At 42.8% G+C, this 144,179-nt stretch overlaps 6 protein-coding genes across 6 annotated transcripts; 4 read left to right on the forward strand and 2 right to left on the reverse strand.

Annotated features, from left to right (window-relative positions):
- Nucleotides 1-10,617: 10,617 nt before the first annotated feature.
- aifm5 (apoptosis inducing factor mitochondria associated 5) lies at nucleotides 10,618-33,895 on the reverse strand (the record flags this gene model as incomplete). The annotated part of the gene is made up of 18 exons (XM_084320393.1): nucleotides 10,618-10,795; nucleotides 12,381-12,456; nucleotides 14,319-14,417; nucleotides 14,877-14,994; nucleotides 15,178-15,254; nucleotides 15,528-15,591; nucleotides 15,794-15,865; nucleotides 16,387-16,502; nucleotides 16,855-16,985; nucleotides 24,976-25,067; nucleotides 25,530-25,616; nucleotides 25,852-25,964; nucleotides 26,895-26,964; nucleotides 28,314-28,358; nucleotides 28,747-28,856; nucleotides 32,178-32,287; nucleotides 32,845-32,935; nucleotides 33,877-33,895. 18 exons carry the CDS (start codon nucleotides 33,893-33,895, stop codon nucleotides 10,618-10,620), a joined length of 1,668 nt encoding a protein of 555 aa, XP_084176519.1.
- A 1,318-nt stretch (nucleotides 33,896-35,213) lies between these two features.
- LOC311233427 (TLC domain-containing protein 2-like) lies at nucleotides 35,214-48,017 on the forward strand (the record flags this gene model as incomplete). The annotated part of the gene is made up of 5 exons (XM_084320394.1): nucleotides 35,214-35,254; nucleotides 36,367-36,449; nucleotides 36,819-36,901; nucleotides 46,541-46,740; nucleotides 47,828-48,017. The coding sequence occupies 5 exons, from the start codon at nucleotides 35,214-35,216 to the stop codon at nucleotides 48,015-48,017; spliced, it is 597 nt and encodes a 198-aa protein (XP_084176520.1).
- A 9,836-nt stretch (nucleotides 48,018-57,853) lies between these two features.
- On the reverse strand, nucleotides 57,854-72,312 carry LOC311233428 (F-box only protein 40-like; the record flags this gene model as incomplete). Its single annotated transcript, XM_084320395.1, has 7 exons — nucleotides 57,854-58,063; nucleotides 59,849-60,206; nucleotides 61,121-61,252; nucleotides 67,655-67,941; nucleotides 68,128-68,604; nucleotides 70,001-70,574; nucleotides 72,281-72,312. 7 exons carry the CDS (start codon nucleotides 72,310-72,312, stop codon nucleotides 57,854-57,856), a joined length of 2,070 nt encoding a protein of 689 aa, XP_084176521.1.
- Nucleotides 72,313-72,332: 20 nt separating this feature from the next.
- LOC311233429 (F-box only protein 40-like) lies at nucleotides 72,333-89,260 on the forward strand (the record flags this gene model as incomplete). The annotated part of the gene is made up of 9 exons (XM_084320396.1): nucleotides 72,333-72,366; nucleotides 73,768-73,799; nucleotides 75,288-75,819; nucleotides 81,046-81,494; nucleotides 81,891-82,070; nucleotides 83,310-83,551; nucleotides 84,004-84,135; nucleotides 88,383-88,728; nucleotides 89,057-89,260. 9 exons carry the CDS (start codon nucleotides 72,333-72,335, stop codon nucleotides 89,258-89,260), a joined length of 2,151 nt encoding a protein of 716 aa, XP_084176522.1.
- An 8,773-nt stretch (nucleotides 89,261-98,033) lies between these two features.
- Nucleotides 98,034-101,017, forward strand: LOC311233817 (coiled-coil domain-containing 92B-like; the record flags this gene model as incomplete). The annotated part of the gene is made up of 3 exons (XM_084320844.1): nucleotides 98,034-98,163; nucleotides 98,652-98,699; nucleotides 100,317-101,017. The coding sequence occupies 3 exons, from the start codon at nucleotides 98,034-98,036 to the stop codon at nucleotides 101,015-101,017; spliced, it is 879 nt and encodes a 292-aa protein (XP_084176970.1).
- A 1,978-nt stretch (nucleotides 101,018-102,995) lies between these two features.
- Nucleotides 102,996-139,393, forward strand: LOC311233430 (clustered mitochondria protein homolog; the record flags this gene model as incomplete). Its single annotated transcript, XM_084320397.1, has 30 exons — nucleotides 102,996-103,048; nucleotides 104,659-104,674; nucleotides 104,919-105,513; nucleotides 107,368-107,528; nucleotides 107,973-108,144; nucleotides 108,534-108,674; nucleotides 109,454-109,584; nucleotides 109,783-109,937; nucleotides 116,116-116,241; nucleotides 118,879-119,026; nucleotides 119,124-119,216; nucleotides 119,619-119,837; nucleotides 120,802-120,977; nucleotides 121,413-121,709; nucleotides 122,047-122,204; nucleotides 123,120-123,221; nucleotides 123,404-123,504; nucleotides 125,049-125,201; nucleotides 126,943-127,005; nucleotides 127,145-127,392; nucleotides 127,686-127,770; nucleotides 128,226-128,379; nucleotides 129,352-129,491; nucleotides 129,817-129,897; nucleotides 130,394-130,519; nucleotides 134,105-134,226; nucleotides 135,523-135,616; nucleotides 135,921-136,055; nucleotides 137,879-137,952; nucleotides 139,265-139,393. The coding sequence occupies 30 exons, from the start codon at nucleotides 102,996-102,998 to the stop codon at nucleotides 139,368-139,370; spliced, it is 4,425 nt and encodes a 1,474-aa protein (XP_084176523.1). The 3' UTR covers nucleotides 139,371-139,393.
- Between the last annotated feature and the right edge of the window lie 4,786 nt (nucleotides 139,394-144,179).

Below are 144,179 nucleotides of genomic sequence, written 5' to 3' on the forward strand. Positions count from 1 at the left end.
CCTCATCCTAGAATGATAAGAACAATAACGTATTATTCTACCCCCTCCCCCATATATCTTATTGATTTACAACACAAAATATATTAGCCTATCCACACATGATTTGGGGTTATATTCAGCCTATGAGTTGATTGATTGATTGAAAACTTTATTAACAGATTGCAGAATGGGTACACTACAGTACAGCTCAATACATACAATTGTTAAGGGTATGCAGACCAGAGAAAGACTTTCGTCTTGTTTACATCAGGGTCCCCCATTTTCAATTAATCGTAACATTATGACATACAGATAGACAGTACTGCTACATCTATACATTTATGAGGAGGACTGGTAAGCTAAAGACAAAGCTACACACGCGTGTCATACCACAAATAGCACCCACCACCACCAATGTACAGTTTCTTCCCCCTCAAATGATATATATATTTTTTATGATCTCTTTCTCTGAAACAGTACTGTATATTTGTATATCTTGTATGTCATAAATGTCTGGATGTAACAGTATCTATGTTGTGTATGTTATACATGTCATGATGAATTGAAAATGGGGGACCCTGATGTAAACAAGACGAAGGTCTTTCTCTGGTCTGCATCCCCTTAACAATTGTTTGTATTGAGCCGTACTGTATTGTACCCATTCTGCAATCTGTTAATAAAGTTTTCAATCAATCAATTCAATCAAAGAGAAAACAGTTATGGGCGACAGTGGCTCGGGAGGTAGAGCAGTCATCTGGTAATCCGGAGGTTCCCGGTTCGATTCCCACTCCTCCCGGGCAGCGTGTCGAAGTGACCCTGAGCAAGGCACTTAACCCATAATTGCTCCCAATGAGCAGGTTGGCACCCTGCATGGTTGCCTCTGCCGTCGGTGTGTGAGTGAATGGGTCCAATGTGAGGAACAAATTGTAAAGCGCTTTGGATAAAAGCGCTATATAAATGCAGCCATTTACCATTTAAATAGGCTACAATAGCTGAACATTTCATTAACCTTTGGACTCAATTTATAAAGTAAGATCAAATTATTTAGATTTGGCTTGAAAACAACATTTGCGTTATCCCTATAAAGAACCACAACCACATATTCATAATGGTATTATTAGGTAGATATAGATACTCCACCATGAGCAAAACTGGTAAAAAAAACAATGTTCAGTTCACACAGATTTGACTGTTCAAACTAAAACCACCTAATCTTCAATGAGTGAATGAATGAATGAATGAATGAATGAATGAATGAATGAATGAATGAATGAAAACTTTATTTAACAGATTGCAGAATGGGTACAGTACAGTACGGCTCAATACACACAATTGTTAATGCGATGCAGACCAGAGAAAGACTTTTGTCTTGTTTACATCAGGGTCCCCCATTTTCAATTCATAATGACATTTATGACATACACAACATACATGACATTTATGGCATAGGGACATACATGACATACAGGTATATAGTACTGTTACATTTGTGACATATATGATATGCAAATATACAGTACTATCACCCATAGATCCTGACAGAGAGTATATACATATGATGGGGAGGAGACTGTACATTAGGAGGGGGTGGGTGGGTGGGAGAGAAATATACATATGGTGGGGAGCAGACTGTACATTAGGAGGGGGTGGGTGGGTGGGAGAGAAATATACATACGATGGGTGGGAGAGAAATATACATACGGTGGGGAGAGAATATATACATACGGTGGGGAGGAGACTGTCTATTGGAGCGGGTGGGGGGGTTTGGACATTTACGGTGGCCAGTTTCAAATTGCAGCCTCCCGTAGGTGCTCTTTTAGAGCGGTTTTGAATGTGGGTAGGGATTCACATTCCTTTACAGCTTTGGGTAGGGCGTTCCACATTGATGATAGAAACTTTATTGCCATTTCAACACTGTTGATTGGGATTTGTCTTGGTGCCATGTACAGTACAGACAATGTTAAAAACATACAATATAAAAACACAAGAATACAATATAAAAACACAAGAGTACAATATAAAAACACAAGAATACAATATAAAAACACAAGAGTACAATCCCCACAATAAAGAGTTTTACACAAACAATTAAAAAGAAAAAATGCTACAGTACCTAAAATAAATTGCTCAGTGTTCCAGTTTTAAAGTGCATATTGCCTTAAAGTGCATGTTGGCTGGTGCTAGCCCTTATTGTACAAAGTGCTTGTACATTTGTACTCGAGTTCAGGTGACGGACAGCCTCGGGATATGTACTGTTTTTAAAACGGGATGTCCTGCACCTGAGACTTTGGAGTCTTCTGCCAGAGGGAAGGGGGTTAAAGAGGTCGTAAGCAGGGTGAGACGGGTCCCTGATCACCTTTTCCCCTTTCCGCCGGATTTGTGTGGCATAAATGGAGGCCACAGAGGGGAGCTCACAGCCGATGATTTTTGACGCTGTGCGTACAGTTCGTTCTAAATGTCCCCTATCATGGACGGTGGTGTTTCCGTACCACACAGTCATTGAGAAGGTAAGGACACTCTCTACAGTGGCTCTATAAAAACTGAGCATCGCCTCCCTGGACACACCAAACTTTTTAAGCTGGCGCAGGGAGTGGAGCCTCTGGTGGGCTTTGCTAATTATGAGGCTGGTGTTAACTTCCCATTTTAAATGATCACATATGGTGATGCCGAGGAATTTGAAACTGTCTACCCTCTCCACCTGCTGGCCATTTATGTACAGAGGAGGGTGGACTGCCTCCCCGCGCCGGAAGTCAACTATAATTTCCTTTGTCTTAGAGATGTTCAAAAGCAGGTCGTTCTCCTTGCACCATACAGCAAAGCTATCGACTTCAGCTCTATAGGCCGATTCATCCCCGTTCTTAATTAGTCCCACTACTGTTGTGTCATCCGCATATTAAAAAAATCGGACAGAATCAGAGTGGGAGGCACAGTCATTAGTGTATAGACAGTAGAGCAGAGGAGAGAGAACACAGCCCTGGGGGGCCCCGGTGTTCAAGGTCCTGGAACTAGAGAACAAATTACCTACTTTAACCACTTGTTCTCTGTCTGAGAGAAAATCTAGAATAAAATAGCACAGAGACTCATCAATTCCGAGCAATTTAAGTTTTTCAAATAGTTTAAAAGGCACAATCGTGTTAAACGCTGAACTAAAATCAATAAACAAAATTCGTACATAAGTGGCAGAGGCCTCCAGGTGCTGCAGGATGGTGTGTAAACACATAGTTATACAACGGCATGCAAATTTCTCGATTCTGATTGGCCATTTACACGTCTTTATTGGCAACAATCCACGGTCCTGGGCTCAGGACCCGCCCACAACCGAATCACATATCACTCCCCGGCTCACTCCGGGAGAAAACAAGATCGCGGACAACAAATATTATGTTGAAAGCACCATAACGACTAAATATGAAGCGATTCTGTCAAGGGGAATGTGTTAGTCCTTTAAACAATGTTGGATGATGTAATTGATGGGTCTTGAGTCAATCTAGAACAAAAGAAAAATCGCGGATTGATTGATTGATTAATTGATTGATTTAAATTTCTTCCTTCCTACTTTCTACTGACTGCAGCGTTCTCTCTCACACTGTCCGACGCTGGCGTACCCACAAACACACACACACACATACACACACACACACACACACACACACATACACACACACACACACTGTGACACACACACACACACACACACACACACACGCACACACACACACACACACACACACACTCCTGTCTGCAACAGCGGGGGAGTCAGACTGAGAGAGAAGCAGCGCTGTTTTAAGTGAGCATGGTCTATTGAATTGATTGATTGGTTGATTGCTAATTTTATTACTGTACCCCTGGTTTCCAACTGGTTAAGTTTAGGCTAAAAGAAATAAATAAAAAAATAGGGCGAAGAAAACGTTTTTTTCCTATAGGGCAAAGAAAACGTTTTAATTTGTTTTACCTACTTTATATAGAAGCATCTAAGAATGAAGTTCTATGGAAAGTAGGTCTGCATTCCCTTAACAATTGTGTGTATTGAGCCGTACTGTATTGTACCCATTCTGCATCTGGTAATAAAATTTTCAATCAATCATTCCAATAATACACAGTTGGATGTGTTAGTTGGTTGGATGCACTTCAAGCTGCTTCCACATGAGGCAACTTCTCTCAATCATTCCAATAATACACAGTTGGATGTGTTAGTTTGGTTGGATGCACTTCAAGCTGCTTCCACATGGAGGCAACTTGTCTTTTTTGTAGTTGTGGGAACTACTTTTTCTGGCGGATGGTTTTTTCAATAAATCTTCGATTAATGTGTGTTTATTGTATAGAAATAAGGGCGGATGAATCTGGCAGTTGTATAAAAGCTTTACACCACTTGTAGTCGTGATTTGTGACCAATAAACCATGCCTAGGGGGGTCTAACGACCCACGGCTGCGCCTCGGGCCTAACGACCACCCCTAGGCATGGTTTATTGGTCACAAACCACTCCTGCGCGTGATGTAATGCTTAAATACAGCATCCCCTACAGACCTGTTGGGCTGATAAGCAAACTGATACATGTCTAATTTAACAATACTAGATAAATGATCACAGACAAGCCGCTCAAACACCTTCATAATGACAGAGGTCAGAGCGACGGGCCTGTAATCATTCAGACAAGCAGCGCTAGATTTCTTGGGCACAGGTATGACTATGGCAGATTTATAGCATGCCGGGACTTTAAGTGTGCTGAGAGACCAATTAAAAAGATCTGTAAAAACAGTAGCGAGTTGGTCAGCACCATTTTTCAGGGTAAAAGTAGACACATTGTCTGGCCCTGCGGCCTTCCTAACATTTTGTTTGCGGAGTAAGGCTCTGACTTGGTGTTCCTCGACTACAAAGGGGGGGGTTACAGGACCCATTCTATCAGCTACCCTGGGTTGATCACCTGAGTGCACATCAAATCTGCAATAAAATTCATTGAGCTTGTTAGGGAGTAGGGGGTCCCCATTCTGAGCTGACTGTTTATTCTTGTACCCAGTAATCATATGTAGACCCTGCCAAACCCCTTTTGCATCCCCAGCTTTCAATTTGTCCTCAAGACTATCTCTGTACTTCAAATTCATACCTGGCAATTTTATAGAGATCTGCATCTCCACTTTTGAAAGCCTGATTCTTCTTAACCCAGAGACTTTTAACCTCTTTATTAAACCATGGCTTATTATTGCCATAGATAGTCATCATCTTTGATGGGATACACCTGTCTTCCGAGAAGTTGATGTATGAGGATTATTGTGTCAGTGTGGCATAATTGGCATAATTGCTAAACGTGTTTAGTCCCTTGTTTGAGCCGAATCTGGGTTTAACATGATTTGTTGAGCTTCCTCTGGTGTTGTGGTCATGGTATTCACTGACCTTTGGGAAGTATTTTGACATGTACATGGGTACCTTAGTCGTATAGTGTATCTTGTAGACCAGGCCCATTTGCAAGTTGCTGTACTCTGTCGTCTACTCTAAGCGACTCTTGAGTGCAACTACATGCCCATTTATGTACAGTGTATTCCAGTATTATTATGGATAGTTGAGCATTTATTTTCTGTTGCGTTGGTGGCACATATTAAAAACATATCCTATCAATAATTGCTAGGATGAGCTATTATCTTGTAGGCCCAGAGCACTGGGATATGCAGATATGACCTGGGATTCTGATGCATGTAAAAATACATCCCTCTCATCCTGTTCACTGTCGGGTTTTGCTGTCTGTGTGAGTTCCATTTCCATGATAATATTCTGAAAATGCAGTTTACTCACATATATAGGGATAACATGTGATGTAGGCATATGAAACACCTTATCAACACACTCAACTGGTGAGGCAAATTACTCAAGTGTAAAGGATCATGTGTTGAAGGGTGAATAGGTCACCATTATTGAGGCTTGGTCCCCAGTGTTGCCTTACCTTGTTGGCTCATTACACTTCATTACTGCAAAGCAAGCTGTTGGTCATACCTACCTCAATGCTCTCACTCCACATGGAGTCATTAGTAATGTAAACCTCAAGTATTGTTTGTGTGCATGTGTGTCTATGTGCATGTGGATGTTTTGCTATTCATAGCATTCTCATGGCATCTCGTGCCTTTCCAACCAGTATGGGTCAGTTACACAAACACGGCTCACTGGCCCCATTAATAAGTATCACCTGTTTGATTACAATGTTTGCAGTGTAATGGAATACTGTTCATTGTTCTTACAGAGAAACCTCAGACCAGAGCTTTACCCCACAATACCTCATCTTTACCTCCACTGCTCACACCACCCCAGGGCCATGCCAGAGACCAGCTACCCAGGGCCAAAGCTGGCAGCATAGAAGATGGAGAGAGGGGTGGCAACAGTGGCAGCAGAACCAAAAAGCAACTCAAGACCGTGGCACAGTCAAAAGGGGCAGCCAAGAGCAGCGTCACCAGGGCTCCGTCACAGGGCGATGTAGCAGAGCTCAGTGCCCAGGCGAGGAAAAGCCTAAGGTGGGAAGGGGTTCTGGAGGACCCCCTTGCTGAGGAGAAGAGGCTGGAGGTCTACAGGGCTAACAGACGACAGCGCTACCTAGAGGACACGAAGATTGGCCTTGAAAATGGGCCATAAAGAGGACAGAGGGGACATGGCTTTGCCTGACCATGACCAGTTAGCATGGCCCATCTTCTATTAGGCTATTGAAGATATGACTGTGACCCTAAAGAGCTTAGACCTGTCCGCTCCTGGGGACTACCTGGGGATCCAGAGGGGCAGAAACATCTGAGCTCTAATGTATAAATGTTCTAACCATCAGATAATCATCTTATCATGGAGAGGCGGGTAATGTAGTATCTGAAACATCCTTTAGGAGGCACTGTAAGACAATACTGACAGCAGTAGAAACTCAACAGTAGGAACTACAGGTTCTTTGCCTGTTTCATTTTTAAAGCACCTGAAGTGATAGAGATTGCCTCCTCTGTGAGGTGCACAATACATATCCATTACAATGTCCACTAAATCTGCCGCACATTGACTTCAGGTTTTGTTGTCACTGGGACTGAGGTACCACATCCTCTATGGGTGTCTTTAAACGTTAATAAAAGGATTTGGACCGTTTATCTTGTGTCTCTGGATTATCGAGCATTACTATTAGAGGCCTAAATTGATTATTCATGCCTCAATTAAAGTTAATTCCTCATCAGTGCCCAGAGCGTAGAGCAGGGTGATGGTAGGAAGCAATGTGCCATGCTTAATTTTCTGCATCCTGTAGTGTGACAATGGGTTACATACATTACATTTCCACCCAGCTGCTACAAAACAAGAATAACATACAGTATGCAGGTTAGCCATGTCAAAGATGTACTTTAATCTCAAAATCTATACGAAAAGAAGTGAAAAAGCTCTACAGTATTATGGTACATCATCAAGACGGACATAGAGTGCACCCCACTGACTGGCAGCAAACAGTGTTAATAATAATAATCATTCATATGTTTTTTATATTTAGTTATTTCTTCTGATCTCATGTTAACGTATGCCATCATTTAGTCCCCATGTCCCACTGAATGGAAGCTGGTGTCTTTCAGGTGGACGATTTCACATATGAGATTTGAATTTCGAGAACTGAACATCACAATGATGATGTCACAATGGCTGCATTCTAAGATAGAATTCTGAGGGAACATTCCACACAAAGAAAAAACTTACACCTGATAGGGTTGAAATTCTATACCAAATAAAAGAAGGTGGAAAATGCAGGACCTTTGTGTGTGTGAATAAAAAGTAGATGTTAAGAAGGGCAGGTTACATTGTGGTTTGTGGTTCATTTCCTGATGCCAAAGTAAACATTGTAAACAGTACTTCTGCTGCCTGAACATGAAGGGTTATGGAGCATAGCTCACCCGAATTACTGTTACCAAAACATATGATAATATAATTATAGAGGAATAATAATAATAAAAGAGTATCAATGAATGACAGAAAAATATATTGTAGTGCCTGACAACTTTATGCATGAAAAAAAAAGAAATACAAGGACACATTTCTTTTTAAAGAAATACAAGAACATGCATGTTATTTTCTCCCTTGGCATTAGGGGTCACTAACCTTGCATTGATACGAGTTTTGCTGTTGCTTTGCTTTTTTCTTTTTCTTTTTAACATACAATTTGTAATCACCATAGTAATATACCTCTCTGTCTGCTTTTTATAACAGTTTTCTGAATTCTCTGAAGTGTGTATTGAAGATGAATCCCCAAGAAAAACCATGCCAATATTCTCCTCATCGCCTCAACGACTGATAAAGCACAACATTATTTGATAAATAAAATGTGTATGGTTTCTAGCAGCCAAAATTTATATTATAATTGAAGTTGCTCATACAATATGCCATAAAAGCGGCATATGCCATGTCCAGGTGGAAATAAGAGAGGGCTGCTCAGAGAGGTGTGTGGCTATTATGTAGGGTGAGAAAGTTGAAGAGAAGCTTTGATGACAGACAGAGACACAGGAAGAACTCAAGTGTGTTTTCAATGAAGATTAAGGTTAAAAGAGAGATAGAAAGGTTACAGACAGGGAAGCTAAACATGAATGGAGAGGTTTAAAGAATGTGTGAGTTAAAGACGGTGACAGAGGCAGAGAAGGGAGAAGTAGAGCCAGAGAAGCACAGCACTTCCTTTGTAAAAGGTTTTGTCGAAGTCTCTTTGTGTGCCGTTTGTCCAAGGTCTATTGTTCCCCATTGACGGGTTTTGTTACCGTTGCCTATTTCAGCATCTCTGCCTCAAAGAGCCGAACACTCACCCTCTGTTCTCTTAATCCCCCATTCGAAGCCTCTATTTGGACAGCGTGCACAGTGTCACAATGGCTATTAAGGTCACTTGTGTGTTTTTCCATCAGCCCCAAATTACACCACCTTTTTTAATGGCAACAGAAGAGCACATACTATCCTAGATGTGATACTATCTACTATGTCATACTACATATACTATCGTATATGTGATATATTTGACCTGTTAGTCATCCTGAAGACATAAGATCAATACAATTCAGAGAGGGGAAAAAATATGGAGAAAATCCTTGAGACAAAAAACAGAAGCAAAAGCGTGTGCGTGCGTTTGAGGTATCTGTTGCTTGTAGTACTGAACTCCTGCCTTTCCCCTGAACCTCTCTGTCACAACTCACATGGCAGATGCAGGGACACTTCTCCCTCTTCTAAACACTTACAGCACCTGCCCTGTGAACTATGGATCAGGACCAAGGTGGGTTGCAGGCTTTCTTCTTCTGCTGGGTCCCCGCATGACAACAGTGGTAATATGTTTGCGATATGTTTCAATGAGCCTGGGTCCCACAACATTCTCATTTGGGTCGCTGACTTGAGAACTTTAACAAAGCATGGCATGATACAGTATGCAGTGTCAGTCAATACACAACCTGTATCAGAACAATGTACTGTACAAAAACGTTCACACGTTGCTCCAGCTTACACCAGGTCTCAAGTCCTTCCAACACAATAGTCATGTCAACGGCTCCCAATCACCTTGTTCTCTTCTCTTCTCTAGAAGAAAGGATGATGATGAGAGGTGGACGAGGGAGGGAGGGACAGAGGAGGGACATTCTGAGAGTATGTGCTGACAATGCAGCCAGCCATTGGATGGATTGGATGGAGAGCTGATCAGGGCAGATGCAGCCACTTCAGGTCATCTGATCTGTGAGGGAGAAGAAGGGGAATCATGACTGACAGCTAACCCTAACCCTCCCTCCCTCCCTCCGTCTGTCTGTCTGTCTGTCTGTCTGTCTGTCTGTCTGTCTGTCTGTCTGTCTGTCTGTCTGTCTGTCTGTCTGTCTGTCTGTCTGTCTGTCTGTCTGTCTGTCTGTCTGTCTGTCTGTCTGTCTGTCTGTCTGTCTGTCTGTTTATATCCCACTAAACATTTATCAACTTGGTTGTAACTGTCCCACTAAACATTTATCAACCTGTCCCACTAAACATTTATCAACCTGGTTGTAACTGTCCCACGATTTTTTTTTTTACATCCATCAGTGAAAGAACGTCAGAATATATATTTAGGTTGAACGAAAGGCCAATTTGTGTCAAGTTGCAATGCAACGTCAGTTGGCCTGAAGTGCAGGTCAGCCAGGTGCTCGCTTGGCGTTGTAACAGTCACAAATGTGCCTACTATACTGTAGTTATTATTTGGTTGCAGTGCCATGTTTGGTCACTAAGTGGTGTGCCTTGGCTACATCATTTTGGCGACAGGGGCGACAGTGGCTCGGGAGGTAGAGCAGTCGTCTGGCAATCCGGAGGTTCCTGGTTTGATTCCCGCTCCTCCCGGGCAGCTTGTCGATGTGTCCTTGAGCAAGACACTTAACCCCTAATTGCTCCCGATGAGCAGGTTGGCACCTTGCATGGTTGCCTCCGTTGTCGGTGTGTGAATGTGTGAGTGAATGTGTGAGTGAATGGGTAAAATGTGAGTAACAAATTGTAAAGCGCTTTGGATAAAGCGCTATATTAAATCATATTAAGTCATTTACCATTTGAAATCCAGACAGTGACATACTAGCTCTTTCGTGCTAAGCTAAGCTATCTTGGTGCATTCCCTTTCTTGCTAATAAGTTAATGTCATCACACAGCCAGACACGTTACATCATCTCTCTTGTGTCTCATCTGTCTGTCTCTACCAATAATAGAGTGTATGAAAGGATGCAGGTGCTAAAGAGAGAGAAGAACACATACTGAGCCTCTGTCTTCGTGATGACTTTCCCTGTTGTAAATCTCTCCGCTACTGCAGACGCTGCTGGATCATAGTTGAGGCTCACGGCTGCTATTACCTCATCATTCCTGTGGAGAATAACATAGATTTAACGAACACACCGTATCTAGGGGTGTAAAAAGTACCCAGAAATTATACTTAAGTGAAAGTATGGGTACCGTCTCAAAATCGGACTCAAGTAAAAGTCAAAGTATCTGGCTAAAAACACACTTGAGTAAAAGTCAAAAAGTCCTACTTTTAAATGTACTTAAGTACTAAAAAGTAAAAGTAATTTTTTTTTAAAGGGATACACCAGGTCTCAAACTCATTCCATCGTGGGCCAAGTTTTAATTTTAACTATACATTGCACCAGGTGAGTTAGTTGAAGAGGTGAGCCAATTAGTGAAATCATCAGCTGGTGTTTAGGCAAGGCTGGAATGAAACCAAGCATACACACTGCCCACAATGGAATGTGTTCTGCAATAGACAATGCTGAAATGAAAGAACAGAGGACACTTTTTTTGCATAAAAATTATTTAATGCACTTCTCCATCGAAGGTAAACTAACATGGACGGCATTCACATCACAGCATGAATAATATCACAATATTAAAAACAGAATGGTGTATCCTGAATAATATCACAATATTAAAAACAGAATGGTATATCCTGAATAATATCACAATATTAACCACAGCATACTGGATTATCCTGAATAATATCACAATATTAAAGAGAGAATACTGGATTATCCTGAATAATATCACAATATTAAAGGCAGAATACTGGAGTACCCTGAATAATATCACAATATTAAAGACAGAATACTGGAGTACCCTGAATAATATCACAATATTAAAGACAGAATACTGGAGTACCCTGAATAATATCACAATATTAACCACAGCATAATGCGGATCTGACTGTCTATTATTCTGATAGCAGGTGTTTAATCAAAGATCCCCGCTTTCTAGTGTTGCACAAGGACCAATCAGCATGGGTATGGGCGGGTTCATTTTCCATTGATGGGGATTTGATTGGCTGTTTACCTGTGGTCGCAGGATTAATAACGTTAACGTTAGTTCGGCCAGATAAACAATTAAAATATACTAATTAAAATGGTTGGACCTGTGAGATTTGTACTTTGTACTTTGTAGGTCTGCATTTTAAATGTAAGGAGTAAAAAGTATGTTTTTTTTCTCTGAAATGTAATGGAGTAAAAGTACAAAGTATACAAACCTAATAATACTCGAGTAAAGTACAAATCCCCCAAAACAGTACTTAAGTATTGTAATGAAGTACAATTACTCAAGTACTTTACACCCCGACTAGAACAACATATCAAGTGAGAAACCATCAGTTACAGTTGATCTGCATTTTGGATGCATAGTAAATTTGTTTTAGTAAAGTTTCCGATATTAATGTATGGAATATATAAAGATGAGGAAAAATACTTCTGCACACTTGAATGAAATAATTGGGAAATACAGGTGCATTGAGGAGAAGTCACTTGAGCAAAAAGGAGAAGAGCCTGCACACTATTTTAAGCTTGCAAAATAGATCAGAATTTATTGTGATCGGATAATGTTTCGATCCAGTGGATCTTGGTTGGACCGTCTCCCTTTGCTCAGGAATACATAAAGATCATATAAAAGCAGTTTCTCTTTAACTTACTTGATGTAAAACGCCAGAAACTTCATGTCTTCAAGTTTTCCTTTCACCACCATTTCAGTGTATCCCTCCCCATTGCCTGAACGGAACCGACAGAGAAACGTGGAACACAACGTAGCAACGAGTCATTTCAGGGTTCAAGTTTTATATGTCTATGACATTTGGGATGCATGTGCCAAATAGAGTAGAATTTTGCGTTACCAAGTTTCAACGTTTTTGTACAACTCACTTTGGAATTTTAAGCCATTGTGTGATAGGCCACATCGGTATCCCCCATTCACCAATAAAAACATCAAAGTTAAAACAAGTACTTCCTCCAAAAGGTCTGTGTGCCAGAATTCATAGTCGGTCAACCTTGTTTAGAGATTTAACGTTTTGCCATTTGCAGTGTCCTCTATTTGTCCTTTTTAATGAAGTAATACTTTTAGGAAATAGACTTATTTGCCAAGTCAGACAAGAAGATCGATATCAGTTACACCTCTGTGTGTCCAGTAGCGCCAGAGGGAGGGAGGTCCAGGTGCATGCTTGGAAGCAGTAGGGAGCAGCTAGCCTAGCCTGTTAAAAGTTAAGAAAAACAACTGCCAACAACTCCAAAATAAAACACACAGAGATTCAATTGATATCAATGTTCTTGTCTGACTTTGGGGAAGATGGCAAATAACATTCCACAAAATGTTGGAATGTTTCTTTGAGTAATGTACAAAGTTTCATTATGACTGGATCAAGAGTTAGGTTCATTCTGTAATAGAGGAAATACAAGCAATTCCCAAACTAACAGTTACAATACAACTATAATTTCTGATGCAGAAATGCAGAAAGCCTATGTTTGGATTAAAATGGAGAAAGCCACTGCTTTTCTTTTTTTTTAGTTTTTTCAGTCTGTGAGATTTACTCTCAATTTGTTTCATTTTGATCCTTCACACAGGGAATGGACTGCATTTATATAGAGCTTTTATCCAAAATGCTTTACAACTTGTGCCTCACATTCACCCATTCACTCACATTCACACACCGATGGCGGAGGCAACCATGCAAGGTGCCGACCTGCTCATCAGGAGCAGTTAGGTTAAGTGTCTTGCTCAAGGACACTTCAACACGCTGCTGGGAGGAGCCGGAATCGAACCGGGAACCTACCGATTACCAGGCGACCACTCTACCTCCTGAGCCACTGTCGCCCCTAGTGCTTTTAATAAGAGTGCAAACTGTCTGGGTTCGAGCTCAGCTCTCGGCATTGCTACCAGCTTGGCTGGTCGTTCATACTAACACAATTGGCAGTGTTAGGGGTGGGAAAGCTGGTGGGTGGGTCCTGGTCGTTGTAAACAGCGACTCCTACAGTTCGGTCGGGGCGCCTGCTCAGCGAGGAAAGGATCTAAGGGGGGTAGTGTGACCTTCCACACGTTACACTCTCCCAGTGAGAGTCCGCGCTGCCAGGTGAAAAGAAGCGGTTGATTGGCTCAAGTGTGTCGGAGGAAGCATGTGATAGCCTCCACTCTCCCAGACCGACCGTAGGGGGTAGGTGCGCAGCAACCGGGAAGGGGATTGGGAATTGGCATAACGACTAACATTGGGATGGGAGAAAAACGGAGGAAAAAGGAGGGGGAAAAAATATCCAAAAATAAAAATAAAAAAGAGTGCAAACGGTCTGCAAGACAGATGACATCTCACAAGTTAATCACAGCATGAGACACGTCTGGTAATCCCGTCTGATCTTTTGGGGGGCATCACACTAACAACAGCTGCTGCAGTGTAATAGCAGAATGGTTAACAGAAATGGCAGCCATGGAGCCTTATTACGATAGTTGTGTTAATACAGCCAATAGAGTAATAAGTCAGACTCTTACAAACTATATTATATTTGAGATATGGTACTTTAAGTGCATTTCTCCTCCTGTACATATTCTGTGTATATTTGTGTATATTTGCAATTGCCAAGATGCCCACCTGTGTATCGAATTGTTTTGCCCAGTAGGACAGTCCAGTAGAAAGGAATAGTGTTGAGCTCAGTTGGTCTGTCTAGCATGTTCATGGCTGCTACCCTCCCTAACAACAAAAGAAGCAGAATAGTGAAAAGGAAACAATTGACCTATCTCAAACCCCTTGATCCTCCATTCACAACTGTTGTGCAACAATTGTGAATGGAGGATGAAGAAAAGAGGGCAGAGCTTGAGATAGGTCAATTACAGGAGAAAGACAATTGTATATCACTATGCAATATTCTGACATAATATACATTTAAAATGAATGAATCATCATTCCTAAACTTTTAGTATATTTGATACTATTTACCATGCCCTTGCATTATATGTCATAAACAAAATCATAAATAATCACAACAAAACTTGATTCGATTAGATTTTGTCATTGAAATGATCAACCTTTTGTATAAATCACATGTTGAACTTAACCTCATCCTCATATGTTTTACACAGGTCTGACAAGTGTGTTTGATGCCATGGAAAATAGTTTATCTTGTATGGGAGTTCATAGGCATGCAGTCACCATGGGATTGTGCCATCTGCCAGTGTCCGATGGAGACTGTCTGGTCTTTGGCCATCTTAAGAGGGAAGCTGGCCAGGTCACCTCCGCAAAACACACCAGGGACGTTAGTATGCATGTACTACAGGAAGGAGAAGAACCAGAGGACACACCAGGGACGTTAGTATGCATGTACTACAGGAAGGAGAAGATCACAGAGAAACACCTGTGACAAGGTCCTTTATGATGAAGACATATGATGAAGAAAATGCAGACAATAAATGCGAGGCAGATTATAGGAAAGTGAGTTACAGTATGGGATTACCTTATCCACTGTGATGTAGTTCTTTGAGTCCATGGCTACTTTACTACCATGCAGGAACTCTGAGTTAGGCAATACACCTAATGGAGAGAGTGGAGTATACGTTTTCTTTTCAGCTTTTTTAAATTTATTTATTTATTTCTTTTTTACATACATACAACCTTTAACCTTTCATGTCCATTCATGACATAGCCTTTTCTTAAGGGGAAATTACCCAAAATGTAATGACATGCCATGGGAAATTAGTTTACCTATGGTTATTCATGAATAGAGGTATAATGGAAGGACAACAGCCTAATTTCTTTTCATACAGCAGTGTCTCTATACATTATTGCAAGTAAAATAGTGCTTACCAATTCCAACAATTATAACATCTGCTGGAATGACTGCACTGCTCTTAAGCACAACCTCTTTCACCTTGGTGTTGCAGCGGAAGTAAGAGAGGAGGAGAAACAGAATGAATCCATTACAGAGAGAGAGAGAAAGAGAGGGAGAAGGAGAGTGAGAGAGAGGGAGAAACGCATTGTATCCCATAAAGTTCATAGTTTCATTGAGTGTATCAACTTATTCAAAAACATTGACATACTTCAAGGATCATACATTTTATTCATGCATATACCTTTCCATTCACACCTCGGATTTCCATCACATAATCATTCATGTAGAATGCCACGTCCTTTCCTGACATCATCTGAAAACACAACAACAATGTCACTTTTAACACATTTGAAGACATATTATTTATTAGGCATGTTATTTATTTATTAATTTGCTATCCTTTGTATATATTTTTGTACTCTCTTGTTTCTGTGTTATTTGTATAGGCTACCTGTCATACCTTACTCCTACTTTACAAATATATATATATTTCTTTGTGTAAAGCGTTTTGGCCATTGTAATTAAGACATTTCAATAAAATATAATGATTGACCAAGACAAATTCCTGTATATTTATTCTGCTTGGCAAACAAAGGGATTCAGATTCTGAACGAAGGTAAGTATAGGTTCCCAAAATACCCAAAATGAAAACATCACTTGTAAGGTAACGATAATTAAGAGCAGCCCAAGGTCCTAATGATTGTATACGATCACATACTCTCTCTCTCTCTCTCTCTCTCTCTCTCTCTCTCTCTCTCTCTCTCTCTCTCTCTCTCTCTCTCTCTCTCTCTCGCTCTCTCTCGCTCTCTCTCTCTCTTGCTCTCTCTAGCTCACCGTCATGATAACTCTGCCAATCTCAGGGCCCAAGGTCTTCTCATACGGTACTTCACTGCTACCTATCACTGTGATTTTAGAGGCCTTGTCTGTCATATAAGATGCCACCTCCATCCCTGAAAAAATAACATGATAACTGTGCAATTAATGTTGAGGATGAGAAGAATACCTCTAAACAACAGAAAGATTACACAAATTACAGGCTAATTACTATATCAGATATAACCTAATTTGTTAATGACAAGTAATTTCACAGGTCAACCTGAAAAACCACCAGTCATACTGTCACCAGTATTTCTATGTTATTATACAGCACTATATCAAGTGCTACAAAACTAAATAAATATATTACATTTAAAAGTTAATGACCACAATTGTAATTTGTTCCCATGGAGTAATTCACACTAAAACACCTGGTATCACGCAGTTGTTGATATTATGCCTAGCATCTCTTTGAAAATACATTACCAACGAAAGAAGTCCCCACAACCACAATGTGGCAGCCCATACAGGCTGCATGGATCTGCCTGGCATCATCTGGTGTCTCCAGCATCTTTACATTCTCCAGGTCCATGCCAGGGACATTCAAACCCTTTGCTCTAAAGGATAGACCATGATAATGCAATGTTAATGCATTGTATTGAATAACATCCGTTGACTAAGATCATCATACTTGGTACTTAGTGGAGGCTAGATATACAAAGAACCAGGTGCTGGCACAGTGCTATTTAAAGATATGTTTATCTAAAAGTCACATTACACAAAAAGATATTCTCAAGAATAGGGGCGGCTACGTGGCGCAGTGGGCAAGGCGCTCGCAACAAATGCTGGAGACTAGGCTCGAACAGGATGCCTTCTCCACATTGCTTTCAGTTTAGCTAGTCGTCCACAGTAATACACATTGGCCGTATTACGGGGAGGGAAACTGAAGGGTGGGGATCGGGCGTTGTGGACAGCGACTCCTACAGGTCGGTTGGTGCGCCTGTGCAGTAAAATCAAGAAGCGACGGGGCGGGGCCCCTCCAAAGCCCAGACCCCCGACGCTGAAAGATCGAGCCGCGCAGGTGAAAAGATGCGACGGCTGTTACCTCGAGTATCGGAGGGGACTCGTGCTATGTATGACTTAGTTCACATTGCAGCCGGCTTGTGGGAGGCAAGAAACAACGTTCGAAGACAGGGGAGAGTTGAATTGGACGATATGAAAATTGGGATGGGAGAAAAAATTGAAAATGGGAGAAAAAGTGGATACAAAAAATAAAAGATATTCTCAAGAATAATGTAGCATGGCCAACAAGTGCGTGGCATTCCAGATGTTGAAGCATCAAAGGAAAAAGTTGTACCTAGTTCAGAGCACACTCGTCATTTGAATGTCTAGAATAGGTTCCAAGATTCCATTCCAACAGTGTTGTGATGTAAGGAGGAAGCTTACCAATAAGAGCTTTAAAAATAAACAAATACCAATGATAGTTACACCTTTCAAACCTACAGTATTCATAAAGGACACAGTGGGTATTATCTGTCACCAGTAATAAATCTGAGTTAAAGCCGCAGCATGCCTATACATCACATCACCATAGTCCAAAATTGAAGAAAACAGCTTCAACAATCCTCTTTCTACTAATCACAGGAAAGCTGGATCTATTTCTGTACAGGAAGCCAATTTTCTGTTGCAGCTTGGAAGCAAGAATATCCACATGGCACTGTCAACCACAAGCCAAGATATTATACTCAGTGAGTATCTCAATGTTAGAACCACGTAGATATACTTCATCCTAATCAACATTTCAGGCGCACAGCATACATTTAGTTTTACTAGCATTGAGGACTAATTTAAGATTGATAAAAGCTTCCTGAAGAATGCTGCAAGTTCTTAATGGCGAACTGAACAGTGTCAGCGATCCAGTACACAATAGTATCATCCGCATTTAAAGCAGAACAATATCATTAATATAAATAGTGAAAAGGACAGGACCCAACATTAAACCTTGTGGCACACCTTTAGTTATGGACAATAATTCTGATTGAGCAGGACCCCGATTTCATACACTGACACCTAGAACAGTGTTTCCCAACCGGGGGTACGCGTACCCCTAGGGGTACGTGGGTGGTCCCCAGGGGGTACATGAACAGATTTTTAAAAAACGTTTTTTTTTTTTTAAACAAGTTCAGAGGAAAGAGACATTCACATCAGCATTTCATATTAATTCCCACAGTGGCATAAAAAAGTGTCTTTTCAGTATATAGATTGTCCGTCAGTATAGTCATATAGGACTGTAGCCTGCCTGCTTGCAGTTGTGATTTTTAGAGATGAATCATCGTTTAATAATAAAATGTGTGGAAAACAAGGTATGTTTATCTCCGTTATATTAGTGAGAAATAATGCAACCTTGGCCCAAAAAGCTAGTACTTCTGGACATTCCCACATCATATGTATGTATGTTCCTATGACTTTTTGCGGACATAAAGCACATAGGGGACTTTGTAAAATTTTGATTTGACAGAGTTTCCTGGGTGACAGATAAAATCTTTGTATCAGTTTGTAATGAGTTAATTGATTATTATAATTACGAGAGGTTAACGGAATATTATCCCATACATTCTGCCAATTTATGCAGGCGTTGTAATCCTTTAAATCTATGTTCCAGCCAGTGGTATTACCTGTAGTTCTGTTTAGTTTGTCTTGTATTTTATTATATAACCCAGAAACAAAACAATTTTTAACATTTATGCCACTCACTATAATCATTAAAGGATGAACTGGTAAAGGCTGATTTCATGGGACACCATAAGTGCGCATTGCAGTGTGCAACTGTAAATAAAAAAAGAAGGATGTACTAGGGACATTATAGATTTGTTTGAGCTCTTGAAAGGATCTGAGACCGTATTCACTGTATATGTCAGATAGTTTGAGAATACCTTGTCTTTGCCAATTTGGGAAATGTAGCTGGTTTCCCTCCCAACAGTAAGAAGTTGTTATCAAAAATAGGGGTATCTAGGTGCCATTTTGTGTCCCACTGTCCCATTTCGGCAATATATTTCCAAACGTAAATTGAATGTGCTATAATTGGGCCGAATTTAATATGGCAAAAGCTTTGGGATAGACCAGAAAAGAGGATATATTTGAGTGTATATGGAGATACAATGTGCTTCTCCATATTCACCCATGGTATGTCATTATTGAACCATCTTAGCAACGGCCTGAGCATAAAAGAGAAATAGTACTGTTCGAAATTATGAACCGATAGCCCTCCTGCTTTCCTACTGTAAAAAAAAATAAAGAATGTATGTACAGGAAAACTGTACCCAAATAAAGAATAATGCAAATTGGGGGAATACAAATTAAGTAATAATTTGATGGATATAATATTATTATTGGCTATACTTGTTCTATCGCGCAACGTTCAGCTTCCCACCGGACTGTCAGGTGTTACACCGAGCATCATCATTGTAGTGTAGCTAGTTAGCAAAATATCAAGCCTCTTTCAAAATGTCTGTTAACATTATGGATCAATGGTTGAGTCGAGCTGGTTCATCCAGCAACAACAGCACAGGTGATACTGCTGAATCAGGAGAACCCATTCAGAAGAAAAAGAAAACGGAGAAAGTGAAGAATCGTCAGTTTGGTGAACATTATGTGCTCTCTGGATTTACTGTCACAACTACAGAGCAACCACAGCCAATGTGTTTCCTCTGTGGCGACATGCTTTCGAATAATAGCATGAAACCATCCCATTTACATCTTTTTATATTCAGATTATATTCTATTGCCTATATTTATGTCTTTCTGCTATTACCCTGCCCATACCTATACCTCGCCTCCCCATGCTGCTATGACACCCACATTTACCCAAGGGGATCAATAAAGGAATATTTCATCTGATTGTATCATATTGTATCGCATCGTATCTCATCTCATCTTATCTTATGTTATCTTATAGTTTTGAGTCTTCAGTGCTTTGTTAACCTAATGTTACAATAGGAATGTGTGAGGATTGGTGCATTCCCCGCCACACGCTTCAGGAGCGATTATCCAATTCCATCATGCACCTGTCGTAGTTTGTGATTAGCGCTCCAGAGGCTTCATATACTGGGACCTTCTTTCAATCGTTGTCGGGTCGTTTTGAATACTACTGCTACTGCCTGCTTTCTCCCCGTTGTTGTGCCTCGTCTACTTTCCCTCCAGGACATCTTTGGATTGCCGCTGGTGAATACCTTGATCCTCCGTTTGGAGCTGCGCCTCGTTGCCCGCTTTACGCGTTTGCGCTTTGGTGAGTTGGAACCAAACCCTTTTTGGATGATCTGTTTTTGTGTGTTTTGATAACACTGAAGAGTATCGTTTTTGTTTGCACTGGACTCAGCTAAATTGTGTGTTTTGGATAACACTGAAGAGTATCATTTTTGTTTGCACTGGACTCAGCTAAATTGTGTGTTTTGGATAAACACTGAAGAAGTACCATTTTGTTTTTGTTCTGGACTCATCTAAGGGAGGACTGAACTGCACTGCCTCTGTGTACTGTTGGACTGTTGTTGATCTCTCTCTCTCTCTCCGTTTCCACTTCGAGTTGAAGCTGGGAGTATCTGCAGAGCCGCAACGGCGTCAACGCCGATTCCCCACCTCTAACACCGAGAGGATCTGCAGAGCCGCAGATAACTCTGCCGAAGGCAGTCTCCTTTTTTGTTGTTCAGAATTGTTACTTGACTCTTTTTGACTCTGTAAATAAATACGCCCTAGTGTTTGGCTAACTCTGAACTACCTGTCTGTGCCGTGCTGTTGAGGTCGGTTTCAAACCCTAACATTACGACCCGACCATGACGACCTCAGCCGACACAGACAGGGTCAGGGCAGCGTTGGCGGTCCAGATCGAGTTGGTCAACGACCACACCCAACAGTTGGGTGCGGCTGCGGCTGCTTTACAGGACCTCCGGGCCGAGGTCCAGCTTATTCTGGCTGCCCTTGACACTCTGGCCACCCAGCAGACTACCCAGGGGTATCAGCAGGCTGTTATTCTGCACCAGCTACAGGCTCTCAGTACAGCATTAAACACTCTGCTTTTAACCCCACCTGTCCCAGGAGTCTCAGCCAGATCACCACCCGCGGCAGACCTCGCACCTCGGGAGCCCCGTCTCTCCGAACCACGTCTGTTCGAGGGTAACTTCGAGGATTGTGCCACATTCATCATGCAGTGTGAGTTGGTCTTCCTTCATCAACCCAGCCGTTTTTCGTCAGAGGGAGCCCGAGTAGCCTACATGACTAACCTGCTCACGGGCCGAGCAGCACAGTGGGTCACTGCTTCCTGGGCTATGAGGGCCGATTTTTGTTTCTCCTACCCAGACTTCGTGGCAGAGCTCCGAAGGGTTTTCCACCACCCAGCTCGTGGCCAGGACCCAGGAGCTCGGTTGGTTCACCTTCCGGCAGGGCAGTGGCAGTGTCAGAGACTACGCGCTGGAGTTCAGACTGGCCGCAACGGAGAGCGGTTGGAACGATCAAGTGCTTCGTCTCACCTTCCTGAGGGGGCTCGACGACGCAGTAAGGGACCAGCTCGCGACCCAAGAGGAGCCCGATTCTCTCAAGGGCCTGATTAGCCTCGCTATCCGCATCGACGGACGCCTCCGGGAGAGAAGGCGTGAGCGAGCACGACTAGGACCCCCAGACGTTCCCCAGACCCCCCGTCCTCGGGACCGTTCTGCTGACCGTCCTGCCCCCTCCGTGACTGGTGGGTTTTTTCCCTCCCGAGCTGTGACCGAGGAGGAACCCATGCAGCTGGGACGCACCCGCCTTAGCCCGGCCGAACGGGAGTCCAGGCTCAGGTCCGGCCTTTGCCTCTACTGCGGCCGGGATGGGCACCGTGTCTCCAATTGCCCTACCCGGCCAAGAAGACCAGGCTCGCCGGGACCCCGGGAGATCCTGGTGAGCCGTTTTTCCTGTTCCCACACCCGTGCACCACCTAACCGTCTGACGAGCGTCACCCTAGCCTGGGCGGACCAGCGGGCGACGGTGGGTGCACTCATTGACTCTGGTGCTGATGGGAGTTTGCTGGACGTTGAGTTTGCCACCCGGGCCAACATTCCACTTGAGGACCTCGAGAGGCCCTTGGAGGTCTTCGCGCTGGATCATCGCCGCCTGGCTGACATCACTCAACGCACCTGTCCTGTCCTCCTCACCGTGGCTGGTAACCACGTTGAGAGACTCCAGTTTTTCATTACCAGATCCCCTCTTGCCCCGGTAGTCCTGGGTCGGCCCTGGCTCGCGCTGCATGAGCCCCACATCGCCTGGTCCTCCGGCACCATCAGGGGGTGGAGCCCCTCCTGTCATGCCCAGTGTCTTCAGGCGGCGTCCAGTCCTTCGCCCCGGGGTTCCCCTTGTGCCGCTGTCTCCAGCCCCCTCACCGGGCCCTTGTCTCCGTCTCCGGCCTCCCTCACCGGTCCTCTGTCCCGTCTCCGGTCCCCCTCTCCGGGCCTCTGTCTCTGTCCCCCTCTCCAGTGCCCCTGATCGCCGGCTTCCTTCGGTCCCATCCGGGAAGGCCGGGGCCGAGTGGGTCGCCGGGTGGCTCCCATGGAGGGGGGGGTACTGTGAGGATTGGTTCATTCCCTGCCACACGCTTCTTAAGGTACTGTGATGATTGGTCCATTCCCCGCCACACGCTTCAGGAGCGATTATCCAATTCCATCACGCACCTGTCGTAGTTTGTGATTAGCGCTCCAGAGGCTTCATATACTGGGACCTTCTTTCAATCGTTGTCAAGTCGTTTTGAATACTACTGCTACTGCCTGCTTTCCCCCCGTTGTTGTGCCTCGTCTACTTTCCCTCCAGGACATCTTTGGATTGCCGCTGGTGAATACCTTGATCCTCCGTTTGGAGCTGCGCCTCGTTGCCCGCTTTACGCGTTTGCGCTTTGGTGAGTTGGAACCAAACCCTTTTTGGATTATCTGTTTTTGTGTGTTTTGATAACACTGAAGAGTATCGTTTTTGTTTGCACTGGACTCAGCTAAATTGTGTGTTTTGGATAAACACTGAAGAAGTACCATTTTGTTTTTGTTCTGGACTCATCTAAGGGAGGACTGAACTGCACTGCCTCTGTGTACTGTTGGACTGTTGTTGATCTCTCTCTCTCTCTCCGTTTCCACTTCGAGTTGAAGCTGGGAGTATCTGCAGAGCCGCAACGGCGTCAACGCCGATTCCCCACCTCTAACACCGAGAGGATCTGCAGAGCCGCAGATAACTCTGCCGAAGGCAGTCTCCTTTTTTGTTGTTCAGAATTGTTACTTGACTCTTTTTGACTCTGTAAATAAATATGCCCTAGTGTTTGGCTAACTCTGAACTACCTGTCTGTGCCGTGCTGTTGAGGTCGGTTTCAAACCCTAACAGAATGAGGTGATGATGTCAGACCTCAGAACTAAAACTTTACTTCAATAAACTGCCAACCTGTGTGACCATGTGACTTTATCCAGGTCATGCACTCACTCACACACACATACACACACACACACACACAGCCGGTCTGCCACAATATATGTAAGGGATAATGTATAGCTACGAGGTCATTGTCGCAAAATAATTGACCGACACAGAGTTTAAAATACCGAGCCGCCTCGGCGAGGTGTTTTAAACGTCAGTGAAGGTCAATTATTTTGCGACAATGATCGAGTATAGCTATACATTATCCCGCTTATTACATGGCTAACTTACTAACAATATACCTAATTCATTTTACATCGACTCGCAACACTGGTTCTGGCTCCGCTCGTCGCTCCGCCCCCTGTCATCGCCGGCAGCTTCCCCGGCAGCAGAACACCAGCAGTGTCTAATTGCACTGAAACAGTGTGTGTCAGTGGGCTTGATTGCGAACAGCTGCGCACAGCGGTCATTATTGTCCCACAGCGGTCATTATTGCCTGATAACTGACCGCTGACGCGCGCTATTGACCAATCACAAGCAAGCATTTCGGCGAATGTGAAAACGCCATGTAATAAAGACTATTAATTATATATCCTGGGGATCACCACGATTGATTGCGTAGTAAGGGGTACTTTAGGTTGGCTTGAAATGCTTTGGGGGTACAGTACTCAAAAAAGGTTGGGAACCACTGACCTAGAAGATAGATAATCCTGAAACCAATCACATACACTACTATATCCAAGCCAATAATAAATAACCTTTTTAAAAATAGGTGATGATCAACTGTATCAAAGGCTTTAGACAGATATAAAATACATAAATTAATGTGTTCTGAGGTGTTATGAATTGTCTGTGAGTAAGTGCGTGTGTGTGTGTGTGTGTGTGTGTGTGTGTGTGTGTGTGTGTGTGTGTGTGTGTGTGTGTGTGTGTGTGTGTGTGTGTGTGTGTGTGTGTGTGTGTGTGTGTGTGTGTGTGTGTGTGTGTGTGTGTGTGTGTGTGTGTGTGTGCGCGTGCGTGCGCGTGTGTGAGTGTGTATGTGCGTGTGTGTGTGTGTGAGAGTGTGAGTGAGTGAGTGAGTGAGTGAGTGAGTGAGTGAGTGAGTGAGTGAGTGAGTGAGTGAGTGAGTGAGTGAGTGAGTGAGTGAGTGAGTGAGTGAGTGAGTGAGTGAGTGAGTGAGTGAGTGAGGGAGTGCACCTGCAGCCTGTGGAGATGAGGAGCTGGTCAAAGCTCTGGACCAAGCCATCATCAAACGTTACTGTCTTCCTGTCTGTGTCCACCGAAAGCGCCTGCCATGACAGTGAGAGACAGTGAGACACTGTTAATCTGTCCACCTACAGTCTGACCTTTTGCATTTGTGTGTGTGTGTGTAAGATAAGATAAGATAAGATATTCCTTTATTAATCCCCTTGGGGAAATTCATGTGTGTGTGTGTGTGTGTGTGTGTGTGTGTGTGTGTGTGTGTGTGTGTGTGTGTGTGTGTGTGTGTGTGTGTGTGTGCGTGCGTGCGTGCGTGCGTGCGTGCGTGCGTGCGTGCGTGCGTGCATGAGTGTGTGTGTTTGTGTGTCTGTGGATATGTTTTTATGGAATAAAAGTAAAAGTATGTGTTTAAAGCACTATCCAAAATGTTGACTTGACTTTTGATCAAATGAGGTCTGAGGTTTTCAGTGGCCTGACGTTGGTTTGATGGAATGAAACAACTGGTTGCAGACAAGATGCAAACTGGCCAGGAGGAAGGCGGACATGCTCACCTCTTTCTCGAGCCACACCTCAATGTCGTATTTATGGAAGAACTCTATTTTCCTCAGAAGGATACTGTCATTCTCCACATTCATTACCTGAAAAGGAGTCATAGAGTTACCATACTATAAGAAAACTAGACCATGGGACATGAACATCCCTTATGAAAATGTTTAATGGTATTTCCAAAAAAGTATCATGGTATTTCCATTTTTTGGGGCACTACCATCATGGTATTGACCAGCAATTGGTGTAAATACCTTCGGTATCATGATTTAAATTGAACAAACCCTAATGTCATTTTATTTGAAATCAGACCCCATGCTAGCGTACCTTACTGAGTCGAGTTTTGTCGTAGGGCAGCAGATTGTCCCTGGTGGCCATGATGATTCTGCCACCAAAGTTCTCCTGTCGCAGGGTCTCCGCGCACACCAACGACGCAGACCCTGCACTTACAGGGAGAAGATACACTGTCACACACACACCAACGACGCAGACCCTGCACTTAGATACACTGTCACACACACACTGATGCCACCAAAATCAATAAATTAGGAGTAGAAGGAGTCTTCTGCATATTTTGTGTTTTTAGCTAATTGTGGCACAGTACTTTTTCAACATTCAAACCTTTTACACAAAGAGAAATATGAATGCGTGCGTGCGTGTGAAATGCATGCACGTACACGATCACAGCTATTGCAGATTTGTGCTTGTTACTGTTGGGTTTTGTGAGTTGCCTGTATGAGTTCTGTTTTCATGCATGCCTTCAATATTCCATGTATGCATCTATCCAACCATAGTTGAGATATAAAATATATACCAACGCTGTATCCAGTCTATGAAGATTGCCAAGATTGCCCAAGCAGAACCTCTTACACAATATATAAGCTTTTTAACTCAAAGTACAGTAGAATCTAATCTATCGAATGGACCTACCTCAAACTCTGCCCATTCCCTTTTGCTTTGAGTTTGAAATAGGTAAATTGCCCAGATAATTGGTTCTCAACCTGGGGGTCGGGAGATGATTTTGGGGATCACAAAAAGATGTACAAATACATCATCATGTTTATAATCTTTGGTATAGCTCCTTTTATCTTGTGAAATCATGCATATTGATGGTCTAAAGCCCTCCTTCAACCATGAATCAAGTTATATAGCCTGGAAAGGGACTAACTAATAAACATTCTTTCCTAAAAATAACAAGACATTCACCATTGTGTCTGTGGTCGACCTTTGTTTTTAGGGGTCACAGGTAAAGGTTGAAGAATTGATTTTGAATCAAATCATGGACCCAAGAATTAAAATCAAATTGAATATAGGGATTCCAAATGATTCCGACCTTTAACACACACACAGTCAAAGTGTCTAATGCTCACCTCCCCCGAGCAGCAGAATGGTATGATTCACCCCAGGTATTCTGGCTCCCATGCTCTTGATTCTTTTAGCCTGCTTCATGAAGCACATGGCACAACAAACACAGCGTTGTTATTAATAGAAAGCTCATTCTACTATGCAGAGAGTTGGACGATGTTCTCTGCCCAAAGAAAAAGTAAACTAACCGGTGCTACATATAGGTTTATTACTTCCCTTAATTTAATAGATTATATTATATTATTGTTTCCCCCATCTTTTTTTGTCTCTTTTATAAATAAGAAGCAAAGATTTGTTGACATTGTTGACATATGGTTTCCTTACACAGAAAAGATAGTCCTTTCAGACAAGCTTAATCTTTGGTTATTTGTGATACTCTGTTTACACCCAATTCCAAGTTATAGCCACATTTTCTTTCAAACTAATTTGGTCGTGGATGTCCGGATTTGGTACAGATGTTGTCTCTTTTGGGCAGAGATGTTCAACAGGCTGACGTACAGGCGCAGAGACAGCTCATAGCAGTATGTAGAAAGCGTACATTTATATTGTTTTTCTTTTGATCAGAATTGGAATCGGAATCAGAATGGACTCAAAAAAGCTGAGCAATTGCTTTTTTATACCATATAGACATGATACTGCGTTGAAGCCTGTAATTGTTGCAACAAAAGGACATCCATGGACAACCAGCCAACAAACCCTGAGCCAATGACTGAAATGACCAATGACTGAAAAAGTAAATCCATATAATATTACTACCATGCTTTAAGCCTGCCTTTCTTTCTACATAATATCAGTCATTCTATACAAAAAACAAAACAAAAAATAGAAAAAATAAACTTGAATTCATTGTGAGAGGTGTGTACTTCTATTTATATTTCAACTGGCTCAGACTGTGCTGATTGATTGCCTTAATAATTCAATAATCAATAATAATAATAATAATAATAATAATAATAATAATAATAATAATAATAATAATAATAATAATAATAATAATAATAATAATAATAATAATAATAATAATAATAATAATAATAATAATAATAATAATAATAATAATAATAATAATAATAATAATAATAATAATAATAATAATAATAATAATAATAATAATAATAATAATAATAATAATAATAATACAAATGGTAATAATAATAACAAGAAATAAAACAGAATTCATCAATAATAATAATAAGAAAAAATGTAAAAGCATCAATAATAATAATAATAATAATAATAATAATAATAATAATAATAATAATAATAATAATAATAATAATAATAATAATAATAATAATAATAATAATAATAATAATAATAATAATAATAATAATAATAATAATAATAATAATAATAATAATAATAATAATAATAATAATAATAATAATAATAATAATAATAATAATAATAATAATAATACTGACCTTTTTGTTTATGGACACATACACGTTGTTGTTTTCGACCTTGACCTTACAAAGAGAATTAGACAAAGTCAAACAACTGTCAGTCAATACAAATGTCTATCCATGGAATGATGGAAATACCACAGGGCCATACATAAGCGCCGGCTTAGGGCCCCCATGGCCACCAGAGGGCCGCCAAGAGTACTTGAAATGTCCCACAAGAGAGCTTCAAATTCTGCTTAGGACCCCATAAAAGCTTGGGCCAGGCCTGAAATACCATGATACTTTTTTGGAAATACCATGATACTTTTTTGGAAATACCATGATACTTTTTTGGAAATACCATGATACTTTTTCGTAAGGGGTTTGGCTCATTGATTGGGTCTTTAACCACATGTCAGCCAATAAGGCAGGGCAAGAAGATCTCTACAGTGCCTCCCAACACCTACGGTACCTTATGGCAGGGTAGACAGTCCAAGCCAGGAAACTCCTCCAGATCTCCTGTCTGCGTGTTGAAACAGGCCCCATGCCATGGACAGCGCACTCTATTCCCTGAAAGAACTCCTACACACACACACACACACACACACACACACACACACACACACACACACACACACACACACACACACACACACACACACACACACACACACACACACACACACACACACACACACACACACACACACACACACACACACACACACACACACACACACACACGCACATACCTAGTGTAATAGCTAGGCATACCATCAAGTCTAAATGGTAAACACTCACATTATGTCCTAAAAGTATTGAGTCATACACTCAAGCTCTAGATGACTCTCACTGAAGCATCTTACAAGATATGACCATATTCGTTCCTGTTTCTTCAGCCTATGAATGAATGAATGAATTAATGAACGACTGAATGAATGAATGAATGAACGACTGAATGAATGAATGAATGAATGAATGAATGAATGAATGAACGAATGAATGAACGAATGAATGAATGAATGAATGAATGAACGAACGAACGAAGGAACGCACGAACGAACATATTTACATACTCTAATCTAATGTAGAGGGTAACATGCCTCCTCCATCACCAATGTGTAGCACCCAATTTGGAATTTCTTACAGTGCTTACTTTACTTTTTAAGCGCATACAAATTGGCTAGCCTATAGCTTAAAACTCCGGGAGATGTGTTTTTGGCCAACAGCTAGGCTAGCTGAGTGGAGCACCATAGTGTGTTTACCTTTACTGAGTGGAGCACCATAGTGTGTTTACCTTTACTGAGTGGAGCACCATAGTGTGTTTACCTTTACTGAGTGGAGCACCATAGTGTGTTTACCTTTACTGAGTGGAGCACCATAGTGTGTTTACCTTTACTGGGTGGAGCACCATAGTGTGTTTACCTTTACTGAGTGGAGCACCATAGTGTGTTTACCTTTACTGAGTGGAGCACCATAGTGTGTTTACCTTTACTGAGTGGAGCACCATAGTGTGTTTACCTTTACTGAGTGGAGCACCATAGTGTGTTTACCTTTACTGAGTGGAGCACCATAGTGTGTTTACCTTTACTGAGTGGAGCACCATAGTGTGTTTATCTTTACTGAGTGGAGCACCATAGTGTGTTTACCTTTACTGAGTGGAGCACCATAGTGTGTTTACCTTTACTGAGTGGAGCACCATAGTGTGTTTATCTTTACTGAGTGGAGCACCATAGTGTGTTTACCTTTACTGAGTGGAGCACCATAGTGTGTTTATCTTTACTGAGTGGAGCACCATAGTGTGTTTACCTTTACTGAGTGGAGCACCATAGTGTGTTTATCTTTACTGAGTGGAGCACCATAGTGTGTTTACCTTTACTGAGTGGAGCACCATAGTGTGTTTACCTTTACTGGGTGGAGCACCATAGTGTGTTTACCTTTACTGAGTGGAGCACCATAGTGTGTTTACCTTTACTGAGTGGAGCACCATAGTGTGTTTACCTTTACTGGGTGGAGCACCATAGTGTGTTTATCTTTACTGAGTGGAGCACCATAGTGTGTTTACCTTTACTGAGTGGAGCACCATAGTGTGTTTACTGTTTACCTTTACTGAGTGGAGCACCATAGTGTGTTTACCTTTACTGAGTGGAGCACCATAGTGTGTTTATCTTTACTGAGTGGAGCACCATAGTGTGTTTACCTTTACTGAGTGGAGCACCATAGTGTGTTTATCTTTACTGAGTGGAGCACCATAGTGTGTTTACCTTTACTGAGTGGAGCACCATAGTGTGTTTATCTTTACTGAGTGGAGCACCATAGTGTGTTTACCTTTACTGAGTGGAGCACCATAGTGTGTTTACCTTTACTGAGTGGAGCACCATAGTGTGTTTACCTTTACTGAGTGGAGCACCATAGTGTGTTTATCTTTACTGAGTGGAGCACCATAGTGTGTTTACCTTTACTGAGTGGAGCACCATAGTGTGTTTACCTTTACTGAGTGGAGCACCATAGTGTGTTTACCTTTACTGAGTGGAGCACCATAGTGTGTTTACCTTTACTGAGTGGAGCACCATAGTGTGTTTATCTTTACTGAGTGGAGCACCATAGTGTGTTTACCTTTACTGAGTGGAGCACCATAGTGTGTTTATCTTTACTGAGTGGAGCACCATAGTGTGTTTACCTTTACTGAGTGGAGCACCATAGTGTGTTTACCTTTACTGGGTGGAGCACCATAGTGTGTTTACCTTTACTGAGTGGAGCACCATAGTGTGTTTACCTTTACTGAGTGGAGCACCATAGTGTGTTTACCTTTACTGGGTGGAGCACCATAGTGTGTTTATCTTTACTGAGTGGAGCACCATAGTGTGTTTACCTTTACTGAGTGGAGCACCATAGTGTGTTTACTGTTTACCTTTACTGAGTGGAGCACCATAGTGTGTTTACCTTTACTGAGTGGAGCACCATAGTGTGTTTACCTTTACTGAGTGGAGCACCATAGTGTGTTTACCTTTACTGAGTGGAGCACCATAGTGTGTTTACCTTTACTGAGTGGAGCACCATAGTGTGTTTATCTTTACTGAGTGGAGCACCATAGTGTGTTTACCTTTACTGAGTGGAGCACCATAGTGTGTTTATCTTTACTGGGTGGAGCACCATAGTGTGTTTACCTTTACTGAGTGGAGCACCATAGTGTGTTTACCTTTACTGAGTGGAGCACCATAGTGTGTTTATCTTTACTGAGTGGAGCACCATAGTGTGTTTACCTTTACTGGGTGGAGCACCATAGTGTGTTTATCTTTACTGGGTGGAGCACCATAGTGTGTTTATCTTTACTGAGTGGAGCACCATAGTGTGTTTACCTTTACTGGGTGGAGCACCATAGTGTGTTTATCTTTACTGGGTGGAGCACCATAGTGTGTTTACCTTTACTGAGTGGAGCACCATAGTGTGTTTACCTTTACTGAGTGGAGCACCATAGTGTGTTTACCTTTACTGAGTGGAGCACCATAGTGTGTTTACCTTTACTGAGTGGAGCACCATAGTGTGTTTACCTTTACTGAGTGGAGCACCATAGTGTGTTTACCTTTACTGAGTGGAGCACCATAGTGTGTTTACCTTTACTGAGTGGAGCACCATAGTGTGTTTACCTTTACTGGGTGGAGCACCATAGTGTGTTTACCTTTACTGAGTGGAGCACCATAGTGTGTTTACCTTTACTGAGTGGAGCACCATAGTGTGTTTACCTTTACTGAGTGGAGCACCATAGTGTGTTTATCTTTACTGAGTGGAGCACCATAGTGTGTTTACCTTTACTGAGTGGAGCACCATAGTGTGTTTACCTTTACTGAGTGGAGCACCATAGTGTGTTTACCTTTACTGAGTGGAGCACCATAGTGTGTTTACCTTTACTGAGTGGAGCACCATAGTGTGTGCACTGGTTACCGATGGCACTGTATTTTCCTGCACAACGCGTCAAGAGCACATTATGATGTCCCACCTCAACCTCCATCATCCTAAGCACACAGACAGGTACACACACACACACACACACACACACACACACACACACACACACACACACACACACACACACACACACACACAGAGTTAGACATCTCACTCAAGTAAGCACAAAAAAGTAACAGTAATAATTCTTTTTTTTTAACAAAATAGGATGTGCTATTAGAGCTGGGCACTGAATCAATATCAGTAATGATTGTGGTAACATCTGCCATGATAAGTGCTAACATTTTAGCATATCTTGTCTTTTATAAGCTCCCTCAAAAAGGAATTTTCTTTAACACATTTGCACATAAAGTGACTTCAAAATGCATTTGAAATAAATACTCTTGAACCTTAAACCACATGGAACCTCCTGGTTTCTGTATGATTCCGTCAGAAGCAGAAATAAATCGTTAGAGCAATAACAGAATAACAGTGGCTATATGTTAAAAGCATATATTGTGGTAATATTTTCCCCATATCGCTCCAACACAAGCGTGTGCACTGATAAATTAGCTGCTTCACTAAGACATCTACCTCTCACCGCCCGCCACCCCTTCTCTCTTACTGTCCATCCTGTAGTTTTGACTCCAGACACACCAGTTCTGTCAGCTCCTCTGATGTCTCCTCTAGGTCAGAGTCTGACAAGTCCCCATGGTCTGTGGTTGGAATCACATGTGTGCAAAACTCATGAAAACAAAGGGGCATGCTTGTGAATTCTACCAGTGGAGTTGAACAGACGTCTTCAACTCTGTTACACCCCTTCCACCCTCTCATACACACACACACACACACACACACACACACACACACACACACACACACACACACACACACACACACACACACACACACACACACACACACACACACACACACACACACACACACATAAAAATACACATTTGCTTAAGTAGGCCTACTACTAAAAAGTATTTCCCCATGATACTTGTACTGTATAGGCCTATCAAGTATTTTTATCTATGGGTTCATACTTATTACTATTTCTTGAGAAACATCCTACTGTGCCTACTCCACTACAATTATGCCACTTGCAGTTACAAAAATGTTTTGTTTGCAAGGATAAGATAATAATGGACTTTCAGAGTGGGTTTACAAGCCAGCCAATTAAGCATTATTAATGATAAAACAGCCGCAAAGTTAGTGTTGCTACAACTTTAGTAACGCAAGAAGAAGGATATCTGCAGCACACTTGTATACCAGAGGGCTGAATTTAACCGAATTCTACAACTATGTTGCATAATATCCTTTAACATTGGCAGTGTCAATATGGCAACTCCTTCTACATAATGTACGTTTCCAACATTGATTAAAAATGGCACAATGCTATAATTTCAGACATAACGTGGACTAACAAATTAACCCATAGATGTTTGTGATTTATATTTTGCTAGGTTTTATTAGAATACAAAAAAATTAAAATAAAAAGATGTAGCCTATAGGATTAGAACTCACAAAGACGCGAAAGGGATAGATATGATTGGTCATTTAATTAACCGGCTACTTGTCTTACGCACAAGTCCATGATGCAATAGGCTGTTGTCATTCATAAAAAAAAAGATTATAACGCCATACTCACGTGGTTCGTCCATCGACATCCCGCTGATTCAACAGTAATAAAACAAATATACTCAAATACCCGCCACAAACATGAACTTTTAGTTCAGTTGTACTTTGTAAACGTATTTCCAAGTCTGGTTAAAGTCCGTGGTCACTATATTTCTGTTCTTCTCATCAGCTGAATGCGCCTATCGCGATGGAACTGGAGTCCGTTTCCCCGGCAACCAAGCCATTCCAAACCCCCAGCCCACCACTTTACTTGGTCCTGCTGAGACGATTTGGTCGGCGAAGGAAACTTAGCATAGCCGAAATAAATAATTGTCAAAATACTTAATATAGTCTAAGATAATCTTTTGCCTCAAATGAATGATCAGATTCGATATCTTTGTGGTAGGTTCCCTATTATTGTTGTTCCAGAGAAAAACAATGCTTTTGTGTTCCACAGCAGCAGCCAGTATAGAGAAAGGCTGACGAGGCAACAGCCCTCAACAATGAATGGACGCACGTCTAATGACAATGCACAACTTGCAAAAAACTGTGGTAATGATAATTAATTTAAATCCAAAAGTGCAAATCCGTTATGTTCCAGGTTCGTGCGTTAAAGCACTCCGTTTTGACTTAGTTACACAATTATAAACCAAAGCCTTCAAAGGCGTAAATAAAAGCTAAGATGCAGTCCTTCAGTCGTGGAAAGCTAAACCTTGATTGATTTGATTGATTGAAAAGTTTATTAACAGATTGCAGAATGGGTACAGTACAGTACAGCTCAATACATACAATTGTTAAGGGGATGCAGACCAGAGAAAGACTTTCGTCTTGTTTACATCAGGGTCCCCCATTTAGAGAATGATATTATCAATCTCCATGCTATAGGCTACTTCAGCTGAGACTTAATTGGCATGGATCATTATAATAATGGTGGGGGGGGGGGGGCTACATCAACTCAAGGGACACCAACATACTAAACAAGCTGGTGAGGAAGGTATAGCTCCATGGTGGGAGTAAAGCTGGTCAAACTAGAAGTGGTGGCAGAGAGGAGGATGAGAAGGAAGCTGGAATCCTGGAGAATCCCTCCAACCCCCTCTATGATGAGTTAGTCAAGATGAGAAGCACGTTCAGGGTAGACTACTTGCTCATTATGTGTATAGAGCTAATTATATTGTTATATTGTTTACACTGCCTATTGTTACTTTTCTACTGTACTATAATTGTGTATTATGTCTTACCACCATGCACCTGTACCCCATGCTGCTATGATGTCGGAATTTCCGCAAGGGGATCAATAAAGGAATATCTTATTCTCTGAATGTTTTATGCCATATAGCACAATGCATTTGATTTGGTATCTGACATAAAATGGCTTCCCCCGCCGTCACCAATGGGAGACAAATCACATGGTAATAATTGTCTCCATGTGCTGAATAATTCATTTGAGAACATCAGGGCTGTGCATTTCAGCACTCAACACTGTTGATGTTGATCTGTCTTCATGAACATAATATTATTGTTTACAACAATTTCAGATGTCAGCTTCTTGATGTGACATTATAGCTTGGCATTTTACATGTTGCTAATGGTAGTTAGCTAATATTAGCGTATCTATCAAGACATTCTGTTTGTATTTCTAAATACAGTGGAAACTGATTGAAGTTATAATTTTTTATGCAAATATGAAATCATTCAACATTCCTTTCCACATGGAAGTAGGATTGGAATGGATTTGATCTCAGAGTGAGATTGTGTCCACACTAGCCCTGTAAAGGGAAATACACATGGGCCAATTTAGAACGTTTATTTTGTCAAGTTTGAAATGGTCTATACTCCACACACCCTTTACCCTTTATCATAAATCAGTTTATGAGTTCACACGGAATAGAGTCCAGGTAAGGGGGCGGACCCTTTTATGTCACCAATAGCAGTCAGTGGCAGATGCTGCCGACTGGACACTGTGGACCCCTTTGGCTCATATTTCTCAATTCAGTTTGAAATATCCTATTTGTAGGAAACAAACAAAGGGGAAACACATCTTATTATGTCCTGGGCACAGGGTTAAGTCATCTATAGTATATATACAGAATAATTTATATTGACTTATGGATTTGAGATCAGTGTTCCTGGTTACTGGAGGGTCAGCATGTGCTTTCAGACTGCTGAACACGCTGGTGACATACCTGCCGACACCAGAACCTGCACGCAAGAAAGCCCGGAGGTGGCGGAACCTCGCTACGTCTTTAATTCACAGCTCCCTTACAGGAACGTGGGCTATTTTATGGTGTGTATAAATTAATCATGCTTTATATGTATTTTTATTGTTTGAATTTTATAGTAGGCTATAGACTTTCTAAAGTTAATTTAACTAACTTGACATCCTCTCTCTCAATCTCTGTAATCTGATGTTCTATTAATTTCCTTGTTTCTCTCAATTTTTCTCTCATCTTTAATCTGTACACTTCTGTGTACTTGTCCTTTTATCTCTCTCTCTCCCTCACCCTCCCTCCCTCCCATGCAGTTTCTACCGCCATCCTGAGATGGCGGAGGACCTGATCTCCTCTTCCTCCTTGTTCTCCCACAGTCTCATGTCGGTGTCTACAGGTGACAGCCATACTGTGATATACTGTACCATAAAAACTCGAATTTAATCATTCAAATGTTAAATGGTTCTTTGGGATGAACATGCAGTTGGGGGCATAATGTGTGTGTGGTAGCCTCAGACATGTTGGCTGTTTTAGTGGCTTGAAAAGTGCAGCGCTATCAAAGAAAAGGGATAAACAATTATATTCTATTAATTTTCTGCTGTGATAGGTAGCCAGGCCGTATGATGGAGACACCCTTTTTATCCTTAAATAAATAAATAAAAATTAACAGTATGTATGATTTAACCGAAGGATTGAATAAAGCATTTAACACATGTATGCATGAGGCATGTATGTGTGTTTAATGCAAGTGTGTTTTCTCTTCTAGGTTATTTCATCTATGACTTCTTGGATAATACCTGCAACCAGTCATTTAACAAGTCCTGGGAGCTGCTTCTGCACCACTCTGTGGTAATGATCCCTAGCTGTGTGTGTGTGTGTGTGTGTGTGTGTGTGTGTGTGTGTGTGTGTGTGTGTGTGTGTGTGTGTGTAGGTGTGTGTGTTAGTGTGTGTGTAGGTGTGTAGGTGTAGGTGTGTGTGTGTGTACATCGCTCGTCATGACCGTATTGTGGACGTTGTGTCTGATGCGGTACGGAACATAATTATCACCATCTAGTGCAGCAATGTACAAACATGGAGTGAAACCAGAGTGGTTTGGCCTTACCAACGATGTCTTTGCTAACATACCAAATACACCGGATGTTGTTTTTGTTGACACCAGCCACAGGGAGGTGCTGGTCATAGATAGAAGTAGGCTGTACCTTTGATCTGTACATGGACCAGGCCTTCCGGGACAAGTATATCAAATACCAACCACTGTTCAGTGTGATCAGGCATGCGTTGTTCATGGGACGGGGTAGCACGGTGTGCAAGCTCACTCGCTATTTGCATATCAATAGCGCCGGTCGTCAGGTGTGTTAAATACGTTCTCAGACACATTCACACCTAACTTGTTGTGAAGACGTGTTACATTCCATTCGTAGAGGCAATTAGGCACTGTCTTTAGTCTGTGCCCAAGCGAGGGGACATTAAATGCGCATTCGCGGGAGCGCGCGCACGCGCCAGGAGCGCGCGTGCACGTGGTGCGTGTCACCCCAGATGATTTCAATAACGCACCACTGAGTGTGATGGCTGACCAGACCCGGCGCCATGGGCGGGCATTAGGGGGCCGGGCCCGCCCACTGAGTCAGCTGTGCCCACCCTGCTATATATATATATATATATATATATATATATATATATATATATTTTTTTTTTTTCAATCAAAGTCAACTATCCAAATCCTTATTCGGGGACAGCCCTAGTGGGCACTGATGTCAACAACAAACAACACTACTGAAGCTAGCACGGCACTCTGTGAGAATTTGTTTTCTACTCTCAAGAACGTCTTTACAGAACATCGCCTTAGTATGCTTTATCGACGCAAGGCCAATTTAATTTCAGTTGGCATTTGAGAAGGACTTAACAAAAAAGTTCAGGAATGAGTGGAGGGGCAGTGTTTTAAGAAGATTTCACTCTGTCCCCAAACGCCGCTTGCCGCTCTACTAATGATGGTGAGTAGCCTGTGGAGGAATTTTGTTTGCTTTTTTATGCACCTTATTTTTGTCAGTTCAGTTCAGTTTGTCAGTGAATTCAGAAGTGTTGAATAAATTGAGACTTTTCAAAGATATAGAATAGAATAGAATAGAAATTTATCCTGAGGGAAATTTGACACTGCAAATCACTCAACATTAAACATTTAGACAGAACAAGTCACGAATAAGAATAACAAAACAAATGGCCTAAGAATAGAATAAAATGAAATAGAATAAAAATAGAATAAAAGATACAGTAAATAAATACAGTAAAAATATACTGAAGTCTACAGTAGGTGTAATATTGCACAGTGCTGTTTAAAAAGTAAGAGTCCAGGAAGATGGTAACTGTCACTCTGTGCTCAGTGATGCAGTGAGGCACAGTGATGCGTTGTATAGTCTGATGGCTGTCGGAATGAAGGACTTCCTGTGCCGTTCAGTGCTGCATTTAGGTAGTGTGAGCCTATAACATGCTCCTCCTGTCAGCCAAGTCTGTGTATAGTGGGTGGGAGGGGTTTTCCCTGATGGCCTGGAGCTTAGCAAGGCTCCTCCTCTCCGCCACCCTCGCTAGAGTCCAGCTCCACCCCAACCACGCTACTGGCCTTCCTGACCATCTTATCCAGCCTGTTTGTGTCCCCTGCTCTCAGGCTGCGGTTAGACTTTCGTTTAGTTTTCAGATGAGTTTCGCCGCAACGTAGCGGGAGGCGAGTCACACTTTCGTTTTGTCACCTGAGCACAGTGATGTAGTACACTGCCAAAGCAGTAGGTGGCAGTAGGTGGCGAACATGAAGGCAATTTTCAACCAATCAGAACTTGAATGTGCCAATACACTTCCTGCAAAGAAAATGTCAACAAGGCGGGCGCCGCCATCTTTGCCTATTTACCCAATGCAGCACTTCTTTTTCAGCAAAGTGTAATAAAAGTGCAATAAACAAAACGGATACATTCACTGTGTGTTCTGCCTCTCATTTGTTGATGAAACAAAACTAACATCAACACAAGTGACCACCAAGAGCGGATAGTTTAGTCTCAAAAAGGATCGGCAAGGATTGTTAGCTACATTGTTAGCTACATGCTAACGTGACTGGAATATGCCAGTATAACAGTATAGCATTGTGGCTAGAAGCTAACGCTAGCTCAGGTTAACCACCCAGCACCAAACTGATGATATCGGGAGCTATCAGTAGCTAGATAACATTAGAGACAACGCCTTGTGTATTAAACAAAGGTGAATAGATGACTGGGCCATTTTGTTTAATGCTTGTTAAGATTGAAAGAGGAGCTCTGAGCTAACAGGGTCTGATAGCTAACGTTAGCCAGCTGCTCATGCAATCGGTAATGCTAGCAGAATGAATGGATGTAAACTTTATTTAACATATTGCATAATGGGTACAATACAATACGGCTCAATACAAACAATTGTTAAGGGAATGCAGACTGTTGTAGCTTGGACTGGGGTCCTTATAACAATAACTTGACAACACATGGTAGCTGCAGCTATTTGGGACAGCTCTGTTGTCACCGGAAGGGCACGCAGATGGTATCTACTGCGCATGGGCGTTTTCGCAACAACGGCTCCGTGCAGATTATACGACATGTTGTCGGCGAGTTTTGGCGCTACTCCAAAACGGAAAACACAATTTAGCGTTTTCAGTAGGGCCACAACGTATCCGCCAAAAACGGCATTTCTATGTAAAAGGGACAGCAAACGTATTCAAAAACGTATAAAAACGAGCACAAAAACACTGTGTGTAACAAGCACCTCAGTCCGCTGCCCCAGCAGGTCTGTTATATATATCCGTTCAGTCTGTTTTTGTACAAGTGAATGTTCTTAAGAGAAATTAGATTTTTCAATTGCCTCTCTGCTGTTTAGTTCAGCACCGTGGGCAGCGCCAAGCAAGCCACAGCGCCGTTGTCCCAGCTGAAACGTATAAAAAGGAACCTGTATTGAAAAACCATTGTGCCCCCCCGAGAACATTTTATGCCGCCCCACTAATTTGTTTCTGCAGCCTGTTCTGTGGCTGACCTTGGGTATAGGTGTAGAATAGTGTACTTGTATTCGGAAGTCTTGGCCATGTATACAAATGCACCATGACCGGTCTGAGAATTGCTGCAATGTCTAAAAGAAAAGCCAAACAAATAGCCAAATATTGCTCTGTCTCAGCTATTATTGGCAGCTTAGCCACGTGGAGAAGGAGGTGCTATGTGTACCCTTAAGTGTTCAGTGCTGCTTGGCCCCGATACATTTGACTCCCTGTTTATGTAATATAATTTGTGGAACCAAATAAAGTATTAAAATGTGTGTGTGTGTGTGTGTGTGTGTGTGTGTGTGTGTGTGTGTGTGTGTGTGTGTGTGTGTGTGTGTGTGTGTGTGTGTGTGTGTGTGTGTGTGTGTGTGTGTGTGTGTGTGTGTGTGTGTGTGTGTGTGTGTGTGTGTGTGTGTGTGTGTGTGTGTGTGTGTGTGTGTGTGTGTGTGTGTGTGTGTGTGTGTGAGCCTGCTTTTGTAACCCCACCCTTATTTGCATGCACATGTGTCTGTGTGTAGGTCAGCAAGTGAATCAGATTGCAAAGCCCTCCCGTTGATATTTTCACCTAGTTGTGAAACAAGTGACATGAACTGATTCACGGGGGAATACGGGACAACTATAGGATTTTGACCTCATGCAAAAATCCCACTGCAGTAGATGTAGAGTAGAGTTTAAGCTTGGAATAACAACACTGTCTCCGTGCAGACTAGTTTTAAAATATCAATTGTTCAAATGTTCACATGTAACAAGTGTAAACGGAGTGGTTTTTCAAACGTTTTCATGTCAAGGACCACAAATACATAATAGGCCACAGACTACGATTTTATCACAGACAGTTGTTATGACTCAGTCCAGCATTTCACAACTGTCTAACTGTCTAACATAAATGTCAACCTACTGTAGGTTGGGGAGAGGAGAGGCTGAAAGCTATAATCAAAATAGTCATTCTTATACATTCATTGTGCTGACTTATAAGAGAAGAAAATATTAGACTATATTAAACTATTCTCAATTTTGCTGGGGTCTCCCTGGAACCTTCTCAACGACCCCCCAGACCCCACTGTGAGAAGCCTTTTTTCAGCCCGGGACCCAGTCTTTCACCCTATAGAATCCAGGCTCATTAAAGACACAACAGGTCTCCTTACCCATTGAGTCCCTACTCATAGTTTAAGAAACCAGGCCAGAGTTATGTAATAGAATGGTTTATTGGCTTTTACACCCTAACCATTTGTCAAAAATCATTAAATTTTCAGCCACATGTAGTTACATTATATGAAGAATTCATTCTGGACTACAACATCACTCACTCACAATAAACATTTAGGTAGTCAAAAATCACAAGTAAGAATAAAAATAGCAGTACTTACATATTAGTACTACAAAATATACCATTAAAAATACTGTTTTTGAGTGTAAGTGGTTTTACATGTCAAAGGTGAGGAGTGGTCCCCGTGGCCTTGCCAACAGTTGTTGATCTGACAGGAGAGGTAGTAAAATACGTATCTCATGCTGATAGAACGCACAGTGGTTAGATTCACCCCACACAATGAAAAGACATGCACGCTATCTACATACTCCTGCCATTGCCCTTGACTGGCATTAACAACTGGAGGTGGTCCATGGGCACTGTGTGGCTGCACACTGCTCCTAAATAGTTAGGATGACTCAAATGCAGAGGAGGAAAATTTCCCCCAAGGGGATTAATAAAAGTATACACTACATATACAAACACTTGATTTTTCTTGTACATGCTGTATAGGGCCTACAGAATGTAATAATGTTAAAGATTCAAGACTGGCAGATCTCAAGAGATGTACCGTAGTATAGGAATGCTTAAAGCTTAGGTTTTAGGTGATCAGTGAAATTCAGGTGGATTTAAAGGGAGAATCCACCCTAAAATAGAATTCACATATTTATAATACTGCACAGCTCAGTTGTGAATGTTAGCTGAATACTAGAATCCCAGGGCTGCTCCATAGATACTTAATAGAGGACCAACTCCAAGGACATCATTGTCGTAGCGGTACATCTTCAGTCAAACCTCTTGTGATCCTTAAAGACAAGTCTTTGATTGATTTGAACATGTTCATGTTACTGATATTTACAGTTTCCAACTGTGAGCTGACCCTTGACCACACATTATATTAACTAGTATGAATGACAGCCATGACCCCTGACCACACATTATATTAATGTCACAGGTGCGGGTGAGAGCAGGACCCAAATGCAGACAAGGGGAGACGGCTTTAAGTCCAAGGGGTATTTAATCACAAAAAGGAATAAAACAAAACAAAAACTCTAAACTAACACAGGGAACACTTACAAACACAAGCAACCTGGAGACATGGAACTACAGCATACAGGAAAAGACAATGAACCGACCCAGAGAACAGGAAACAAGGAACTCAAATACACATGAACAAATGACAAACGAGAAACACCTGGGCTGATTATAACTGGAGACACCTAGGAGGGGAAACAGACTGACAAAGAACTACAAGGAACTACAACTATGGATGACAAGACAAACACCATACACTGGGACAAAACAAGCAGACTACAGACACTAAACAGAGAACCTAATAAGAGACAGTAACTACCAAGACTAAGACTAAACAGATAACATAATACAAGACAAGAAGAGTAACACTAGACAAAAGTAACACTAGACTAACAGGGGAAACATGAAGAGCAAGAGAGAGAAGGGGAGAGATAGAGAGCAAGAGAGAGATAAGGAAAACACTAAGGGACAGAAACACAAGGAACAAACATACAGGGACGGGAAGAGGTAGAGCAGGGAAGAACAGTCCAGTAACAGGTGGGGCGTGACAATTAACTAGTATGAATGACAGTCATGACCCCTGACCACACATTATATTAACTGGTGTGAATGACAGCCCAGACCCATGCCCACACATTATATTAACTGGTGTGAATGACAGCCATGACCCCTGCCCACACATTATTAACTAGTATGAATGACAGCCATGACCCCTGGCAGACATTTGCTGTTATTTACTGTCTGCAATGTTGTGTCTTCAGCCCCACTTAGAGTTGGATTTGTATATAATCTTGGCTCTGCCTCTACTGTAGTGAGATAGATACGTTTCCATCCTACTCTTTCGCCCTTGTGCCTTAAAAGACCACGCCAACATTTTGGGAAATTAACTTATTGTCTTCTCCAGAGAGAGACAAGGCTCAAAAGAGACTATAATTAACCCAGATACTCAGCTAAAGGCACCGTTACATGTTTTTAAGCTATCTGGCTGCACGTTAGCCTAGCTTAGCACGATGCTGGAGCTGTGTGTGGCTACACAGTCATCCGTGTACACTACAGGGAGTAGAGGAGGGGGCTCGGGACACACCCGTGAGGGGCTCCTGTGTTGAGGGTCAGAGGGGCTGAGGTGCTGAGTCCTAGGCTCCTGAGTGTGGTGTGGAGTCTGGCGTGGGACTATGGTGTTGAATGCTGAGCTATAGTCAATGAATAGCATTCTCACATAGGAATTCCTTCCCTCGAGGTGGTTAAAGGCGATGTGTAGTGTTGTGGCTATTGCATCGTTGGTGGATCTGTTTTGCCGGTAGGCAAATTGGTGTGTTTCCTTTTCCGGTGATGGTCGGTAGTCCGCTACAGATGAGTTTTTGAGTTTGCTCATTATGGGAGTGAAGGCAACAGGGCGCCAGTCGCTTAACCCTTTCACCGCCGCACTACCAAACGGTTAACCCTTTCACTGCAACACGACCGTCGGTTGTGTGATAGTAAAAGGTTAACCTTCTGTCGTGTGACAGTGAAAGGGTTAAGATAAGATATTCCTTTATTGACCCCCTTGGGGAAATTCAGGCATCATAGCAGCATGGGGGAGGGGGAGGGGAGGTACAGGTAGTAAAAAAGCAGTGTAAACAATATAACAAGGTGTGAGATGAGGGTATGTATGCCCTCTCAGTTATATTTGCCCTACAATATATAGTTACAATATATAATCTAATAATCCAATCATCTAAATCTAATGTATAATAAGAAAAAATCAAAATGCTAAAATGCTAAATATATGATCTGATGAAGTATACAGTATTCACATAATGTGCGGTATGCATAAGGTAAGTATATTGTCCTTTTCGATGGGAGTCAGCTACTAGGTTCCTAGTTGGATGTCTGGCAGCAGTCCCTGCCCACTGTTGCGGAGCCTGATGGCCGCTGGTATGAAGGACTGGCCGAGGTGGTTAGTTGAGTGTCGGGGGGGTATGAGTCTGTGACTGAACGTCTCAGACAGGCTGTCAAAATTTTTATTTGCAGATGACACAAGTGTATTCTATTCACATAAAGATCCTGATACCATCATTAGGGTCTTAAATGAAGAACTTAACAAACTTTCAATTTGGTTTAACTGCAACAAATTATCACTAAACATTAAAAAAACAAATTTCATTTTTTTTGTCTCAAATCTGTGATTTTTAACTCCTCATCTAAAGTAGTGGTCAATGACATCCCCATAGCTAGGGTGTGTTCTACACGATTCCTTGGTGTTCTGCTTGATGAATCCCTATCATGGAAACCTCATATCACAACCATAACTACAAAAATGGCCAAGAGTATTGGTATTCTTGGAAAAACACGTCACACTGAGGTTGCCACAATGTTATATTACTCTATGGTTTACCCATATATCAACTACTGCAATTTAGTTTGGGGTAGTACTCATCAGACCAAACTTGAGCCCATATACCGTCCATATACCATAGGTATACTCAGTGTCTATCAAGTGAATCATCTTCAGACTGGTTTATTTGTGTATAGTTATTTAAATAGAGTTAGGGTTGTGTGTGTGTGTGTGTGTGTGTATACATTGCACACATTCGCTGACACTATATTCCATCCATTCTCAACACTCAGGTGATCTCATGCTTTGGCTTGGCAGTGGTATCTGGCCTCTACGTGGGCTTCGGTGTTGTGTCACTGCTGGTTGAGGTCAACTCTGTGTTCCTCCACACTCGCCAGCTCCTGCTACTGGCTGGGCTGAGGGACAGGACAGGGGCCAGAGATACACCCACCTCCACACCCTGAACTGTGTTTTGTATTTTCTGCCTCCTATGAGATCATCATATATTTTTATAACCAGACTGTCAGACTCCTGTATCTCTGACTCCGGCCTACGAGAGTATCCATGGTGATTTTACTGGGATATGGGTACATTATCAGATTCAGGGCTACATTTAAATAGAACTCATTAGGATGTAATAGCTAAAAAAAAGTTCAAGTTGGCTTCTAATTCATTATTAATGGACCAACTCCATCACTTGATGACAGCACAAATTCAAGTATTTATTTATCCTTAGGCCATTAACGGGAAATTACCTCCTTATCTCACATCACTACTAGTTTGTAACTCTAGACCCTATGACACGCTCAAACACTGGAGGTTCCCCATATACAGACCCAACTTGGAAAATCAACCTTTCATTATAGTGCCCGGCCTATACTACATGGAACTCTCTTCAGCTCTCGCTGAAGATGAAACTACCTATAACGCAGGGGAAGTTTAGAGGCTTACTTGCAGGACTGCCTGCAACAGTCTGTAACTGTTTTTGATTTACTCATATTATTACATTCTACAAGTGATATGGTGTTTTTCCTTTTAATGCACTTCATCTATGTAGGCCTATATGTTTACTATGTAATTTATTTTTATAAAAATTTGAATTGTATCACCATGTGGCACCGTGCCTGTCATTGTGCGTGCTGGTGAGGGTGTCGTTTCTGTGGGCTGCTTTGTTGCCTCTGGTCCTGGTGGCCTTGCCATTGCGGGGGGATTAATGAGTTCTATGTTTTTGGATTCTGCGGGGGGGTTGGCGGGTCGTGTGCTCCATTGGGGGAGTTCAGTGGTGGGGACTGGCCGGGGTCCGTCGGAGCGCGTGCGGGAGGCTGGCGTTCGGCTCTGGGGGGGGTTTGGTTGGAGCCCATGGCTTCGCTGGGCCTTTCCCAGACCTTTCCTGGAGTTGGGTGCTGGTCTCTTGTGGTGTGCTTTGATGCATTTTGGCTGGTTTTTATCGTTGGGCTCCCTCGGTTTGCTGGCGCTTTTGGGGATTCCTTGCATGGGATGTCCCGGGGGTCCCGGTGTCTTCTCATTTGATGGCTGCAGGTCCTGGGGTGCGTGACCTGTCATTCCTCCGTGGAGTTTGGGGGTGGGGTTCACTGGATGGGGTGGCCCGTGGGGGTGGCATTCCCGTCGCTGTGCATGGCGGTGTGAGTGGCACGCGGGCTGTTTGTGTTTTCCTTCGGTCATGACATACTTTATCAGGGGGGGGTGACTTGGATGGGGATGTGGTGAGGATTGATGTGTGGGGTGTTTGAGGGACTGGCTGTTCAGGGGGGGGGTGTACAAGTGTGTATGTGTGTGTGTGTGTACATTGCACACATTCGCTAACACTATATTCCATCCATTCTCAACACTCAGGTGATCTCATGCTTTGGCTTGGCAGTGGTATCTGGCCTCTACGTGGGCTTCGGTGTTGTGTCACTGCTGGTTGAGGTCAACTCTGTGTTCCTCCACACTCGCCAGCTCCTGCTACTGGCTGGGCTGAGGGACAGGACAGGGGCCAGAAATACACCCACCTCCACACCCTACCGCATTACCAGCCTGCTCAACCTGGGGACGTAAGTGGCTCTACTTAAAAGGGATACTCTACCCATTTTAAGAAGCATTATATGATTATTTAATTTCTTTCAGTCCACCCAAAAAGCACTTGCACCAACTTGGTTTTGAGTTACTGGAGGAATACATTGTTTTGTATTTGTTAGTGTTGCAGGGTAACTCTGCTTGAAGCCTAGTATCACCCTTTAACATTTAGCATCCCAGTACATTATCAACTGTGCCTCACTGGAGGAATAATGAGCTGGCTCAAAACAGGGGCTGTATGTATGAAAGGTGTATTTTTGGATGGATGACTCCTAGGTTCCGCAAATTGGATGTGCCTCTTAAAATGTGTGGATATCCCTTTAAATAAAGACAGAGGGGGGCGGCTAAGTGGCGCAGTGGGCAAGGCGCTTGCCACTAACGCAGGAGATGCTGGGTTCGAGCCCAGCTCTCGGCTTGCTTCCGGCTTGGCTGGTCGTTCATACTAATACAATTGGCAGTATTATAGGGGGTGGGAAAGCCGGTGGGTGGGGAACACTGGGGATCGGACGTTGTGGACAGCGACTCCTACAGGTCGGTTGGTGCGCCTGTGCAGCAGAATCAGGAAGTATCGGGGGCAATGTGAGCCTCCCACGCGTTACTCCTCGCCACTGAGAGATCGCGCTGTACAGGTGAAAAGATGCGACAGCTGCCTCCTCGTGTACCGGAGGGGACACGTGATGCAAGGCTTGGTCCACATTGCAGCCGACCGGTGGGAGGCATGGTCTAGCAATGTTCGAGACAGGGGGGGGAATAATTGGATAATACGAAATTGGGATGGGAGAAAAATAGAAAAATGGGGAGAAAAAGTAGATAAAAAAATAAAAAAATAAAAAGACAGAGGGATGAGGCAATGGGATGGTTATGACCACAATATACCGGTGCTATCTTTTCACTTAGGTCCCATTCACTGTCTTATATCTGATAAATGACTTATTTCACTCACGTTAATATGACTTGGTGAGCCTGGTGTTCTCTAAAACAAGCCTAATGGAGGCAAACATTCTATAATGATGGACCTGTACGTTGCCCATTATCCAACCAACTGCCTCCCCACTTTGACGTCAGGTTTCTGGTATTCCGCGTGTGCACCCTGGGGTGGATGACCCGCTGGCTGGCCGGCCACAGTGAGAACATGCCTGGATGTGTCCTGGTGCTGGGGACCGTAGGTCTGAGCCTCGTGACCATCATGAACACAGTGCTGTTCTACAGACTGCTCCGAGCAGACGTGCTCTCTAACACCAGCAAGGACCACTAGAGAGAACAGGACCACTAGAGAGAACAAGAACCACTAGAGAGAACAGGAACCACTAGAGAACAAGAACCACTAGAGAGAACAGGACCACTAGAGAGAACAAGAACCACTAGAGAGAACAGGAACCACTAGAGAGAACAGGAACCACTAGAGAGAACAGGAACCACTAGAGAGAACAGGAACCACAAGAGAACAAGAACCACTAGAGAGAACAGGAACCACTAGAGAGAACAGGACCACTAGAGAGAACAAGAACCACTAGAGAGAACAGGAACCACTAGAGAACAAGAACCACTAGAGAGAACAGGAACCACTAGAGAGAACAGGACCACTAGAGAGAACAGGAACCACTAGAGAACAAGAACCACTAGAGAGAACAGGAACCACTAGAGAGAACAGGAACCACAAGAGAACAAGAACCACTAGAGAGAACAGGAACCACTAGAGAGAACAGGAACCAGGAACCACTAGAGAGAACAGGAACCACTAGAGAACAAGGACCACTAGAGAGAACAAGAACCACTAGAGAGAACAAGAACCACTAGAGAGAACAAGAACGACTAGAGAGAACAAGGACCACTAGAGAGAACAGGAACCACTAGAGAGAACAAGAACCACTAGAGAGAACAGGAACCACTAGAGAACAAGGACCACTAGAGAGAACAAGAACCACTAGAGAACAAGAACCACTAGAGAACAAGAACCATTAGAGAACAAGGACCACTAGAGAGAACAAGAACCACTAGAGAACAAGAACCACTAGAGAGAACAGGAACCACTAGAGAGAACAGGAACCACTAGAGAACAAGAACCACTAGAGAGAACAGGAACCACTAGAGAGAACAGGAACCACTAGAGGACAAGAACCACTAGAGGACAAGAACCACTAGAGAGAACAGGAACCACTAGAGAGAACAAGAACCACTAGAGAACAGGAACCACTAGAGAGAACAAGGACCACTAGAGAACAAGAACCACTAGAGAGAACAGGAACCACTAGATAACAAGGACCACTAGAGAGAACAAGAACCACTAGAGAGAACAGGAACCACTAGAGAACAAGGACCACTAGAGAGAACAGGAACCACTAGAGAGAACAGGAACCACTAGAGAACAAGAACCACTAGAGAGAACAGGAACCACTAGAGAACAAGAACCACTAGAGAGAACAGGAACCACTAGAGAGAACAGGAACCACTAGAGAACAGGAACCACTAGAGAGAACAGGAACCACTAGAGAACAGGAACCACTAGAGAGAACAGGAACCACTAGAGAGAACAAGGACCACTAGAGAGAACAAGAACCACTAGAGAACAAGAACCACTAGAGAACAAGAACCACTAGAGAGAACAAGGACCACTAGAGAGAACAGGAACCACTAGAGAACAGGAACCACTAGAGAGAACAGGAACCACTAGAGAGAACAAGGACCACTAGAGAGAACAAGAACCACTAGAGAACAAGAACCACTAGAGAACAGGAACCACTAGAGAACAAGAACCACTAGAGAGAACAGGAACCACTAGAGAACAAGAACCACTAGAGAACAAGAACCACTAGAGAACAAGAACCACTAGAGAAAAAGAACCACTAGAGAACAGGAACCACTAGAGCGAACAAGAACCACTAGAGAGAACAGGAACCACTAGAGAGAACAAGAACCATTAGAGAGAACAGGAACCACTAGAGAACAGGAACCACTAGAGCGAACAAGAACCACTAGAGAGAACAGGAACCACTAGAGAACAGGAACCACTAGAGAGAACAAGAACCACTAGAGAACAAGAACCACTAGAGCGAACAGGAACCACTAGAGAACAAGAACCACTAGAGAACAGGAACCACTAGAGCGAACAAGAACCACTAGAGCGAACAAGAACCACTAGAGAGAACAGGAACCACTAGAGAACAGGAACCACTAGAGAACAAGAACCACTAGAGAGAACAGGAACCACTAGAGAACAAGAACCACTAGAGAACAGGAACCACTAGAGAGAACAAGAACCACTAGAGAACAGGAACCACTAGAGAACAAGAACCACTAGAGAACAAGAACCACTAGAGAGAACAGGAACCACTAGAGAACAGGAACCACTAGAGAGAACAGGAACCACAAGAGAACAAGAACCACTAGAGAGAACAGGAACCACTAGAGAGAACAGGAACCACTAGAGAGAACAGGAACCACTAGAGAGAACAGGAACCACTAGAGAACAAGGACCACTAGAGAGAACAAGAACCACTAGAGAGAACAAGGACCACTAGAGAGAACAGGAACCACTAGAGAACAAGAACCACTAGAGAGAACAGGAACCACTAGAGAACAAGGACCACTAGAGAGAACAAGAACCACTAGAGAACAAGAACCACTAGAGAACAAGAACCACTAGAGAACAAGGACCACTAGAGAGAACAAGAACCACTAGAGAACAAGAACCACTAGAGAGAACAGGAACCACTAGAGAGAACAGGAACCACTAGAGAACAAGAACCACTAGAGAGAACAGGAACCACTAGAGAGAACAGGAACCACTAGATAACAAGGACCACTAGAGAGAACAAGAACCACTAGAGGACAAGAACCACTAGAGGACAAGAACCACTAGAGAGAACAGGAACCACTAGAGAGAACAAGAACCACTAGAGAACAGGAACCACTAGAGAGAACAAGGACCACTAGAGAACAAGAACCACTAGAGAGAACAGGAACCACTAGATAACAAGGACCACTAGAGAGAACAGGAACCACTAGAGAGAACAGGAACCACTAGAGAACAAGGACCACTAGAGAGAACAGGAACCACTAGAGAGAACAGGAACCACTAGAGAACAAGGACCACTAGAGAGAACATGAACCACTAGAGAACAGGAACCACTAGAGAACAAGAACCACTAGAGAGATCAGGAACCACTAGAGAGAACAGGAACCACTAGAGAACAGGAACCACTAGAGAGAACAGGAACCACTAGAGAACAGGAACCACTAGAGAGAACAGGAACCACTAGAGAGAACAAGGACCACTAGAGAGAACAAGAACCACTAGAGAACAAGAACCACTAGAGAACAAGAACCACTAGAGAACAGGAACCACTAGAGAGAACAAGAACCACTAGAGAGAACAGGAACCACTAGAGAGAACAGGAACCACTAGAGAGAACAGGAACCACTAGAGAACAAGAACCACTAGAGAACAAGAACCACTAGAGAACAAGAACCACTAGAGAAAAATAACCACTAGAGAACAGGAACCACTAGAGCGAACAAGAACCACTAGAGAGAACAGGAACCACTAGAGAGAACAAGAACCACTAGAGAGAACAGGAACCACTAGAGAACAGGAACCACTAGAGCAAACAAGAACCACTAGAGAGAACAGGAACCACTAGAGAACAGGAACCACTAGAGAGAACAAGAACCACTAGAGAGAACAGGAACCACTAGAGAACAAGAACCACTAGAGAACAGGAACCACTAGAGCGAACAAGAACCACTAGAGAGAACAGGAACCACTAGAGAACAGGAACCACTAGAGAACAAGAACCACTAGAGAGAACAGGAACCACTAGAGAACAAGAACCACTAGAGAACAGGAACCACTAGAGAGAACAAGAACCACTAGAGAACAGGAACCACTAGAGAACAAGAACCACTAGAGAACAAGAACCACTAGAGAGAACAGGAACCACTAGAGAACAGGAACCACTAGAGAACAAGAACCACTAGAGAGAACAGGAACAACTAGAGAACAAGAACCACTAGAGAACAGGAACCACTAGAGAGAACAAGAACCACTAGAGAGAACAGGAACCACTAGAGAACAAGAACCACTAGAGAGAACAGGAACCACTAGAGAACAGGAACCACTAGAGAGAACAAGAACCACTAGAGAGAACAGGAACCACTAGAGAACAAGAACCACTAGAGAACAGGAACCACTAGAGCGAACAAGAACCACTAGAGCGAACAAGAACCACTAGAGAGAACAGGACCACTAGAGAACAGGAACCACTAGAGAACAAGAACCACTAGAGAGAACAGGAACCACTAGAGAACAAGAACCACTAGAGAACAGGAACCACTAGAGAGAACAAGAACCACTAGAGAACAGGAACCACTAGAGAACAAGAACCACTAGAGAACAAGAACCACTAGAGAACAGGAACCACTAGAGCGAACAAGAACCACTAGAGAGAACAGGAACCACAAGAGAGAACAAGAACCACTAGAGAGAACAGGAACCACTAGAGAACAGGAACCACTAGAGAACAAGGACCACTAGAGAGAACAGGAACCACTAGAGAACAGGAACCACTAGAGCGAACAAGAACCACTAGAGAGAACAGGAACCACTAGAGAGAACAGGAACCACTAGAGAACAAGGACCACTAGAGAGAACAAGAACCACTAGAGAACAGGAACCACTAGAGCGAACAAGAACCACTAGAGCGAACAAGAACCACTAGAGAACAGGAACCACTAGAGAGAACAAGAACCACTAGAGAACAGGAACCACTAGAGAACAAGAACCACTAGAGAACAGGAACCACTAGAGAACAAGAACCACTAGAGAACAAGGACCACTAGAGCGAACAAGAACCACTAGAGAACAAGGACCACTAGAGAACAGGAACCACTAGAGAACAGGAACCACAAGAGAGAACAAGAACCACTAGAGAGAACAGGAACCACTAGAGAACAGGAACCACTAGAGAACAAGGACCACTAGAGAGAACAGGAACCACTAGAGAACAGGAACCACTAGAGCGAACAAGAACCACTAGAGAGAACAGGAACCACTAGAGAGAACAGGAACCACTAGAGAACAAGGACCACTAGAGAGAACAAGAACCACTAGAGAACAGGAACCACTAGAGCGAACAAGAACCACTAGAGCGAACAAGAACCACTAGAGAACAGGAACCACTAGAGAGAACAAGAACCACTAGAGAACAGGAACCACTAGAGAACAAGAACCACTAGAGAACAGGAACCACTAGAGAACAAGAACCACTAGAGAACAAGGACCACTAGAGCGAACAAGAACCACTAGAGAATAGGGTTGGGCATCGTTTGGATTTGAACGATTCCGGTTCCGATTCCGATTCTCCATATCGATTCCTGTTCTAAACGATTCTCGATTCCGATTCTTTGAGGTGCAGGTCAAAACAGGTCACAGCTTATTTCGAAGGAGATTTTTTATTTTTTTTTTATTTCAAAAAGAAAATCATACTATTCACATTTTCAGTTGACTTGATACAGTTTAATTTGGTTGCTGTACTGTAACTAGGGTATTAATTAACAAAGAAAAAAAAAGAAAGAAAAAGTTAAAAAAAGTAATAAAAAAAAATATAAAAAAAATAATCAAAATTTAGAATCGAAATTCAAATATGTTACTTCCGGTTCCAGAACCGGAAGTTAGGAACCGGTTCCTATTAGAACCGGTTTTCGGTGCCCAACCCTAAGTGTGTGGTGTGGTGTGGTGTGGTGTGTGGTGTTGTGTGGTGGTGTGGTGTGGTGTGGTGTGGTGGTGTAGTGTAGTGTGTGGTGTGGTGTGGTGTGGTGTGTGGTGTTGTGTGGTGGTGTGGTGTGGTGTGGTGTAATGGGATGATAGTGTAATGGGATGATAGTGTATTGGGATGATAGTGTAATGGGACGATAGTGTAATGGGATGATAGTGTATTGGGATGATAGTGTAATGGGACGATAGACTCCCTAGTGTTATCTTTCACAATGGGATGATAGTGTAATGGGATGATAGTGTAATGGGATGTTAGTGTATTGGGATGATAGTGTAATGGGATGATAGTGTAATGGGATGATAGTGTAATGGGATGTTAGTGTATTGGGATGATAGTGTAATGGGACGAGAGCGTAGCTCTGAATGACTACACTGGGATCTATCTTTGGCCTGGATGGTAAACGTCTCCATGACAACCCGGGGATAAAAGCAGTGGGTCATGTCTAGCTGGTGATGTGTGTTCATTGTAGAAAACCCACCCGTCTGCTGGAGTTGGTAGCAGGGCTGTGGAAAACAGAAAAGAGCGCATTGAGCCCTCCACTAAAGGGCTGGTCCCAAAGGATTCTGGCATGGAGCTCACCCTGAGAACAATTTAGACTTTTCTTCTCGTGAAATGAGGAACATTCAAAGTCTTACCGTTTAACCCTTTCACTAGCACACTACAGCCGTCTGTAGTGTGGTAGTGAAAGGGTTCACCTTATGTAGTGTGGTAGTGAAAGGGTTAACCCTTTGTTGTGTGGAAGTGAAAGGGTTAACCTTCTGTATTGTCGCAGAGAAAGGGTTAACCCTTTGGTATTGTGGTCGTGACAGGGTTAAAGGTGTAAATCTGTGAAAACACATTGACCGGCTAAACTTTGGCTGAACTTGTCAATTTTGAAGAGTGCTAGAAAAACACTCTTTTAAGACCTTTGTCTGTCCATCACAACTCACACTGTAAAGAAACCTCAATGGGGTTTACAAGCTCAAATGTTACGTAAACCTCTGACCATTTTCCGACTGAAAAAAAACACTGTCGTGTGGTGTGGTGTAGTGTGGTGTAGTGTAGTGTGTGGTGTGGTGTAGTGTGGTGGTGTGGTGTGGTGTAGTGTGGTGTAGTGTAGTGTGTGTAGGGTTGGGCATCGTTTGGATTTGAACGATTCCTGTTCCGATTCCGATTCTCCATATCGATTCCTGTTCTAAACGATTCTCGATTCCGATTCTTTGAGGTGCAGGTCAAAACAGGTCACAGCTTATTTCGAAGGAGATTTTTTTTTTTTTTTTTTTTTTTCAAAAAGAAAATCATACTATTCACATTTTCAGTTGACTTGATACAGTTTAATTTGGTTGCTGTACTGTAACTAGGGTATTAATTAACAAACAAAAAAAAAGAAGAAAAAAAAAGTTAAAAAAAGTAATAATAATTAAAAAAAAATCGAAATTTAGAATCGAAATTCTATTCCAGAACCGGAAGTTAGGAACCGGTTCCTATTAGAACCGGTTTTCGGTGCCCAACCCTACTAGAGAACAAGGACCACTAGAGAACAGGAACCACTAGAGAACAAGAACCACTAGAGAGAACAAGAACCACTAGAGAACAGGAACCACTAGAAAACAAGGACCACTAGAGAGAACAAGAACCACTAGAGAACAGGAACCACTAGAGAACAAGGACCACTAGAGAGAACAAGAACCACTAGAGAGAACAAGAACCACTAGAGAGAACAAGAACCACTAGAGAGAACAGGAACCACTAGAGAACAAGGACCACTAGAGAGAACAAGAACCACTAGAGAGAACAAGAACCACTAGAGCGAACAAGAACCACTAGAGCGAACAGGAACCACTAGAGAGAACAAGAACCACTAGAGAGAACAAGAACCACTAGAGAGAACAAGAACCACTAGAGAGAACAAGAACCACTAGAGAGAACAGGAACCACTAGAGAACAAGGACCACTAGAGAGAACAAGAACCACTAGAGAACAAGAACCACTAGAGAGAACAAGGACCACTAGAGAGAACAAGAACCACTAGAGAACAAGAACCACTAGAGATAACAAGAACCACTAGAGAGAACAGGAACCACTAGAGAGAACAGGAACCACTAGAGAACAAGGACCACTAGAGAGAACAAGAACCACTAGAGAGAACAAGAACCACTAGAGAGAACAGGAACCACTAGAGAACAAGGACCACTAGAGAGAACAAGAACCACTAGAGAACAAGAACCACTAGAGAGAACAGGAACCACTAGAGAACAAGGACCACTAGAGAGAACAGGAACCACTAGAGGACAAGAACCACTAGAGAGAACAAGGACCACTAGAGAGAACAGGAACCACTAGAGAACAAGAACCACTAGAGAGAACAAGAACCACTAGAGGACAAGAACCACTAGAGAACAAGAACCACTAGAGAGAACAAGAACCACTAGAGAGAACAGGAACCACTAGAGAACAGGAACCACTAGAGAACAGGAACCACTAGAGAGAACAAGAACCACTAGAGAACAAGAACCACTAGAGAGAACAAGAACCACTAGAGAACGAGAACAAGAACCACTAGAGAACAAGAACCACTAGAGAGAACAAGAACCACTAGAGAGAACAGGAACCACTAGAGAACAAGAACCACTAGAGAACAAGAACCACTAGAGAACAAGAACCACTAGAGAGAACAGGAACCACTAGAGAGAACAGGAACCACTAGAGAGAACAAGAACCACTAGAGAACAAGAACCACTAGAGAACAGGAACCACTAGAGAGAACAGGAACCACTAGAGAACAGGAACCACTAGAGAGAACAGGAACCACTAGAGAGAACAGGAACCACTAGAGAGAACAAGAACCACTAGAGAGAACAGGAACCACTAGAGAGAACAGGAACCACTAGAGAGAACAAGAACCACTAGAGAGAACAAGAACCACTAGAGAACAAGAACCACTAGAGAACAAGAACCACTAGAGAACAAGAACCACTAGAGAGAACAGGAACCACTAGAGAGAACAGGAACCACTAGAGAACAGGAACCACTAGAGAGAACAAGAACCACTAGAGAGAACAGTAACCACTAGAGAGAACAAGAACCACTAGAGAGAACAGGAACCACTAGAGAGAACAAGAACCACTAGAGAGAACAAGGACCACTAGAGGGAGCCAAACCTGGGACTTTTCATGCTGTAAACAACAACATAATTCTCAAGCCAAATGCATTTGGTTCAGTAGACTATTCATCCTGATGACATGTTACAGCATTCTGTTAAGAATTCACACAATCAGGTGCGGCTGGGTAGCACAGTGGAATAAGCACTCGTCTACCACCGCAACGACTCTGGGATCGAATCCAGCTGTCAGCGGTACCTCTGGCTTGGTCAGTCGTCCCTACTAACACAATTGGCAGTGTTAGCGGGTGGGAAGCCGGTGGGGGGGGTGTCCTGGTCGTTGTAAACTTCGACTCCTACTGGTTGGTCGGGGCGCCTGTTCAACAGGGAGGGGATCTGGGGCAAATAGCATGAACCTCTGCACGTGTTGGCATAACGACTAAATTGGGATGGGTGAAAAATACAGAAAGCCCCAAAAAATATAGAAAACAATTACAAAATGTAAAGTTAAAAAAGAATTCACACAATCAGTGTTACTTTGTGACTTCATGCTTAGTATCTACAGAGAAGAGGAACCTAAACAAGTTTCAACACTATTTGATGAACGTTGTTATTCAGCTGAAAGAGTTGTACCCTTCCTGCTGCCTTATCGTACAGAACTTTGGATTCGCTTTGGATAAAAGCGTCAGCTAAATGACTAAATGTAAAAATTGCAAAAACCAAACTTTTCCTTGATTAGTTGATTTTTAGTTTTCTATCTCAAATCGTTCAGATCATCTGTCTACTGGTCTTGCCTGTTCTCCAAGGCTACTACATAACTATCACAAGCTGCATGTGCATTTATTTTTACCGAAAATATTCCTTTGTATGGAAGTAAAAGCACTGAACATAATGTTGTTGCTGTGGAAAGAAAAAAATAATACTATATATATATATATATATATATCAGGGGTGGGGTAAAAAATCTATACAGCAATATATCGTAATATTTTGCCTGCCGACATTATATTGATGGAGTTTCAAGCTTTGATTTTGTCACAGTTTTATTATTAATTCATCAAATTAAATTATTATTATGTTTTTCTCAATTTCCTGTGAGATACTACATGCTAGAAATTTGGTATTTGGCACAGTGCTACAAGATGGTATATAAAATCCCATACATCTTCCACACCCTGAGTCATATATGGACATGGAACACCTCACATTGACCTGGAATGGCCACTTGGAGCTATAAGTCTACATTGTAGTCCTCTTCTGGAACTGGCCAATTAGAGTGGGACCCTTGCCGCATTTGGGTGTCTCTGTGCTGATGCATGGCAGGAGGACACGCTCAGTCCGGGAGTCTCTCTGATAGTAGGGACACACCTTCAGGTGCTCAGCCATGGATGGGACATCCTGGAAACACCAGCTGTCCACTGGGGAGAACAGGGTGCTGAACTGCCACACCTGAGGTAAAAGAGAGATGGGAGGGGGTGAAGGGGGGTGAGGAGAGAGGTAGTACATACTAGGGATGGCAGTATCGTTATTGGTCCGATACTGGCCAAATTCACAGGATCGGATATCGGAAGTATTTTCCGATCCGAAAAGCGCAAAGCGAGCGGTGTCACATGAACAGTAGTAGCGACAACAACGTTAGCTGAAGGTGAGTGAACTTGTTAGCAGCGCGCCGCAATCATGTCAGCTGTGTGGAGTTATTTTAATCTCAAAGAAGAAAAAGGCAAAACAGCCGAGTGTAATATCTGCAGCAACGCAAGTATTTCTAGGGGTGGAAACTTCAACACCACCATCTTAATTACACTTGCAGATTCATCATGGAAAGGAGTATGCCGAGTTCATACGTGCAATGAATGCCAAGAGGAAACGTTTTCCGCAAATAGCTAACATAGCTGGAAACCATTCAGAAGCTCCCTGTAGACGGTAACAAAGCAAAGCTGATAACCAAGAAAATAACCAAATTTATTGTGCTGGACGACCAGCCCCTTTCTGTTTTTGAAAATGCCGGTTTCCGACGCAGTTGTACATTGAACATTTGGAGCCTCGATACATGTTTCCAACCCGGCATTTTATCTCCGACCACGGCTATCCCAAATAAGTACAAGCAAGTGTACGAGTTAATTTCTAAATGCTTGGAAAATGTTACCACCTTGAGTTTCACGACTGATTCACGACTGACATCTGGAGTTGATATAAGCTAACTATCACCGACATCTAAGAAGGGAGATCCCCCCTTGAATGGCCCTTCTAAGGTTTCTCTCCTCCACACTGCCTGTGGTGCATTTTTTCCTATTGTTAGGTTTTAGTGAGTTTTTCCTTACCTTCGCGTGGGGTATGTCTGGGAGTGTTTGCATTCATTCATTTATTTTGCATTTATTTTAAATTTGTTGGACCTTATGGTGTTCTTGTTTTGTTCTTGACTTATTGTTATGTTTCTTCTTGACTTGTTTAAAGAAGACGTGTCCGGCCCATGGGGACATTAACGTGTTGTCGGGCCTTACAAATAAATTTGATTTGATTTGATTTGATTTGATAAAAGTAAAGACCCTAACCCTATCAAAACAGCAGTCAACGTGTATATTTTCAGCACTACGTTTTTTTACCAATAATTTTAAGTGTTATTAGCTAAATATGAGCGTATAAAAATCTCTGTACATTGCACCGGAAAACGGACGGTTTAGACGCGAGGACAGGAAGCCGTCATGAAATTGTTGTAGTCTTATTAACCAAAATATTTGAACAAAATAAAAAGCAGCAGCACTATTGCATAACTGAGTCATGTATGCTATGTATTTCTTCCTTTAGGGGAGTAGGACATTTGTTTCACAGTTTTAGCATGATGTTTTATAGATGGCTAGGTTAAACACAGGTTTTTGTTTTTAAGAGCGGGGGAAACAGTATCGGTTGGGTATCAGTATCGGACATGAAGAAGTGGTATCGTGCCATCCCTAGTACATACTGTGCATATTGTGTACACAACTAATTGTCAATATATGAGTTAAGCATTGTGTCTCTGACAGATTGAAGTGGGAGGGGGACAACATTAAGATTTCAGGGGGTGTCCACCAAGGGTTTCCTCATGGCTTTGAATCTGGCTCATGTCATAACCCCTCCCCATGTTGTCCTCCACACTCTATACAATCTAACAAATAAGAAATTAGCAACAAACTAAAAAGAGATATTTCAGGAAACGGAGGAGACATGTCCACCCAGATTTTTACTGGCAGGTGAACCCACCCTCTGCTTCACCCTCCACTTGGCCCCCCCGTGGGAGTAGGTCTTCCTCTCCCAGCACAGAGTGACCATCCCTCTGTCCCGCAGCAGAGAGGAGCAGACGTCCCTCATCAGCTGAGACACCAGGGCCAGCTGGGACAGAGACAGGCTGTCCAGGAAACTGGCTATGTGGCGTAGCACCTCATAGGGAAGGGCGTTGAACAGGTGCTCCCCTCCACCAGCTTCTCTCTCCCCTCTCCTTTTCTGGTCAGTGGTGGTGGTGGAGGAGGGTTCTTCTGCTGAACTCGTCAGGGCCAGCTGGGAACCCTCCCCTAGAGAGGCTGGGACGGCCGGACGCAAATTGTAGCTGCTGAGCTCCTGGCTGGAATGAATGGAGACATTACAGATCAAAAGTAGGCCTTTCTGTCCAAGCTAATCATAAGAATACCAGTCGCAATCATACACACACATAGCGGTAAGTTCAGAACGTTGGACCCCTAGCCCCTATTACCTACTCGTCAATGATGCTGTCGAAGGGGTTCTTTCTCAGCACAATCCATGCTCCTTAGTTAGCCACAGAATTAAGTAAGGGATAATGTATAGCTACGAGGTCATTGTCGCAAAATAATTGACCGACACAGAGTTTAGAACACCGAGGCGCCTCGCTGAGGTGTTTTAAACGTAGTGAAGGTCAATTATTTTGCGACAATGACCGAGTATAGGCTATACATTATCCCGCTTATTACATGGCTAACTTACTAACAATATACCTAATTCATTTTACACCATCGACAAGACGAGATCAAATGCAGACGCAGTTCTGTTCTGTCGCTCCGCGCTGTCATCGCCGGCAGCCGGCAGGTCTGTGGTCTGATTGCACTGATGAGTGATGACTGAGTGCAGCTGTGCATATGCTGAGCAGCTTTCATGACTGCGATCTGTGTGTCAGTGGGCTTGATTGGTCCAGCTGCGCACAGCGGTCATTATTGCTCGGCAGAGGTCCGTTATCGTGTAATAACGGACCTCTGACAAGCGCTATTGACCAATCACAATCAAGCATTTCGGCGAATGTTAAAACGCCATGTAATAAGTAAAGTTAATGGGGCCACTGTATAAGTAGTTATATACTACTGTGGGGTAGGTTTCAGATCTTATTTCAGGGCTCATACAGACTGAAAAGTGTCCCCATTCATCTGCTTTGTGGCTATTAACAATCATTGCAAAACTATAAGAAATAGGGCTACAAATTCTGAACTTACCCTTTAATCGAAAGAGAGTTGTGAGTTGTGTGCTCACATGTAGGTGACGGTGGCCTTGTGTGTGGAGGGCTGGAACCTCCTCTGGCTGTAAGTGCAGCCCAGGTAAGCCAGGGGACATCTCTGCTCAAACCAGCCATTCACACTCATCTGGATGTCATTGTGTACATTCCTGGTTATAAAGAGAAATGTATACATAGTTGACCTGGTAAAGCTGTGTTCTTAAACTCCTTCCTCCTAAAGAATTGATTCCTTTCAGATCTGAAAACAGCTCTGTTACTTGGGAGACCTGTAGGGCTACAGGGGGAATAATGTGGAGCACTGTAAAGAATGAAGAGAGAAGAAATATCTGGTATGTCGTGCAGACAGGGAAGATATAGCCTACTTAGCACTGTTGCCTCACAGCAAAGAAGGTTCTGGGTTCAAACCCCAGCAGGGGGCCTTTCTGTGTGGAGTTTGCATGTTTTGCACGTTTGCGTGGCTTTCCTCCGGGTACTCCGACACCAAAAGATATGTACGCAAGGTTTCCTGCCATTGCCCTTAACCAAGGTACTGGCATTACAACTGGAGTTGGTCCCTAGGCGCCACACTGTGTGGCTGCTCACTGCTCCTCAATAGTTACGATGGGTTAAATGAAGAGGAACAACTTAACAACTAAGAGCAAAGTCCCCCACACTGCATTCACTTATATAAAAAGGCAAAAGCTCTATTTTGGTCCTCCGTCAACAACAATTGGGTACCTCAGACGAACCATATAACTCTTTATTTTAAGTTTCATGTCACAGGTCGACAGGACCCTGCTTTAAAGGGGACCTATTTTACTCGTTTTCAACAAGTTAATATACTGTAGGCCTTTGAGGTCTCCTAAATATGTCTTTTTGCTGACCTGTTCTCAATGGGCTGTGTCTGTAACGAGTGAGCCACTCCTGCATCAGCAGTGGTGCACAGGCCTGTACTGTCGAACTAAATTGAGATCAAATGTTCAGACTAGATGTTACAGATCAAATACAGGGTATCACTCAAGATCCAGCTATAGCAATCCTAACGTTAGAAATGGCGTCAGAAACATATTTCAGGTAGAATTTTAGGTAGAAAAGAGAAGATTTTATGAAACAATCTTGTACACACTCATTTTGATCAGTGAGTTACCCTCTGTTGTACCCTCATTAGCTCTATGTGAAGGCTTCCAACATTTCTTCATTAGCAAAGTCTCTGCCCTCAGATCTCTCTCCCCCCTTGCCCCCCCCCCACCCCCCCCCTACAGTAGAGGTTGAGTACTTCATTATCTAAAGATGGTAAGTTAGAGTGTTGTGTTCAGTCAGACAGTAGACAAGTAGAGGTTGAGTACTTTATTATCTAAACATGGTAAGTTAGAGTGTTGTGTTCACTCATAGTTAAATACAGTAGAGGTTGAGTACTTCATTATCTAAACATGGTAAGTTAGAGTGTTGTGTTCACTCATAGTTAAATACAGTAGAGGTCGAGTACTTCATTATCTAAAGATGGTAAGTTAGAGTGTTGTGTTCACTCATAGTTAAATACAGTAGAGGTTGAGTACTTCATTATCTAAACATGGTAAGTTAGAGTGTTGTGTTCACTCATAGTTAAATACAGTAGAGGTTGAGTACTTTATTATCTAAACATGGTGAGTTAGAGTGTTGTGTTCATTCATAGTTAAAGACAGCAGAGGTTGAGTAGTTTCTTCTGATATCACTTTCAAACTCCAAGTTATTTAGATCCAAAACATTTTCTAACACAGATTCATAATGGTTCTTCAGTGCAAGGGTTCAATTTACAATCAATAATCCATTGTAGGAAAATCCAGAACAGCGTTTAGTCTGTGACGACGCGTCGCGATAATATACATGTATATTCCATAGTAAAGTACAGTTGACAGCTGCGTTAACGTTACAATGTTGTGTTCACAACACTGTTTAGTCTGTGACGACGCGTCGCGATAATATACATGTATATTCCATAGTAAAGTACAGTTGACAGCTGCGTTAACGTTACAATGTGTTGTGTTCACAACACTGTTTAGTCTGTGACGACGCGTCGCGATAATATACATGTATATTCCATAGTAAAGTACAGTTGACAGCTGCGTTAACGTTACAATGCGTTGTGTTCACTCATAGTTAAAGACAGCCGAGGGCGAGTCGTTTCTTCTGATATCACTTTCAAACTCCAAGTGATTCGTTGCAATGTACGCGGAAATGCTGCGTTGTGTTGCAATGTACATATGCATTTGTCTGAGCGGGGCGAAAGGAAAGGCGCATTACCGTACTGCCGTGCGGTGACGAATGCGGAAGCATTTTTGCACTCTTCCGCTGTCAATAAGCTACACGCGCCCAGGTCTCCCTCTCCTTCCTTTCCGATGCTATTAAACACCTGCGACCAACAAATTGCCCCTCTGATGCACTCCCCTCACGCATCCTAAAGGAAGTACCTGACTCTGTCCTCCTCGTATTATTACCTCTACTAAATGGCTGCCTCAGCAGACCCATCTCACAATTACCATTTTTATCAAGAATCCTGGAGCGCATAGTCTACATACAGCTACAATCATTCCTTGAACACAACAACATTCATGATAAATTCCAATCTGGCTTTAAACCACGACACAGCACTGAAACGGCCCTCCTCTGTGTCTTAAATGGCCTGATTTCAGCTGCTGATGCAGGCAACCCATCCCTACTACTACTCCTTGACCTCACAGCCGCCTTTGACACGGTAGATCACAACATACTTTTAGCTCGCCTCGAGCATCACGTAGGCCTTAGGGGCCCCGCCTTAGACTGGTTCCGGTCCTACTTATGCAACCGGACCTTCTCTGTCCAACTTGGTGACTTCACTTCCTCTGTGGCCCCCCTCACCTGCGGGGTGCCCCAAGGCTCGATATTGGGTCCCACCCTCTTCCTCTTATATATACTCCCCCTAGGCCAGATCTTGGCAAAACATAATATCTCATTCCATTGCTTCGCCGATGACGTGCAGGTCTACCTCCCCCTAAAATCCACCCAAGGGAAAACATCAATACAACCGCTACTTGACTGCCTGGCAGAGATCAAGTGCTGGATGTCTGAAAACTCCCTGACACTAAACGAAGGGAAAACAGAGGTCATTGTTTTTAATAGTGCCCCCCCGGCCCCCCTCATCGATGCACTTGGTCCCCTGGGTCCAAACCTCTCCACCTCTGTCAGGAACCTCAGGGTTATCTTCGACAGCCATTTTAAATTCGATAAACAGGTCAGCGCCGTAGTCAAAAACAGTTTTTACCACCTCAGACTCCTGGCGAAGACAAAGGCATACCTCTCCCAAAGTAACCTAGAGACGGTGATACATGCCTTTGTCACCACTCGCCTCAACTATTGCAATGCCCTCTACACAGGCATTGACAAATCCCTGCTTCGCCGCCTACAACTGGTGCAGAACGCAGCCGCACGCCTCCTCACCAAAACAAAAAAACATGAGCACATCAGCCCAGTTCTGGCCTCGCTCCACTGGCTGCCTGTTCGCTTTAGGATAGATTTTTAATTAGCCCTAAATGTTTTTAAATCACTCAATGGCACGGCTCCTCCCTATCTATCTGAGCTTCTTGTCACAGCTAAACTGCAGAAAATGCACAAAGCACATATGTAACATTTTATCAATGTTATGACTACCCCTCATCCTGTAAAAACAATGCACAACACAGGGAAAGGACATTTTCACAATAGGTCCCTTAAAGGTTATTTCCCCATGAACTTTGTGGATTTACTCTGTCAATGAACTGTGTGGATTTACTCTGTCAATGAACTGTGTGGATTTACTCTGTCAATGAACTGTGTGGATTTACTCTGTGAATTATATATTTTTCCGCCCCAGGATATGTGCTAGCCCACAGACACTAGAGACAATTGACTGTGAATTGGCTCAGGTGAACGGCTGTAGAGAGTATGAACTAATTGAAGGGGGAGGCTTGAGATGTATGTTTTCCCTGGGGATTGGCTGGGCATGTTTCTGGATATGCAGCTCTCCCCATCTCTACTGTTCTCCTAAGCTTTCCTATAGGAGGGTGATGAGAGGAGTTTGGAAATGGCAGACTGGTCCAACAAGGTAGTCTCATGACAGCATGCTGTCCATTCCACCTGCTATCTGTTACATTGAATTCTTCACCATCTTCAACCTAGCCACCCTACAGAGGGACCAGTGAATGGCCTGGCTTGGGCTCTCCTCCATCTCATCTTCCCCAAATTAAGTAACACTACTCTCACTATGTATATGTGCTTTTGGATGTTAAGCTGTGAACAAACACACCACTGATTCAGTTCTCCCTTGAGGTGGACTGAATCTACTTGGAACCAGCATTTTTCGTGCTTTTTTCCCAATGGACTTTGATTGCTGTTGCACTGTATTCCACTTCCCCTAGGAAGCCAGTATTTTTGAATTTTTTAGCTGACCCCCAAGTAGGGCTGGGCAATAAATTTTTTTATTATTAATGCCAGTTATAAAAGTTGTATTGTTATACAGTTCGTGTTCATGTTCTACCTCAGATTTGTGGACAGACTTGTCTTTCTTGCCCGCAACTTAAAGTAATGGCTTTGCTTGACCAAATTGAGATTTCTTTTTCTCTTGTCCATTTATTTAGTTTGCTTTCTAATTTGAAATACAGTTTGAAACCATCTGTACACAGTAGGCTATGTGTGCTAATCAGACTTGAGATTTTATTTATTTAATTAATTTTTCATTATTAATACCAGAATTGAGATTTAATTTATTTATTTTCATTGTTAATGCCAGTTATAAAAGTTTTATTGTTATACAGTTCGTGTTCATGTTCTACCTCAGATTTGTGGTTTGTCAAGTAGGCCTAGTTTGTCATGTTCTGACAATAAAGATTATTCTGAACCACAATTAACCTTCTGGTTTCTTCAGCTTTTCTTCAGCTTTCATTCAGCAGCAAAAATAGCCTTTAAACTTGACAGAAATTATTATTTCATGTATATAGAAATAATTATCGATATCGAGTGATATGAAAGATGTTATCATGATACAATTTTTGGCCATATCGCCCATCCCTACCCCCAAGGTTAGTAGATGAAGTAGGTCCCTCTGTGGCCGTGGCAGTGCAGTTCCTCTGCCCTAGACAGCCCACTGAGCGTTTAGTAGATTATTGCATGTTGTACCAGAAGTTACAGGCCATTGATTGTGTCTGCTTGCTAACGTTAAAGGGGAATTATTTAGCAATTTTTTTCACTATTTGGGCAATTTTACACAATTCCTGTGAGTCTATGGAACACATCTGTAAGGTTTTTTCAATAAAATTCATTGTTATGTATTTTTAATCAAGTACTTTGGTGGACCACTTTCTGCCCTTCCAGATTCCAAGCTGTTTCTGGCTGGGCTCCGCCCATACTCGCAATGCGCTTTGAGTGACAGTCACCCACCTGCACTGGCAGATACCTTTGGGGGAGAGAGAGAGAGAGAGGGGGGCGAGAGACAGATAGAGAGAGGGAGAGAAAGATAGAGAGGGGGAGAGAGAGAGAGAGAGGGAGAGACAGACAGAGAAACGAGAGCAGAGCCGTGTGTGTGCGGCTCGAGTCGCGAGTGTGTGTAAAAAGCAGGGACAGAGAGGAGAGGATCTCCCTCTCCCTCTCTCTCTCTCTCTTTCTCTTTTGAGGAAGTGGTGTCTGACAGGGAAACCGCGTCCGCATTATTTCCACTCGCTCCGTTTTGATCACAATTTCAACGTATCACAGTTGCTTGTGGGCGGCGGTGGCAGATCAGCACCTTCCTACGTAGGAGAGCGAGTCAATTCTGAATGGCTTGGTTCAGTGGGGGAGGATCTTGTGTCAGCTGAACTGAAGAAACGGGACTGAATGAGAATTTCAACATCTAGTCAGTGTTGGTACAACCCCACATTGCTAGAAAACAATGCAAACCACTGGAAAAGGCCATTTATAAGATAGTGGACCTATAACATAGCCCTTGTGGTTTTCTGTTTGATGGGTATCAAGAGTGGCCTTTTTCTTGGACTGACAATAGGTATAGTATTTATTGTGTAAACCTGATGCCATTACTAACCGTGCATACTAACCCCGTCCACACCAACAGTGTTTTCGGAAATCTGTCCACACAACACAAAAAAATGCTTACATGAAATAACCCTGAGAGGAGGCTGCAGAGAGCTCTCCGTGGTCCTGATTGCAAAGGATAGGGCCATTGGTTATGATGTGAGCGTCTTCCATAAGCTCTGGTTTCACCCATCCACACAAATACACCATGTATTTTTTAAAACAGAGTTTCTAAAAAATCTTCACTGCTAAAGCTGCACAGAAAACCTATGATTCCAAAGGTACCATGTGTACCTGTGAACACGTCCTAAATAATGTTGAATGATAGCCATGAACACACATTATGTGGATATTTTTAAAAACACAGTATTTTCTCTGCGTTTTGGCATCCCGTCCACACAAGTGTGGAGATTGTTACGAACTCAGTTTTGCCTGTATGTACGGGTGAACGGGTGAGGAGCTTTTGGAAAACACTAACATAAGGCAGATATGAAATTAGGTAAAAAGATGACATCCACCTGAAGTGTTTGGCAAACTCTCTGCGCTGGAAGGTATGTCCACAGAGGAAGGTGAAGGTGGAGCTGGCCTTGTTATGTCTGCTCGTCACGCCCTCCACCTGAAGCTGGAGGTGCAGCCGGAGGGCTTTGTCTTTGGTCAAGTCCGCCAGGGATGTGTTGCACCGAAATGGAGCAGACAGGAACTTGTAGGTCTGTGTCCCTTCATCCTGTAAGTGGTTGTCTCCACATGATGACTCAGCGATGAGGTGACCCCTTAACTCCTTCTCCAGTGAGCACAGCAGGGTGGCCTGTGGAGCAAATCAAAGTCACTCATAGTGTCATGACTATTCACCATAATGTTTTGTAGTCATTTATATAAATTAAGAAAGAGAATAGGGTAGTTGTTTATATTAAAGTAATGAGTCAAGAAAGAACAAAGGAGACCATGCAGACATGTTTACAGCCTTGCAGAAGGATGTGTTTCTAACTCTGACCTGAACTTCCTCCCAGACAGGCATGTCCTCGGTTGCCACACCTAGGTCGCTAGTGTCCACAAGAGTGCTCTTTTTCTTGTGGAAAAAGTTGCGACTCCTCTCTTTCCTGGCCTTGAAACTTGCGGGGATGTTAAAGGTGCGCACTGTGATGATCTTCATTGGTTCCACGTGTCCATACTCAAATGTCTTCACTGGGACTTTAGTCAGAAGGGTGGTGGTAGCAACACACATGCTCTCTGGGTCTTCTTCCACCAGAGTGCCCAGACCCTGCTCTTTCCCTTTATCCTTCCCTGCCGTAGCCGCAACACCAGCTTCCCTGCAGCCGCCCTTCTCCATGCTGAACATGCGCTCCCAAGCGTTGTAGTTCTGTAGCACCTCAGCATCCACACCTGAAGCAACGGCGAGGGCCTCCCTCTCTTCCTGGTTCAGCTCAATAATCGACTCTGGTTCAGGTTCCAGCTCAAACTCGTCCTCCACCTGATTGATTGATTGATAACTTTATTAACAGATTGCAGAATGGGTACAATACAGTACAGCTCAATACAAACAACTGCTAAGAGGATAAAGACCAGAAAAAGACTTTCGTCTTGTTTACATAAGGGTCCTCCATTTTCAATTCATCAAGACATTTATGACATACAGTACAAGACATACAAATATACGGTACTGTGTAAGAAAGAGAGAACATCATAAAAAAGATTTAATCCGAAGGGGAAAAAACTGTACATTAGAGGGGGTTGGGTGGGGGGGGATTCTGAAATTTACAAGGGCCAGTTTCTAATTACAGCCACCCGTAGGTGCTCTTTGAGAGTGATTTTGAAAGTGGGTAGGGATTCACATTCCTTTACGGCTGTGGGTAGGGCGTTCCACATTATTGTGGCATAATTGCTAAACGTGTTTAGTCCCATGTTTGAGCCGAATCTGGGTTGAACATGATTTGTGAAACTCCCTCTGGTGTTGTGGTCGTGGACTTCACTGACCTTTAGGAAGTATTTCGACAAGTACATGGGTATCTTTGTGGTGTAGTGTATCTTGTAGACCAGGCCCATTGCAAGTTGCTGTACTCTGTCGTCTACTCTAAGCCATCCTAGATTGTCAAAATGGGCAGGGGTGAGGTGGGTTCTAGGAGTAAGGCCAAGCAGTAGTCTGACCAGTTAGTTTTGGGATGTTTGGAGCCTTGTTTTTAGGGCCTTTGAGGTGCTTTGGTACCATGAGGTGCAAGCATAGTCATAGAAACCTTGAATGAGTGCTCCTATTAGAGTCTTCTAGGTATTCTTATTTTCCAGAGAGGAGATCCTGTACAAAGATCGTGTTCGTTGGTTGACTTTTTTTATTACATTGGTTGCCATTTTGTCACAGGAAAGACTTGCCTCTAGGATGGAACCCAGGTAGGTAATTTCATCTTTCCTTGTGACAATATTGTCACCCACTTTAACAGAGAAGCTGTTGGCCTTGCTGAGTTTGTTATTTGATCCAAAGAAAATGGATTCCGCTTTACCCAGGTGTAATGATAGTTTGTTATCAGCGAGCCAAGTGCAGATTCTACCGAGTTCAGAGCTGAGGGCTTTTTCAACCTGCAACTTGTCCCTGTCAGAGACCAGCAGGGCCGAGTCGTACGCGAACAGGAACAAGTTGCAGTCACAAGCTGATGACATGTCATTTGCATAAATTAGGAACAGTAAAGGTCCTAATATGCTTCCTTGTGGAACACCACAGCTCACTGGGAGGGGGGGGGGGGGCAGTGTACCGTTCACCTCCACCATCTGTTCTCTCCCCTCCAGGTAGGATTGCATCCAGCTCACTGAAGAACCTCCGTCTCATTGGTGGCAATGGGGCCATACAAGCTCATTGGCTCCCAGGTATAGCACTGTACCTTTTGCGCTGACCACCCTGCTAACTCCTTCTCCAAGGCAGCTTTCTTCTTCTCCACTTTCTCCCTCCTATTTTCCTCCACCTTCCTCTCTTCCTCCAACTCCTCCTCTGTCACCCTCTGGATCAGTTCGGGGAAGAGTTTCTGCATCTTCAGAGAGTGGAACAGGTGGTCCTGGTCTCTCAGGGCCATGGCTAGATCCAGACACTCCTCCTGCCTTCCCTCGTCCTTTAGCAGGTTGTCGTGGAGCTCTGTGGTGGGGTAAGCATGTGCGTCCTCAGCTGGCCAGCGGTTCCATTCCATGGAGCAGCACACCACGCTGGCTGGGCAGACTTGTAGGTGCGCCGCCCGCAGGGACCGAGCCATGTGGTTCCTGCAGCCATAGTCTGCGTTGAGGCAGGGGACCCTCACGTTGGGGCAAAGCAGCAGGTGCTCCTCCTCTTTACACAGGTGAAATATGGCTCCACAGTGTAGACGGCAGGGGATGACGGCACAGGACACCGAGACCTCTACTCTGGTCCTGCAGCCACGACTGTAGCAGCTCTCACAGTGGACATGGAGCAGGGATTTGGAGGACCTACAACGTCCACTCTAGATAGATAGATAGATAGATAGATAGATAGATAGATAGATAGATAGATAGATAGATAGATAGATAGATAGATAGATAGATAGATAGATAGATAGATAGATAGATAGATAGATAGATAGATAGATAGATAGATAGATAGATAGATAGATAGATAGATAGATAGATAGATAGATAGATAGATAGATAGATAGATAGATAGATAGATAGATAGATAGATAGATAGATAGATAGATAGATAGATAGATAGATAGATAGATAGATAGATAGATAGATAGATAGATAGATAGATAGATAGATAGATAGATAGATAGATAGATAGATAGATAGATAGATAGATAGATAGATAGATAGATAGATAGATAGATAGATAGATAGATAGATAGATAGATAGATAGATAGATAGATAGATAGATAGATAGATAGATAGATAGATAGATAGATAGATAGATAGATAGATAGATAGATAGATAGATAGATAGATAGATAGATAGATAGATAGATAGATAGATAGATAGATAGATAGATAGATAGATAGATAGATAGATAGATAGATAGATAGATAGATAGATAGATAGATAGATAGATAGATAGATAGATAGATAGATAGATAGATAGATAGATAGATAGATAGATAGATAGATAGATAGATAGATAGATAGATAGATAGATAGATAGATAGATAGATAGATAGATAGATAGATAGATAGATAGATAGATAGATAGATAGATAGATAGATAGATAGATAGATAGATAGATAGATAGATAGATAGATAGATAGATAGATAGATAGATAGATAGATAGATAGATAGATAGATAGATAGATAGATAGATAGATAGATAGATAGATAGATAGATAGATAGATAGATAGATAGATAGATAGATAGATAGATAGATAGATAGATAGATAGATAGATAGATAGATAGATAGATAGATAGATAGATAGATAGATAGATAGATAGATAGATAGATAGATAGATAGATAGATAGATAGATAGATAGATAGATAGATAGATAGATAGATAGATAGATAGATAGATAGATAGATAGATAGATAGATAGATAGATAGATAGATAGATAGATAGATAGATAGATAGATGTCAGAAAGTATATAGTACAAACAATGATATAGCATATGTATATTTACAGCAGAGTATTTTAATATGTTTAAATTAAATTTCAAATCTTTCAAGTTCCACCCTCTTTTAGCTTGACAGAGGAAAGTGGTGATAGACGGGTCAAGAAAAGAGGATGGAACTTGAGATTAGCATTAGGCTAATAGCATTAGGCTATTTAAAATGCTTCTGTGTTCATTCGGCACAATGAGAAATAAAATTGGTATCACTATCTGTCACTCACCATATCTTGTCAGTATGTATGTCACACAGGTTATGGGACCCTGTAAGATTATTAAAATGATACATGAGCATGTCAATTGATCTCTTTGTTTCTGGTCAAGAAACATGGGCACACCATACCATGTAGATCAGACAGTAAGGGACACAGGACAAAAACAACAGAGTTATGAGAAGGCTAGCTGGTCAAACTAGAGGTGGTGGCAGAGGATGAGAAGGATGCAGGCCACTATCCTGGTCCTGGAGAACCCCTCCCACCCACACATATGAGGAGCTAGCCAAGATGAGGAGCATGTTCAGCCACAGATGCATACAGTACCCCCCTGACACTAACCGCCTCAGCCAGTCCTTCGTGCCAGCAGCCATCAGGCTCCACAACCGGGGGCATGGACTGCTGCCAGCAGTTGAAGAACTTCGGCTGTAGAGAACTATTAGAAATGTCTGACCCTTAACCACTGTGTCTGACTCTTAACCTCCAAAACCTGCGCAGACTATAACGTATATATTATACAACCATTAGTTCTAACCAAGTCATTTGATTGGACAAGAGGCATTCCATGAGCAGCACTGGGACTTGTGTAGTTGCAGTTGTGTAACTATTTGTTGGCAGAGCTAAATAAATGATTAAATAAACAAACAAATCATAATCTGTTGCCGCTTATTACTGTTAACTAATAAATAGCGATTGTAGAACTGTTGTATAAAAGCAATATCACTCAAGGTCGTGCTGTTATATTGAATATCAGCACAGCTGTGATTGGGTCATAGCCGGTATGAGGCCATAGTGCCGAAGATGATCACATCTGTGCTGAAATTCAGTCATTAAATGTATTGCCTATATTTATTGTAACGTATATTTTGATCAAATTGTATTGCCTATATTTATGTTTCTTCTATTACCCTGCCGCCTGCCCATACCTGTAGTCCTGTACCCCCAACCCCACTCCCCAAGGTGATCAATAAAGGAATATCTTATCTTATCTTAAACAACCTGACTATTCCACTGGACATAATACAGTCCATCATGGAGTGAACAGAGAACAATTGTCAATTGTCTTGCAATGTTCTGTTGTACATTTATTTATTGTACTACTAATAATATGTGCTAATTTGTTTTTGTTGTTGTTTAGCCTTACAGTCATCAATTGTAAAGAATAGTCCAATGAATGAAAACTATTGATCAAAGTTTCCCATACCATACTCAGACACAAATCTGTGATTAGCCAACTTTTTGCACATGTTCTAATAGTTGTGGTAGAAAGGTTTGCCACAGATTTCTGATACTGCAAAAGCTCAGAATAGTGCCCATATCTATAATCAAATTATCGCAGCACATATACAAGAATGGGACCAAGTCTAATACGACAAAGCTCTTTCTTACCAGTGTGGATTATGTATATCTCTTCAGCTTTATAACTTCAGGTCTCCGTACTGTTTCACGTGAGTGAAGAGGCGGGTTAAAATTAGACCAGGAGGGGAGGGGCCGCTCACTCTCTCTCTCTGCAGCTGTGGGGTCATGTTACACTTACACCCCAAGGTGGCACAGCACAGGGCTATACAGAACTTAACCACCATAACACATGTGTTATAACTCTGACGTAAATGTATAGTCCATCCCATGCTCTGTGTCTAATCAAGAAGCCATTATGTTTCAGTGGAACCACCAACCGTCTCTGTTAGAATGACGGCTCCAATGAGCTAGTTACAATTATTCAGTATTGTGTTGATTCTAAATGATAAATGTCCACTAGAGGGCCCTGTTTTTGAACAATACTTGCAATGTAGTTTTCAGTCTCATTGTACTCCCTGGCTATCAACCAGGTTATATTGCCAATACCATTGTCCAGTGTCAGGTGAGAGTGAGTGATATACAGCGATTCAACTGACCAGAGACCCAGTAACTCAAACCATGTTTCTCAACCAGCACACAGGTCCTATTTATAACACACACACACACACACACACACACACACACCCACATACTGGGACTTTGAAGCACAAGTTGACGAAGATGTGGTACCGGGACAATGTGTCTCTCCTTTCTCATTGACACAAACAGCGGTAGGCTGCTAAACATCTGTTTGAATTATGTCTGTTTGCATTGGAGAGTGGACTTTATTTGTAGCAATTCTTTTTAAATATTCTAATCATGTAGTCTGGGTTTGATCCGTGTGAGTGAAGGGGACTCAAATCTGTCCAACCATTTGCAGGATATACTCACACTGAGAACTTTGCACTGACGATCCAAAGTATGGTAAGTTGTTTATTACTTTGTCAACATAATGATACACACAATGTAATAGTCTTTTATCAAACCAGATGCACTGTTGATATGTTAAAGGTTGCTCAGTTTTATCATTGAGTGATATGCAGTATGCATGGCACTGTCCTTATACTGCTCTCTTTCTTTCTTTCACTCACTCTCTGTCCTTATTATATCTATCTATCTATCTATCTATCTATCTATCTATCTATCTATCTATCTATCTATCTATCTATCTATCTATCTATCTATCTATCTATCTATCTATCTATCTATCTATCTATCTATCTATCTATCTATCTATCTATCTTTATATCTATCTATCTATCTATCTATCTATCTATCTATCTATCTATCTATCTATCTATCTATCTATCTATCTATCTATCTATCTATCTATCTATCTATCTATCTATCTATATATCTGTCTGTCTGTCTGTCTGTCTGTCGTGTTAATTGTCAACGAAAATGATGACTAAATATGGTCGTCAACAAAGCTTTTTCCCTTGACTAAATCTAGACTAAAACAAAAAGACAAAATCGAGACTAAAACTGTCTAAGACTAAAATGCTCAGACCTGTAGTTGACTAAAACGACTAAAATAAAAAATAAATGAAGGCGACTAAATATGATGAAAACGAAAAAGGAGCATTTGACACATGACTAAGACTAAAACGATTGGTTTGATTATGTCTTATGGTGTATATATGGGGAGTGGGGAGAGGGGCGTTTACATGAATCTATGATACCAATAGAAATTAATGTGAATTTGACTGACTGCAGCGGTACATAGAATTGCATTACAAGAGAATAAAAAGCCTTTTTTTCATTAACGAAAAAAAATAAAGACAAAAATGTCATCCGTTTTCTGCGACTAAATCTAGACTAAAACCATAAGACTAAAATGCTCAGACCTGTAGTTGACTAAAACTGACTAAACTAAAAATAAATGAAGGTGACTAAATATGATGAAATCGAAAAAGGAGCATTTGACACATGACTAAGACTAAAACTAAAATAAAAATAGCTGCCAAAATAAACACTGTCTGTCTGTCTGTCTACCTATCTCCCACCACAGAGTGGACGTTGTAGGTCCTCCAAATCCCTGCTCCATGTCCACTGTGAGAGCTGCTACAGTCGTGGCTGCAGGACCAGAATAGAGGTATCGGTGTCCTGTGCCGTCATCCCCTGCCGTCTACACTGTGGAGCCATATTTCACCTGTGTAAAGAGGAGGAACACCTGCTGCTCTGCCCCAACGTGAGGGTCCCCTGCCTCAACGCAGACTATGGGTGCAGGAACCACATGGCTCGGTCCCTGCGGGCAACACACCTACTGGTCTGCCCGGCCAGCGTGGTGTCCTGCCCTGCGGAATGGCTCCGCTGGCCGTCCGATGACACGTGCCAGCACAACACCGCGGCCCTGCAGGCGAACGTGCAGACGGAGTACAAGGAGCAGCGGGTGGAGGCGGTAGACCTAGCCATGGCCCTGGTGGACCAGAGAGAGCTTTATGCCAGGCTGAAGATGAAGCCCCTCTACCCAGAGCTGATGGAGGAAGACGATGAAGAAAATGAGGAGAAAGTGCAATCTATGGGAGAATCTGCTGATGAAGGTGAATCACTCACTATACACTTTCAGTTCAATCAGTGGATTTGCTCTTCTTTCAAACATAAGCCAGTACACGCACGCACACACACACACACACACACACACACACACACACACGCACGCACACACACACACACACACGCACACACACACACGCACGCACGCACGCACGCACGCACGCACACACATACACACACACACACACACACACACACACACACACACACACACACACACACACACACACACACACACACACACACACACCTACTGTCTTTTAATCGCCTTCCTTATAGACGGGTGGGGTCTGTTGTACCGCGTCTGTCTGAGCCAATCCAATAGTATCCAGCTGCACTGCAGACTCGGAAAACGGTCCCAGGGGCGCGCTGTGAGGGCCGCGCGAGTTTATATCGCGTGATTTCCCCCCCCTGTAGCCTCTGTTTCCGACGACGCTCTCTGATTGGCTAGGCCGCGTACAGCGAAGAAGAAAAGACCCTCTCTGATTGGTTTAGCTCCGAAGGGTCTCTTCCGCCTTGTACATATATTCTCTGCTTCGAAGTGGTTATGCTTAGGCATTCTTTCGAAGTGGTTATGCTTAGGCATTCTTTCGAAGTGGTTATGCTTAGGCATTATTTCGAAGTGGTTATGCTTAGGCCCTCTTTCGAAGTCGTTATGCTTAGGCATTCTTTCGACGTGGTTATGCTTAGAGTTAGGGTTAGGGTTAGCCAATCGGAGAGCGTCCTTTTCTTCTTTGCTGCAATCAAAAAGCATCTTCGCTCACAGAGGCTACGTTAAAAAATCACACGTTTATATCTATGGCCGCGCTGTGAGGACCGCTTAGCAGCGCCACCCACTCAGTGGCTGAATTGGAGTATTGCGACTGGACTTAGCTATACAATACAATTTATTATTATTATAATTATATTATTATTATTATTATAATTATTATAATTCGTATTATTATTATTATAATATTTGATTTGATTTGATCTTTATTTATCTCGAACAACCATAACACACAAACTTGAAATAACAAAAAATAACAAAAACTAAATAAAACTAAAATAAAAAAACGAAATAAAATACAAATACAAGTTAAATTAAATATATCTTCCTAGACATGGAAGCAATTGTCAACATAGCTCAAGACAAATGGTTTTGTTCGAGAAGGGACAGAAAGAAGCAAAGCTTATCTGGTCCTGCCCCTTCCTTATATCATTGTAATAAGTTATCTATCAATATCAAAAATAATAAACCTATCCACTACAGCAAAAGATAAATACAATAACAATATATTAACATTATAAAACTCAAAAGTAGCCACTGCAGCCGTTATCACGAGCTCTGCTCTCCTGTGTTCACATAACTTTCCCAAAACTGACTTGTAGTCTAAGTTGCCTAAACCAGTTTGTCAATTTTAAAAGCTCAGAGGACGGAACGGGTTTATTTGTTTATATTTCTTTTATTGACAACCCAGCTAGGAAGGAGGTAGGGAAGAATGGATAGAGGTGGATGGAGAGGGGTGGATGGAGGGCGGAGGAGGGCCCTGGAGGAACAGCCGGGGGACGGGTATATTCGGTGCTCAGGTACTCAGCTGGACTCCTTCCCCTGCAGGACAGAGAGAGAGAGAAGTTGACAAAACCCTGTACCGACGTTAACGGATCCTAACGCACCTGGACTGGTTCATTAAGATTGTGTCCAAGAGTCTGGAGGTGGTCAGGTTTATATGACTGTGAGGACCAACCGTTTCTCTCTGTCTTACCAGCTGTAGAACGAGGTGGAGGAATGGCTCAACATGTGTGTGTGTTTGTTATATGCTGATGTTTTCCTGATATCTTTCTAATTGTGAGTGCCAGGACCTCACTCTTTTCTGATTTCTCCTTGACCCACGCACCGGCTACCCTTTTTACCACAGTGCAACAGGCTAGCCGTGATCAACAGCTGACTTGAAGTTCAAACCAACCAAAACACCAAAAACCAACCCAAAAAATACCTTTCATATCTTCCCTTTGCTTCCATCTCTTTACAATCTTCCTGTCAAATTCCTCCCTTTCACTGAAATAGACATAAAAATCACAACTTTGTTGACAGAAACATTGAAAAGAAATATATATATTTACATTCTCTCTACACGGACCTTCTAGGAAGAGCTGTTCAGCCTGCAGCAATGGCATGTTCTTAATGGCAAGACCATGAATGATAGCCTACCAAAAGAAAGTAAGTAATTTTATTAAATCTTTTTTATTTTTTTATCTGATCCAGTCTACCAATACAAAACACCAAAACCATTATATGGGTCCATACACAAGTGGCACTATTGCAGGCAACCTCTTTATATTGTAATAAACACGTGGGTTATATCATTAGCAGGAGAAACTGCTATGTAGCAGGGAAAACTGCTGTTTGTCAAAACACCCTTCAATAACCAACTGCACAACCGGGGTACAAAAGAGTAACAATATTAGATAAAAGCATCAATGATAATCAAACAGGGTTAATAAATCAGGGGGGATAATCAGGTACCGTAAAGTGCTTCTGTTATATAAGTAACTCACCCCCACTAGGGCTAAGTTAAATGACCTAGCGTTTAGCCGTTAGGGCACACCACCACTCTGGCATGCGATCACCCTCTATAGGAGGCACTGCAAATTTTAACAAGGTATGTCTAATCACGCACGCTAAACACCCTCACTAGAGGCACTGCAATTTGAGCAAGGTATGCCTAATCAAACATGGCACGCTAAACACCCTCTCAAAGAGGCACTGCAAATAGACATCAAAATATCAACCGTACAATAGTTAAATAAGGAATACCCTCCAGGTACTAATTACCCCTCCCTCTCGCTTTCCCCTGTCACCCTTCAATCGGTCACATACAATATCGTATCGGCCTGAGCTATACAATAAAATAATAGCTGATATGCCGTTTACATTAAGAGACACACGATATACAATATGGAATTAATAGTAAATACAATATAAAATGTGCAATGACTTAACTCGCCCTCGCGGCGCGACCCTCCCCGGGGTCTGTGCTTTGGACACCGTCCAACTCCACTAACTAACTACTTCAGCACTGATCTGAAGAGGTGCCCTGCACGTACTTCCAGGTGGTGAAAGTAGGGAAGGAGCTGGTAGTATGGCCATGGCCCCGCTTATATGTGAGCGGATGTGGGCGTGGCCAGGCAGGTGTAGGTGCATGCATGTGGTTGAACGTTTTCATGATATCATATGATTAAAGGGACAGTTCCAATAGAGCAGAGCGTATTGAAATATAACAGAGAAGCCGTTGGTTTTGCTGAGTTTGTTATTTGATCCGAAGAGAATGGACTGTTTTACCCAGGTGTAATGATGCCCTGATTAAAAGAGTCTTTTCCCCCTCTTTCATATCTAGCTTTGGCATGGACTGTTTTAACTGCTAGCATGGCTAACAAATTAAAATATATTGTAGTCTGCCCCATTGTTCTGACCAGAATCACGTTCCTTTTTGCCTCCTTGATGCGCACACTGAGTCTGGCGTGAACGAGAAACCCGTCTATAGACCACTGCACTTCCGCATTACATTGAGCTCATGGAGGAGAGAGCGGGGGGAGAAAATTAAATAATGTGGATGAGAGCCTTGACATTAAGTGGTTGTAGCTACGACCAATTCCAAGTCGATCGACACTTTCTCGGTCGAGCTATAGTCGCTTTTTCGCACCTACTCCCGAACTACACATGCGCAGATTGTTTAACCTAGACTCTGTGGGCAATCTGCAAATGCGTAGTTCGGGAGTAAGTGCGGAAAAGTGACTATAGTTCGGCCGAGAAAGTACGGATCGACTTGGAATTGGTCGCTCTGTGTTCTGCGCATTCTCACAGAAATACACTCAATTTCTTTCTTTCTTTCTTTCTTTCTTTCTTTCTTTCTTTCTTTCTTTCTTTCTTTCTTTCTTTCTTTCTTTCTTTCTTTCTTTCTCTTTCTTTCTTTCTTTCTTTCTTTCTTTCTTTCTTTCTTTCTTTCTTTCTTTCTTTCTTTCTTTCTTTCTTTCTTTCTTTCTTTCTTTCTCTCTCTTTCTCCCCCTCTCTTTCTTTCTTTCTTTCTTTCTCTCTTTTTCTCTTTTTCTCTCTCTCTTTATTCTCCCTGCCTTTCTTTCTTTCTTTATCTCTTTCTTTCTTTATCTCTTTCTTTCTCTCCAGTCTCTTTCTCCCCCTCTCTTTCTTTCTTTCTCTTTTTCTCTCTATCTTTCAACATAATATGATGTTGTTCAACCAGCTAATGTGTCTGTATCTTTCCCAATGCAAATAAACCATATTACTATATAGTACCCCGCCCAACCCCCCCTGTCTGTCTGTCATATCTGGTTGCCTGTCTGTCTGTATGTCTGTCTGTCTGTCTGTTTGTTTGTTTGTCTATCTGTCTATATATCTGGTTGCCTGACTGTCTGTCTGTCTGTCAGTCTGTTTGTTTGTTTGTCTATCTGTCTATATATCTGGTTGCCTGTCTGTCTGTTTGTTTGTTTGTTTGTTTGGCTATCTGTCTATATATCTGGTTGTCTGTCTGTTTGTTTGTCTATCTGTCTATATATCTGGTTGCCTGTCTGTCTGTCTGTTTGTTTGTTTGTTTGTTTGTTTGGCTATCTGTCTATATATCTGGTTGCCTGTCTGTCTGTCTGTTTGTTCAACCAAGTATGGTTTTGTCAATATTATATAATAGAGAGAGAGGGGGGGGGGAGAAAGAGGGGGGGAGATAGAGAGAGAGAGAGAGCGAGAGAGAGGGAGAGAGAGCGAGATAGGGAGAGAGAGAGAGAGAGAGCTCGTGCTGCAATTGGTTCTATGGAGGGCTCCACGCTGCAGTCTGTCGTCCGGCCGCTCTGAAGTCGGAGTAGGTGTGCCAGGCCAGGCGCGCGATCTCGCACGGAACCCGCACGGAAACTTCGTGCGCGTTGTATGTGCCCGGGGCGTGACGTATAAAAGTCTATTGGATCATGTCTCCCGCCCCCCCCCCCAGCCATAGCTACAACCACTTAATGTCAAGGCTCTCATCCACATTCATTAATTTTCTCCCCCCGCTCTCTCTCTCCCATGATTTCAGAATACCGGAAGTGTTGCGGTGGTCTATATGACAATGTCTACACTTTTTTCCAGAGCTAAAGATTCAGGATTACATTGTTGTAATATGTATCCCCCATCACTCTCTCACTCCTTTGGTGTTTATGCCTTTATTCTTCGGTTTCTCCGACTTCTGAAGGTTCATCTGCTGCACTCGTTTCTATGGAGAATGGATCCATTTCTCAGAATGGTGTTGGTGGAGAGGCTACGGGGAACATAGACATCAACATAGAGAAATACAACCGGTATGAGAAGATGTTCAGTATGGAGAAAGGTGGCTGTGCGGTCGCCCAGGCAAAGCTAGACAAGCCCAACCCTGGCGATACGGGCGGGAGGAGAAAGAGTGGAGGGACAGAGACGGCTGCTGATGGCCAGTGTCCAGTACCGGGCCTGGCCCCGTGGCAGGACGGGGTCATGGATCGGCTGGGGAAGGCGCTCACTCCACAGGAGTTCAACATGTACCTGGTGCACCACGGGCGTATGTTGATCACCTTCGGACAGATCGCCGCCTGCACACCGAGAGATAAGGACTTTGTGTATGGAAGTCTGGAGCCTATCCCCGTACAGAGCTGTCTGCAATCTTTCAAGGTGAAGATTGGGAAAAAAATGGGGTTTTGTTGTGTGATGTAATGATACTCGATTAATGTTATGCAGCTCAATTAAAAACCCACACGTTTGCTTGATGATTACTTTGTTACATGTGTAAACCTGTCATTATGTGAAAAGACAGTCTAGACAGTCTTTTCTTTTTTTGTATATAGAATTTCTCTTAAAATCTTTATTCTTATTACTCTGTTAAGCTTATCTTGGTTGTTATTTTTATAAACAGCTGTATGATTGTTGTTTGGTGTGTTTTGCTGCCGATAACCTAATTTCTCGTCATTGATAATATAATAATAATAATCGTATCTTTTATTTCATCATGGGTTACTCCATACAGATACGTTTTGCTGTATTGTATTGTGTTCCTTTCCCTCCTCCAAGATCCCAGACAGCTACCATTACAATCGCAAGGTGCACCAATATGACAGCATAGCGCGGGTTCTGAGCGAGGCGCGCGGCGTGGACACGTCTGACCTGGGATCCGAGGAGGAAGACTGGCACAGCAATGAAGCAGAAGCAACCCTGCTGGGCTATGCAGAGAGAGAGGTCATGGGTCACAAGGTCAGTTTCATGAAGTAGGCCTACTATGATTGTCTTTTTTATTTTTTTTATCAAATCTTTATCTTTTCTTTTTTAAATAAATAAACACATGACACCACACAATACAATAATAATAATAATAATAATAATAATAATAATAATAATAATAATAATAATAATAATAATAATAATAATAATAATAATAATAATAATAATAATAATAATACATGACTTCACAGGACAATAATAACACTAACAATAACAATAATGACAATAGAATCACAAAAATAATAAATATGGACGTAAAAATCTAAATTAAAAAATATAATTATTTGACTGCAGACACCACAAAAGCCATTTCCTCCCCCACAACCGCCCACCCCAGGACCCCCCAGGACCAACATCCCGACCCCACTCCGCTGCTAGATAGATGCTTTAACCTCCTCGGCTGCTGAGATCCACAGCTCAATGCTGGCCTGTCCAACCCCAATTACACGTGCGGTAGTAATGATATATTGTTTAGAAGTATAGTGTTGCTGCCGTAAGTGGAATTGTTAGGTTACATGTTTGAAAGTTGAGTTGTTATGGAGTTAAACACTTTAATGGAGATGTGTTTTCATTCTGTAGTTGATTGACAGAACCCTTGATGCAAGGACATGATATCCTTCAAACTTCAAACTACCTCAAAATAGACATAGAATCATTCAGAAGACTTACAAGATGTAATCCACCCCTCTTCAGTTCCTTTGGTGAACAATTATTTGTGTTTTCTGTTCTTTAGGTTTGTTTTGTGTTTTCACTTTATACAGTAGTAGAGTATAAGGTGTAAGATAAAATAAATATAATAAAATGACTAATTAAATAAATTATATAATACAAACAAGCAAACAAATAAGTAACTAAAATGTTATTTGTGAGAAAGGCATGTGCTGTTACGGAAATAATATGGTTATTAAAAGTAAAGAACAATACAGTACAATTATGTTCATTCAGACAGAAAAAGCACGGTGTGGAATGTCAATATGTCAGGAGGGAGTTTTACTTGTCATCACTTATCTCCAACAGCGTTAATAGCAAATTCTAAAGCAATGCAAAACACAGTATTCCATATTATATTCAAAACATACTCAAACACGCCACCTTTCACAAAGTGTCACGTTACAGGTATTTGCGATAGGATCCTCTTCATGTGACTCATTCTAATCTAATCTATAATGATTAGATGTTGAGGATTGTGTGTCATGGATTATCCTGGTATAGATCAGCGACTCCAAAGGAACGGATGGGCTCTTCGTGGAGACAGGAACGCAAACACTCTCCTTCCGCACAGCGCCGTTCAAGCAGACGACGACCCTGGCAGAGGTGATGGTGGAGCGGCCTCTGAAGCTTCGTCTCCAGCTGCAGGCAGGGACTGTGACCGGCAGACACAACAAGGGCAGCTCGGTCTTCAGGTTCTTCTGCGGACACGTCTTCCACCGCAGGGATTTCCCCAGACACTTCAGGTGGCTGCGAGATTTCTCTGTGTAGTTTACAGTGAATGGATTTCTTGTTTCTCTCTATACCGTTATCATATCCTACATAAGACCTACCCAGGGCTGACCTTACGTTACCCGACCAACATTTTGAAGCCACATTAGCCGGTTATTGCCCCGTTGAGCCAGGGCGTCCAGACAATGGCCCAAGGCCCAGGCTAAGAATACATCTGCTTAACGTTTCGGTCGGAAGAGTCTTCCTGTATCTGAATTTACATTTGGATTTATGAAAGGATGAAAGGCTAATTTGTTGTAACACTTGGCTTGGATTATTTATGGCCATGTGTTATTTAATGATTGTGGAATAAAAGGTTAAAGGAGGAGTTCATTACTGTGAAAAGAAACACTGACTACCTTTGTATAAAATGTTTTATATTTGCCCATGAAAGCGTATTGTGCAACTTATCCTTACTGTGATCCAGGAATGTACACAGTGACATCCAGCCGGGTCTGAATGGCTGGTTTGAGGAGAGATGTCCCCTGGCTTACCTGGGCTGCACCTACAGCCAGAGGAGGTTCCAGCCCTCCACACACAAGGCCACCGTCACCTACAAGTGAGCACAACATTCAAAGTTGAAAAATCAAGATTTTTTTTTGAACAATTACCTTGTCAAATATACAAAATCAAACTCAGAAAACAGCATACAGTACCATCTTTTGACTGACACTCGGACCAATTCAAGACTAGGCAGGGCTAGCAGCTATTGATTCAGGGGCTGCCTCTAAGCAATAACATCTTGGCATTAATGTTGGATGTTGTATTTTGGGACACAGATATTAACTCTTAACTTGGACTCACACCAACACTAACTGTCACATCAACACTCTAACTGTCACACCAACACTAACTGTCACACCAACACTCTAACTGTCACACCAACACTAACTGTCACACCAACACTCTAACTGTCACACCAACACTAACTGTCACACCAACACTCTAACTGTCACACCAACACTCTAACTGTAACATCAACACTAACTGTCACATCAACACTAACTGTTGCACCAACATTAACTGTCACACCAACACTCTGGTCACACCAACACTAACTGTCACACCAACACTCTAACTGTCACATCAACACTAACTGTCACACCAACACTCTAACTGTCACATCAACACTAACTGTCACATCAACACTAACTGTCACACCAACACTCTTAACTGTCACACCAGGGCTTGAACTGTCACACCAACACTCTTAACTGTCACACCAACGCTCTTAACTGTCATAGTTTCAAGTTTCTTTATTAGTTGTCATACAGAAGTACAGAATACTTTTATATAAAATGCTTCTTTCTGTTTTGCTCCAGAGATTGTGCTAGATAAAATAGATAAGTATAAAATAAGTATAGTAAGTATAAATAGAAGTCAAGTACGTAGACAAAAGTGTTCAGTATATACATATATACAATGTACATTGTATATCGTATCCTAAATGTACAGTATTGCAGCAACACCCGTTTTGGAAAACATCGTTATTACAAAACATTTAGAAGGGAAGGAAGAAGAAGTGTTTAAGGTCCGGTCGGGACCTTCCTACCGTGAGCGCAGGCCAAGCGAACTGCAATCTGGCTAACGGGGCACCGACGTTTAAACACAGTATTCCTGTGTTGACGACGAGAGCAGCGTCGCTGCGCCACCCAGCCGCTACGGTTCTCCATGTTGACGCAGTCCTCGCCGGCCGGGCTCCCGGTAGGTTCGACTAACATCCTCTGTCAAAGATGACGTCGTAGTCAGAGTGTTTAAGGCATGTTATAGTCACAGAAAACGTTCAACAGTGTAGCATTAAGCTAACAGCCGTTCGGCTGATAGCAACAAGCTAACGTATACCAGCCTGGTAAACACAGCGAGCTAACGCCGCAGCTAACAGCTGCGCAGCTAACAGCTGACTGGCTAACACAGTAGTCCACAACTAGCACGCAAGCTAAGCAGATATCACCTGAACTGTATACAATGACATAACAAGCCACACTTCAGACAGGCCACTGTCCCAATCCCTCCCCTAACAGGGAAAAGAAAAAGAAATGTCAGAACACAGTTGTCAACGGTGGTCCAGACATACACGGGGCCCTTTGAGCATGGAACTTCCGATAAAGAAGATCCTATGCCCACATTTCCTCGTTAGGGTATACTTTCATTTGTATATGAAAGATGGGGCCTGCACGGGACAGAGAAGCATCCGCTCTAGAATCCTGGGATCACCAGGACCTAGCGCGGCCCACTAGATTAGCCATCATGGGCGTCAGACCAAGATCCCCCGACCGCCGTTTAAGCCGAGCAGAGGACCCTAGCCTGGAGTCGGGGTTTCGTAAATTGTTAGCTAACCCCCACAGCATCAACAACAACCAGAGCTCGTAAGCAAAACAGTACGTACCCAACCTGGAAACAACCGCTTCTCACAATAGTCGGTGCGTCCTACAGTCCAGCTGTGTTGCTGGAGGGTAACCCCATCCAGCCGCAGCAAGGAGGATTGTAGTTAGGAAGCATGTCAGCGGCGTGAGCTCCTAATATGAAAAAAACGTTGAAGGTCGGAATGATCCAGACACTCCAGTAACGAAGACAATATCGCCGTATTTTCTCGAAAATAGTGAGAGAGAAAATAAAGATATGATGTCAACGTATCTCCTTGTTCTTCCTTTCCTCAGACTAAATATTTTTCTCCACGTCAAGTGGGCATGTGAGAAGCACTTAGCTTGTGATGAAATTTGCGAAGGAGATGAGTGTGTGGCCCCACCCCTGCTTATGTAGGTAAGCGGATGGGGGTGTGGCCAGATTAATGCTGGCATGTAAAGGTACATGGTGGAATTTTTTATTCAGTGTATATACGCTGAAGCGAGATATATGCAGACAGACAGGTGCTGAGCAAGCCATAACGACATAGAACTGTCACACCAACACTCTTAACTGTCACACCAACACTCTTAACTGTCATAGTTTCAAGTTTCTTTATTAGTTGTCATACAGAAGTACAGAATACTTTTATATTAAATGCTTCTTTCTGTTTTGCTCCAGATATTGTGCTAGATAAAATAGATAAGTATAAAATAAGTATAGTAAGTATAAAATAGAAGTCAAGTACGTAGACAAAAGTGTTCAGTATATACATATATACAATGTACAATGCAGAGTAGAAGTAACTGAGTTACAATACAATATACTATACAGTACAAAGCATAAATGGGATGAGGTACAATTTAGGTACAATTTACAGTAAGGTGTAATGAGGTATGGGTTGTAGTACAAATTCATTACCAATAAATATAAAGTGTGTTTAGGTGTTCTAAAGTGGGTAAAGTGGGTGCTGCAGTGAGTTGTTTGTTTAAAGTGAGTGTGTGCATGTGGATGTGTGTGCTGTGAGTGCATTTGATGGTTGTTACATAGTGTTATTGTCATTTAGCATTCTGATGGCCTGAGGATAGAAGCTTCTTCTGAGTCTCTCTGTGCTTGCCATGAGACTCCGGTATCGCTTGCCTGACCGCAGCAGTTCAAAGAGGCAGTTGTTTGGGTGGCTGGAGTCTTTGATAATTCTCTTAGCCTTACCCATGCACCGCTTGTTGTAAATGTTCTGGAGAGTGGGAAGCCCCCCTCCATACCAACACTAACTGTCACACCAACACTAACTGTCACACCAACACTGTCACACCAGGGCTCATATTCATAAGGCCTAGCAGGAGTATGAGTACAGGTCCTGAAAAACAAACTTCAGACAGCTCAAAACAAATTAATGAGAGTAGTCCTTAAACTACCTCCACGCACTCACCTAGGGCCAACTTTCTTTAGGCAACTAAACTGGCTTCCGGTCAATAAAAGGGTAATTCACATCAAATTAGGTCTCACACACAAGATAGTTCAAAATACAGGTCCGAAATATCTATCTAATTATTTTAATCGATTCCGTGACAATCATTCATACTCCACTAGAAGGAGCAGTACGGATTTTATTCTGCCAAAATTTAACTCCCTAATGGGCACAAATACTTTTTTATATTCTGCAGCACTGGAGTGGAACAAGCTTCCAGTGGCCCTGAAAAACATCGAAGAGGGGGGAAGTTTTAGACGTGCCACAAAGAAATGGCTAGCCAGTGAAGTATAGAATAGCCATAGGAAGGAGAGGGTAGGGAGTGTTTTTTTGTATGGGGTTGCTATTATGTTTTATTCTGTTTTTTATTATGATGATCTATGTTTTATTATGATGCTCTATGTTTTATTATGATGCTCTATGTTTTATTATGATGCTCTATGTTTTATTATGATGCTCTGTTTTAGTATGTTTTATTATGATGCTCTATGTTTTATGATGTCTGTCCATGTCCAAAATCAGGGACCATGATGGAAATAAGTGCTTGCACTTTCTCATGTTTTTATCCCTTGGATGCTGTCTTTTACTCCACAATAAAAATCAATCAATCAATCAGTACTGATGATCTGGGGTCAGTGACTGCAGGAACACTTGTCTTCATTACTTTATTCAAATGCCCATGGAATTAATGTATTTCCCTCCATTTTATCCCTCATGTCTGTATCTTGTTCTCATCTATTTATCACTATGTGCTAAAAGAAAATCCACAAAAATCCTTTGTTTTCTATTAAAATACCTAATCCATGAGTTTCGTCACTCAACACCTAAATAACATCCAATACAATTTGATTTTTAACCATGCCCTCCATCCTTTAGCCTATAACATAAGCCTATAAACTCTAGCCTATAATTAACATTGCATTTACTGTAATTGGACTATTATGCTACATCATGAAATTAGCAGATAACTAAATTAATGACATTTCTTCTTACAGCCAGGATCTCAGATGCTTCAACTTGCGTCCGACCATCCGAGCCTCTCAAGGGGAGAGGTGCCAGCAGCCCCAGAGGAGCTCAGAAGAAGGATGCCGCACCACCGACCAGAAAAGGAGAGGGGAGAGAGAAGCTGGTGGAGGGGAGCACCTGTTCAATGCCCTTCCCCATGAGGTGCTACGCCACATAGCCAGTTTCCTGGACAGCCTGTCTCTGTCCCAGCTGGCCCTGGTGTCTCAGCTGATGAGGGACGTCTGCTCCTCTCTGCTGCGGGACAGAGGGATGGTCACTCTGCACTGGTACAAGAAGACCTATTCACACGGGGGAACCAAGTGGAAAGCCAACACGGTGAGAACCTCTTCTTATTATTGAAGATTACATACTCAATTATTATCATGGATAACTACATAATTTGAATTTCATTGTAACTGTAAACTATTCATTCATTCATCAAATTATTATCACATCACCACCTGCTGGACCACATTTTATACTCTCCTCTCTACCTTTTGCCTTTATTCTCCTTTCCTTCTTTTTCCTCTCCTTTCACTTCACCTCTCCTCCCCTCACCTCTCCTCACCTCTCCTCCCCCCTCTCCTCACCTCTCCTCCCCTCGCCTCTCCTCTCCCCTCTCCTCACCTCTCCTCCTCTCTTCTCTTCTCTTTTACTTGTCCAGATGTGGGAGTTCAGCCACTTGTTTTCTCCAGTGGATTCATGGCATTTTTCAGAAACCCCTTCCATGTCCGCTCATCTAAAAGTCTGCTCCTACTACGAGAAATCCCCAGGCAGCAAGTCTGTTCCCCTGCCTGGCATGAGTGACAACCAAGAGGGCAGTCAGGAGATACAAAGGCTGGTCACCCAGTTCACAGGCAATAGATAACAAATGGAGGACATATTCCCCCAGCTGCTTCTGTATTTATTAACATGACTTATGTTAGTCCACCACAAGAGGGCCATGGTATGGTACATGCTAGGTACAGTATGTCCCTGTCCATGGTGCTGCAAACCTACATTAGGTCAGTGGTTCTCTTTTGGGTTCATGACCCCTAAAACAGAGGGATGCTTGTTTGCAACCCCTTACATTGTCAAGCAGAATGGTGAACCTTGGCACAAAATAATGATTTTTTAATTTCCCCTTTTCAAGCTACACATGAATGATTGGAGGAGGGCTTTATAATTCATATATTCTTTATTTCAGAAAATAAAACAGCTGTGTCAAAAATGAGAAACATGTAAAGAAACATGATGTTGTATTTGTATATAAATAATTGTGTGATCCCATAGGGGGTCCCGATCCCCAGATTGAGAACCAGTGTATTGGGCTACAGTGGATGCAGTGAGAAACATTGTAAAATACAAATAAATGTCAAACAAAGCCTGTGTAGATTTTGTTTCCCTTTCATTTTTGAGGATTGGTCATGTCTCATTCAACATATTTTAACCCACACTAAATGAAAAACGTTAGTTACTGATATAATGCAGAAGCATGTAAGCTGCTCCTAATTTCCTTCATTACTTTTTTCATCTCCAAGTTATTTCCCGGTAAGTGCATTAATAAAAACAATCCTCACACATGAAAAACACACACAAGCTAATGATGTTTGAGCTTGCAATTATTTCCTACAATAGGCTAAAATGTTCATACCACAGTTAAATAGACATTTCCCTTTGACATATTTGTTTAGCATAGGCCTACATTTCATTATAATGTAGACTAGGCCTACTTCATTATAATCCATTCCTCCATTTGCTCAGATAAACAATAATGAATTGCCATAATATCCCAGTCTGTATTTTGAATATTGTAGATAGCAGTCCTATGTAGGCTGGGCTAGCTGTAAATGGCAAAAATAAATGAGATAATAACCATTCCTAAATCAGCTCAACTGGAATCCATTTCAAGTTTCCAGTTGAGTTAGATATGTATTACATTACATGTAGGCCTAAATTCAGTCAAAACTATTTTATATGTAAATAATTCTAAAAACGAAAATAAAACAAAAAAATTGATATTTTTTTTACAGTGTAGTAGGAGGCCTAGTGAGCGAGGATAGGAAATATGGGACGCGCCCGTTCTATGCTTTCCACAACAAATGTGTGTGCGTTCGAGTTTTGCGCTCTGATTGGCCACACTCGTTTCTGGTCATGTGACATGTGCGCCAATCGTGGGACGGCAGGTTCTGCGCCTATTTCCGGGTTTAACAGCCTGCAAACTACCTAAGGCCTAGTTTATCACTGGTTAAGCTTAGGCGACTCTTTCGCAGTTGGTTAAGGTTAGTAGGCGAGTCAATCTATGAAAAAAAAAGCACTTAACCCAAAAAAAATTGATACAAAAGGTTTTTCGATGGATTCCGATAGTATTGGGCGTGCTAAATAACATACTAAAAGTCGGCCAAAATCGACCCCCCCCGAAAGCCGCCATTTCCAAGATGGCGTCCCAGATGGCGGTGGAGATATTAAAATGGCTATATCTCAAATTGAGAATATGGTGCAAAGGATTTCTCAACTGATTCTGGTACCTCTGGGCATGTTCACTAACATACTAAAAATCTAGGAAAATACACCTTCCAGAAAGGCTTAATTTTCAAGATGGCGTCCAAAATGGCAGCAGACCAAGCTTAAAATGGCTATATATCTCAATAGAAAAAAATATATAACTATGATTTTTCACTTGATTCTGGTACCTCTAGACATGCTTGTGAACATACTAAAAATCTAGGAAAATACACCTTCCGGCATCATTGATGGGAAAGGGACATTTCATGGGATGGGCATGATAGCTGCCTTGACACCAGGACAGAAGACAGACCAAAGGATTCCGAGGTTCAGAATTAATGAACTGAATCTTGTGCAGAGGTCAAAAGTTGTGATAATAGATTATCACTTTGCCAAACACTTTTGCAGAGACACCACATTTAAAGAACTTCCAAGACTCGCAGAATGTAACAAGATGGTTGATCTGCTTTGGGAGTTATCGTTCAATTTCAAACAGCCTGCACCTGGTTGGCAGGGGATGATGCACATTATTCATAAGGGAGATGAACATCCAGGGCAGTCTTCAGTGAGATACTTACCAATGATAGACATGTACTCCGGAGACAAAACATGCATTCTGTCAACACTGGAGTTCATTTGTGGTCTGGCATCCAAACACCACCTTGCCCCAGTAGTTACATTTGACCAACCCCTATATTGGAAAGCAGCAGAGATAATCCTAGATTCACCACAGTGCAGTCACCTCAAGTCCTTTGTCCTGCTCCTAGGAGGATTTCACACATTTATGAATTTGCTAGGAGCAATTGGTACACTGATGGACGGTACAGGACTTAAGGACATTCTAGGGGTAGTCTATGGGGAGAACTCAGTAGCCCATATGATGACAGGCAAATCAGTTCAGAGAGCATTCCGTGGCCATCTTCTGGTTGACAAATGTCTTAACCGCATGATAATATCAGAAATGGTATATGATAGTCATGAATTTGCAGCAATGGTTGAACAGTCTGAAGCAATGTATACCTCAATAGTTAAGGGTGAAATGCCATTGGAAACAGTATTCACATCAGAGACCCTCATTACAATAAATGAAGAGCTGGGAAAAAGGAAGATGGAACTGTGTGCTAGATCCAAAACTAGTCAGTTGTGGCTAAATTACCAAGACATGTTAGAAGTTGCTATAGGTCACTGATAACAGCAGATCGCACAGGTTCCTGGCTTTTGCACCTACGCGCTGTTTCTGAATGCATGCCGATATTCGCTGCGGCTGGGCATTACAATTACTTGAAATCGGCACACTTTTATGTCCAAGAGATGAGTCAGCTTCACATCAACCACCCAGATGTCTTCAGACAATTTGAAAAGGGTTTTCATGTTATCCGTCGCAGCAGCCAATCATGGGCAGGCCTCAGCTCAGATCTTGTAATCGAAACAACATTGATGAGGTCATTGAAGACTACAGGAGGGATGACACATGGAAGTGGAATGACCGACAATCAGAGATCCCTTTGGACAATGTCAAAGGGCATAACATCAGAGTATAACACCGCAATGCAGGAGTTCTCAAACCAGACATACACAACATCAGAACAGCACAATGATTCAACAGAGGCAAGGATGAAAAGGGATGCTGCTGACCTGGAGAAGATCACTTCAAAACTTGCTATATGTTCACCTTTCTCTCCAGACTCTTCTTTTTTTTTTTTAAACTTTGACCAGTCAGCTGGTTCTTTTTAGCGTTTATCGCTTTTTCTTCGCATTCATACTTGGTCAAGTTCGACCGACAGAAGCAGGCTGAAAGGGTTCAGATGGGGGGAAAGACACTCTGGGAAAGGCACGGCTGCCGTCCGGGATTCGAACGCGCTCAGCCCCAGATCCGCGCGAGCGCGGTTGTCCACGGCGCTGAAATAGCACTCGCGGTACGTGGTGAGCTACTGGAGCTCCCCCTCCAGACTCTTCTTTAAGGAATGTTGTTACAGGTGTTGTCGCTGAGGATGGAGTGAACGTGCATGATTATGACATGATTACGGCATTCACATTTTCATTTAGTAGAAAGGATAAAGCCATAACCCTTGGACAAAAATCGTCTATCAAGGTTGCTCCTGATCGAATCATTGATTCTGCACTTCTTTTTCAACGTTTCCTTATTGTCTCCCAAACTGGAGAGCTGTCATTGGAGGAGGTTATGCGTTACGAACTCAGTCCTTTCCCTCCTGCCCTCTTTGAAGCCGGAAACGTCTTCCGCAAAGCTGATAAACCACAACTAGCGCACGCGATCTGTGATCATGCAAGTGATGCAATCCTAGATTCTGTACCAGAAACGGAGCATTATGTTCTTGATGGTGGTTCACTCCTTCACCGAATACAATGGAAGCACGGACAAAGCTATGGTAAAATTGCACAGTCATATGCAGACTTCACCATCCAACATTATGGCTCAGCTACAACCATTGTGTTTGATGGCTATGAGGATGGGCCATCCATTAAAGACAACACACATCAAAGAAGAGGAAACAATATTCATCCCATTGTCAACTTCACTGCTGAGACAGAGTTCTCAGGTAAGAAGGAGGAGTTCCTGTCAAGAGATCTGAATAAACAGAAACTGATCCACATGAGAAGTGATGAACTGAAAGAACGGGATTGCACTGTGGTCAATTCACTTGGAGATGCTGATGTAGACATAGTAAGGGCCGCAGTGGGATCATCTCTTCTTCACACCACGACGCTGATTGGAGAAGATACTGATCTCCTTGTCTTACTTCTTTACTATGCACAGAGAGATAGCAAGGGCCTTTATTTCAGATCAGACAAGTCGAAAGCTGATGGCAGTTTTAAAGTGTACGCCATAAACCATTTGAAAGAAGTACTCGGACAGGATGTGTGTTCTCAGTTGCTGTTCATCCATGCTGTGACTGGCTGTGACACAACTTCCCGGATCTTCGGAGTTGGCAAAAAGACAGCATTCCAAAAACTTGTAAAAGGGGATCCTGTCCTTCAGGCTTGTGCCAATGCATTCACTGTACCAAACCAGACAACAGATGTGATCGATGACCTTGGGTGCCAAGCAATGGCTGTCTTTTTTGGTGGAAAGTGCACAGATTCGCTTGCAAAAATGAGATATAACATTTTCAGCAAGAAGGTTGTCTCAGCTTCATCAACGGTAACGCCTGAACGTCTACCACCAACTGAATCTGCTACCAAATTCCACTGTTGTAGAGCATACTACCAGGTCATGGTCTGGATGGGAACAGATGATGGTATAGATGCTCTAGACTGGGGCTGGAAACTGCAGGACAATAGATTTGTCCCACTCATGTCAACAATGAATGCTGCTCCAGTCTCTTGAAGGTCATTCATTGTAACTGTACCACTGCCTGCAAGACACTTCGCTGCTCATGCAGAAAATATGGACTACCTTGTACTACTGTCTGTGGACCATGTCAACTTCATGAATGTGACAATCCACATAACAAGTTTCTCCCAGAGGATCCTGAAGATGATGATGAGTAGGCCTAAAGACCACAATAAGTGGGTCATTTATTTTGTGTTCAACACCAAAGCGAGCTTTCTAGGTTGAATATAATAACCAATTAAAATTTTTGCCAAAATAAGCTACAGGCAGCCATTTTGATGATGCAAATGATGCATTCCTAGCAGATATATTTAGCTAGATATTTTGCTCGTTATTAATGTATAGAGGTGCCAGAATCAGTTTATAAATCCTTTAGAAATGTTTTCCCATTTGAGATACAGGCATTCTAAGCTCCCAGTCGTCATTTTGGACACCATTTTGAAAATTAAGCCTCTTCGGAAGGTGTATTTCCCTAAAACTTTAGTATGTTCCTAAGTATGTCTAGGGGTACTTGGGGTACCAGAATCAAATGACAAAATCATTTATATAATTTTTATATTGACATATATATAGCCATTTTAAGCTTGGCCAGCCGCAATTTTGGACACCATCTTGAAAATGAAGCCTTTCTGGAAGGTGTATTTTCCTAGATTTTTAGTATGTTAGTGAGCATGCCCAGAGGTACCAGAATCAGTTGAGAAATCCTTTGCACCATTTTCTTAATTTGAGATATAGCCATTTTAATCGCCCCGGCGCCATCTGGGACGCCATCTTGGAAATGACGGCTTTCGGAGGGGTCGATTTTGGTCGACTTTTAGTATGTTATTTAGCACGCCCAATACTACCAGAATCCATTGAAAAACTTTTGTATACATTTTTTTGGGGTTAAACCATATATTGACTCGCCTATAGAGTTTGGAATCAGGGCAGGCGTTCTATCGCCACGCTCTAAGACAAACTCTAACCTTAAAGTGGAGATGAAGCATAGCGATAAACACAGTCATAGCATCAAATTAGTATTTAGATAAACCACAGAAAAATCACGTTATAAAAATAAGAAAAAACTATTTGTAATGTCCATTTATGTAGCATTTATGAACATGTGCGCCGCCATTTTGTTGCTGACGTCACAGTGTTGGTTTGGTGTATACACTGCTGGGTAGCTGCATAGATCGACAAGCTGCTGGAGCCAGCTACCGTTAGCTGCTGGCTACCTAGCTCCACTTCAACCAGCATCGGGAGCTCCAGCAGCTTGTCGATGTGCTAATAGCCTCAGCAAGCTAACGTTAGCTGGCTCCAGCAGATCGACAAGCTGGCTCCAGCAGATCGACAAGCTGCTGGAGCCAGCTAACGTTAGCTTGCTGAGGCTATTAGCACATCGACAAGCTGCTGGAGCTCCCGATGCTAGTTGAAGTGGAGCTAGGTAGCCAGCAGGTTATGTGCTCCGCGACGCTGAACTGCCTGCGCCGGTCTGTCTGTCGAAGACCGAGGGAACCGCATCGGGCTTCAGCTGATTAGTGGTCTTCTGGACAAACCTCCCACCCCCAACAACATAATCCGAGGCAATGAAGTGTTCTCTGGAGATCTTCATTCCCTGTCCAACAGGCTGATCGCGCCGCCTGAGTGCAGCCAGCCTGAGCCAACGTGCCAACAACACTGTTTTTTTCACTGGTAGTTTGTGGAAATGAACCAACTTTCCTCTCTTTCACATGGTAAAATTTGTTTGAACAGCCAGGAGCAATACAAAAAGAACCACCGCGGTCCCGTTGTTTTGTAGGCAACATTTTATTTACTGACTGACCCAACAATCCATGTTTACTATGCAGCTACCCAGCAGTGTATACACCAAACCAACACCGTGACTTCAGCAACAAAATGCCGCCACCCATGGCGAAAACAGGGAAATTATATTTGATTTTTCAGACAAATAAGCAGGATTTCACATTTTATTATAGGACCCTGTCTCGCTTTCACATATAGTTTTGGTGGACTCGGTGCGGTTCTGGTGGTGAAGTTGTAACATTGTTGCATTCTTCATTTGGTTCGCCTGCGTTCACATAGCAATCTGTTAGGCGCACCGAACTTTCTGAACAATGTCACGCGGTCGAAAAGGGCGCTCGTCTATTGGACAGTGGAAATGTGTGTGTGGCTGCGAGCCCGTGTGTGCGCGCGTGCGTGTGTGTCTGTGTGTGGACTGCGAGCCCTCCAGATCAGCGGAGGCGAGTTTTGACGTGGCATTGATCCATTGTTCTATTGAAGCTCATTACCACCATCCTCTCGCTAAACAACTTGTACACCACGTTGTTTTTATGAGTGCCCACAAGTAGCTGTTTTATTTGGTCTTCTGCCCATATGTGTAGGTGTGCTTGTTTTTCAGTGAATGCCGTGCGCCTCGGTAATAATATAATAAGCCGCGTTTTTTCTTCCTTCTTCCCAAGATGCACAGTTAGATATATAGATATATATAGAGAGAGAGAGAGAGAGAGAGAGAGAGAGAGAGAGAGAGAGAGAGAGAGAGAGAGAGAGAGAGAGAGAGAGAGAGAGAGAGAGAGAGAGAGAGAGAGAGAGAGAGAGAGAGAGAGATAGATAGATAGATAGATAGATAGATAGATAGATAGATAGATAGATAGATAGATAGATAGATAGATAGATAGATAGATAGATAGATAGATAGATAGATAGATAGATAGATAGATAGATAGATAGATAGATAGATAGATAGATAGATAGATAGATAGATAGATAGATAGATAGATGCAGTGTGCTTGTTTTGCAGTGAATGCTGCGAGCAGTGGTAATAATAAGCACTTCCTATATTTGGTTCGCGTTTGGTCCGATGAAGCGAACCGAGACCTATGTTTTTGGTCGGACCAGAGTTTGTGTGTTTGGTCCGCGGACCGAGTTCGACGCGCATTCACACAAACCCGAAAAACCGGACTATCGAATTCTGGTCCGATAGTCCGGACCAAACAGCCCCTGTGTGAAAGCGACCTACACAAGGTACACAACAAACAAACTAGGATCACATTGTTCACTGCTTCATCTCCCCTTTAACCAACTTCGAAAGAGCGCCTAAACTTGCGGTCCCACGATTGGCGCACATGTCACATGACCAGAAACGCGCGTGGCCAATCAGAGACGCGGAAACACGAATTTGTTGTAGAAAGTATTCAGGCCGCCCGCGTGGACAAAATAGAGGATGCATGGTTGTCATTATACCTCCTGCACCGTGCAGCACCGTCTGCACCGGAGGTTATGAAGAGGTTATTTCCACGTTCCAACGGGATTTGTTATTCGTAACCGCGGCATGCTGTCAACAGCTACATGGAAATGATGTCCACCACGTAAGGCGTAAAAAAAAACTTACCGTAGTTGACTATTCAGAGCAAACCATTTGGGGACTAATGCTAGAGACGATTCAGTTGATTGCTCGCTGTCTGTGTTAAATCAAGGGCAGGAATATCAGAGGGGGAAATGGCACCGAATGCATTTTTTAATAGGATCACGATTGAATAATAAGGTAGGCCATGGTCACCGAATATTACACAGTTACAGCCTACAACAAGCTACCGCACTGAGTTGTAGGCACTATATCGCCTATGCGGCTACGAGGTTTTCAATACTCAACTCAATAGCCTAGTTTTTCCAAATGCACCTATGTGCTGCATTGCCTCTGTTCTGTGTTTAGCCCTTTATAACTCGACATTTCTACTGGGAACCCGGCTCACGTATCCTAACATCTATCTATCTAATGACCCAGCAACACTTTGTGCTGCAGGTAGGTGCTGCGGGCGCGGTGGTCGTCATGGAGACCGGGAGGCTGGAGCAGCAGGTAGCCAGTGTGGACAGAGACATAGCCTTCCTGAAGCACGAGCACCTGGCCCTGCTCACAGGTCTGCAGGTGGAGATCACACACCTCCAGAGGCGCTGCCACGGTCAGTCTACTAGGGCGAGGCGATGACCAACATATCATATCATACTATTTACTTAATTCTGGCGGTATAACTTTGACAGTAGTACAGTTTCCCTGCTGTATACATTACAATATTTTCGATGTCTTTATTTTGCAGTTCTAAGTTCTGTCATGGTGCTATTTCATTCAAAATGGTCTGTTTTCTTTAACTTTTTAATATTGCTGCAAGGCATTGTTTTATTAACTTAAAAATATACAGTATGTATATAATATTGGATGACGGTTGACGGATATCGTAAAAATCTTTGCATTGATCCATGATCCACCTTCATATTCAATATACCTCCCCTACCCTCTATACTTCTCACACTTGAGTTTGTCTGTAACCCCCCCCCCCAACACACACGCACGCACACGCATGCACGCACACGCACACACACACACACACACACACACACACACACACACACACACTGTCTCACTTCATTCTCTTTTATGTCCTGCTTGTAGAACTGAGATGTGAGCTGAATGGCAGGTTTCTTGACAGGACCACAGCTGGTAAGACATTACAGCTCCTTGATGATGGGCTTGAAATGGATCATCTAGAGACGCAGTAGGGTGATTATAGTGTAATAGGGGAGGGAATATACAGACATTCACATAGTAGGGCTTGGTATTGGCAAAGGACCTCATGATACACTATGATTACAATATGGACCATAAGAGTTATGATTTCAATTAATTGCGATGTTGTAGGCTACATCTTATATTTACATTATTGTAATGGCTACATTATATATAGGTTTGGTATATGTAAAACCTTTATTTTCCCATCTTAAAACTAGCTGCTGGTGTTATCATAGGGAATGAGTCTGAGATCGCAAAAGTCCAATACCGCCGCCTGGTGGGATGCAGCCAGTATTGCACTTCCTTTGAAACTCTGTGTATTGAGCTGTGCGTCGATTATATTGGTCCGGGCGGACTTTTCTAATAACCTGAAGCTAGGGCTTCACCCGATCGCATTGAATCGTTTTCGGGACCCCCGATTCATTATGCTGTGGTGGGTTATGTCGTGGGCCAAATGGACATACGATCTACCAGATGGCAATCAAATAATTGGAATATTCTTTTTGGAATCCCACCGGCCACAGGTAAGAGTAATTTAACATCAATTTCAGCTTGATTGTGCCTTGTTTTCATAGCCATCGCCCTGATCAGCATATGTTGTTGTACTAACGAATGCCGTTATTGACAATCAATTAATCAGAAACGACCCCCCCCCCCCCTTTCATGCATTCATGATGGAACATAATACCGATCATATGCATTTGAATTTTTAATAGTAGCGTGTGTAGGGACGAAATGCCAATGGATTTAGTATAATACAAGTTGCGGGCTATTAGCCTCCCAGGAATTACCCTAAACCGCTCTAAAACCATACTTATATTCACCACAGTATAAAACGGGAATGTATGGGTGGAATTTTTTTTTCTTTTTCACATCTTGAACGATAGATACTCGATGTCAAATGGGCCATAGTATTGCATCCATAGCTATAATATAGAATATAGTTATAGCCCTGCAAACAAGGACTGACTCCATTGGTTTAATGCGTGACAGCGCATAGCCATATCCCGGAAACAGCGTGGCAGAGAATGAGTGAATTGTTTTTGTGTTATTGTTGTTGTTGTTGTTGTTGTTGTTGCATATTGTTGCTTACTGTTCGTGTTTCATGTTGCAGGACCCCCTTGAAAACGAGATGCGACATCTCAAGGGGTTTATCCTGCGAAACAAATACAATGATTTCCACATACAGTATGTGACTGATATTTACAGGATTAATATATGCTATACATCAGAATCTTCTAACATAAAATTATATGCATCATTGGGCTACTATGATTCCAGGGACAAACTGAGCCAAAAACGGAATTTTCCATTCTATTTGAATAGCCAAGGGGAAACTAAGTGTCAACAATTGTTATGTGCTGGTCCTGTAACAATGTGTAAAGTACAGTATGTGGCTATATGTATACCGTATATGCATTGATATCTAGTACCTACAGTACATAATATGTATTGGTTTGTGTGCATGTGTGCACGTGTGTACTTGTGTATGTATACATATGTATGTATATGTATGTGTGTGCGTGCGCGTCCCTGTGTTTATCCCAGAGGAAGAAGCAGAGCTGGCGGCACGTTGGGAAGCCGCAGACTACCTCCTGGACCAGCAGCAGTCTGTGATGGTCGCCGTGCGCGGGGAGCTGTGTGCCGGACGGGCACGGGCGTCCGCTCTGGGTCAGAGTCTGAAGGAGGAGGAGCGTCGTTTCCTGGAGGAGCTGAAGTGCCAGGACCACAAGATCACGTCCCTGAGCCGCGAGCTACAGCGCCAGACCGCAACCGGCACGGCACTCTGCCACGAGCTACACGCGGCACGCCTAAAGCTGCACCAGAGGGGCCAGAGCACACAGGACTCTGCAGAAGGGAAGGAGGAAGCCCGGGGACAGGAAGGAGAAGCAGAAGATGAGGAGGAGGAGGAAGATTATGATGGAGGTGAAAATTCCGACTGGCTCCTGTCTCCGCCTCCCCCTGTGTCTCCCGGCGAATCGGAGCACGGGCAGAGGCGCGTCAGCCTGAGGGAGGAGAGGGTCAGAGCGTGCGTTCCGCAGGAGCGAGTGACATCCCCACAGAGGCCACACTCCATGCCTAACCCCGCCCTCTTCCTGGTCCCGCTCCGATACAGGTCCCTCCGCTGGAACAGACCGGTCAGGACGAGGGAGAGGGCGGGCCTGGAAGACGAGTGGGAGGATGTGGAAGGGAGGAGAGTGCGGAGGAGGGTGGACATGGGAGCGGGAGAGGGTGAAACGGCCCTGTGAGGAGGTAGGGAGAAAGGGGTAGCATTGTCTTCCGGCAGCAGGACTGTCGGAACGTCGACCCACGTGGTGTCAGCAGTTTGGAACAACGTTCTCCAACCAACTAAAACCGACTTCCGGACAACACGGAAAACCACAACCTCTTGACTGATCATTGTTGACAGAAAAAGATAACAGGATCATATAACTTAATTTCCAGATAGTGAAAAGGGAGTGTTAATACCGTCTTTAACTAAACTGTATAATAACTGTTCACGCTATGTTTTGATATTTTCAACACAGCCAGTCAACTGTGGTCGTAAGTTCGTAACTTGTAGCTCCGGCCACAACTCTCTGGACTATTCACGTTCTGGAGCACAGAAATCAAGGTATTTCCATAAAGCGCAGACTATGTACGTACTGTTTTCACATCATCAAGTGAATAATTTTGGCAGAAATGTACTTTTAATCCAGTATTTCCTTATCCGACTGCTGTTTCGTTGATGCTGCCGCTTGCGGGCCAGTGTAGAAACAGCATTGAGCAACAGCAGTCAGACGACGAGATGCTGGATGAAAAGTATGTTTCTGACTAAACTGTTCATGTTTATGATGCGAGAAAGTCTAAGCAGTCTAAGCTCCATGGAAAATCCTTTCCTCCGTCGCAGTAGTGGATCATTTTGAATGGTTTTATCTCTAGTTCAGGCACCAGTACTAGAATGCGGAGAGTGTTCTAATTCTGCGGTCTGGTCAGAGCAACTGCAGTCACAGCTGTCGCCAAGTGACGCACCCAAACATTCCACTGGCAAGGAAACAATAAGACAATGGGCAGCCATAAGGAGGCAGCAGAGATGTGTCCTCATAGGGTTCTGTCGATGTCAGAGGGTGAGTTAGATAGTAACAATAATCTAGTTTTTAATCTAGTTTAATTCACCCTCAAGTTGCAGATTCAATAGTATTGTCACTATATTTACTTGAAATATTGCTGGAACAAATATTAGTGTTAGTATTTTATGTATCATGTATTAAAAAAAATAAACATTTGATTTATCACTGTTCAGCCCTCAGCTAGTAGTAGCCATACTTCCAGGCCTTTGAACATGTGATATTGTCTCAAGTGGCAATCAGCTTTATCACTGCACTAGCCTTATTGCAGGTAATGAAAGATACAGGAAGTTTAGAAGGGGACATTTTGTATGATTTGCACTTTATTAAACTCATGCAATGTGCCTAGTCGTGGCAAAACAACAATTCTATTGTCATGTTTTCTGTTTTCAAACCTTCACAGACAGTTTCAACTTGACAACATAAACATTCTAAATGGTCCCAAGCTTATTTCCTGTTGCAGTGTTTGCTAATATCAAAGCTAACAGGAAATAAACTGGGGTTCAAGCTGTTCCCTTAGTAACATAATTCTGAATTTGTTTATATTGTATGGTTACTTGAAAATACATGTTAAGTGCGTGGAAGACAGACACTATATCCAGTATAGATATGATTTTATGTCAACTAGGGGGCAGCAGAACCAAAACCATACAGATACAGTTACCATTATGTATGAGGTTATGGTACTGTATGAGCTTTGAATGTCAGGTTACCACCATGGTATAAAAACAGCAATGAATAGATTTTTGCAACATACATACTGTATAAAAAAGATGAACAAATGAATAGACAAATAAAGCAAGGGGTGGACAGCCTTACATACATAGATTACTGCAACCCCAGCAATGCAGGGCCACTGTAGAATAGACTAGGATATAACTGAAAAATACTCAAGACATGCATGGCTTTGAGTGGCTGAAACAAATCAGACAACAACAGCAATCAAAGCGAGCCGTTATTTAACGGCCTCGTACATAGAACTCTTTGACATATATTTGTGCAATATGTTGGAATTAATTATCTTGTCATTGGAACGCTTTACAAGCCTACACACTTGCAACTTGGTCCCTTGCAAAAGTCCCTCTCTAGAATGTTCAGAGTGTCAAAGCCACTGCACAGAATGTTAATGTCTCTGCAGTGCTGCCATGGCAACCACCGGGAGTTCCAGCTCCTGTGAGAGAGCAGAAAGGGGGAGAGAGAGAGAGAGAGAGTGTAAGGATGGATTGCCAGGGTCCTGTGTTGGAGATTGAACGGCTGTAATGTATTACACAGCCGTTGTGTTATCATTATGGAGGACGAAATTAACTGAGGCGTGTGTCACAGTTCTGAGGATGCTATTTATATACTGGCTCCTCTGTCTCTCTGCACATGTTCAGACACAAGCTAGATAGAGAATCAAATAGTCTGGGATAAAGGAAGTTACATCATGAAAAGTAGAGGAGCCGCCCCCTTCTGGAGTGAGGCAGGTATTGACTGTGTGTGTGTGTGTGTGGTGCTGAATTGAGGGCCGGCAGGCTCACAGCTCCTTTCCCCCCTTCACACACAATCAGGAACATCCCACGAAGGACAGTCAAAGGACACACACACACACACACAGCCAGGTTGTGTAACGTGTTTTTTTTGCAGCAGGGAGAGGGGAGTCTCTGCAGCTCTACGGGAGAGCCTGAGAAAGAAGTCACAGCTCTCATTTTGGGAGGATGAAGAGGAGAGAAACCTGAGAGGAGAAGAAGAAGGCTAGGGGTAGCTGTGTTTACGACTCTCAACACCGGCTGGCTGGTAGGTACAGTATGGATAGATGTCCATATAGAGACGGACAACACTAATGTGATACTGTACTTCACCTTTTTGCTGTTTGTAATATATGTATGCATTGGTTTTGTATTCCTCCTATGTCTGTTCACTGGAGCCTGAATGTGGTGACATATCTTGAACGACACATTGTTTCGTGTATTTCACAAGATACAGTATACAGTCACGTGTGTTTCTTTGATTTTGATTCTAATCGCAGCTCATGACTTCAAATATGTTTTGGACAGGCTGCTTTTTATGCTAATGTGTGTGTGCCTTGTACTCAAAACAAAATTGTTATTATTCTTTCAGATCATGACTGGACACCCATGCTCCAGGACACCAACATAATTTGGGAGCCATTCTACTGAAGTTGAATGTTCAAGGTATTCCAGTTCTCTCTCCACTGTAAGGTGACACCGCCACAGGACCTGCAGTGACATCCCACCCAGCCTTGGCATTTGGAATTGGTATGAAATATCCTCTTTATATCATCAGCTGCTGTCCAGTGCTCTTGCAGACAAGCAGGCATGCATTTGTAAATGTGTACTTGTGGACACACACACACACACATTGTAGGACGTTCCACGTGTCGGGGGCACAGACGCTAAAGGCAGGTTTCCCAAGTTCAGTGTAAACTCTGGGGGTTTGAAGTGTAAGAGCCAATCATTGGAGCGAGTATGATAATGTCCAGAGGTCCAGTCCAATAATGAATTCATATAAGGGGGATATAATATTGTCTATATGGTATTTACTGTAAATGTAAATCACTCATCAAGCCAGATGCCAAGATATTTGTATTATGTAACTCTCGATGTCAGACACATTCACAGTTGATATATGCACATCATTGTAAACAATATCTCTAATAGCTCTAGAGAACATCATGAATTGTGTTCATGAAGAATATATATATATAGATGTCATAGAGCTCTTTTGAACATCACTAACTAACTAAAAGCTGAGATTCTAATATAGATGTTTAACCCTTTCAGGTGTACCATCTTCCATGTGAGTTTAGTTTTATTTTCATTTTGAGAACTGAACATTTCAATGATAATGTCAAAATGGCTACCGGCCATTGAAAGCAATAGAGTGGTAGAAGTCAGAGGTAGGATTCCCAAAAAAAATTGCATCTGAAAGGGTTAGCAGCTAACTTAGGTCTGTCCGCTAAGTTATTTTTAAGAATAAACTTTTATTCTTTTGAACTGTTTCTATTCAAGCTGTATAAACTCTGAGGTCTATTCTTTTTCAGGTCAACCCCAGGAGACATTCCTGCTGCACCATGGGAAATGTGGTCCAGTGCTGCCGTACATTAGGGAATTTCGTCAGGTGTAAAGATGCACCAGAGGACGGGGGGGCAGAGAGGTCCCCTCTGCTGTCCAGGGAGGGGAGTGAGTGTGACTCTCCCACCCTGCTGGATGACCCCGATGAAGAAGAAGAAGAAGAAGAGGAAGAAGAAGATCTGTTGTCTGTCCCTACCTTTGTGACCAACCCGGCTCTGGAGAGAGAGCACTTCCTGTTTCCTGACATCATCCTGAGTAGCAGCCTCGGATTGGATGTGTCTCTGGTGGAGCCAATGGTGTGTCTCCTGGTGTCAGAAGAGGAGGAGGAGGAGGGAGGAGGAGCAGGTGGGGCGGGAGTAAGGTGGGATGCAGTCTGTGGTGGAAGACAGAACAGGAGTGGAGGTAGAGGGAGGCTCTACACTGAGGTTGAGACTCAGACAGAGGCAGAGACACAGATTGGAATGGGAGTACGAACACGGACAGAATCCCAGGCAGTGCAGACACAAACAGAGATACTGACTCACAATAATACAGGGACAGAGATAGAGAGACATACTGAAGCAGGTACACAAACCAAGCCTGGGATTGCAAAGGGAACAGTCGCAGATTTATGGGTAGACAAGGAATTACGGAAACAGATTTACGTAATCCCGGAGGTATGGGAACACACAGCAGACACGCAGACATCCTCTGCGATACACACAGAAATGCGGACACAAACTAGACAACTCTTAGTGAAACAGGCAACGACAGAAACCCAAGCCTGGATAAATGCACACATCTATACACAGACACAGGTGGCAACACAAATAAACAGATACGCTTTGGGCTCAGTTGAACTCAAAGGGGAACTTGTAAAGGGAGATCTGAAAAATAACTGTATCCAAGATGAACAGACTACCACTTTGACAGGCAACACAACTAGGACCACAGGAGATAGCACAGCAGAGCCACATAGTTACCTGATGGAAGAGATCACCGCTAATACAGAAAAGAATATGACACAGGAAGATGTTAAATTGCAACCACATACTGTTATAATGGACCTGAACAGTGGTCAGGGGGGTGAGGGTTTTGACTGGACAGAACACAACCCTCTGCAGACACCAGAGAATATCAACGAAACAGAACAGAACATGGACCTAAAACATCAGGCCACAGTAATGCTGACGGAACAGAATGTAGATGAAACGGAACAGGAGAACGTTCAGCAGAGAGAAGAGCAGAACGTTGACCTGATAGAACATACAACTGACTATATTCAAACCAAGGAGAACTCTGGTCTTCCAGGTTGTGAAGATCGGGGCCAGCACCATATCCTCCAGACAAAACAGAATGTTGAACAGACGGGACAGATGCACCAATATGTAAATGAGGAGGAACAAAACTTCGTCTGCATAAAACTGAAAACAAATTTGTCTGCTGACAAAACGGATCAGAACATTGGCCAGGCAAAAGACAATCCAGGCCAGACAGACAAAACGAATCAGCTCATTGTCGATACAGAACAGAATGTTGACAGCACGACTCAGAACATTGTCGATACAGAACAAAATGTTGACAGCACGACTCAGAACATTGTCGATACGGAACAAGTTGTTGACCACACGACTCAGAACATTGTCGATACAGAACAGAATGTTGACCACACGACTCAGAACATTGTGGATCACAACATTGTCAATACTGAACAGGTTGTTGAAGAAACAGATCAGAACATTGTCCAGACTGAAGACCATCCAAGCCTGACTGAACAGAATGTCGATGAGATGGATCAGAACACTGGCGATACAGAACAGAATGTCGATGAGATGGATCAGAACACTGGCGATACAGAACAGAATGCCAATGAGATGGATCAGAACACTGGCGATACAGAACAGAATGTCAATGAGATGGATCAGAACACTGGCGATACAGAACAGAATGTTGACAACACCAATCAGAACATTGTTGATACAGAACAGAATGTTGACAACACCAATCAGAACATTGTTGATAGTGAACAGGTTGTTGACAACACCAATCAGGCCAGGACTGCTCTGCAACGGGGTTCCATGGAGCTGGAGAGAGCTGCGTCTCAAACGGAAAATGGAGAAGATGAAATGAAACCGATGACCTTGTTTTTGGTCGACAGACTGTTTCTGGCAGCCCCGCACATCAAAGGTGTGTGACTGTGTTTGACTGTGTTTGTCTTCTGTGCTTGTGCTTGTGTATGGGTGCATGCACAGTGTTTGCCTTGTTTATATGCAGTATATATTTCCACAAATGTGTGGTAAGTAGTGCTAAGCAGTGTCTTTGAGCTAAGCACCACTGAAGCATCCTGGAACTCCTGTTACACAAGACGTCTCCATCTCCATCTTCATATTCATATGAATATATTTTTCTGTCTTGTCTGTTCTGCAATATTTCCAACAGTGCCACCAATGGACAATGAGGAAGGTCCTAAGAATGACGGTTCAGAACTGTCTGATGCAAATACTGGAGAGGAGCTAAGCATCCAGGAAGTAGTCAGTCTCCATGAGGCAGGGTTTACCATTAAAGTCCAGGCTCCAGGGACAGAAGGTTTTGAGCTCCAGGTAGTGATTTATTCTTTTTATGCATTATTATTATTACTAGTGCAACATAATCATGCAGTTACATATATTCACACCTGGGAACTGTCCAGAACTTAACACTTGGTCACTCTGCAGTGTGTTGTGTCCCCCCTTCCCTAGCCCTCAGGCTATCACTGCCTCTTCTGGTCTCAAACCTGCTTCTCAGACCCTCTGGCTGTCTCCTTTTCATCCTAGAACTCCTGTTGGACTTATATATCATTTAGTCTAGAGACTCTTCTTTTTTCTATTTCACTCCAACCCCACTATCTGCTCCCCCCCCCCCCTCTCTCTCTTTCTCTCTCTCTCTCTCTCTCTCTCTCTCTCTCTCTCTCTCTCTCTCTCTCTCTCTCTCTCTCTCTCTCTCTCTCTCTCTCTCTCTCTCTCTCTCTCTCTCTCTCTCTCTCTCTCTCTCTCTCTCTATCTCAGGTATCAGGCCAGATGTTGGTTACAGAGCTGCACCAGGTGCTGATGGACCACGAGATGACCTGCCATCGCACCTGCTTTTCCCTACAGCTAGGAGGCACTACGCCTGACGGCCTCTCAGAGCTACAGTCTGTCCAGGGCGTCCAGGAAGGAGCGCTCATCAAGGTGGTGGAGGGTAACAGCATGGTCCTTATTTCTCTTCTTCTTCTTCATCTTCTTCTTCTTCTTCTTCTTCTTCTTCTTCTTCTTCTTCTTCTTCTTCTTCTTCTTCTTCTTCTTCTTCTTCTTCTACTTCTGCTTCTAGATCTTCTTCTACTTTTAGTTCTTCTCCCTCATTTCTTTCTTTCTTTCTTTCTTTCTTTCTTTCTTTCTTTCTTTTTCTTTCTTTCTTTCTTTCTTTCTTTCTTTCTTTCTTTCTTTCTTTCTTTCTTTCTTTCTTTCTTTCTTTCTTTCTTTCTTTCTTTCTTTCTTTCTTTCTTTCATCCTGTAATAATGCACCCTTTACACTGTAACTGTTGTCCCGTATTCCACCTGTCCCGTGTGTCTTCCCTGGTCGGATCTCAGATTCCTACACGGTCCGTGACGCCCGTCTTCATCTCAGACATGTCCGTAATCTGCTGAGGAGCCTCGACCCCACGGACGCACATAACGGAGTCAGCGGCAGCTCACTGTCCTATCTCAGCTTCTACACCAAGGGAGAGATGGGTAAACGTTCTCTCACATCCCCTCAGGATCCCCTCCCGTGTGTCTTCTCTTATTAATGGTTACCTCTCAGACCGGCTGGAACCTTATGTTCCTCCAAGGTCCCTCGGGTCCTCTGATCAGCTCCTCCCGGCTGTTCCCAAGTCCAGGCTTAGCGGGGAGACCGTGCTTTTGCAGTGGAAGCCCCAAAGCTCTGGAATGAGCTGCCACTGCATGTTAGGCAGGCCCCCACTCTGCAGGTGTTTAAATCACGCCTCAAAACTCATTTATTTGCTTTGGCTTTTGGTTTTCACACAGTTTGAGAGACCTGCCTTCTTATGTGACATATTGTATATGTTTTATTGTGTGCTTTTATTTTTTTTATCTTTTGTATCCTTTTATTTTATGTAAATATTTGTTGTGGGACTTGTACAGCACTTTGTTCAACTTTGTTGTTTTTAAATGTGCTTTATAAATACCATGGATCATAAAAATATTTGAAAGATCACCCCTAAACACATAACCAGTTAATATTTGTGAGGGACAATTTGAGAAAATATTATTTTGAAAGTATTTATTTATTTTTATTTAACCTTTATTTAACCAGGCAGGTCAATTAAGAACAAATCCCTATTTACATCTCATTTTCTAGATGGGTACTCTTACTCCAACTTTGATTTGATTCCAATTAAAATGTTAACTGATATAACAGTACTTGAGTAATACTATACTCAGTACTTCACCTTCTGGTTGAAAGTATCTTTGCCTGTAATCATTAGACTCTTTTCACTCCATGTCTGCAGACAGTCAAAGCGCGGGGAGGAGACGGGCGTCAGAGAAGGAGTCTGTTGACTACAGCCCTCCAGACTACATCCTGCCTGGATGCAAGGACCTCCCCCTCACTCCGCTACAGCCAACCAGAGATGATTGGAAGGTGAGAGGTTAGCTTTATACAATATAGAACAGGGTTGAATATCAAACATTTAATGTCACAATAAGTAACATTCTGTTCAACTGTCCAGCTGTCCACAACAAATAATTACAAGTAAGACACTGAAAACATATAGTTTTCTTTTTTTTTTTACATCCAACGCTTACCTTTCCGGGGTCCTCTGTCCCGTGTGTCGAGTAGCCCATGCAGTGCCTGCGTGTCCTGACTGTGAGCAGCTGGAACCCTCCTCCGGGGAACAGGAAGATGCACGGGGACCTGATGTACCTCAACATAGTGACCCTGGAGGAACGAGTCCTCAATGTTACCTCCTCCACGCGTGGCTTCTACCTCAACCAGTGAGTATCTTAATCTGCATCACCAGGGAAAATACGTCCATCCTGTGTATGTCTCACAACACAATTACAAATACTTGGAACTGTACGTCTAAGGCTTTTTAAAATTGAATACAGATGTTGTACACTGAGGGAGGGAGTAACAGGACTTAACTTAACAGGTCAAGTTTCTTTATTAGTTGTCATACAGAAATACAGAATACTTTTGCATGAAATGCTTCTTTCTGTTTTGCTCCTGAGAGTGTGCTAGATAAAATAACAAGATAGTGTAAAATAGTATAATATAAGTATAAAATAGAAAGTCAAGTACATAAACAAGTGTAAACAAAACAAAAAATTTCAATATACATATATACAGTATATGTACAGTCTATACTTCTGTACAGTCTATACAGTCAGCTACTATACAGTCCACTATTGTGACCACCCACAAGTACAGTGTAGAATGGTGAGGTATAGCTTAGCTTGTGGTGCCACCTTGTGGTGGTGAGGTGCAATGAGGTGCATGGGATTGATGCCAATAAATATAAAGTGTGTTAGTGTCTAAAGTGGGTAAAGTGGGTGCTACAGTGTGTTGTTTATTTAAAGTGAGTGTGCGCGTGTGGATGTGTGTGTTGTGGGTGTATTTGATGTTCTGTTATTGTTCATTGTTCATTGAGCATCCTGATGGCCTGGGGATAGAAGCTCCTTCTGAGTCTCTCTGTGCTTGCCATGAGACTCCGGTATCGCTTGCCTGACCGCATCAGTTCAAAGAGGCAGTTGTTTGGGTGGCTGGGGTCTTTGATTATTCTCTTAGCCTTACCCATACAACGCTTGTTGTAAATGTCTTGGGAGAGTGGGAAGCCCCCCTCCAATTGTGCGTTCGGCGGAACGGGCCACTCTCTGTAGTCTGCTACGGTCTTGTGCAGTGCTATTCCCAAACCAGGAGGTGATATTGCCAGTCAGGATGCTCTCTATTGTGCATGAGTAGAAGTTCTTGAGGATCTTCTGACTCACTTTGAACTTCCTTAGGCGCCTAAGGAAGTAGAGGCGTTGTCGTGCCTTCTTGATAACACTGTCAATGTGTGTGGTCCATGTCAAGTCCTCGGATATGTGGACTCCGAGGTACTTAAAACTGTTCACTCTCTCAACCGGTGCTCCGTCGATGCTGAGGGGGCTGTAGTCCCTGACCCCGACCTCCTAAAGTCCACAATCATCTCCTTTGTTTTGCTGACGTTCAGGGAGAGGCTGTTCTCTTGACACCATCCCGCTAGAACCTTTACCTCTTCCAGGTAGGCCCTCTCGTCGTTTTGCAGAGATCAGGCCCACCACTACTGTGTCGTCAGCTAATTTGATGATTGTGTTGTTGTTCCGCTGTGCCACACAGTCATGTGTGTACAGGGAGTAGATGAGGGGACTCAGAACACAGCCCTGGGGGGCCCCTATGTTGAGAGTGATGGATGAGGAGGTGCAGTTGCCCGCTCTCACCACCTGGGGTCTGCCCGTCAGGAAGTCCAAGACCCACTGGCAGAGGTCATAGTTCAAGCCTAGGTCCCTGAGCTTGGCTATGAGTTTGGAGGGGACTATGGTATTGAATGCTGAGCTGTAGTCGATGAATAGCATTCTCACATAGTTCCCCTGCCTCTTGTCCAGGTGTGATGCTGCTGTGTGCAGCACATGGGCTATGGCGTCCTCCGTGGACCTGTTGGAGCGGTATGCAAATTGCAGGGGGTCCAGGTTGATGGGGAGGGAGGAACAGATGTAGCCCTTCACTAGCTTCTCAAAGCACTTCATGGCTATGGAGGTGAGAGCTACAGGGCGGTAGTCGTTGAGGCAAGCAGGCTTGGATTTTTTGGGTCCAGGGATAATGGTGGACTTCTTCAGACAGGTGGGGATGACAGCCTGTTCTAAGGACAGGTTAAATATGTCAGTGAATACCGGGGCCAGTTGGTCGGCACAGACTTTTAGGACGCGGCCGGGGATACCGTCCAGTCCTGCTGCCTTCCTGATATTCACTTTCTTAAAGGTCCTCCTCACCTCATGTTCTGTTAACCTGAACACTGGGTCTCCATCGGCAGTGGGCCCCCCCTCCATTGCAGTGGTTTGTAGGCTGGTGTTGTTATTCACACCCTCAAACCTCGCATAGAAGGTATTGAGATAATTTGCCAATTGGATGTCACTGTTCAGTTTGAGGGAGGTGCCTTTGTAATCTGTCATCGTTCTGAGGCCCTGCCACATACCTCTAGGGTCTGCCTGTTCATATTGAAGTTAAATGTTATCCCTGTAGCTCCGTTTTGCTTCTATTACTGCCCTCCTTACGTTGTATCTCGCCACCTTGTGGTCATTCATGTTGCCTGTCACAAGCCCGGCATTGAAAGCTGAGGTGCGCGCTTTCAGAGCCTCACGGACGGATTTGTCCACCCAGGGCTTTTGGTTTGGGTAAACTCTCATTTTGGTAGAGGGGAATGTTTCTTCTACCAAAGTACAAACAAAGTCCAGCACTGTTTCCGTGTAGTCATTAATATTATCTGTGTTGTCGCGGAACACACTCCATTCTGTACATTCAAGTGCAGACTGGAGCGTCTCCACCGACTCCACAGTCCAGCGCTTAACCTCTCGCGATACTACAGGGGCGCGATTGAGACTTTGTCTGTACTCCGGAAGAAGGAAGATGGCGTCATGATCTGACTTGCCGAAAGGACTAGCAGCTTGAGACTTGTACCCGCTCTTAAATTGCGAGTAGCAATGGTCTAAAATATTCCCGCCTCTGGTGGAACAAGTCACATGCTGATAGAAATTTGGCAACACTTTTCTCAGATTAGCGCTATTAACACATTCGGGGCCATCGGGCCAGTCTAATTAATGTCAAGAGGACCGTGGAATGTAAACAAACGTGGCGCTTTTAGTACAGCTAAATCTATACTTTATAGTATTGTTATCTGTCCATTCTCATTGTCAATTGAGTCCATAAACCGTCCCTTCAAAATGGCTTAAAGAAAAAAAATCATCAATAGGTTCTCATTTTATAGCGCTGTGAATATAAGCGTTATAGGGGATTTGGTCTAGTATATTTTCTGTAAGGCTAGATATAGAGCTAATAGCTGCTAACGTTATATCCAATGGCATTTCCGTTTTACAGATGCTATAGAAATAACTCAAACTGCATATGGTCGGCACGATCCCAAAGCATGTATGCATGAAAGGGGGGGGCGGGGGACGTCATTTATTATTATTGATTACCAATAACCGTGTTCGTCTAACTAGCCACATAGGCCGATCGCCTGGATGTCTATCAAAAAAATGCCCGATCGGGCTGTAATTTACGTGAAAAAGATCTTACCATGAGCCGGTTGGATCCCCCTGAGCATTTCCCCGTTATCGATCGCCATCTGGTAGATCGATATGTCCATTGGCTGATGATAAATCCCCTTATTGCATGGTGAAATCTGCGATTCGAAACGTAATCCAAGCTACATGATGCACATCCAGAATCCTGCTACTGAAATCTCTGTTGAAAGAAAAAAAATAGACTGATCCGTTCAGCCACAGGGCACACTGCAGTAGCGCGATAGCTGTTTGGATTTAGTTTACCTCGTCGTGAAGAACTGAAGAACTGAGGTCTGCACTCAGGTCCTCCTGCTGTGTAGCAGGCCTGCACTCAGACAGCTGTCCTCCTGCTGTGTAGCAGGTCTGCACTCAGACAGCTGTCCTCCTGCTGTGTAGCAGGTCTGCACTCAGACAGCTGTCCTCCTGCTGTGTAGCAGGTCTGCACTCAGATCCTCCTGCTGTGTAGCAGGTCTGCACTCAGGTCCTCCTGCTGTGTAGCAGGTCTGCACTCAGACAGCTGTCCTCCTGCTGTGTAGCAGGTCTGCACTCAGGTCCTCCTGCTGTGTAGCAGGTCTGCACTCAGACAGCTGTCCTCCTGCTGTGTAGCAGGTCTGCACTCAGACAGCTGTCCTCCTGCTGTGTAGCAGGTCTGCACTCAGGTCCTCCTGCTGTGTAGCAGGTCTGCACTCAGACAGCTGTCCTCCTGCTGTGTAGCAGGCAGGGGTGTAAAAAGTACCCAGAAATTATACTTAAGTGAAAGTATGGGTACTGTCTCAAAATCTGACTCAAGTAAAAGTCAAAGTATCTGGCTAAAAACACACTTGAGTAAAAGTAAAAAAGTCCTACTTTTAAAATGTACTTAAGTACTAAAAAGTAAAAGTTTTTATTTTTTTTAAAGGGATAGACCAGGGGTCTCAAACTCATTCCATCGTGGGCCAAGTTTTCATTTTAACTATACATTGCACCAGGTGAGTTAGTTGAAGAGGTGAGCCAATTAGTGAAATAATCAGCTGGTGTTTAGGCAAGGCTAGAATGAAACCAAGCATTCACTCTGCCCACAATGGAATGTGTTCTGCGATAGACAATGCTGAAATGAAAGAACAGAGGACACTTTTTTTGCATTATCTCCATCGAAGGTAAACTAACATGGACGGCATTCACATCACAGCATGAATAATATCACAATATTAAAAACAGAATGGTGTATCCTGAATAATATCACAATATTAAAGGTAGAATACTGGAGTACCCTGAATAATATCTCAATATTAAAGACAGAATACTGGAGTACCCTAAATAATATCACAATATTAAAGACAGAATACTGGAGTACCCTGAATAATATCACAATATTAACCACAGCATAATGCGGATCTGACTGTCTATTCTTCTGATAGCAGGTGTTTAATCAAAGATCCCCGCTTTCTAGTGTTGCACAAGGACCAATCAGCATGGGTATGGGCGGGTTAATTTTCCATTGATGGGGATTTGATTGGCTGTTTACCTGCGGTCGCAGGATTAATAACGTTAACGTTAGTTCGGCCAGATAAACAATTAAAATATACTAATTAAAATTGTTGGACCTGTGAGATTTGTACTTTGTAGGTCTGCATTTTAAATGTAAGGAGTAAAAAGTATGCTTTTTTTCTCTGAAATGTAATGGAGTAAAAGTACAAAGTATACAAACCTAATAATACTTGAGTAAAGTACAAATACCCCAAAACAGTACTTAAGTATTGTAACGAAGTACAATTACTCAAGTACTTTACACCCCTGGTAGCAGGTCTGCACTCAGGTCCTCCTGCTGTGTAGCAGGTCTGCACTCAGGTCCTCCTGCTGTGTAGCAGGTCTGCACTCAGGTCCTCCTGCTGTGTAGCAGGTCTGCACTCAGGTCCTCCTGCTGTGTAGCAGGTCTGCACTCAGGTCCTCCTGCTGTGGTCCTCCTGCTGTGTAGCAGGTCTGCACTCAGGTCCTCCTGCTGTGTAGCAGGTCTGCACTCAGACAGCTGTCCTCCTGCTGTGTAGCAGGTCTGCACTCAGGTCCTCCTGCTGTGTAGCAGGTCTGCACTCAGGTCCTCCTGCTGTGTAGCAGGTCTGCACTCAGACAGCTGTCCTCCTGCTGTGTAGCAGGTCTACACTCAGGTCATCTTTAGGTCAGTCGGTCAGGCGTACTGCACACACGTTTGGATGACCGCTCACTTTGGTCAATGCAGGTGAAATGCACAGAATGTTATATTGAAAATAAACAATCAAAATAAAAGAAATTATTTATCTAGACTGTGCCATAGTCTTACATTGTTCATGAGTCCCTAACACCTTTTTTTCTTTTTTGGATTTGAGCGTGAGAAATAGGATGTGTGTCTCATGCTCAATGCGTGAGAGTTAGCAGCTCTGCAAAAAGGGAATACACAGTGCAGCAAAGTACTGCAGATTCAGATTCAGATTTCTTTATTCACCATTTTGTACAGGTACAAAATGGAACGTGATTTGACATTACAGTGCATGATTGATATTTTCACAAATAGGAACAACATAATAATAATAATGATAAATAAATAAGTAAGTGCAAAACAGGACAGAACAGTGAGACAACAATAAGACAGTAAAGTGCAGTGGTAGGGGACATGGAAACAGTGCAGCACAGTTCAAGTCCAGAGGTCCAGCCCTAGCAGCTCGCCGGGGAGGGGGGGGAGCAGGGGGACATCCGACTCATTTACCAGGCGAGCTGCTGAGGGGAAGAAGCTGAGCTCATGTTAGCTGTAAACCAACAGACGTACGAAGGATCATCCATCATTGATCACTGATGGTCACTGATAAGAATGAATGTCATTTTCACAGCTGCTTCGTTGTTTTAGAGTGTGCTGACTCTTCTATAGGTCGACTGCCTTCACCTTCAATCCCAAACCAGCCGTTCCAAAAATCGTTTGCCACTCTCTGGTGGAATTGTTGAATCAGGTCAGCCCGGCTTTTAGGAAGAACTTCAGTGTCCTGCAGAAGAGGAGGTGAGCAGTGTGTGTGTGTGTGTGTGTGTGTGTGTGTGTGTGTGTGTGAGTACCCCAGAACAGACAGACACAGGAGACAGATGTATAAATAAACCAGATTTAATATACAAAAGGGATACATGGGAATAAACGAATCAATACTAACAGGGCCTAAGTGGGGGGAGTGTGTGGAAGCCAGCGGTGTAAATGTACATGAGGTGTGTAAGACAGTTTAACGTATGTGTGTGGCTGCGTGTGTCTAACGTGTCTAACTACTGTGGTGTTACTGGTGTAATATGTAAATGTGCCGGGCTGTTGTTCGTTTGCGTGTACTAACCAGTCCAGTAACAGAGGGAGGAGGAATATCCAAGTTTATTACATGGCGTTTTCACATTCGCCGAAATGCTTGCTTGTGATTGGTCAACAGCCCCCCGACTGCGGTCATTATTTTTCAATAATGACCGCAGATTTTTCAATAATGACCGCAGAGCGCAGCTGTTCGCAATCAAGCCCACTGACACACTGTTTCAGTGCAATTAGACACTGCCGTGCCGGCGATGACAGGGGGCGGAGCGACGAGCGGAGCCAGAACACAGCGGAGCCAGAACACAGAGGCTGCCCGCGATAATAATAATCACTTTATTTGGGCTGACAGAGCCACAGAACAACTGCGATTTGTCAAATGAATTAGGTATATTGTTAGTAAGTTAGCCATGTAATAAGCGGGATAATGTATAGCGCTGCACTGACAGCGGAGCCAGAGGCTGCCCGCGATAATAATAATCACTTTATTTGGGCTGACAGAGCCACAGAACAACTGCGATTTGTCAAATGAATTAGGTATATTGTTAGTAAGTTAGCCATGTAATAAGCGGGATAATGTATAGCCTACTCGGTCATTGTCGCAAAATAATTGACCTTCACTACGTTTAAAACACCTCGGCGCGGCGCCTCGGTATTTTAAACTCCGTGTCGGTCAATTATTTTGCGACAATGACCTCGTAGCCATACATTATCCCTTACATAATGTCCATTTGTGCGTCCCGAGACGCCAGTGGGAGAGAGAGAGCATGTAGGGAGCGAAACGGTGATTACCGAGAGTGGGGGGTAGGGCTGGGCAATTAATCGAATTGTATCACATTTTAGCAAGAATTGCCCAACCCTAGTGGGGGGTATCCTTGAAGGAGAGAGGAGAAAACAACTCCGGTTAGAAAAGAAACAGATGCACCAAAACACTGGGGAAAACAAAGTAACGAAGCTGTTTCCGATTGCGTCTGATTAGGCTTGACGAGGTGGGAGTCGCAACAGTAACAGTCTTAACACATTAACTGCCACAGAGTTTGCCCCTCTCATACCACTCTCTGCCACCACTCTAAGCCTATGGAGATGTTTACCTTCTTTGCAGGGCTATAACTTTTTAAATTGTATTGCTAAATTGACATTACTATGGCCCATTCAACATCGATTATCTATCGTTCAGGATGTAGGAACGTTATACTTTTTCATTCATAGATTCATACGGAAATACCGTCTAGAATATAAATATGTTTTTATCGTTTTCTGCAGTAATTCCTAGAACGCTAGTTATAGGCCTAAACGCATAATATAGATTATCGATTGCAGTTTATTCGTGATACACGCTATATAAGAAAATCCAACTGAATACGATCCTAAACGTTATGACTCATCATGCGCGGATAAACGGGGGGGGGGGGGGGGGCGTTTATAATTCCGTGATCGTCAGTAAATGCTTTATGTAGTATGGGTGATATATTGATCAGAGCAGTTTGCATTAATAATAATAAACAATCACGCTGAAAATGACGTCAGCGTCCTCTTACCGTTCGCCGATGAGACTGGAGGAAAAAGATCCCACTTATTTGACGTGGATCGACTAGATCCATTTCCGGTTTGTATAATAATAATAAACGCCCAAATCATATCGATTATTGAGTTATGGCAGCGATCCATATACACGGATGTGTGTCTAGAGTCCCGCAACAATATGTGAGTGCCGGATGCATTTTCCAGACGCACCGAGATCACCAGAGATCCATTTCCGGTTGTAACTCGCCGATCATCCACCAGGCGGCAGTATTGAAGCGTTGCAGAGTTGTGCAGGCTCCCACTGTATCAGCCGAGGCTGGGTGAGGGAATTCTGAATACCATGGCGAAAAAATTAAATATGATCTCAATAACGTCGTACGCCGTGGAAATGGCAGAATTAGCATGACCTTGAAACACGTTGTACGACGTTATTGGCGCCAGATGTGTTAACAGCTATATATGTAATTATCACTCACTCACTTGCACGCTCGCTCACTCACTCACTCACTCACTCACTCACTCACTCACTCACTCACTCACTCACTCACTCACTCACTCACTCGCACGCTCGCTCACTCACTCACTCACTCACTCACTCACTCACTCACTCACTCACTCACTCACTCACTATTTGGTGAGAAGAGGATGGAATGGCTATAATATTGTTCATCTGAATTCAGGATGTAAATCAGAACTGAGCAACATTTTTTAGTGGGGCTGACCCTTCAGACCCTACAGTATATTTGACTATTTAAACCTCCATCTAACTGTAACAAAATCCCCAGTCTCATTCTAACCTAAAAGTGTTTTCCACTGCTGGTTGTCACACAGGGTCCTGAGACATCCTTATGAACGGATAGACACACCTTACCAGGTGTACACCTGGACGGCCCCCCATGGAGACCACGCCCTGGACTGTGTGAAGGCAGAAGAGACGCACACCAGCCGCATGGGGCAGGATGAGCACACAGCGGGACAGGTTGTGGACACATGCATAAATCATACATATTATAAGCTACAACTGATTGACATTGATGTTATGAATGCTGATGATGGTGATAATGTTGTGGGTGCAGAGCCGGGACTGGAACGAGGAGCTGCAAGGATGCAGAGAACTCGCCAGGAGAAACCTTCCGGAGCGCCTACAAAGAGAGAGGAGCTTATTCAAGGTGACACTACAGCTGTCTTCATTTTATTTTGTATCCATATTCCTTCTTCCTGTCATCCAACCAGAATTAGGTGAGATTGGATTATACTGAGAAGGAAAATGATGTTCATTCGCCAACATACTCAACAACAAGTATCTATTCAGTTATATATATATTTTTAAACACTAACCTTCTTACTGTCTTATACTACCATGCACTCTTCCTACTATACTAATATGTCTTCTTTACTACTATGCACTCATCACTGCAGCACCCATGTTTCAGTACTGTTTGGTGAACATTGTTACTCAGTTGTAAGAATTGTACCCTTCCTGCTGACTTGTCGTACAGAACTCGTAAGTCGCTTTGGATAAAAGCGCCAGCTAAATGACTAAATGTAAATGTGTTCACCTCCCCATCCAGACCAACAGTGACTTTGTGGCTGCGGCAACACGAGGTGCCATGGCAGTTGTGGACGGTAATGTCATGGCAATCAACCCGGGGGAGGAGCCTCGTATGCAGATGTTCATCTGGAACAATCTGTTCTTCAGCCTGGGGTTCGACATGTCTGACAACTACCGGCCACTAGGGGGCAATGCTGCTGCCCACGCTGCTGCCATCTGTGACCTGAGAGGGGTCCAGGTAATGACGACTCACAGCCTCAGCCATATCTTAAAGATGCACTATTAAGATGTTCAATTGCTTGAAATGAGGACAGTGTGTAGACTCAACCACTCAAACATATGTGGAATAGGTGTGTCGTTTACAGGTCTTAAAAAGTCTTAAACAGTTTTAAATTTAATAAACAGAATTTTAGGTCTTAGAAAGGTAAAAGAAAATATGATTTTGATAGGTCTTAAAAAGGTATTGGATTAGGAAGTTACTTCTGTGGTGTGATAACCACTACACCACTGTAAATGCTTTATTTACGTTGGTAATGTTTGTAAACACTGGAGTGAAATATACCTATATTTGATGGCTGACGGATTAAGAAAATTCCAGAAAGATTATTTTACATAAAAAATTAAAAGAAATACAAACTGGGGCTTTAACAATAGACTAGTGGCGGGCGGCTGGGTGGCGCAGCGGAGATTGCGCTCGTCACCAATGCAAGAGACTCCGGTCTCGAATCCGGGTGTCAGCATTGCCTCCGGCTTGGGCCGGCCGTCATACTAACTCAATTGGCAGAGCCAGCGGGTGGAAGTCAATGGGTGGTAATTTGGATGTTGTGGACAGCGACTCCTACAGGTCGGTTGGGGGACGCCTGCACAGCAGAGACAGGAAGTGGCGGGGGTAGTGTGAGCCTCCCATGCGTTACACCTCGCCATTGAGAGTCCGCGCTGGCAGGTGAAAATATGTGACAGGCTGCCTCCTCGTGTACCGGAGGGGACACATGATGCAAGGCTTCTATCCTCCCTACAACCGACCAGTGGGGGGCATAGTCGAGCAACGTTCAAGACAGGGGAGGGGAGAATTGGAAACACGAAATTGGGATGGGAGAAAAATAGAAAATAAGGAGAAAAAGATTAAAAAAAACAATAGGCTAGTGGCTCAGCAGTCCCTTGCAACTGAACTAAAGGTAATTGTCTCCACTTCTCTGGTACAGGCATATGCATCTATTGACACAGAGGGCCTATACACACTGGGAACAGCTGTGGTAGATTACCGTGGTTACCGTGTTACAGCCCAAACAATTGTTCCTCGGATACTGGAGAGGACTCAAGACCAGAGTGTAGTCTATGGTTCTAATGACTATGGAAAGACTGTTCACTCACACCCAAGGTAACACACACACACACAAATACACACATGCACGCATGCACACACACTAACACATGCACACACACGTATTATTGCATTACTGTACTTGTACTTGTGTGGATTACTAGTGATTACTGTCCATTGACTACATTTATGCCTTAGCCTCTTAAAATGTATAAAAAAAAAGATCAGCCAGAATTACCTCACTCTATAGGATGTTGCATAACTTTCTATCTTCATGGACATAGTGTGAATCATGGAGGATATATGGGGGTCATAACCCCCTTTAACACTCAAATGACCCACAAGGTTAGAAGTAAAAGAGTACACACACACACACACACACACACACACACACACACACACACACACACACACACACACACACTACATGCAATGTGTAATACCATGATATGCAAGTGTTGCACCATTGACGGCAGTTGTGTTTTACTGCAGGTTTGTGGAGCTACTGGATAAGACGAATGGGCCATTGAGAATTCATCGTCATATGGTACTTGACCACACCCAACTTCCCGTGGAGCTCTGTTCCTCCGTTGAGACCAAGGGCATCCTGGGTAACGACGGGCGATCCTACATCCTGGACCTTCTCAGGACCTTCCCTCCGGACCTCAACTTCCTGTTCTCACAGGAAGGGGAGGGGCACCTAAGGGAGAGTCTTGGTTACCCAAGACGACACCGGCACAGCCTGGCCAGCTTGAGACCTGAGCTGATAGAAGCCTTTGTCCAACACAGGTAAAAGAGGACAGATAGAAATTACATAGATAGGTATAGAATATATACCTGCTTTATTCATTCCTGAGAGAAATTGTAGATGTTGAGATAATTATTGATACTGCAGATGTCTAGAGTATAGATCAGGTGGACATGGCACAGTGCAGATAGCAGGATCAGTTCCCAGTAACATGAGGCTGATGCGGGGCACACAAATAATGTAGATGTTGTATATGTGTTTAGATCTGAGTAACTGTTAGGTTACCCTTAGGGATGAATTGACCTAGCTATAAAGATGAGCTATGTCCAATTTGATTCAATTGTTAAATCCATCTTGGTCACCTTATGTATATCACAGGTATGAAATCTTCCTCAAGTTGGTGTCGCTGGGGCTCAGACAAATGGAAACCGCTCCAGAGAGCCAGGAGGAGCCAGGAGATCCAGCAGCCCAGACGCTGGAAGAGCTGGTCAAAACACCGGAGACTGAGGCTACAGCAGCAGCTGGAGATAACATGGGTGAATGAGACTGAGGAGAGAGTTAAGCTGCGGCCCTACATTGATCCGTCAATGAACGGATAGAAAATGTACAGGAAGGTATTACTGTCCGTTGGTTTATTTTTTTTAAATTAGAACATAACATAATCATGCCTTCACACAGAAACAGCAGCTTTGTGGATGGTAACGTATCCGTCAGTAGTTCCAAAAGTTCAGAGACGGACACAGTGACAGACACAGCGACAGCCCTGTTCAACGAGCGGATACTCCTTGTTGAAAAAGAAATAGAAACAGATGTTGACGAACATACACAACGGATCAATGTTGCCGCAGCCTTAGGAAGACTGGTTGATTCACTGTTCTATTAGAGGAATAAAGACTCTGTGTCTTTGTCACAAACTTTTGAAGCAAGCTAAAATACCAGTCTGCCGAGTCTTGCTGACAAAACATGGGCTAAATCCACAAAGAATGGATTGCACGGAGCAAGTTGTACCCTTACTTACAATTCATTATGAAATGAAAATGGGGGACCCTGATGTAAACAAGATGAAAGTCTTTCTCTGGTCTGCATCCCCTTAACAATTGTGTGTATTGAGCTGTACTGTACCCATTCTGCAATCTGCTAATAAAATGTTCATTCAATCAATCAATCTGCACGGTGATTGATTGAATGAACATTTTATTTATTTATTTATAAGTAAGGGTGCAACTTGCTCCGTGCAATCCATTCTTTGTGGATTTAGCCCTAGGTGTGCATATATATATATATATATATATATATATATATATATATATATATATATATATATATATATATATATATATATATATATATATATATATATATATATATATATATATATATATATATATATTTCCATATGTGTGTGTGTGTGTGTAAATATATTAATATATTTCCATTTGTGTTATTATAAGAATGTCAGAGGAGAGAGGTGATCATGGAGGCGTGTAAGGCTGTTGGCTCAGTAAGCAAATCTTGCTTTGACATCCGATTCAACCCTGATGTCTGCTCTTCAGGTACCACCCTGTACATACATACATAAATACATATATATATGTTTTACCCTTATTTACTCCAATCACGCTTACTCACACAAAGCCAAACATGTAATCTCACACACACACTAAAAGCGAAATATGGGTTTGCATTTTGACGCAGATATTTCTGATACAAATCACATTGTGTCTCTTTGCTGCAGGAGTGCGTTTCCCCCCAGAATGTGCTGAAGGGGTTCAGCAACAGAAGCAGCTGTTAGAAGATGCTGCTGCCTTCCTCCTGACCAATCAGATTCCAGCAGTGGTGAGTCACTCAGTGAAACAATACATCAGTCTGGCATCGTGTCATCAGCACTGCACTGTGATTGCCACGCCTTGGGGGGGGTTCATGGGGAGTAAACAGGGGGTAGGCTGAGTTTTTTCACAATCCTCAACTTTAGGACAAAACAAACAGATGTAAGTCATGCTGAAGACTATCACATAAATAACAATTTGCTTAAAGTTAGGTCACCCAGAGATTAATAACCGTAATATTAAATGTTACATTACTACATTCCCCAATCAGAAGCCGTGGATGAACAGAGAGGTCTGTTTACTGCTCAAGGCACATGACACCGCTTTTAGATCTGGTGACAGGAGCTCATCGTAGACTTCAGGAAGACTAGAGCCGGCACACACGCCGCCGTCCATATCAACGGGATGGAGGTCGAGCGTGGCTCTAGCTTCAGATTCCTGGGAGTCCACATCTCTGAGGACCTCTCTTGGAACCTCAACACCTCGTCACTGGTCAAGAAGGCTCACCAGCGCCTCTTCTTCCTGAGGAGACTGAGGAAAGCCCACCTATCTCCTCAGAATACAGTGAACTTTTACCGGTGTGTCATAGAAAGCATCCTCACCAACTGCATCACAGTCTGTCATCCAACTGTACTGCCTCTGACCGGAAACCACCCAAGTAACGCATCACCGGTACATCACTCCCTGCAATTGAGTCTGTGGTGTCTGAGGACTGCACACGGCATTGTCAAGGACATCTCACATCCCAATCATGGACTGTTTCGCTACAGGAACCTCCGCTCCAAGTCAAGCAGACTCAGGAACAGCTTCTTTCCCTCAGCTGTCATCTCCCTAAACTCTGTACCACGATGACAGCCCCTCCCCCCCATACCATATAAACTCTGAACTCTGACTCCATTGCCTAGGCTCTGTTACCCATACTGTATGAACTTTGGACTATTTTGCCTATACTCAGTTTATACCTACCTACTGCTTTCACTGTCCACAACTACCCTACACTGTAATCATAGTAATCATTATAATCATAAGTTTAACCTACTCATACTATAGTCTACCCATATAACTCTGTATGATAGCATGTACAATAGTGCTATACATATAAACATTTATATATTTGTATTTACCACATATATATATTGTTGGAAAGTAATTCATTGCTTGACTTAACTTGATGCCTTAACAAAAACAAACATTTCAATAAATGTAAGCATCCTGCCAACAGGTTTTATATGGGCCAAGTAATAGCAATATACAGGGAAATTACGTTTGTTTTCCCCCAAAGGTAGCCCTGATTGTGATAGAGCCCAAGTACACGGATGCATGGGTCTGATGTATCAGCTTTAGGCTATTTGTGTGATGAAGGTGGAGAGATGCTGATGATCATGATAATAACAATGCTGTTGCTGCAGATGAGGGTTATGATGATGATGATGGTGGTGTGTGTGTGTGTGTGTGTGTGTGTGTGTGTGTGCGTGTGTGTGTGTGTGTGTGTGTGTGTGTGTGTGTGTGTGTGTGTGTGCGTGTGTGTGTGTGTGTGTGTGTCTTGTGTTGTAGCTGAGAGACTGTCTAGAACAAACAGCAGTACCTATGGATGGAGCAACCCTGGCGGTAGCGCTACACCAGCAGGGTGTGAACATGCGCTACCTGGGTACCGTGCTGGAGCTACTGGGGAGGACAGAGGAGAGAGGGAGGCTCCAACATGTACAGGTGAACCACAGTCACCAACACACACCTGTCACCAACACACACCACAGTCACCAACACACACCACAGTCACCAACACACACCACAGTCACCAACACACACCACAGTCACCAACACACACCACAGTCACCAACACACACCACAGTCACCAACCAACACACCACAGACACCAACACACACCACAGTCACCAACACACACCACAGACACCAACACACACCACAGTCACCAACACACACCACAGTCACCAACACACACCACAGACACCAACACACACCACAGTCACCAACACACACCTGTCACCAACCAACACACCACAGACACCAACACACACCACAGTTACCAACCAACACACACCACAGTCACCAACACACACCACAGTCACCAACACACACCACAGACACCAACACACACCACAGTCACCAACCAACACACACCACAGTCACCAACACACACCACAGTCACCAACCAACACACACCACAGACACCAACACACACCACAGACACCAACACACACCACAGTCACCAACCAACACACACCACAGTCACCAACACACACCACAGTCACCAACACACACCACAGTCACCAACCAACACACACCACAGACACCAACACACACCACAGTCACCAACACACACCACAGTCACCAACACACACCTGTCACCAACACACACCACAGACACCAACACACACCACAGTCACCAACACACACCTGTCACCAACACACACCACAGACACCAACACACACCTGTCACCAACACACACCACAGTCACCAACACACACCACAGTCACCAACACACACCACAGTCACCAACACACACCACAGTCACCAACACACACCACAGTCACCAACACACACCACAGTCACCAACCAACACCACAGTCACCAACACACACCACAGTCACCAACACACACCACAGTCACCAACACACACCACAGTCACCAACACACACCAGTCACCAACACACACCACAGTCACCAACACACACACCACAGTCACCAACACACACCACAGTCACCAACACACACCACAGTCACCAACACACACCACAGTCACCAACACACACCACAGTCACCAACACACACCACAGTCACCAACACACACCACAGTCACCAACACACACCACAGACACCAACACACACCACAGTCACCAACACACACCACAGTCACCAACACACACCACAGTCACCAACACACACCACAGTCACCAACACACACCACAGACACCAACACACACCACAGTCACCAACACACACCACAGTCACCAACACACACCACAATCACCAACACACACCACATTCGCTAATACAGTGACTCAGTGAGGTCACAGAGTTCCATGGACCACTACAGTATGGTTATCTGACCACTACAGTATGGTTATCTGACCACTACAGTATGGTTATCTGACCACTACAGTATGGTTATCTGACAGAGATATAGCTCAACAGAGAGATGAGACGTGTATCCTCCCAACCATTCAAAATGCATGCAAATTGGAGGAGGATAGTAAGGAACTCCTAACCATGGTTAGAAGTAGTTTACGGGCTGGCATCTATTACCACACGTAGATGATTAAGTGACGAGGATGTTGGGTGTAAATATGTGAGGGCCAAATATAGCCCTAAGCTAACAGTTGCCCATCATTGTCCTAGACTAGACTAAAGACCGTTCTTAGTCTCAGGCTAGGCTTAACCCATGTCCAAACGCCACTGTCTTTAGTAACATAAAATATTCCCCTGCAGAGAATTGCCATCAGTGAGGTGATCATCAGGAGTGCAAAGCACATCTTCAGGATCTATCTACAGGTGACCTGCCTCAAACTACTACTCCCACTACAGCCACCCTTGCCTAAAACATGTAATACCACTTTATTATGTACCATTTTATAATGCAACACTAACAACCTGTTATCTATTTTTATTTTTATTTTTTACTTCCACCCAGGTTGTGGAACCTGCAGCTTTTTCCGCTGCTGTCAGTCACTTCCTGAACTGCCTCCTAGGCTCCTCCTCCTCGTGTCCTGACTCCACCTCAGATGAGCTCCTCTCTCGTCGCAGAGGCAGGCGTCGGCGTAGCCATGGAAGTCGTGTTGCTATGGTGACTGATGCTGCCTGGGCTAGACTGACACCCGGTGACCTCTGGGTCAAGATCAAGACTGAGGCTGCTGATTATTACCATTGCACACTTCACAGGTGTGTGTGTGTGTGTGTGTGTGTGTGTGTGTGTGTGTGTGTGTGTGTGTGTGTGTGTGTGTGTGTGTGTGTGTGTGTGTGTGTGTGTGTGTGTGTGTGTGTGTGTGTGTGTGTGTGTGTGTGTGTGTGTGTGTGTGTGTATGTGTATATGTACGTATGTGTGTGTGTGTGTGTGTGTGTTTGCGAGTGAACATGCATGTGTGTGTGTGTGTGTGTGTGTGTGTGTGACACTGACAGTGTGTGTGCATGTGAAACGTGATATTATAATGTATCTTCCTCTCTGTGTTTTTTAGTGAAAGTATAGATGAAGTCATAAAGGATTACAGCCTTCAGAAGATCTCCCTCCTCAGAGAGATGGCCATAAAGACAGGTATCCAGGTAAGATATCTCACACTGCAATACATAACGATATTACTGACCCAATGCTTTATATGACTGTCTTAAAGCTACAATCCAGGATCCATCTAACCATTTAATATGCACGTGTTCTTAGAGAGAGAGAGAGAGAGAGAGAGAGAGAGAGAGACCTGGTAGGAGAGGCAGTCTATGACCTGGCAGGAGAGGCAGCAGGAGATTTTTTCTCAGCATCAAAAGTCATGTAAAGTGTGTGACTTTCTATCACATACTGTCCCATGGTGGCTTTGTCCACAAAGCCAGTGGTGGGGCGAGACAACAGAGGGTGCCATACTGCGATCATGTATTATGTAAATGGTTTCCAATTGATCCCTCCCTTCCCTCCCTTTCTTTCGGTCTCCATCCATCCCTCCCTCCCTCTCTCTCTCCCTCCCTCTCTTCCTTCCTTCCTCCCTCTCTTTCTCTCTCTCTCTATGTAGATACAGCTGAAGGAGTATGCATTTGATTCTCGTCACAGGCCAGTGTTTGGCGAGGAAGACGTGGTTAATATGTTTCCGGAGGTCAAACATATCAAGCCTACAGCAACTGATGCCACGCGGCTCATGCAGCGTGCGCAGGTTGCAGTGCAGCAGGGTAACAGATACTGTCTAACCCCCACAGACTTATACATACTGTATGGTCCTGACGTGATACACACTCTGGTTTGTATGTCGATCACACAACAGTCTATATAATGAGGAGACGGAGCACGTGGGAGTTTTTGCTACAAAACAAACAGAGAATATAATGAAATGTGATTGAAATTGTAATTCGCTGCATTTTGAGGTAAAATGTGAGGTTTTAAGATGTTTTAAATAAATCGTGATCCGTCCCAAAAAGGCTGGGAATCGTGCAGTGACTCTGTGACAGGAAACACTGGATGATGCATGAGTAGAAGCTCATCTGAGTGGGAAAAAAGGCATTTCTCTATCACATTTTTTTTTTCTTTCTTCCCCAAATTAACCATTCAGCGTCATCAGTCATTTACCTGTGACTTCAAATATGAAGGAAAAACAATGACATGATGTATGCCAGATTCTTAATGGGGGTCTTGTTAGTCCCTGTTATCACGCTGGTGACTTCTCTTTAGACAGACTTTGATGCACTTACAGTGTATGCTGTCGCATTGCAATGTTACATGCAAGGCTGATACAACCACAATAACATACTGCAAGCAACTGCCCGTTGCTTTATACCACCATATTCAGCTGTTAGCTACACTGTAAAAAAGAAAATGTTTTTTTTCACTGGAAATTCACTGTATTATTGTACAGGTTACTTTTGTTTTTCTACTTTTTTTACTGTAATTTGACACTAAGTATTTGGCAACCGTTGCTGCCAGACATTTACCGTTTTTTTTACAGTTTTCTTTTTTACAGTGTCTTAGCCAAGCGTGTTGGTGCTACATGGGGTGTTATGTAGGTGCCCTTGCTCAGGAGCACGTCGGCAGTATTAGGCGCTGTCACTTTGAGTTTGAACAAGCAACCCTTTTACTACTTAACTGACAACTAAAATTAGTAAAATGTATAGAAAATAACCAGTATATTTTGGTGCGTTGTCTTTTAGGGCTCCTCAAAGATGGATATGAACTGATAAGCCAGGCCCTGACTCTATTCAGCAGTGTTTGTGGAGTGTTGCACGAGGACGTGTGTATGTGCCTCCGTCTCCTGGGACGTCTCACCTATACCCTGGGGGAATACACCCATGTAAGTACACTGTCATACACAGACTAAATCTAGACAGCCTTTGTTACAGCACTAATCTCTCTCTCTCTCTCTCTCTCTCTCTCTCTCTCTCTCTCTCTCTCTCTCTCTCTCTCTCTCTCTCTCTCTCTCTCTCCCTGTAAGATAAAATGTGGTGCCATATATTGTTTTGGGACAGGGGGCCTTTTACCCGGGGGTCTCTTTGCCCCGTGGTACCCTACATAGACTATACAAACACACACTCTGAAGACATTGTGATCAAAATGATTCTCTCTCTCCCTCTCTCTCTCTCAATCTCTCTCTCGCTCTCTCTCTGTATGTTTCACAGGCACTAAGCCACCAGGAAAAGACTGTCCTGACCAGTGAGCGAGTGCTGGGTGTAGACCACCCACAGACAATACAGGACTATGTGAGTGCCTCTACCTAAATCCACTCATTGATCCAGCTGAAGAAAAACAGAAAGCACAAGAATACTATATGCAAAGCAAGGTGCAGTGCATGTGAGCTGCCACCAGGGGTAGAGTGGCTAACTGTGAGTGAATGAGTGACTGGATGTGTGAGTGAGTAAGTAGTGAGTGAGTGACAGTGAGTTACAAGTAGTGACATTGCCAGTCTATAAGGTGCAATTTAGAGAAGAAACTAATATACTAGTACCTGTATGTGAGTTGTTGAGTTTCTGCTTGAATGTCAACAATCAACCTAAATAATTTGGAACATAAACATTATACATGAACTACTACTAAAGAGAAAATAAATGTTCTATAAAAGGGAGAGAGAGAGATGTATCATGTATCTCAAAGTCAAAATAATCTGATGGATTCAAATGTTATTTCACCTGTTGCTCCGATCTAAATGTAATTATTAAATGTATTATTACATTGTGTGTACTTTGACTGTGCTTTCAGACTTACTTGGCCCTGTACTGCTTTGCTGGCGGACAGCATTCCATCTCCCTGCAGCTTCTATATCGCGCTCGCTACCTTGCTCTCCTTGTTTGTGGGGAGGACCACCCACAGGTTGCACTATTGGACGTAAGTAAGACCTCATCTGAAAATTGTTCTACTACAACCTTTTTTTTCTGTTGACGATTTCTTCTTTCTTTGTCACAATTTCATTTTTTCCCTCATCTGCTCATGCAGCACAAATATGGCTTAGTTTTGTCTGATTTGAAATTTGAAAAAAAATAATGTTTGCAGTTCAGACGGCGGAATAATTATCCGGCTCATATTGGATATTAAAAAGAAAACATTATCCTGCCTATCTGAGAAAATTGTTTGATTCTTTTATTGTTAAAAGATTTATTTGGCGAATGAAAGAGATTTTGATTGTTTGTGGAAGGTAAATTACACTGAAGCACCAGGTCAGCAGCTTTAAAGACTAGATTAGTGATACAAACATAAATAAATGGGGAACCCCACCACCAAAAATAAAGAATAGAGAACTTTTTTCATTCTCTAGTTGACTGTTGATTCAAGGACTAAAACTAGACAACAGGTCAAACATTGTATTCACTGTATTTTGTGGCTGTAAATGGTTTGTTTATGTTAGTAATGTACACTGGAATAAAACATATCTACATTCATATTTACAAAGGGATAAGAAAGTTTCCAACAGTGTATTTTCTATCTCCAGATGAAACTCTTCATGAATGTAGGCTGTGTGAATATACCCCTCATTGATATGGTCAAATAAATCATGTTTTCTTTGTGCTTTTAAATCCACCCAGATTATTGTCATCACCAACCTAAAGCTGTGATCTGGTACTGTGGTCCAGCCTTTTTGTTTAATTGACCTATCTCAGACCCCGCCCTCTTTTCTTGATCCTCCAATCCAAACTGCTTTTTGGAAGCAGCAACAGTTGTGATTGGAGGATCAGGGCAGAATTTGAGATAGGTCCATTTGTGTAGCTCATTGTGCCATTGTTGGGAGATGTGGTGGCGGAAGCAAATGAAAAGAAGAAGTTTAATGGGACTGGAAAGGGTTTAAAAAAAGAAGAAGAAAAAAGAGAGAGCAACTGTGTTGGCAGGTATGAGTTGCAGCCAGGTCAAGAGAAGGCTTCAGAAGTGTAGTTAGTTAGTAGTTAGTGTAGCCAGCAGCTTAGAGGAAGGACACTAACTATGGATCTGTGTACAAAAAAGATATGAAGTAGGGAAGCACTTTGGTGAGGAAGCTGATTATAATCTAGATTGTTGTTAGAGACAGTGAGTGCGGATGTAAAGAGGGTTGGTGCTTAGAATGCTGGAACTTACCACTCAGCCTTCTTCAGCTTAATTCAAGTACCTGTTCTGGGAGGTTCACACTTGATAACACTAGGGATGTCCCAATCAAGTTATTTCATTTAATTTCAAACCTTTATTTAAACTCAAAAGGCAACTGAGGTTTCTCTCATTTACAGTCACGTCGAGTGTACATACAGACTTAAGCAAAAAAAGGCATATAAAATCACACAGCATATAAAATCATAACAATAAGACAAGTAAGGATAACAATCAATTAAAACATGTGCAACTTAATGGTCAAAGGTAGGAGATCAAGGTTTTAAACTCTGCAACAGAGGGGAGAATCCCAAGCTTTAAGGACTGTTGGAGTTCATTCCATGAGCTAGGGGCATCATAGCAAAATGCAGATTTACCCTGCTCTGAGCAAACTTGAGGGACCTTAAGGACCAGCCAGTCACTAGAACAGGTTCCATAGGTACCACAATTCCATTCCAATAATGATGTAGTATAAGGAGGTAGCTTACCAATAAGGGCCTTAAAAATGAACAAATACCAGTGTTTGTTGCGCCTCTCCATCAGCGAGGACCAACCAGCCTTCTCATAAAGGACACAGTGATGAGTGTTGTATCTATCATTAGTGATGAATCTGAGGGCAGAGTGATATACAGAGTCCAAGGATTTAACGGTTGAGGCCGCAGCATGCCTATAAATTACATCACCATAGTCCAGGACTGATAAGAAAACTGCTTCGACAACTCTCTTCCTACTAATCAAAGAAAAGCTGGTTCTGTTTCTATATAGGAAGGAAGACAATTTTCTGTCGCAACTTGCAGGCAAGGTTGTCCACATGGAATTTAAATGTAAATTTCTCATTGAGCACACCAAGATAAACCATCATATTCAATGTGTCTGGCTATAGAAAACTGCATACATTTAGCATTAAGAAACTATTTATGTTTAATAAGATCTTCCTGGAGGGTAATAAAGGAATGTTGTAAGTTCTCAATGGCCAATTGTACAGAGTCAGCAATATAATACACAACAGTATCATCTGCATACAGATGGGCTTGACAGCGATTCAGCGAATACACAATATCATTAATATAAATAGTGAAGAGGACAGGACCTAGAATTGAACCCTGCTGTGGCACACCTTTAGTTATTGATAAAAAAATTATTGGGCATAACCTGACTTACATACTGACGTCTCTCTGATAGATAGTCTTGGAACCAATCACATACATTTCTATCCAAACCAATAGTAGCTAATATTTTTAAGAGTAAATAGTGATCGACTATATCAAAAGCTTTTGACAGATCAATAAAGAGGGCAGCACAGTGTTTCTTCTTGTCTAAAGCTGATATTATGTCATTGCCCCTGATCCTGATCCGAGTCATTTAATATTCCAGAGTCATTTAATATTCCAGAGTCATTTAATATTCCCAATCCAATATTTGTATTTCCTAGATAATACAGCTGCACAATGCACACTTCAAGTACATTAAAGTTAGTTAAACCAATCTAATATAGGCAATACTGTATATGTTTGGTAATTGAATAGCTCTGCATCAAGAAGAAAATAGCCAAAATGGATCCGAATTTGATCAGGCTTAATATAGCCGATACCGATCAATTAAAATTAGTGCTGTCAGGCTATTAAAAAATGTATCTAAATAATTACAGGATTTGTAATTAATTAATCTAATTAATCACATTTTAATCGCATAACCATTTTAGGCCTGATATTTTATATTCTATAATCCTATTTCAAATTGCATGTGTCCGGATGGCAGAATTCAGTACTGTATCTACAAAACCTTCTGTTTAATCATCTTCCCTTTATTCATTTGCTTAGATTTTTCAGGTCTGGTCAATTTTAGCATGGTGTTATTCACAGTAAAAAAAAATCTATTCTCATTTGGTTCATTACAATTTACTCAAGCCTAGTAACAGACACAGTATTTCTGACACTGGGAATACATTCCCCGAGATCCATAGATGTCCCTAGAATCAGATATCAGATACCAAGAACATGCAAATAGACCATTTTGAAAAAAAGTTTGTAAATGTTTATTCTACGTTGTTATGGAATGAATGAGATTTTTTTTTGTTTAAAGAGAAAAATATATATAGTTTTTTGTTTTAATAAATTTTGAGTTAATTTTCATAACGCGATAATTTGCTGTGTAATTAATTTATCTAATTAAAATATGCCGTGATCGGCCCTGATACCGATCTTACTGATCGGGACATCGCTAGATAACACCAATGACATGCTTGCACACTCAACCCCATATTCTACCATCCAAGCAAGCTTTCTACATGGATTATGGCATAAGGGATAAGAACATTAGACCTGCATAGTGGTAATTGTGTGTATTGATGTCTCTGTATAGAGCATGCTGGGACTGGTGCTTCATGGACTGTTGGAGTATGATCTCTCCCTGAAGTTCCTACAGAATGCATTAACTTTAACCTCAAAATACCATGGTGCCACTTCCCTCAAACATGCACACAGGTGAGATGCCTGCTCCTTTAATATGCTATTGCTTTAACCATTTCAGATATGTGTATTAGAATAGTTAGAACTGAACATTCTCAAACACAGTCATTGAAACCTCTGGAGTTCTAGAATTTGAGATATTCCCCAAATAACTTACACCTGAAATGGGTAAATTGTATTAAAAAGTATTACTGTGATATAACCCTTCTCCTCCTGTGCTTTTTCTACCCTAAACCACAAAACATACATTTAATTTCGTACAGCCTGTCTGCATACTGGAAACAGCAACGATGTGCCCACTGCTGGATTTGCTCACAAAGTGATTTGTTTTATTGGAACGGAAATTAATTTACCACTCTGACATTCATATGAAACGATTATTAAGTGGTCATGATTTGTTAAATGGCAGCTTTTGCGCAAATAATGCTCTGAAACAAGAGATTTTTCAAATATCAAGTCAAGATGAGATGCTAGCCAGTTCGCTATAAATAATAATAATGGATTGAATTTATATAGCGCTCTTCATGACACCCCAGTGACCCCAGAGCGCTTACAGAGTCCATTATTCGTTCAAACACAGTCATACCGGTGGTGGTAAGCTACAATTGCAGCCAGAGCTGCCCTGAGGCAGACTCACGCTATATCTGACTGAGGATGAGAGATATGAAATGCTGTATTTTAAGTTATAATAGACTTTGAAAGTTCTAAATAGCTTGTTTTCCATCTACAAGTCAAACTCCTCAAGAATATGTGTATATATCCCCAAATACATTCTGTACTGCATCTTTAACCACTTTATAATATTCTCCTCACTGGGCGGCTAAGTGGCGCAGTGGGCAAGGCACTCGCCACTAATGCAGGAGATGCTGGGTTCGAGCCCAGCTCTCGGCATTGCTACCAGCTTGGCTGGTCGTTCATACTAACGCAATTGGCAGTGTTAGGGGTGGGAAGCTGGTGGGTGGGGATCGGACGTTGTGGACAGCAACTCCTACAGGTCGGTTGGTGCGTCTGCGCAGTAGAATCAGGAAGCAGCGGGGGCGGCGTGTCTGAGAGATCGCGCTGTACAGGTGAAAAGATGCGACAGCTGCCTCCTCGTGTACCGGAGGGGACATGTGATGCAAGGCTTGGTCCACATTGCAGCCGGCCTGTGGGAGGCATGGCCTAACAGCGTTCGAGACAGGGGAGGGTAGAATTGGACAATACGAAATTGGGATGGGAGAAAAATAGAAAATGGGAGAAAAAGTAGATAAAAAAAACGAAATAATAATATTCTCCTCACCTCCTGTCTCCTCCCCACCTTATCTCCTGCAGTTACCACCTGCTGGCCACTCTGTATGAGAGTAAGGGGGAGTTTCGTTCAGCCCTGCAACATGAGAGAGAAGCGTACTCAATATATAAGAGCCAGGTATGTTCTCTTTATTCATAGTGTTCGACCACAGATGTCTTGGTCAGTAAACACAGGTGATTGTAATCAAATAACAGGTAATTATCATTATATGACAACCGTGGCCAGTGAGATTTGGTGGCATTGTGCCGTACTAGTCGAGAGTATGACTACTACTTAAATGCTACCATTCCTGGTATTATGTGTGATACTATAAGTTCATTCCTGGTATTATGTGTGATGCTATATGTTCATTCCTGGTATTATGTGTGATGCATTATGTTCAAGGCTCCTAATTCGATCCATTGATCCTGTGCAACTAAAGGTGGGTGAAAGCCATGAAAGTACAAAGGAGAGCTCTGAGTACCTGAAGAGTCTTACGCGTCAGGCTGTGCTTCTGCAGAAAGCCATAAACACTATCTATGGTAGTGACCCCACCGCCAGCTTGTCACCGCCAAAGGTATGTATAATGAACACACCAGTGTTAATTTTGTCAACGAAAATTATGACTAAAGATGTTCGTCAACGAAGCTTTTTTTCATGACGACAACGAGACGTGACGTCACGTTAATGTAGACCATGTGACACTAACGTGACTAAATAATTCATGCAATATCGTTGACAACAACTGACGACACAAAATGTAGTTTGCAAAATACAATTTAGTTTTATTGTCAAGACTGTTTACTTGCTAGCTAACAGTAGCTTGTTTGCAGACAGGAAAGTATCAAACATAATTGTCCGTGCGGAACCGTATCCCCAACACAGCGTTCTGTGTGTAGGGGGTACCACTGTTATGCTGTGGGTGTTAGTTTCCCCCCCGGGAGATATGGGAGGACAGACTGCAACGGAGAGCTACATTATGTTTTGACCCATGCACCACAATAGAACATTAAATAGCTTACATAATGATAGGAAAACATACCTGCCCTCCGTCGTCATGGGAAATGTAAGATCACTGGTCAACAAGACAGATGAACTTTCGGCCCTGGTAAAAATCCAAGTGGAATACAGAGTCCAGCTTGCATGGAAATATCCCAGTGCGGTGGAACTGGATGGCTATCGCCATGATGCGATCATGCGAGCCGACAGAAACAAATCCAGCGGTAAGTGGAAAGGTGGCGGGTGGTTATTTTAGTTAACTCCAGAAGTGGTGTTGTTGTGATGTTTCAGTTGGTTACTTTATTGAACGTCGGTATCACATACAGCTGCTGTAGCGTTCTAGCTTGTGCCAAGCTTGTTTACATTCCAACACCGTAGAAGAAGAGTGACATCCGCTAGTCCTCCGAGGTAACATTCGCATTCATACTCATCAACGGGGATTTTAATTATGTCAAAATAACCAGGACCCTGACAAACTTCACACACTTTGTTTTTAACAAAGTACTAAATAATTGTATGTTATGTATTAACTGTTTTTAGATGGCTGTGTTGATGCTGTGATGGACACCTGAATCTCCCCTTGGGGATAAATAAAGGTTTTCAATCAATCAATAAGTCTAACCAGCTAGCACTAACGTTAGCTTTTTTTGTTTAGAAAAAACTCACGCCAACTTATGAGGCTGTAACTGAGTGGCGAGACAAAAGAAATGTATTAAAAAAAAATAATAATAATAATTTTACTTTTTTTAAGACTAAATCGAGACTAAACAAAGACTAAAATGCTCAGACCTGTCCTTGACTAAAACTGACTAAATGAAAAATAAATGAAGATGAAATATGATGAAAACGAAAAAGGAGCATTTGACACATGTCTAAGACTAAAACTAAAATAAAAATAGCTGCCAAAATTAACACTGGAACACACAAATATGCACACACGCACACTGTAAGTTCACAAACATGCATGCTGCATGCACAAGACACTTCTGCACTCTTAACACTCAAGTCCAGATATCAATCACAGGTGGGAAATAAGGAAAATGCCCAAACCAAAGCTTGTGACGTGGAAGTAGAAGACAAATAATCCATAGTGGTGAAAAAAGTGACAGAAATGTGTACGTTAACTGAAAGAACAAAATGTTCTGGTTATACCTAAACTAAAGAGTTCTATATCAGCCTCCTCAGCTTGTTCTAAAAACAGCTGCATGCACACAAACACACAGACACAAACACACAGACACACACACACTCGACACATCCACACACACACACACACACACACACACACACACACACACACACACACACACACACTCAAACACATCCACACACACACGCACACACTCAATATATATATATTTTTTGCCAGTGGTTTTAATTCATCTCTCTCTTTCTCTCCAGTTCTCTACACCCAGTATTCCCCTGATTCTTAAGCAGCTCAACCTGACCTGTGGCATCATTCTCATTCCTCTCAGGTAAAGGGTGAGCCACTCACACCTACACATACTTTACATCTACAATAGAGCGGTGAAGTCCCTCTCCTTCCGCTGACCACCACAGGACCCTATTTCGGAAAATAAATGTAGCCTAGAGTAGTCAACGGCAAGAGACAAATTATCCTTTGATCCTGTTTGAGTTGTGCCATGAATTACATGTGAATTATGCATGAATTGCACACCTCTGATGTACTCTAGTCTCAATTCAACAAAGCATTAAAGGTATAGTTCAGATTTGTGGACCTCTAGCCCTATTTATTACTTACCCAGTGATGTTGATTGATTGATTGATTGATTGATTGATTGGTTGAAAACTTTATTAACAGATTGCAGAATGGGTACAATACAGTACAGCTCAATACTAACTGCTAAGAGGATGCAGACCAGAAAAAGACGTTGGTCTTGTTTACATAAGGGTCCTCCTTTTTGTGGATTGGTAGATTCCTTTCTCAGCACAAGCCATAAACTAATGCAAAGTCAATGGGGTCATGCTCCTGTCTGTACAAGCTGTCTGAGTCTCACTGAAATCTACCCCACGGTGCTCACAAAGTAGATTTCAGTGAGCCTCAGTCAGCTTGTACAGACAGGAGTGTGACCCCATTGACTTGGCATTGGTTTGTGGTTAAATAGTCGGAGTATGAGGAACAGCATGGATTGTGCTAAAAAAAGGACTCTACCGATCAACATAATCTTTGGTAAGTAAGAAATAGGGCTAGGGGTCCGAAAATCTGAAGAACTATCCCTTTAACACAGTTAATGATTATTCAAACTGAATCCCGGGGACTAAGAACCATTTAAGTTGATTCAGAAACAGCCCACATATTTGCAGTTGTGAAGTCACTTGGGAGTGTAAATGTGATAGGCTACATCACCTGAAAGTACTCAGCCTCTGCTGTCTTAAACTATGAATGTATACAATACCCCAACATACTACGTTTAGGTAAATTAGGTTTGAAAACTGTTCTTTTACAACTTAAATCAGACCTACATGGTTATTTGTCTGAAGGATTAAATTATGGCAGAACTTTTTCTGTCAAATTCAACTCAGTAATAATGAGAAACGATGATCTCTTATTCATAGCCATTACAACATCATCACAGATATCTTGGTAAGCAAGCAACAGGTGATTGTAAATAAATAACAGGTTATTATCATTAATTGACCTATCTCAAGCCGTGACCTCTTTTTTTATACTCCAATGACAACTGTCACTGATGTATTTTGGGTAATGTATGCATCATGACGTGGCATTTACCGCCAAACTATTTTCTTTTTTTTCATTCCATATAGTGCCAAGACAATTGCTGATCTGAGGACTGAGTTGAGTGGAAACGGGAGGGCTCAGACGCTGGAGAAGCAGTTAAAGCTAACAGACTCCAGATCTGTAGATGACTGACAACTGAACTGAGCTCTGCTGGAAGACTACAGTTAACAACGGAACATCTGTGTATTCTGTTTGCTCCGTGGAACTGAGCAATGATTATGAACAACAAATAGAAAACAAATTGTCAAGGGACACATGCTTCTTTGTTAAATAGTTAGGGGGGATTTTTTTTTGTCAAATCAGTTGTGCAATAGTCAATTTTGGTGAGTTGTTTCTATATGTAGACACCTGAATATGTCTAACAATAATTCAATGTGTCTAACTCTAATTCCTTGTACTCTACTGTGTTCATGATAACATTGTGTAACTCGCTGACCCGTCTTGATTCTCCATATCCTAATATTGACATTTAGTAGTGGGACATGGCGCTGGACTGCCGCCAGGGGGAGCTGGTGCGACGTTGGGCTGGTGACAACAGGTGAAGAAGAGGCTGGCTGAAGGAGGAGCTCTTACAGCGGGACGACCTCTTCGTCGTTTTTCCATTGAAGCAAGCAGATGTGTGGACCAAGAGCTCCTGATACTAAAGACACGCAAAATACGACTCCTGCCACGGTGTGGGATAGTAACGTCGTATGCGAAAGTTTAGCTTCCCAGTATAGTGCTTAGGGTACGTTTGAACCAAGAAGAAGACGTTCTACTGCCGGACTGTGCTGTGGATATTCCACGCGCTGCGTTTAGGAATGTATAGGCGAAAGGCTAGGGGGTCGCACTGACCCAAAGCTTAGCTTCAAGTATAGGCCTGTTAGCACAGTTAGCTCACACGTCGCTCCACCGTCTCCCAGCCCCGCAGTGGACACCGCAACAGACGTCGCTGGACCGCACCCACCTCCAGCATTCTCCTAGCCGACAGCTTCCGCCTGCCTAACGTCAGGCCAGCCAGCCCCCCTTGCTATCACAGGTGACAACCACGGGACCGTTCGACGGCCATCTCGCGTCACAGACATTCGTTGCGGGAGCAGGCCAGCACTCGGTTGGTACACTCAAACCAGGTACTGTTAGCGCTCTGGAACATTATCGGCGAACATTCTCCTTTTCGAGAGCATGCCCTCTAAGGGCGAAGAGATTAAATACATTGAACTGGCACGTGCACCAGTGACTAGGGGCGCCCCGACGTTTGTTGTTTTGGGTAATGCTGGCTTAGATAGGCTTTTTGTTTAAACTGTGGGCCCACTTAATTTTCTGGTTACATGTGTTGTGTGATTAAGTTGTGCAGACAGCACGTATGTATATTGATAATCTTTCCCATTGAATAGCTCGCGGAGCTCGCCATTACCCTCTCTCTCTCCCTACGGGTGAATGAAAAGTATATTAACCCTTACGGGGACCTGTTTCATTACCGTAGAGTGTAAGATCTAAGTGCCATGCATTGTGCCGTGTATTGAATGCATGCCCAACTTATATAAAAGGAGAGGCGTACAAATGGGATAACTGTGTGTGTGTCAATTAATGTGCATTATTGTTTAACCCCTTCCTTTCGATTAATGTGCATTACTGCTTAACCCCTTCTTACCCACGGCCTATGTATCATTGGGGCAGGTGTTCTGGACAGGTCTCCGCTCGTCAACAAGGAAAGGTACTGCTTTGGGGAGAAATTATATCATCCATCACTACTGCCACCGGGTGTGAGAGGGTGTGGGAAGTATTAGGGGAAGTGTGGGTGTTCGGGGAATTACTGTAAGTCGCCCTGGAGGGCAAGAAGGACCAGCGCAGAACCCCTAGGTTAGTAAACCCTAGGCCCCATCCGCTCCCTCTGCTAAATCCCAATTCTAATACCCCTACACTACAGTCGGGGACTCAGCCGGACCCAGATCTGCTGTGCTCCCACTACCTGGTGACAGTTCATATCTACTCTCATAAAGTAGGGATAATCCACCCTTCTACATATACAATTCACTTATGACATTTAGGTAACATTAATGAACAAAGGAGACAACTACAGTATGTAAGTTGTAAACGTATTATTATTATTATTTTATTCCAGTCGATCATATTCATAATGATCATGATCATATTACGGAGCGCTCACTGCGTTCGAGAGAGAGAGACTCACATTTTCGTGTATACATCTATGGGAAAAAGACATTTCCAGTGAGTGAAGGTTTGTTCAAATCATGAGGGAACAAAATACTATTTTGAGGCCTCAAATTGATTAATTTGAGGGGAAAAATACTTGAGGTAACTATTTTGAGGCCAAGCCACAAAATATAATTTTGAGGCCCCAAATTGATTAATTTGAGATAACTAAATACATTTTGAGGTAACAAAATACTATTTTGAGGCCACGAAAAAAAATTCATAAATTTTTGCGTGGCAGCAATAAGCCTTTGTAGCAAGCAGATTAGCTGGGCTAGCTAGCTAACATTAGCTGAACTGACATTAGCTTGATAGCTAACTAGCGAATAGCATCAGCTAGCTAACATTAGCTTACTTATTATTACACCAACACCATGGAACTAATGACCAATTTGACAACGTTCTCTGTCAGAATAGTCAGTAATTCTATATAGTGCTAGCTAACGTTTCAACATACTTGTCTTGTTGCTCATCAGCCCTGGCAAATTCACTATTACTAAACTAGTTACAGTAGGTAGCTAGCTAGTAGCTACATCTGCTTCCACGTCTTGTGTTGAATGTCGGACTGGGACTTGACATGATGTTACCATGACGTTTAAAAAAAAATGTATAGTTAACCAATGAGATAAACAGGCTACTACCGGCAATCCATGTCTGTAATAATAATAATAATAATAAAACAAGAATAAAAACAATACAAATGTAAAAAAAATTATAATTTTATAATTTAACGAATTATTAGAAATCCAATCACAACTCACATGTTTCTATCATGTAAAACAGTTTTGTTGCAATCCCACTTACTACCACTGAGTTGCACTCTTGTATTATACACCATTCCATGGCCTATGATTTGTCATAATTAATATGCACGGTTATTAAAATCATCGAAGACACTCTTCTACAGCTTTCACGTTGTTCTAATTAATCTCAGTTGTAATGATTAGTGTGGAAGGCCAGACAAGTATGTATTTAGAGATTAGAACGGTAATGTTACCTAGATCTCGATGTTACTATTACCGTGCAGACAGGCACAGGCTACGTGAGGTGGGAATGATCTTCAAAGTTATCTCTGAACTCGACGCGCGCGCAACTGCTACCGTGCTCCTACAATAGGGTCCAGCTGCAGCGCCGTAGAATCCTCTCACTGGGAGATAGCGGGGGAGCATTGATTGATTGATTGATTGAAAAGTTTATTAACAGATTGCAGAATGGGTACAGTACAGTACAGCTCAATACATACAAAGAGCACCTACGGGAGGCTGCAATTCGAAACTGGCCACCGTAAATACCCAAAACACCCACCACCTCCTAATAGACAGTCTCCTCCCCACCGCATGTATATATTCCCTCCCCGCCGTATGTATATTTCTCTCCCACCCACCCACCCCCTCCTAATGTACAGTCCCCTCCCCATCATATGTATACTCTGTCAGGATCTAGGGGTAACAGACAGTACTGTATATTGGAATACCGTTTATGTCACAAATGTATCAGTACTAAATACCTATATGTCCCTATGCCATAAATGTCATGTATGTTGTGTATGTCATAAATGTCTATATGAATTGAAAATGGGGGACCCTGATGGAAACAAGACAAACGTCTTTCTCAGGTCTGCATCCCCTTAACAATTGTATGTATTGAGCCGTACTGTATTGTACCCATTCTGCAATCTGTTAAATAAAGTTTTCATTCATTCATTCACATACAATTGTTAAGGGGATGCAGACCAGAGAAAGACTTTCGTCTTGTTTACATCAGGGTCCCCCATTTTCAATTCATCATAACATATATGACATACATGACATACAGATAGACAGTACTGCTACATCTATACATTTATGACATATCAGATTTGCAAATACAGTACTGTTTGTGATACAAAAAGTGTCCAGAAAAAGAGTGTATATACATTTGACGTAGAAACTGTACATTGGGGTGGGGTGGGGTTGGGTGGGTGGGTGGGGGCTGTATATTGGAGGTGGGGGGGGGGGGGGGGTTGGGTAGGTGGGGGGGGCACTGTACACTGTACATTGGAATACTGACAAAGCCATACTTGGTCATTTACTGTACAACTGGGTTAGGACATTTGTAGGGGCCAGTTTCGAATTGCAGTCTCCCGTAGGTGTTCTTTGAGAGTGTTTTTGAAAGTGGGTAGTGATTCACATTCCTTTACAGCTTTGGGTAGGGCGTTCCACATTGATGTGGCATAATGCGAAACGTGTTTAGTCCCTTGTTTGAGCCGAATCTGGGTTTAACATGATTTGTGGAGCTCCCTCTGGTGTTGTGATCGTGGTATTCACTGACCTTTGGGAAGTATTTTGACATGTACATGGGTACCTTGGTCGCGTAGTGTATCTTGTAGACCAGGCCCATTGTAAGTTGCTGTACTCTGTCGTCTACTCTAAGCCATTCTAGGTTGTCAAAGTGGGCAGGGGTGAGGTGGGTTCTAGGAGTAAGGTCAAGCAGTAGTCTGACCAGTTTGTTTTGAGATGTTTGTAATTTAGTTTTTAGCGCCTTTGAGGTGCTTTGGTACCATGAGGTGCACGCATAGTCGTAGTACCCTTGAATGAGTGCTCCTGCCAGAGTCTTCAGGGTATTCTTGTTTACCAGAGAGGAGATCCGGTACAAGAATCGAGTTCGTTGGTTGACTTTTTTTTATTACATTGGATGCCATTTTGTCACAGGAAAGATTAGCCTCTAGGATGGAACCCAGGTAGGTAATATCTTCTTTCCTTGTGACAA

The sequence above is a fragment of the Notolepis coatsorum genome (assembly GCF_963971535.1).
Source record: "Notolepis coatsorum genome assembly, chromosome: 8".
Taxonomy (NCBI): Eukaryota; Metazoa; Chordata; class Actinopteri; order Aulopiformes; family Paralepididae; genus Notolepis; species Notolepis coatsorum.